General features: G+C 39.9%; 1 protein-coding gene across 2 annotated transcripts; it reads left to right on the top strand.

The window, feature by feature from the left end:
- The first annotated feature begins 27,306 nt into the window (after positions 1-27,306).
- On the top strand, positions 27,307-97,829 carry MKX (mohawk homeobox). 2 transcript variants are annotated; one of them, XM_054435726.2, is made up of 6 exons: positions 27,307-27,570; positions 29,290-29,449; positions 35,427-35,580; positions 35,996-36,331; positions 95,149-95,182; positions 95,288-97,829. In XM_054435726.2, exons 1-6 carry the CDS (start codon positions 27,383-27,385, stop codon positions 95,472-95,474), a joined length of 1,059 nt encoding a protein of 352 aa, XP_054291701.1. In that variant the 5' UTR covers positions 27,307-27,382; the 3' UTR covers positions 95,475-97,829. The 2 variants fall into 2 exon arrangements, with proteins under 2 accessions (XP_054291701.1, XP_054291702.1); XM_054435727.2 differs by having other exon boundaries at positions 27,383-27,570; positions 95,293-97,829.
- Positions 97,830-143,549: the final 45,720 nt, after the last annotated feature.

The following is a 143,549-nucleotide window of genomic DNA, read 5'->3' as shown; positions in this document are numbered from 1 at the left end:
TTCAAAACCAGCCTGGGCTGCATAGAGAGACTCCATTTCTATAAAAAAAATAAAAATTTTGGGGCATAGTGGTGCATGTCTGTAGTCCCAGCTATTGGGAATGGGGGCTGAGGTGGTAGGATCACTTGAGCCCAGGTTTTGGAAGCTGCAGTGATCTATGATCACACCACTGAATTCCAGCTTGGGCAACAGAGCAAGGTCCTGTAGAAAGAAAGAAAAAGGAAAGAAGGAAAGAAGGAGGGAAGGAAGGAGGGAAGGAACGAAGGAAGGAGGGAAGGAACAAAGGAAGGAAAAAAGGAAGGAAGGAAAAAGGAGAGAGAAAGAAAGAGAGAGAGAGAAAGAGGGAGAAAGAAAGAAGAAAGGAAGAAAGAAAAAAGAAAGAAAGAAGAAAGAAAAAGAAAGAAAGAAGAAAAGGAAGTAGGGGAGGAAGGAAGGAAGGAAGGAAGGAAGGAAGAAAGAAAGAAAAAAGAAAGAAGAAGGGAGGGAAGGAGGGAGGGAGGGAAGGAAGGAGAAAGGAAGAAGTGAAGGAGGGAAGGAAGGAGAGAGGGAGGGAGGGAAGGAAAGGAGAGACAGAAAGAGAAAGAAAGGAAGGAGGGAGAGAAGAAGGGAGGGAGGGAAGGAGGGAAGAGAGTAAGAGAGAAAGAGAAAATGGAAGGAAGGAAGGAAGGCCGGCCTGGAAAGCAATGGGGGAAGAGGGCACAGCTATTTTAGGTAAGATGGTCAGGGACTATCTCCCTGAGAAGGTGGCCTCTGCCCTGAGGCCTGAATGAATTAGAAGCTCAATTTGCAAAAACAGAATATACATTCAGTTCAGTCATCTGTTTGCTCCTGATCCTTGAGGCATGCATCAACAAGCACAGACCCCAGAGAAATTGACAGAAACATTGTCCAACGCTCAATGTATCAGGAAGATCAAGCCCTTGATATCAGATATCTACAATTATTACAGTGTTCATGTTGGATGAGCCAAAAAAGTCATCAAATCTTGGGGGACCTGTGTCAAAAGTCTGTGGCCAAAATTTCCCCCCGAAAAAGGCTGTTAATCTTTTCTCAAAGAAGTCCTTCTGAACTTCGTGACCTTTGTTGAGATTGCCTTTCATGGACTGATGGGTTTATTACACTGTGTGATGATCATGTTTTTTATAAAATAAAATGTTCTGTGACTAGTTAATACATCTTCCTATTTATTTGAATAATGCGACTTTATTTTATTTATCAAGTAAATAAATAATTTATCAAAATAAATTTTGATATGCTAATCACATATTCTATTTCTAGCTGATTAAGTATAGTGTCTGTAGTCATTTTTATTTCAGAAGTTGGGCTTTTAGTCAACACCCTTAGTCCCTAGATTAACATTTTTTCTTCGGAAAAGTCAGATTCAAATTCTATCAAATTATATCACTTTAGCAAACACTGCTCATTCCAGCAAATTAAACTGGATTCTATATATAATAATTTAAAATTCTGAAAACAATGGTTTTCATGCTTTATCTGAGCAGTGGAGGTTCTCTCTGTGAAACATAAATTCAGTAGTGTTCTCCATGAAGTGTGATGGATGATCAGCACGTTCCTTCACCATCCCAATGACAGAATTAATTTCTGTGCTTCCTGGATGTATTAGTCTGTTCTCACACTGCAAATAAAGACATACCTGAGACTGGATAACTTATAAAGAAAAAGAAGTTGAATTGACTCACAGTTCCACATGGCTGGGGAGACCTCACAATCGTGGTGGAAGGTGAAAGGCACGTCTTACATGGCAGCAGGCAGGAGAGAGAATGAGAGACTTATCCACAACCATGAGAACAGTATGGAGGAAACCACCCCCATGATTCAATTATCTCCCACCAGGTCCCTCCCACAACACGTGGGAATTATGGGAGCTACAATTCAAGATGAGATGTGGGTGGGAAACAGAGCCAAACCATATCACTGGATTTACATGTAACTGGAATATTCATTTTTTATACAGTCTTCTACATTCCAAAACCAGAAGAGAGGGTATTTTAGAAGCCTAACACAATGGTTTACAAACTGTTCCCTAGAAATAGTTGTCCAGAGTTGCCTTAGGAGGTGTGTAGAAAGTAGAGGGAGAAAATCAAAGCAGAGAGGCTGGAGTTTGTGATATGGGAGATGGTGACTGGGCAGGACCTCTAGGCTCATATTAGCAAGAGAAATAGGCTATGTGGGGATCACATATGATCTCAGTGGCTTCACACCACAAATGCTATTTCTTGCTCCACAAACACCAGTGCAGACCAAAAAGCCTTCTCTTTCATCTGGTAAACCCATCTGCCACCATTGTGTGATGCCACTACATATTAAAGACTGCTATTGCTGCAATAAGAAAGGAGAAATGGAGGGTCCATGGAGGATTTTAGGGCCAGCTTGGAGGTGGCAGTCTCCACTGGCCAGAATGCAGTCACATGGCCCCTGTCTAACTTCCAGGGATCCCAGGAAACCTCAGGAAGCACCTGGGATCCACAGCAAGTACAAATTTCTGCCACAAGACCTGACCCCCACTCCAACAAGAGCAGTGATTTGTGTATTTCGTTACTTGTATGTAATATTTCCAAGGGGGATTTTATTTGAAAAGTTTCCTGACTCAAAAGAAAAACATGTGTTAAGGCACCAATCTAATAATAAAAATGACTCTTTCAAATCTAAGATGGCACAATTTAGGTATACTTCGGAGAATATAAAATTGGTGCTTTCATGGTTTGATCAAGTTAAGGGAGATTGGTGGTAACAGAGTGATGTACTGACTTGTCAGAATCAAGAAAAAAGAGGTTGGGCATGGTGGTTCATGCCTGTAGTCCTAGTGCTTTGGGAGGCCGAGGCAGGAGGATTGCTTGAACCCAGGAGTTCAAGACCAGCCTTGGCAGCATAGGAAGACCCCATCTCCACCAAAAAAAAAAAAATTGGCTGGACATGGTGGTGTGTGCCTGTAATTCTAGCTACTCAAGAGGCTGAGAGGAGAAAACTGCCTGGGTCCAGGTGTTTGGGGCTACAGTGAGCCATGATCCCACCACTGTGGTACAGCCTGGACAACAAAGCAAGACCTTGTCTCTACAAGAAAATAAAATAAATCTTAAAAAAGAAAGAAGACATCATCACATATATAGAAGTTGAATTTATGTGAATATGAATGCCCATCATCCATTCCAATCTTTTTTAGCCTTCTTGTCTGACAGAGGCTGGAAAACTCAGGTCTGTGTTTCCAAAACTCCTTTGCAGCTTGGATTCTGAATGTGACTGATCTGACAAATCAAATGCATTCCATGTGTGATACAGCATTTGGAAGTACGGTGGAGGCCTCACCTCTGTGGTTTTCTATTTCTTTCAGCAGTCCATCTCATGGAGACATTTCAGGTTTTTTGTTCCAGAATTAGCAGACTTTCTGGTGTCCACATACAAGAGTCCCATGGGTGTCAGAGGTGAGGTGCAGGCCATCAGTGCTGTTGATGGGAATCAGAGTCCTGGCACCAGTAGCAGTGGTGGTTTCTTGATCACAGCACTTCCTGACTGAGGCACAGTGGGGTGGTGCTCTGGAGCTCTGAAAGAGACAGGAGTTCTTTCAGTACTTCTGCTCTGCAATGTACTTAGGAAGTCATTTCTGAAAACCTGGAACTGAGGGGTTAACCTGCTCAGGTCTGCCAGATGTAGCCACCCTCTTGCTTTTGGTCATTTTTATTTCCATGAATCTGAAGGCCGTGAGCTGAATGCTGCAATGTCACCTTCACTGGCCACCTTATCAACAGCACTTATAAGTCACCATGGTAATGGTCACTTCAGTTGTTTTTCAGGAACTTGGGACAGCTCCTATCCAGTTCAAACTGGTCGAGACCACCCTTCAATGTGGCCTGTGCAAATGCCCAAGAGCTGACCTTTTGACATGAGAGGACCCAAAACTCTACCCATAGATCATGCTAATAATGCCATTTTCTGAACATATGTCCCATGAAATGCCAGGCACCCTGACTACGCTTGTGCAGATCACTGATTACTTCACTTTTCCCTACTGCCAATCACCTTTTGCCACGCTTTAGACCACCCTGCTTCTCTAACCCATAAATATCCCTAAGCCTCATCTTCAAGGAGGTGGATTTGAGACCTGCTCTCCCACATCCTCGTTTGGCTGCCTTGTGAATAAACTCTCTTTTGCAAAACCTGTCACAGTGATTGATTTACTGTGTGTGGGCAGAAGGGACCTGGACCAGGTTGATACCAAATCTACTCAGAGTTTACTAATTTAGCACTTCCCTTCTGCCTGCTCTTATGCTCTTAATGATTTTCCACGTCATTTAATGTCCTGTAATCAATCTTTTCCTCATTGAACTAGCTAGAATGGATTCCATTTGCACCAATTAAGCCCTAACTGCTACAAGACCCACATGTGGGACAATTATAAATCTTACCTTGATAAAAAGAAAAAGAAAATGATAGTAATATGTGGGAACATCTTGGTAACTTGCTTAAATGATCTCCCTCATCCTGTACCAGGCTAAATGCCACTCTTGTGCAGGCCCTGCTTCTTAGCATTTTGTAGAAGCTGCTGGATTTCATAAATTAGCTGAACTTGGCCAAAGATGAGAGATGAGAAGAAAATGGCCCCCAAAATGTGACACAGGTGGCTCTCACCTGTAATCCCAGCACTTTTGGGAGGCCGAGGCGGGTAGGTCACCTGAGGTCAGGCATTCAAGACCAGCTTGGCCAACATGGCGAAACCCCGTCTCTACTAAAAATACAAAAATTAGCGGGATGTGGTGGTGCATGCCTGTAGTCCCGGCTACTCAGGAGGCTGAGGCAGGAGAATCGCTTAAACCCAGGAGGCAGAGGTTGCAGTGAGCCTAGATTGTGCCATTGCACTCCAGCCTCGGTGACAAAAGCAAAACTCTGCCTCAAAAAAAAAAAAAAAAAAAGAAAAAAGAAATATGACAGAGACTTTCCCTCCTTTTTTTCCATTGCAGAGATCAGCAAACACTTTCTGTAAAAAGGCCAGACAGAAAATATTTTAGACTTCATGGGCTGTGTGATCTCTTTAGGGACTACTTAGCTCTACAATTGTAGTATGACAGCAGCCATAGATATTCTATACACAGGTATGGCTATGTCATCCTAATAAAACTTTATTTACAAAAATAGGCAGTAAGCCAGATTGGGCTTGCAGATCATAGTTTGCTGATCCCTCTTCTATAGTAGTGTCCTTTATTTGCAGATAGGAACATGGTCACCTGGAATAAAGACTGCATTTCCCAGCCTTCCTTGCAGCTGGGTGTGGCCAAGTGGTTAACTGTGATCTATAAGATGAGAACAGTATTGTGAGCAACTCCTAGGAAAGGCCATTAAAAAGTGGTGGGAATGCGGAAGCATGCACTTCTATTTCCGGTTCGTTCTCTTTTTCTCCTGGTTGGAATGTGGTCATAATGGCTGAAACCCTGGCAGCCATTTTAGACTAGATAATGATCTCAAGACAGAAAGCCTTGCATTGGGGAAGCAACAAAATAGAAAGCGACTAGATCTTTGACATGTAGGAATGTCAGGTGGATTTCTTGAACGTGAGGAGAAAGTGTGCAACCATCTTGTTTAAACTATTTTGATTTGAAGTTTTTCTGTTGTGGCCAAACAATCTTAACAGATCAGGCAAAAATTCAAAAAGCATAGTAAATGAATGAGGACTGCTAAGTACATAATTTTTGCTGGATTAATAAATGACTGTGAATTGAAGTATGCACTACATGAAATAAGGCTATTGGGACTTGTCTCAAAGATCTAAATGTCAACTTGAAGTACAAAACGCAAAAAGGTATTTGGTTTATATATTTGCAATACCAAATTTCAGCATATGAAGTATCTTTGTAGAAAGTTATTTGGTATTTTCATGATACAAAATAGAGAAAACTAAACTTCATTAAAGAGGATTAAAATAAGTCTAAATCTAGTTATAAAATGTGGATTAAAAATTTATAACCAGGGGCTTGGCACAGTGGCTCATGTTTGTAATTCCTGCCAGGGCCAGAGGATTGCTTGAGGCCAGGACTTGGACACCAGCCTGGGCAACACAGACAGACCCTGTCTCTACAGAGAAAAAATTTAAAATTTGCTGGGGATGATGGGTGCACCTGTACTCCTAGTTACCCAGAAGGCTGAGGCAGGAGGATCCCTTGAGCCCAGGAGTTCAAGGCTGCAGTGAGCTGTGATGGCACCACTGCATTCCAGCCTGGGAGAGAGTGAGACTCTGTCTCTAAAAATAAACAATTAAAAAATTGTAATTAAAACACTCAGCAATTGTACGCTAAACTACCAACATAGTGTTCAGATTTATATCCATGGTCTAGTCACTGTGCTACAGAAATAGCTTCCTAACTAGTCATACAAATATTTCTCTATACCAAATAAATCATCCCATAGAGGTAGTTTTTCTAATCCCTGTCCATGCCCTTACCCCTCTCTATAATGAGTGTATCTCTTTGGGTTCTATTTGTTTTTCTAAGTTAAGAAGAGGAAGAGGGAACTAAGCTATAGCTGAGGGTTTTCTAAAGAAACAAATTATGTTGTGTTTATTTAAGGTATACAATATGATGTTATGGGATACATATACAGAGTAAAAAGGTTAATATAGTGAAACAAATTAACAAACGTGTCTATCAACTCACACAGTTATTCACCTTTTTATTTGTTTTTGTGGCAGGAGCAGCTAAAATCTACTCATTTAGCATAAATCTTAAATACAGTAGAATTGTATTACCTATAATCTTCATCTTGTACATTAGATCTCTAGACTTGTTTATGCTACATATCTGCTACTTTATATTCTCCGACCCACATGTCCCCATTTCTTCTCCCCTCCCCAACCCCTGCTAACCATTGTTGTGTGCTCCATCTCTGTATATTTGAAATTTTTTTAGATTCCACATATAAGTAAGATTATGCAATATTTTTCTTTCTGTACCTGGAGAATTTCACTTAACATAATATCCTCCAGGCCCATCCATGTTGTGGCAAATGGCAAGATCTGGTTCTTTTTTAGGGCTGAATAATACTCCATTCTGTATATAAACCATCGTACACCCTTGCTATTCAAAGTGTGGTCCTTGGGCCATCAGCCCTACCTAGGAGTTTGTTAGGAATGCAGAATCTCTGGCCACAAAGTATCAGAATCTGGTTTTAATAAGATCCCAAGGTTAATTGCACACAAGTTAAAGTTTGAGAATATTTGAGAAAACTGCTTTTCAATTCTTCTGTACTGACATCATGTAACAAATACCCTTTAACTTCTCTCAGCTCTTTCAATCTCAAAAATACTAGTCACCTAAATAAAATATTTCTGTACTTCTAAACTACCCACCAAGCACCGAAACAAAAAAAAGGACTAAAATTAAAACATAGGTCTCATAGCATCACCTATTTTCCCATTGGGGGAAAATGGAATATGTTTTCATTTCTAAGCACTTCTTTTTCCTAGGAAGCATCTAGGATTAGGCTCATCTCTGATCCTCAGCTGAAGATGAAGAAAGAGATTCTATTGATAAATTCTGACACTCAGATGCCATACCCGTAGAATCTCTTAGGGATCCTACAGAGTCTGTTAAATTCTGATAAATAAAACTAATAGTTTTATTTATTGAGATATCAATTTTATTACAGGTCTGCAACAATAGGTTATTATTTAATACTATTTCCACTACATATATGTCAGTTTCATATCATTTCAAGAATATAAAAACTTGTATTACAAAGTAGAAATTGTATTTTTCCCCCAAAGAAAATCTCTACTTGCAGTCCTGCTTTGTTAATATATCCAAATCTATGCTTCAGGTATTTGGAGGAGAGCCGCAAATGTAACTACAAGTTTAAAATGTAAACTTTGAAGAAAAGTTTACAGCTTCTAGAATTAAAATACTGAAAAGAAAAGTAAAAACAATTTCTAACCTTTGTCAAAGAATGATGTCCCCCTTTTGGGGATATTTTTAAATATATTGGGTAGAATTCCATGATGGCTTAACTATGGCCTTGACTAAATGTGGAGAGAGAGATTCTATTGGCTTTTCAAGGTCTCTTTTCAATTAATAGTCTCTGTACAAATAGCATTTGCTATGAATAAAATTTCACAGTGAAAATCAACCCAAGCACATTGTACCTTATACCATTTTATTTTCTAAACTTTGGCTGAAATATTCAGAAATATTGACAACTATATTACTTCTTTGGAAGAAAAACTAGGTAGTGAGGTTCTTGGGCCCTTTTATGCTGGGAGTTTTAAAGAATTTTAGTACATTCCTGATAACTCTTAGAACTCACATCCTATGTATTTAAAAAGTTATTTTCCTGGCATTTTGACATATCAGCTCATATCTGAATTAAAGGCCTGTTTAAATGTCTAGGTCAAGAACAGGAAGATTCATTAGAGATCTGTTGGTTGAATCCTGTATGGTTTTCTATCTGGCAATTTTAGGGACCTAGGGACCATCCATCCCATGTTGCCAAACACTGGAGGGTTTACTGGGACACATGATTTTCAGTGCTAACACTGAGACAGTTGGTCACGCTACAATTTAGCAATATACTTTTCAGAGTGTGTGTGTATCTGCGTGTGTGTTAGTGAGTGGTTATGGGGTGTGTGTGCTTCTGTGTGTGTGTCTGTGTGGAGGTGCATGGTGTGTGTGTGTATGTGTTTATGTCTGTGGATGTGTATGTGTGTATAAGCATGTGTGTTCAGATACATTTATTGATATTATTTTTTTCCATGTGTTTAACATCCTTTTAGAGGATAATGACCAAATATAATACTTTTTCCAATCTATGTGCTATGTGTGCAAGTAAGCCAGTAGTTAGGTATTTATCAACTCATCTTTAAGAAAAGTAAAACCTAAAATTCAGTGTTTGCATTTTAAATAAAAAGAAAAATTCTCAAAATAGAGACATCTTGTCTTGACAATGGTATAGGTAACAGTTTTTGAAATGGTGTTTCCTTTCCAGCCTTAATAAACCCGTATTTCAGGAGTGAATTCATCTTTAATTATGCAAGGCTGATAGACAGAGCCTTATATGCTGCCATTAGATGAGGACATTCTCTGGGCTGAGTGGCTTATCATGTGTAACAAAAGATACTCTCTTGTCAATTCATTTTTTAAAAATGTTCATAAAATTGTGAAGTTGACTGTATCTGCTTCTTTTAAATAACACTTCAGTGTAAAAACAACTGATGCTGAGTTCTTCAACTTATAACTTCTTAGATCCAAAATGTTGTCAGGATGAAGTGGCAGTTTTTACAAAGCCAATAAACTCTGTGATTTTCTTAGATGGTTATGAAAATTCATAACCGAATAATGATATTCAAAAAGGAGAAAGCCCCCTCCCCTACATACATATTTGAGGCAGTTATTAATTAAGCTCCTTATTCTAAAAACATGTGTCTAATGGGAAAATTTTAACACTTAGCCTGCCTTTTCAGTAAGACTATATTTCAGGACAACCAAAAAACAACACTTCATCTAGTGGGGTTTTGTAAGAGAATACCATCTATGAAGAGAGATAAAAAACTGAATGCCATGATAATCATTGTCAATCCCTAATGAAATTATTGACCCAGGCAAGAATTATCAACTAGTGTTGGAAGCAACTGATCTTAAAAAGATGAATGGGCAATCAGACGTTTGCAGAGTACCAAAGTAACGCCAAAGCTTTCTTGCTAGTCACAGGTGAGAAATGTAAGTGTACAATAGAGGGACCAGGTTTTCATCACCGGAATCCAGTGGTCAAGTTTAACCTTACTTATGGTGCAACCATTAAATATCATGTCTCCTGCTGTGACACACAATAAAATGCAAACTACCACCTGTGACATATTCTACAAAAATTCTCAGTGTGAATCCAGCAAACTTTCAAATCTAACTTCTGTTTATGGAAAGCAGAGGGCATGAGGGAAAGTCAAATAACAGCACCAGAAAGCACGCAGACAAATGAAGAAGGTGGAGAATTCTGTGGGGTCATTTGTCCAGCCCATCCAACAAGTCAGTGTGTAATGAAAAAACATTAGGGATGGTGATTGATTAGAAAAAAACTTGGAGGCAATACAACTAGATTCAAGATGTGGGCCTAGATTTGACTCTAGTTTGGACAGACTGGTTCTGAAGGGTGCTTTGCAGACAATGAAGATTTCAAATATGGATAGGTTATAACATAAAAATGTATTGAACTTTAAAGCTAAAGCTCATTAATGTAAAAAACCAGGTTACAAAATAAGTTGCAAAGTATTATCTTGTTTATATTAAAATATAAATATATGTAAATTATCTAAATGAATCATTCTAATAGTTTTAACAGAAATAATCCCTGGGTGGTAGGAATATGGTGCTTTTATTTTCTTAATTTTGCTTATCTTATTTTCTAGCTTTCTTATTGCACAGATATAGCTTTTGTAACAAAAAGTTGTATTTATTCGTTAAGAAACTAAAAGAATTGTGTGCTGAGGGTGAGAGTGCCACAGTTCAATGACATTAGGGTTTTAGATCTTTCTGAGACCTAGTGCTGATCACTGCTATCATTTTTGATGACTTTAAGTAGAGAATTTGGATTAGGAGACCAGAGTTGAGTTATAATCAGCTGGTCCAGAGCCAGGTCAGCACTTTAACTCTTCGTGTCCACAACTGAAGTTGTCAACATAGCACAGATTTGCTGGACTCTTGGCTTTCATATGACCTCGAGCTCAGAATTTCATCTGGAAAGGATTGATAATGAGACTGTGTGCTTACGGTGTTGCATTACATGAAAAGACACACACGAGAGCCCTAGAACAATGCCTAGCATCTAAGAGCTCCATAAATATCAGCTCTTGTTCCTGTGATTGTTCTGTCTCACAGTGAAGGATTCCATTGTCCCCTGAGTCACTTAGGGCTGCAGGCCATCCTGGAGGCTCCCTCACTCCTCCCACAATGACCCAGTGGCATCTGTGGCTGCTCCATTCTTATAGGAAGAAAACCAAAATAATGGACATAAGATACAGGACTTCCATCAACTAGCATTTGCCCATTTATTGTCAGTCTTCTCATTTCACTTTCCGTTATGCATCCTAAGCTTCAGCCTTAAGCCACAATAATTTGTTCACCTTCTTGAGGATGTGACTATCATCCTCAAGGATATCTACTTTATAGTTATATAAAAGCAAAGCACATATAAAACACTCTTCATCTGCCCCCTTCAGGTAAAGATGACATTTAACAGTAATTGAGAAAATAACTGCCTTCCAAAAGACACCTAGGATTTAGAAATGTACCTGTCATTGTATGATTTTGTTTCTGAAAATAACTTGTATTATCTATTGAAAAACTCTGATTCTACTTAAAAACTTGGAAAAGGAATTTTAAAATCTACTTTAAAATATCTTTAAAAGTTGCAGGGAATATGATAGTCATTTTTTAAAATAAAAGTGCCACACTTTCTGACTAATTTATAAGAAGAACTGATTGACATCAAGGAAGACTTAAAAGCATAATCTCAAGCAAACCCCTTTGTACAATTTGTGGATGGAGCAGTAAATATAGTCAGAAATCCACTTCTTCTGTATGAATCTATGTCTTGTCCTGAGATATCTGGGATTTTAGGGATGGCAGCAGTATGAAAAATGAAAAAAAAAGGATGCTAATGAGCAACATGAAAGTTTAGCACTTACTGGTAAAAGTAAGTACATAGTCAAATTCAGAATACTCTAATACTGTAATGGTGGTATGTAAATTACGTATATCTTTAGTATGCAAGTTAAAAGACAAAATTATTAAAAACGACAATAGCTACAACAATTTGTGAAGGGATACATAACATAAAAATATGTAAATTGTGACATCACAAACGTAAAATGGGGGGAGTAAAAGTGTAGAGCTTTTATGAAATCAAAGTTAAGTTGTTTAAAACCAAAAACTGACAAACGGGATCTTATTAAACTAGAGCTTCTGCACAGCAAAAGAAACCATCAACAGAGTAAACAGGCAACCTACAGAATGGGAGAAAACTTTGGCAAACTATGCATCTGACAAAGGTCTAATATCCAGCATCTATAAGGAACTTAAACCAATTTACAAGAAAAAAACAAATAACCTTATTAAAAAGTGGGCAAAAAGCATGAACACTTTTCAAAAGAAGACATATATGCAGCCAAGAAGCATATGAAAAAAGCTCAGCATCACTAATCATTAGAGAAATGCCAATCAAAACCACAATGAGATACCATCTCACACCAGTCAGAATGGCTATTACTAAAAAGTCAAAAAATAACAGAAACTTGTGAGGTCGTGGAGAAAAAGGAACACTTCTACACTGTTGGTGGGAGTGTAAATTAGTTCAACCATTGTGGAAAACAGTGTGACTATTTTTTAAGTATGAAGCAATTCAAATTACATTGCTTTCACTAAAAATAGCCTTGCTGATAATATTAATAATTATTTCTTGACATAACATTTTGGTGGGAACAAAAATATATTTGTAGCATTAATAGAAAAAATTATTTTAAAATATTGTTTATTTCATTATTGCCTCTTTAAAAACCTTTCCATTTTTGCATGTTTTACAATTTACAAAATACATTAGCCCAATTGTACATCTATACCATCCATTACTAGTAAATGACTATATATGTATTAGAGCAGGCTGCCCTAAATATTTTTTACTGATAAGAGTGTACAATCAAAAAAGTTTAAGTGCCATTGCTCCAGACCAATTTTCCTCAATGTATGGTTTGAGAAACATCTGTATCAGCACCATTATAGAGCCTGAAGCCCAGAAAACCTGACTTTGAGCATCTATAGTTGGGATGTGGAACCTGCATTTCTAACAAGTACCCCATGCTTAAGGTGGTTCAACAGCTTGAAAAGCCTAGCATTGAGGGAAATAAAAAGCATTCCATGGAGATCATGAGTGCCTAGGAATAAGGCATTCCACTGACAGCCATAGGCTATATACAGTGTCCATAGTCAGCAGTCTCTTTATTAGTCTTACTGAATTTGCAAGATCAACCTTAAGTGTATTAACTTCTTAGCCTCAGCAAAGAAATTATTTCCTAAAGGAAGATTCTGCAATAATTGCCCCTGTAAAAAATGTATGTTACCCACATGGGGCTTTATAGGGACTGCTGCAGGCTGAATGGGTCCTCTCAAATTCATATATTGAAACTTATTCTCCAATGTGATGAGCTAAATGAGTCCTCTCAAATTCATATATTGAAACTTAATTGCCAGTGTGATAACATTAAGATAAGTGTAGCACTTAGGAGGTGATTAAGTCATGAGGGTGGGGCACTCATGGATGGAATTAGGACATTATTTCCTAATTAAGGCCTTGAGTGAGTGGGTTCATTCCCTTGCCATTCTTCCGCCATGTGAGATGCAGCAAGAAGGCCCTCACTAGACGCCAGATGCTAGCACCCTGATCTTGGACTTTCCAGCCTCCAGAACTGTAAGAAAGAAATTTCTATTCTTTATAAATTATCCAGCCTCAGGTATTTTGTTATAACAGTACAAAAAAACTAAGACAGTGGCCCTGCCATTGCAATTCCTGGGGCTGAATTTTGTGTTAATCATTGTGGGATCATCAGAGGATAAACTCATGAAAGGCTTCAGTTAGTGCAATTTCTTTTTCATTAATCAGAGGGCCAAGTTTAATAATTTTTAAAAAAATGAGTAGATAAATAAACACTTCAAATAACCGTGCCACCCTTAAACCCAGGCAAACGGCTACTGCCCTGAATCCTTCTTTTAAAAGGCCTGCATCACACACACACACACACACACACACACACACACACACACAGTCATTTGGGATTGCGTGCTGAACAGGGCATAGTGCAACTCTAAACCTAAATTTCTGCTCTTGTGACAACATCATTCAGGCCCACGGAAATTCTTCTACACATTGTTTGCTTTATGTCCTCAAAGTAAAAGGTGATCGCATCCAAATGTTGTAAAGGTTTGGGTTGCACTGCTGAGAACACTGGAGGTGAACACTGCAGGTGAACACTGCTTCTGAGAGCTGGGAGAAAAGACCAATTAATCAACTCAACAGACCCTTCTTTTCAGAGAGCATGAAAGCAATATATCTTTGCCTTATGCAGTATTGTTTCCCAGTAGTGCCTGGTATCATTTTTTTTGCTCACCCAACACCTGGTTCTGGAGGTATTCAATATTTAGTAAAGCTTTGCAATAGTTGCAACTGGTAGCAAAAGAACGTTTTGCAATATTAAACAATTCATATCACACTTAAATCAGTAATTGTATAAATTTTGACAAATCACTCATGAAATCTGATATCAATACCTTGCATTGAAACCAGCCATGTATTGAACACTAGCAATGCAAATAATTTGTATAAAGATATTTTAAATTAATTTTCCAAAGATTAAATAAAATTTTAGATTTATTTGAAATTTTATATTCATTGTTTCTCTTTTAATTTTATACATAATTATTTTAGAATAAAAATAGCATTTCATAAATGATATATGAAAATGAGTTTAATTTAAAAATCTGCCCTTTTTTTATATACATTCTTTATAAAAACATAATCAGATTTCAAACACTTAATAGAATTGCATTTACTTGTAATCCTTCAGAACACAAATTATGAGAAAATATTGATAATAATATCAGTGATTTTTGCTGAAATAAAGACAAGAAAATTAAATTTAATATAATAAGTATATTTTATATTTATTATATTTTATTACTCATCTAAACACTGCAAGCGTTTTAACAGCAAGATATCCAGACATGTACAATAACAATTAAATCTAATTGTCTTTAACATTTTTCTCACTAAAGTCCTAACTTTCTATGCAGTTTTTGATTTTCCAGCGAGATGGTATGTTTGTCAAGGTAGAAGGACGGGGCATATGTTACTTAAGTGTTTTAGCTTGATTTATAGGGTTTAAATATTTAGACATATGGTACGTGGGTGTCATTTGTACTCTTGCCTTAGGCTCCACAAATGTTAGGGGTAAGCCTGACGACTGTAACAATGAAAACAAGACAAAACAAAACAAAACAGAGACAAAATAACCAAAGAGGATAATGAAGTTGTAGGGCCATTGTCACCTTCTTCCTCAAAGCTACTGGTTTTCACCCCTCTTAGAATAAGCCACTTATAATCATGTCTACTCCCAAAAGAAAACAACACTTCAGGGTCGCTGAGGCTATTCCAAAGCATGTTATTTTTCATTGTCCGGTGGAAAAGATGTTCTCCAGATTTCGAGAACCCTCAGAATATTCAGCAGTAATTGGCTTCTGGGTGTGAGCCCGCACATGAAGATGAGCATGAAGTGGAGCCTTTCTACCATGACGGTAACGCTGTTAAAATCATCCTATTACAGGTGACACTGACCCTCCACTGCTCCCCACCTAGAAAAAATGTCACATACAGAATGAAAAGTGAACATATTGGCATTGAGTTTCTACCTGTGAAGTGAGGAGTCGGAAGGTGTGTAGCTGCATGTTTAGCTGTGCCTACAGTTATGGAGACAAGGGTTTAGAGTTCTTTCTCTCTACCCTTCCTATATACCTTCAAAGAAGGGGCAGAGTTAAGTGATATAGCACACGAGCTCTAGGGTCTGCTTGACTTGGTTCAAATCCCAGCTCCACTAGTCACCAACTTTGTGACTTATGGTAATCCTATGCCTAGATGTCCTCTTCTACAAAATGGGTACTAAAGGGTGGCTGTGAGAATTACATGAGTTAATTGCTTAGAATAGTGTGTGGATTCATAGGAAGTGCTTTGTATGTATTATGTATTTTTAAAATATCCTTTATTATGCCACCATTTATGAGTCTGGAAGAGTGTATCAGGACATATGTCTTGGGCTGCCTGCTACTGCAGGTCTAAGAAAAAGTTGTGACATTTGGATATTGCAAGACTTCCCCTATCCTAGACTTCGGGCTCTTTAAATTATACAATTTAGGCCTGGCATGGTGGTTCGTGCTTGCAATCCCAGCAACTTGGGAAGCTGAGGCCAGGAGTTTGAGACCAGTCCGGACAACATAGCAAGATCCCACCTCTACAAAAAAGAATTAAAAATTATCTGAGGGTGGTGGTATGTATCTGTAATCCCAGCTACTCGGGAGGCTGAGATGAGAAGATCTCTTGAGTTCAGGAGTTCAAGGATACAGTGAGCTATGATCATGTTACTGTACTACAGCCTGGGCAACAGAGCAAGATCCTATTTCTAACAATTTACATTAATAAATAAGTAGTATATAATTAATTGGCCTAATGCCTTTTTCCTTTTCCCTTTCTACTAGCCCAAACTCCTTTCTCAGCAGGATTTATGGTAGCCTACTCCATCAAAGCACTTTTAACAAAGATCAGTGAAAAGCAGAACAAAAAGATGCTCACACCTGCTGCCTGGCCTGAGGTTCCCTGGCCCAGATACTTGGGCAAGAATTAATCTTTCTTGTGCAGAGAGTGAGTGGAGCCCCAGGAATGACTTCACTGCCACCCATAACAAGTTTATTCACAGAACACCTCTGTTCCAATCCCTCTCTCCCTTTAGCACTTTTCCAAAACAGGGGTTTTATAAAAGTGGGTTGCAGGGAGGTAGGTTAGATAAAGGCATGCACAGGGAAGAAAAGTCACAAGCTAACCTCTGTGTGTCTACCATTACCGCATTTTTTTTTCTCAACGGAAGTCCTAAAAATCTTTCTTGAAACCCAGAAGTTTTTGGCATAACATTCAAAACAGCCTGATGTAAGAGGTGAAAATACTGTTTTTCAATCAGGCTCAAATTTCTGAAATAATGCTCTCTTTTTGCATGTTTTCGGGAAGGATGTTGGTAATATGGTTACAAAATTTTTAGCAGACACATAAAATGGTCATTCTGTCATATTTAAGCTCCCTCATGCATTGCTACAGATGACTTACAGATTTACTGGATTCAAGCAATCTTTATATCAGATACCCTAAAGCTTTTTAGATGAGGTATATTTATTTTCCGGTGCTTTCTTAACAGGTTTGTAAGCTAGGCAAGGATCATGTCTTTTAAATCAGATACGATGCAGTTCTTGGCACAGAACTTTGCATGCAGGTGCTCCATAAATACTTATTGTTGATTATTAAAAAGAAAACAATAAAAAATAGCTCAAATTTTGTGAGGTTTTGGGGTGGTGGTGGTGGGGTGTCAGAAAACAGTAAGCCTTGAAAATTAATCAGCATTTTCCGTGATTACATAAAACATAAGCATCAAAACCCAAGTACCAGTACTGTGCCTAAAGGCAGATCATATCAATAACTAAGGCATATCATATCAATCACTAAGGCATATCATATCAATAACTAAGGCATATCATATCATATCATATCATATCATATCATATCAATAACTAAGAAGAGGAAGAAAGAAAGGAAGGGAAGAAGGGAAGGAGGGGGTGAGGGGAAGGATGTAAGCAAGAAGGGAGGGAAAGAGGAAGAAAGAAATGAAGGAAGGGAGGGAGGAAGAGAGGAAGAAAAGATGGAAAGAAGGGAGAGAGAGAGGAAGAAAGGAAGGGAGGGAGGGAAAAGAGAGGGAGAAAGAAAGGAAGGAAAGAAGGAAGGGAGGAGGAGAGAGGAAGGAAGGAGGAAAAAGAGGGAGAGAAGGAGAAAGGGAGAAAGAGTAAAGAAAAGAAGGAAAGGAAAGGAAAGGAGAAATGAAAGGAAATGAAAAAGGAAAGGAAATGAAGGAAAAGGAAGGGAAGGGAAGGGAAAGGAAGGAAAGGCAAGGGAGGGGAGGGGAGGGGGTAGGGGAGGGGAGGGGTAGGGAAGGGAAGGGAAGGGAAAGGGGAAAGGAAAGGGGAAAGGAAAGGAAAAATTAAGATTTTAAAAAAGCATAGCGCCAAATAGATGTAAAAATAATTAGGCTGATTCTCTAAACACATGCAACACAGTCTCAGGAGGCAAGGGGAGGAAGCACTTTTTCTTTCCATCTCCTTTCCAGATTGCCCTGGTGTAGCAGCCTCTAAGCATCTAGAAAGCACTTTTCTTAAGCCCACCTGTGGCCACTGGGGTCATTTTTTTTACAAGTGTCTATTACTTAGGGTAAAGACTAAGTTCCTTTAGCAAGGAAGCCCCCAAATACAGTGACTTAAATAAGGGGCATTTGTCTCCTCTGCAATGAGAGCTGAGTAGTCCAAGTCATAGGTCAGCAAACACAACCCCTCACCGGCAAAATGCAGCTCATGGCCTTTTCCAATTTCTCAGGTAAGAATAGCTTTTACATCTTTAACTGGTTGGAAATAAAAAATAAAAGGAACAACACTATTGTGTGTGTATGTCTCTTCTCACCATGCTAATAAAGACATATCTGAGACTGAGTAATTTATAAAGGAAAGAGGTTTAATGAACTCACAGTTCCACATGAATGGGGAGGCCTCACAATTATGGCAGAAGGAGAATGAGGAGCAAAAGGACGTCTTACATGGTGGCAGCCAAGAAAGCTTGTGCAGGGGAGCTCCCCTTTATAAAACCATCAGATCTCATGAGACTTATTCACTATCACCACTATCACAGGAACAGCATGGGAAAGACCTGCCCCCATGATTCAATTACCTCCCACCGGGTCCCTCCCATGACACGTGGGAATTGTGGGAGCTACAATTCCAGATGAGATTTGGGTGAGGACACAGCCAAACCATATCAGTGAGAATGAGAATGACATAAATTCAATCTTCAGTGCCATTCAATCAAGTCTTATCGGAACACATCAACACTCATTCCTTAACTCATTCATAGTCAAGTCTTGTCTACAGTTGCTTCTGCACCACAGTGATGGAGTTCAATCATCATGGGGGAGATCACAGAGCCCAGAAAGCCTTTGCTATCTGGTCCTTTACAGAAAAAGTTTTTGGACCCAGGTTAGGTTAGCCTGATAGCTCTCACTGGAGTGGTTCATTCAAAGCCACAGGTTCCCTTTATCTTGAGATTCTGCTGTTTCTTAGGTTATTATCTGCTCAGCTGACATGGGTCACCGCCTGTTACGGACTGACCTGTGTCCCCTCAAAATTCATATGTGATACCCTAACCCCCAAGGGGACTGAACTTGGAGACAAGTCCTTTAATGAGGTGATTAAAGTTAAATGAGGTCAGCCAGGCACGTTGGCTCACTTTGGGAGGCCGAGGTGTGTGGCTCACTTGAGGTCAGGAGTTCGAGACCAGCCTGGCCAACATGGCAAAACCCCATCTCTACTAAAAATACAAAAATTAGGTGGGTGAGGTGGCAGCCACCTGGAATCCCAGCTGTTCAGGAGGCTGAGGCAGGAGAATTGCTTGATCCTGGGAGGCAGAGGTTGCAGTGAGCCAAGATAGCTCCACTGCACTCCAGCCTGGGTGACAGAATTAGACTCTGTCTCAGGAAAAAAAAAAAAAAGTTAAATGAAGTTACAACAGTGGGATCCTAATTTGCTACAACTGGTATCCTTTTTAAAAAGAGGGAGAGGTAGCAGACCTCTCTCTCTCTCTGTCTCTCTTTCTCTTTCTCCCCCTCTCTCCCTCACCCCAGCATGAGCTCAGAGAAAAGGTCATGTGAGGACGCAGTAAGAAGGTGCTGTCTGGGGTAGAGAATTCACCAGAAACCAACCTGCCATCACCTTGATATTGGACTTTGAGTCTCCAAAACTGTGAGAAAATGCATTTCTGTCGTTTAAGCCACCCAGTCTGTGATATTCTGTGATGGCAGCTGGAGGGAATTAATACCCTGCCACATCCATGCTCCAACCCTTGGACACAGGAAGAGTTAAAGGGGAGAGAAGGGCAGCAATTTCCTTCTAAGCTTGTTGAGCAGAAGTTGCACACATCACTCCTGCTCACAGTCAGTCCTTTGGTGAATTTATTCAGTTATCCTACACATAGATCGAAAATGAAAGCAGAGAAGATGGATTTGGGGAGGGTCAACCAAAAGCATGACACATTTTGGAGCACATATCATGATTAAATATTTAAAATCTACTGATTTCCTGAAGTCCATTAGGTTTCATATGTAGAGCCCTACTGGCCTAGGGACAAAAGTCTTCACTATTTTTATTTAAAGGGACACTTTTTGACATAAAGGCAAATTGATTCTCAAGCTAGAAGAGTCTTCTGAAAGTAATTCTAGTATTTAAGTGTAAATGCATATTTTAAGGATGAAATATTCTGCCAGTTCCCGTCAATACCCCAATGTATAGTATATTTTCTTGTGTGTAATATAGTGGACTCTAATTTGAGGTCACTGAAGATACTTTGATATCAAGAGAAAAGACGAGTTGTTAGGTGTCAGTATCACATCAGGTCCTGTCTCAAGCAAGACCTGGAGTAGAACAGGACGTTAACCCACTTGGATCTCAGTTCTATTGAGATTATTATGTATATTTTCTTATACATATGTATAAGAAATAAAATATACATTATGTATATTTTCTTATAATACACATAATAAGCATATGTATTATGCTTATTATGTATATTTTCTGCACTTGCACATAGTTAATGGTTTTTTAAATTGCGGTGATAAAGTACTTGCATTTCTGGCCAGAATGAATTTGACTCATATATAATCATTATCAAAGGTTGCTATCTTGACTAGCTGCTTTGTGAAGAAAAAAAATTAATTCCCATTCCATGAAAAGTTGAGCAAGGAGAGAAACACATTTTACTTTTTCAAACAATGGGTGCTTTTTCATCACTTTTACAAATAACCTTATATTGTTTGTGATAGGGTATCCCTTCTTTGTTACGTGATGTGTTTGAAAACCTATGTGCAGTCACACTGTACTGTGGAAAATACAGCTGCTGGAAACTGATCTCCTGCTTCTAAGCTGATAAATGACTTCATCTTAGAACACCATTGAATCAACCATCTCAATCTGAACCATAACTTATTAAGAAGCCAAGTGGAAACAATTTTTAAAGTATTAGATGAAAATACAAAAAGAAAAAAAAACCTTCTTAAGCAAGACACAAAAACCAGAATTCAAAAAAGAAGACTGACATACTGATCTATTTACATTTAATCATTCTGTAAGACAAAGACAAAATAGAAAAAAGTCAAGTCACAGACCAGGTAACATATCTACAACATGTAAAAATAAATATCTTGAAAAAATGATTTATAAATAAGAATTATAATCAATAAGGCATCTCGTAAGGATATAAGCAAAGGCAATTCAATTAAGAAATGCAAATAGCTTATAAAGGAAAATGTTTTCAAACAATGAGGCATTATTTTACTCATCATTTAGGCAAGTGTTATGAAGACCGAACATATGCAATGCTATGTAGCTTGTGAGGAAATTGGAGCATGCGTGTGTCAGCGGTGGTGTAGGTTGGAGAAAAATTTGGAAGTATCTATCAAAATTTAAAAACCGTGTTTCCTTCAACCTAGAAATTCTACGTCTGGGTAACTATTCCTAGAGAAACACGTATGCATATACAGAAATAATCATATGCAAGGATGTTTGATGTTTATATAGTGAAAATTGGAAAGACAGACATATTCGTAGAAGAATGGTTAAGTAGATTATGGAGTCTTATGTAACAGTTTAAAAGAAGGAGTTACATGTATGCCTACTAATACATAAGTTCTTTAGGACATCACTGAATGAAAAAGCAATAATTAGTTTAATACTCAGTATGTATATGTACATTTATATATAGCCTCATTTATTTTAAAAATTCATAAAGCAAAACTATAATTCATTAATTTTATTCATGTATGTAAATGCATAGAAAAAACTTGAGCAGATGCATATCCAACCTGCAATTGCCAGCTTTGGGTGGTTCCTCTGCAGAATGTGATTGGGTGGAAGTGGCTGAGAGGGACTTTCGCTTGTATTCTTCTTTGTTTAAGAGTGGATTTATGCAAAAGACCCTCCCTGTAAGAAGGCGTTATTCATTCTATATTATTTATGGAACTAAAATTAACTTATAAGCAAAGCAGAAACACCTTGTGAGACCCTTCGTGGCCACCCATTCTACTGCTTAGCTCACAGTGTTTCTGCAGCCGTATCTCTCACCACTTGTTCTGTTGTTCCCCTTACACACTCCAGTATGTATCTCTGCCATCAAACTGGCCACGTGTGAGCTGAACCTGCTATTTGTTCATTAACTTACTATTTTATACCATTTGAGCAGGAAGTTGTAGTCATTCTCTGGCTTTGTAGTTTGCTTTATTGCTCATAAGTAATAACTGGAAGAAGGAGTTTTAAAACACTCATTATTTTCAAACACTTTGACTAATATTTATTCTGAAATGTCAGGGTAATTTGGTAAAATATCAAAATGCTAAAACTGAAGACTTATTTTTTCTTTACCAGAAAGTAATAATTACATATATTTATAACTGCAGAGTCCAATAAAATGAATTAATATTTCTTCCAAGTGTTCTTACTTAACATCTTTCTAGCTTTAGCAAAGCAGTATCTTACTTTCACATTAAAAAAAAAGAAACCCTTCATAATAGTGTAAGGCAATTTGTGGAAAACTTATTATCGTCATTTTACACTTTAATAAATTCAGGCTAAACCATCATCAAATTAACCAGAATTAAGATTAGGGCTCAAGTCTTCTGACTTCTGGTCTAAGTTGTTGGGTGTTTTGGGGGTTTTTTTCCCCCTGCATAAGGCCATCTTCCACAAACTACATATGCTTTCTTAAATCTTCTAAAACTTTCTGAAACTGGAGGCTTTACTTCCGAGGATTATATATAGCATTTCATATACTGACATTGGATATAGCACAAGAAGCTGAGTAACATTTATTTTAGAAATAGGTGTAATTTAATAATGAATGTATTTGAACTGTGGATTAAAACGAAGACAACACTTCCCTTTTGCATAGAGGATAAAACTTGCAAAAATAAAATAAATGCCCATTTGTATATTACAGAGGGATATTTCACACCATTTCACTTCTAGAATGGATCCTTCACTCTTCTTTCATTTTTAAATGGATTTTAATTATTAAATCATAGTCTAAGGGAATTACCATATGTTAATTTTTCAGTGAGTTGAGGCTTACTCGAATGTATTTTATTCCTATATCAAATGAAAAGTATTTTTGCATTAAGATTTTTGCTGTATATTTCATTTCAGACTTTAAGAAAACAAATATTACGTGTAAGTATATCTTAAATAAAAGCTTTCTAAATGCATTTTTAAATTGAGTAAATATAGTTAAGTACTAAAACAACAAAATTCATTTGTCCTATACTAACATGTACTATAGCATATAGCTCAAAAATTTAGTAGAATACTGGGAAATTGCAAGTAACTGTATGATGCCTATTGCTTTACCTGGGACAGCTGACCAAAAAATGTTTCAGGGGTGTGTTAGAGCTGATTTCATTACAATTCCTGGTGACTAACAACACTGATAGAGACCGTAAAAGAGAAGATGGCTGTTTCGTCCTATGAATTATCAATTAGATCTGTTTCTGTGGTGAAATTTGTTAGCTGAAAATTGATGGCTGAAACCTTAGGATTTACCCCTGTCTTTAAGTTCCTACAGCGAGGTCTGTAGACCAGAAGCCTGTACTGAACTCACACCACAAGGGCAGCGCCAAAGATAAGATGCAAGCGCTGCAACAGTAAGTTATATAACAAAAGAGAACCGAGGACATCAGAACGTGCTCCAATGATACTTTGTATCTTCCTGGTGCGCAAAAATGTAAACCGGCCTTCCTTTATGGTTTACATTGTAACACTGCACAACGGTTTGCTATCGCATAATTTGGGAGGTGACACATATGAAATTTGAGGGTCTGATTAGTCTTTAAAATAATAGCTTTGGTATATATTTTAACCACTTCCAGCGCCCCCCGCAACACACACACAGATACACACACACACGCGCACACACACACACACAAAAGAAGAAGATGCTAAGGTGGGCCACTGCCCCGGCTCTGGCCAGCCGCATTCAGAGGGGAAAAGGACAAATGGTGCTATTTCTTTAAGCTTGGTGGGGGGAAGTCTAAGTTTGTTCTTTAAAAAGGGCGAAAGTTCGCTAGGACCACAGGCCTTCGGCGAGAGCGCAGGCAGCTTCGTGTTGGCACCTTGGGGATCTTCTGGGCTGCCAGAAGCTCTGAGATTGCAGTTGCACCTAAACCGCCGCTTTCGCTACTTATATTTGCGGTAATGCTAGGAAGCAAAGTATCATCAATCAGAGAATCTGGTAGCCATTCTCTCTCTTTGCCCTGTGTCCCAGCTTGTGATTCTTCTAAGTTCCATCTCCTTTGCTGCGTGCAGATCCTTGGCTCTGGGCGCGCCTCCTCTTCTGCACTTGGGTCACCGCGGGTTGGCCACCTGGGCTCAACTCATCCCGTCCTTGCTTTCTCCCATCCCTGTACCCAGCGGCGAGGGCAGCCTCACCAACCCTTGCCCCGGAGGTGAACGTGTGCTTGGCTTTAACTGAGACAACTAGGACTTCAGAAGCCCAGTGACATCAGAAAAGAGGCTCCTGGGTGCTAGCACTTCCCGCAATACCTCCAGGGCTGTAGGTGCAAAACCGAGCTCTGACTTCCCTCCAGCTAATGGAGAGGAAAATACAGGGAGCGTCACAGTGGCCTCTGCCGCCTAGCCACGGGCGGTGAAATTTCCGGCAATCGGGCCAGCTAAGACACGGGATTTGCACCGCAGCCTCTCAGCTTCTGGAGCCGGAGCCGAGCGCTCCCGGCAGCTTCTCCAATTTCTCTCCTAAAGTGCGAAGGGAAAAGCCCCGTCTGCTCCACGACTGCAAGGCCGGCGGATCTGGGAGCCTCGCTCGGCTCCGGAGGACTCGGCGGGCCCGGGGCTCCCCGGCAGCGGCTCCTCTGCTAGGGGTTAACAGCAGCCCCCGCGGCCGGGCGGGCGCGGACGCTTCCTCTCCACCCGCCCGGGAACGTGGATACCGCGCCCGCAGGATGTTCGCCGGCTGGGCCCGGCAGTCAGGAAACATGAGAAGGCCTCGCTATTCCTGTTCCCGGGCGGCGCGCGCCGGGCTGGGTAAATAAAGCCGAGACGACGGCGGTGGCGGTGGTGAGCGCGCTGGAGCCCGCGTGGAGAACATGCGGCGGGGATGGGAGTGCGCCTAGTCTCGAGGCGGGATAGCCAGCCGCCCTGCAGCCGGCCGCCGGCCCCGCAGCCACAAGTACAGCCCCCGCGTGGCCGAGTCCCAGCAGGCTGCCGCGGAACGCCAGGCTCGCTCTGGCCCCTGAGCCCTGGGCGCCGGTGCTCTCCCCGCCCTTCCCCCAACTTCCCTCCAAGGTCTGGTGGAGAGGCGCTCGGGTGTCGGCCAAGGCTGGCCCAAGGGTCTGCGCGGAGCCTGGGAGCCCACCTAGCCGCGCCTCCTTTGCTTTAAAATTATTCGCCGGCGTTGGGGGAGGGGGACACTTCTGCAGGGAGTGACCTCCCCGGCCACAGTCTGGAGTGAATCGGGGTAAGTAATTTGAGAAGAGGTGCGGGTGGCCGCGCGCGGGAGTCCTGGGAGGGTCAGCAAGTGTGGTTCACACGCCCCGGACCCCTTGCGACAGGACAGCGCTCGGACCTTTGTCATCGCTTGCCTCTGAGCCTGCTGCCTGCAGACCTAGAGCGCGCCGGGTGTCTGTGTCTGCTATCTCTGCGTGGGCTTGGGGCTGCCGGGGAAGGGTCCGAGGTGGCTAACCTCGTGGTGACTTCGCTAGGAAAAACACGTCGTCTCATCTAGGAGGACGCGCTGGGGTGGCGCGGAGAAGGCCGGGCCAGGGAAGGGTGTCTTGTACAAATAAAGCAGCATGAACACACATCCCTAAGGGCACTGATTTTAAAAGGAAACACCAACGCGAGTCTTGACTGTAGAACAGGGGCTGCGAGCACGAAAATTCTCTTTGACACTTATCGCCGAGGCTATGTGCACACCCCAGGCACGTACCTGTCTGTGCGGGAGGACGCAGTCCTAGGGAACACGCGACATCCAGCAGAGGTCTGACTTCACTTCCCACGAACACAGACCGTAGCCGTCGTTTGATCGCGGTGGCCACCGTCCTAAATGTCACGCGTGGCCTCTGCTGCGGTGGCCGGAGGGCGGGGCGGGGGCGTTGGCGAGTGTGAGCACTTGGCGAGGCAGAGGGTGTGTGTGTGTGTACGCGCGCGCGCGTGTGTTAGTGGAGTAGCAGCCCATGCCGCGGCTGGACCGGCAAAGGGGGCGCTGGCAGCGAATCTGAGGCCGCTCGAAGGAAACGGGAGCTGTCCCGAGGCGCAAGGCGGGGAGATGGGGAGGGCGACGGCGGCCGCGCGCCTTGGGGCTGTAACTCTGCGGCTCCGCGGCCGCGCGGACTTGCTCCTGACGCCCGTGCGCCGCAGGCAGAGGCTCAGGGCCTCCGCGACCCCAGAGGTGAGCTGCTGGCTCTCCCCGACAGTGGCAGCAGTGGCGCGGGAGGTGCGCCGACCAAGCTGCCTCCTGCCTTGGGCTTCTGACACCTTTACAGCCTCTGAAAGGGTCCCCGGAGACCCCAGAGAGGGGCGGGTGTCGAGGGGCTCCGAGCTCGCGGCTGACACCCGCGCTGCAGAAGAGAATGGCACTGATCGAGGGCTCTGGGGACCTAGGTCCTGGCGCCTTGGACCTTAGGACCATGCACGTCCCGGGGCGCGTTGGGGGATGATAGGAAGATTCGGGGAGAGAAGGGGCAGAAGTGGTGCTTTCGTCCTGACGCCACTTAACTTTTCCCTGTCCTTGAACGCAACCTCACCCCGGGGGACCTTAGCGGACAGAAGATGCGGGGGTTTCAACCAAACCATCCACGATCTGGAAAACACGAAAATCCCCCAAATTCCTGTATGGCCTGGGACTTATGAGCTGGGGGGTCTTGCGGATGCGGTTGGCACATTACCCCAAATCTTCCCTTCCATCCAACCCCTCCTGACGCCCCGAGTTGGGGCTCCCAGAGGCTTTAGTCTTCTGCTGTGATTGAAGAACCACGCGCGGCCTCACGCCGGTCGCGCTCCGCAGTACGGAGTATGCCTCTCCCAGATTCAAATTGAAACCCAGAGGCTCGTTTGGGAATTCGTTTCCTTTGCCTCTGCGGGTGAATGATTCCCGGTTGTAGTTCTGGGGAGTGAAGGGATGGGGGGGATCGATAGCCCAGGTAAGGAAGAGGGCAGGTACCTGTCCGGGGAGCCTGCAGGGGCGGGGGCGTGTAGCCTACTGGGGAGAGCCGCAGGGTCCCTGCCAGTTGCGGCGGCGCCGCTCCTCCCCTCGGCTCCGCAGCCCGGCGACCCCGCCAAGTTCAAGGCCCTGGACCTGCAGGGGGGTCTGAGCACTCTCAGCCAGTAAGTAACGAGATGCACCTTCCTCTCCTAGAAGCCGAGCCCCGCTGCGGAGCTCCCGGCGGCCCAGCCCCGAGGCTCTGCGGCCGCGCCGCGCGTCCCTGCCAACCGACACCATGAACACCATCGTCTTCAACAAGCTCAGCGGTGCGGTGCTGTTTGAGGACGGAGGCGCCTCGGAGCGGGAGCGGGGTGGCCGGCCCTACAGCGGTGTCCTGGACAGTCCTCACGCCCGCCCCGAGGTGGGCATTGCCGACGGTCCGCCCCTCAAGGACAACCTCGGCCTGAGACACCGGAGGACCGGGTATGCGCACTCCCCTGGGGGCCCTGCCCGCCTGCGGCCCGGAGGGGTGGGGGCGGTGAGCTGTGCCGGGATCCCGTGGCAACGCGGGCGAGTGGACTGGAAAGGGCCCGGAGTTCCCTGGGAGTGCAGGTCTGCCCCCTCCAGGGCTCGCGCGTTCTCATGTTAAGGGGCTCCTATCTTAAAACATGAGGGATCAAGTCTTCGGGGCAGCTCCAAAGAGCTTGGTGGAGACTAACTAAGGGCGCCAGGAGCTGCCCCTCGGCCCTCCGCTGCCTGGACCTCGGAGTTGGGGGTTATTTGCCCCTCTCGGGACTGCGGGTGCCGGTGCGCGGCTGAGGAAAAAGGACTGAACTTGGTGCAGAGAAACAGGCGAAGCCGAGCAGTCGAGGAATCCAGGCTCAGGCTCCGCGGACTTCTCTTCGGTCACCCCAGCCACTCGCCAGAGCCCCGCGGCTCGCCTGGCCCAAGGAGTCGGGAAGGTAGACTCCCGGCAGGGAGTCCCGGGCGTGCGCGCGGCTCGGCGGGGCCCGCGGCGAACCCGGAGGGGGAGGCCCCAGGCCTGCGGGGCCGGGTTTGAGTTTAGCGGGGTGAGGGGTATGCTGGGGGGCGGTAGCTTGCGGGTGGGCCAGCTGCTCAGACTGCCGGTGAGTGGAGGGCAGGCTCTGCCTGGCCCGATCCCGGCGGCTCCCCGGGTGCCCCGCCGGGGAGGGGCGGCCGTCCTGGCCGCCTCCACCTGAACGATTGCATCAGCTGCTTGTTCTGCGGCGTCGCTGCTTAGTAAAACAGAGATTCGGTTTCGTCAAAATGTTACTACCAGTCGCTTCGGGTGGAATTGCATTTCAAAGTGTTTAAAGAGGCAGAAACCCAGGAGGCTCCGGCGCAGGCGCGCAAGCCTCTGGGAGCGGCTGGGCTCGCTGGCGGCCGCGCGCGACACCTCCCGGACCCGTGAGGGAGCGCAGCGCCCCAGGCCACGCTCCAGGCTCCTGGCTGCCTCTGCCTCCTCCCCCTTTGAATCTGCTTTTCCTGAGGTCCTTTTACCTTACCTGATGGGACAGAGCTTGCCGTACTTTTAACCCTCCCTTAGTCGGGAAACGGCCCGACGGTGTTTTTGGGTTCTGCAGCTTTCCTCCACAAACCACCACCTCCTTTGAAAAGTTTCCCCCTTTTCCTAAAAGATCAAAGGAAATAGCTTAAAGAGAGCCGGAGCGGCAATGCTCCTTTGCTTTATTCCCTATGTCCAGTCGGCGACCTTTCCCCTGACCACAAGCGACGGAAAGCCTCTGGGAGCAGACAAGAGATCCCCGAGGGAAGTTTCGAGAGCCAGCCGCATACCCTGCTAGGCCTGCCAGGCCAGGGCCGCTCGAGGGTGCGGCGCCAGCGGGCGAGGGAAGGGTAGCAGTTAACCCCGCTGCCCAGATCCGCGACTGGAATAGCAGTTTTCTTCAAATCACTTGACCTTCGTCTCCTAAACCTCTAACCTTGGGGTATTGGGTTCAAGGTATCCCCCTATTCAAGATAAACCTATCGAAATGATCTCCCCATCCAGAAACTGTGTGGCTTCCACTTCCTGCCTCTCCCAAACTCTGGGCGCGCGCAGTGCAGGGGCGCAAGGCAGGAATGCGCAGCTTGGATGCGTGGCCCGGGCTTTCCCGGGGCGTGGAGGGGCCGGGCGGGCAAACGCGTCGCTCACAAGGGCCGCCTCCTCTCCCCATGTCCCAGCGCCCGGCAGAATGGCGGGAAGGTGAGGCACAAGCGGCAGGCCCTGCAAGACATGGCGCGGCCCCTCAAGCAGTGGCTTTACAAGCACCGTGACAACCCGTACCCCACCAAGACCGAGAAGATACTCTTGGCCCTCGGCTCGCAGATGACGCTAGTGCAGGTAATCAGGACCCATTAACACCCTGATCCGTTTTCCGGCGAGGGGCTGAAGAGCGGGAACGCTTAGGGTTCGTGTGGCTCTCCACGTGGCGCTTCTACCTGGAGAGGGATGGAGCCGAGCTGTGGGAGTTTCTGAATTACCTCTCACCCTCATCCCTCAGTTCAGTGCAGATGCTCCGTGCAGGAGAGAATGCAGGATGCGCTGTCAGGGAGGGAAGTGAAAAGTAACCTACAGACTTATGAGAAGGTTCAACATTAGTGAGCATCAGAATCGCCTGGAGAGCTTAAAACACAAATCGCTAGGCCCCACCTCCGAGTTTCGGATTCAGCAGGTCTGGGGTGAGACCATCATTTGCATCTCTTACAAGGCCCCAGGTGTTACTGAAGCAGAGGCTAGGGAGGAACCCCACTTTGAGAACCACGCAGTGTGACGCTCCATATTAAGGCCCAGTATTAAAGCTCAGGTACAGAGTAACTTTCAAAATTACCATTACTGACAGCTAGGAGTAGGGGATAGAAAGACAAGAAATGATGTTTGGATCAACAACCCCCCCCCACACACACTTTATTATTATTATTTTTTAATAGGAAGCATCCTAAACATTAGCTGCAGTCCACAGCATTTTGCTCCTGATGCTTTTCTGCTGGGCTTAAGGAGAGGAGGCAGATTTCAGATGGTTGAGTTACTTTGCCAAGTGTAGAGAAATGGTGCAAAGTTTGTGTGTTCTCTGGTGAACAGCATTACTTTACATTTGACTAGCTTTTCAAAACTGAATCTTACTGTTCACAAAACCACGATGTTGTAGGCAGTTACTATCAGAATTTTACACTTGACATAATCAAGACTTGGGGCAGTTGTGTCAGTAAAAGACAGAGAGGCCTGGAAATAAATAATTCCAGATCAAATGCTCTTCCCATCATGTCACAATTTTTTAAAATAAATACGGTGGCTTGAACTTTTTTACATGCAAATAGGCAAATTTATTCAGAAAGAAGAGGAGGAGGAGCTACATCAGGTGAGAAGTTTTGCACATTGCAGTAGCATTGCCTGATTGTGAAAATTTGGCCATTCCACTAAATTTACAGTAAGCAGGAACTCCAAAAAGAAAAAAGGAACTAGTGGATAAAATAAAAATTGCTTTCCAGAGTATCTAAAATTTCCCTTTAGGAATTACTGGAAAGTTTGACAAGGCATGAAAGTTGACTTATTGTCAGGCTATCAATACTAGAATACGTAATTTCTGCTTATTTTCAGAATATAATTATATACAAAAACATCTGTTTTCTTTCATATTATCAGGCAATGGTATTAATAGTGATTTGCTGCAGCAGTGGAGGGGAAAATTAATTTAGTGTTCTTGGCTTAATATCTGTTTAACATAAAACTATGAATCTTTTAGCAATTTACCAAAGTAGTTTCGAAATGAATTATTCCAGTCAGAAGAACCTGACTTATGAAAATAAATAACCTATGTTAAAATTTCAGTTTAAATAAATATGCTATTTATTTTTAAAATACACTGATTTATAGAGTTATCTGAATATTTCACAGTGATGTCAGCAATGAAACACTAGGTTATTTTGGCCGATTATAGAGCTTCATATTTAATAGAGGCTATTCCTGCATACAGAAAGCAAAAGAACATTTATGACATATTTTAGGACATTTTAAAATTATGAAGTAGCATTTGTCATTAGGAGAGCCATTTAAACTTTCTTATGTAGTAGTTTTGTTGAGCTGCAATACAAGTAGATATAATTTTAAATTATTTGCCACCTGTAATGATAGTTCAAATACAAATAAAAATGCTTTTTACATTTAGATCTTGGTAAGGCTATTACATTTTTAAAATATGCTTTACATGAAATTTTCATTCAAAACATTTTTTTCTCTTACACTAGTGCTCAGAAAATAAAAATGCACAAAAATATGTAATTTTAAGTGGGGTAAAATAATTTTTATAATAATAAATGACAACTGTATAATGATTTCAAATTTTATTATTAATGAAGCTGGTTTCTGAAACTTTAAAGTGATAAATGGAAAAAATAAAAATGTATAGAATTACCAATGGATCTTATGGCTGATCTTATGGCTGATCATTGTTCAAATGCTATAGAAATACACTCTGTACTCTCAAAATATAAACAGCTTTATTGTGGAATAGTATAAAATTGTATGTGATTGGGGTTTGTATTATGGCAGGATATGGAACTTACCAAGGAATAATGAGTAGATGTTAACGCTTCCTACTCTAATAATGAAAGTCTCATATTCCTGTGATATGTCCACATACGATTTGTTAAAACTGCTATGTTCCAAGATTCTGTCTCCTCTGTTGACATAACTCTGTTTTTGCTTGGTATTGAGTATGCCCGCTGACATATATATGCCATTATCAGCTACAAGGCTTGTAATAACTGTTAAATATTCAACAAAATCTCAAATCAGTCCTTATTCATTATTCCACACCATTATATTACATGGTGTGGAAATGAAGTGCTCAATATTTCAGTTGAATAGCTCAGAAGTTCGTTAATTCAGTGTGTTCAAACATGGACAGATGCCAGTTTATTCCTTTGGGTGTACTATAACAATTGCTCTGTCAACATGATGAATGTAAACACCTTTGTTAAAGTAGGATGAATATTATTTAGTTTTCCCTCCCAGCTTCTAGATGTTTGGCCTTCTAATCTTTCACTATAAAATATGGGAGATAGATAGAGAGATAGATACTGATATAAATTATAATTATATAAATTAGTCATATCTAACTATCTCCCATATTTTATAGTGAAAGCTTACAGGCCCAAACGTCTATACATATATACACATATAGCATTCAGTTTGACATTAAAATTCTGTTCCAGAACCTATCCTTGGTTAAGGAGACCTGTTTCATGTAAAATACAATTTGAAGAGAATATGAACGACAACCCAAAGGAATCCATAGTAGATTAAAAGTGGAAAATTTGAACCGATATTTTTATCTTCAGTGAAACAGATGGAATTTGCATTAATTCATCAAGAAAGAAATGCAAAACAAGTATATGCAAATTTGTTAACTAACTATTTGCTGTTTGCAGGACCTACTGCAAATACACATTAAAGACCTTGGAGTGTATCTAGCTGTTAGGTTGTACTGAAAAAACAAAAAAACAAAAAACCCCAGCAGAATATATATATTACCAGATTTTGGGGTGGTCAATTTATGAAATCAGTTTTGAAACAGTCTATATTAGACATCAGCAAACCTTTCTGGAAAATCACCTAATGTGTAACTATTATAATATGGTTAAAAAAAGACTATGAGTATATAAAACTTAAAAGAGATATGACTCCTATACACGAAAAGTTAATCTCCTATGACATTTAAATCATTTAAATGTTCCCCCATTTTTGTCTGTTAGAAGGGTAGTGTATTACTTTTTTTTTAAATTAGAAGGCCATTGCATTTTCATTATAAGAAGAGTTTCATAAGAATTGGATTTTACACTGTACTATGTGTGGTTGCTGTGTGAAGATTTAAGTTTAGTTAAGATTTAAGGTTAGTCTGAATTATATCCTGTTTAGTAAAGAAAGTTACAAAAATGTTTTGGAGTTGGATTCTAGTAAATATGAATGATCTAGGGGAAGTTGCAGGCTGTATTCTGTGTGTGAAAGGAGCAAAGAAGGACAAAAACACTCTTGCTGGAGACAGTACTGGTCAACAGAGGGAGGTTAGTACCTAGTATAAAGGAAATTAACATTGCTGTAGGGGAACTTGGGCTGTATTCACCCATCTTAATTTTTAGAGCTAGCAAGGATATTAGGAACCATCAAATCCATTTTAGAGATGAAGGATTCAAAGTTCAGAAAAGTTGAATAATTTATCCAAATTCACACAGCATGTTTTTGGCAAATTCAGAACAGGAAGCCAGGCCCTCTTCCACTATGTGGTGATTATGGGATAACAGGACATTTATGAGGATTTGAAGAAGTGAAGTGATTAAATCAAAATGGAGCATCAATTCTTGAATTTGATGATACTTGCTAAGATCCATTTAAGAGAACAGAATGGAAGACAGGGAAGTTAGAAAGAGAAATGTTTTCAAATTCCCAGTTAGTAATATGGCTGGATAAAGTAGTTGGATGAAGATTTTGGCAGTGAGTTGAAGAATCCAAGGGAGTTTGAGAAATTTCATGAAGAAAGGGATCAGGCTCCTTGTGCTTCCACAGCTAATGTTCACCAGTGTATCCCAGTTAATTATGTGTAGTTCTTTTCCTGCTAGTCCTTCCGGGAGTGCAGAAGACAAAGCTTATTCATTCCTAGGACTTAACACCATGGCTAAAGTACAATAGTCACTCAATAATTCTGTTGTCTGTCTGTAGAAAATGGGAAGGACTGAGAGTTTGAAGTCAGACTGAATCCTAGTAATAGTAACATAGCTTAGCAGGAAGAAGTATTGGTGAAGACTGACTTCTGAAATGCCACAGTGAGATAATATGTCATTGCATATAAATTTGAAAGGATAACTATCATTGCTTTAAGTACGAAGAAGATAATATTGACTATATTGAATATTAAATACATATGGGAAATCCACCATGTGTTTACCCATGAGGATAGGGAGAAAAAGTATAATTAGAGGTTTTTTTTTAAGTAGAATAATAAGGACTTGAGTAATGCACAAAAAATGTGTATTTATAGTACAAATCTAGAAAAAAAGTAGAAATTTCCAGTGCAAACATTGCCACACAAACCATTATAGTAATCTGGCCTTTCTTCAAAGCCTAGCTTAAATTCCTCAGTTTGGTCATGTTCTGGACCAAACTGGCAGAAAGACTTAATTCTCTTCCCATGTTTCATTCTTTTGAAGGCAAGTATTGCCCTTTTGAGTTTCTAAAAATCTATGCACTGATGATAACCTGGTATTTTATAAGAAATTTCAAGTATCAAATCCAGTAGCATCTAAAAAAAAAAAAAAGAATGGAAGTAGCTTTTCTTTGTCTTGAAATATTTCTTTCTTTGCCTTCACCTATTTGTCTAAGAAGCGTTTGACTTTTGGCTTAAAGTGAGGAGTTCTTTGGTTTATTTTCCCCCTCTTCACCCATGGCTCTACCTCTGTTTTGCTAACTCCTCTTTTGGAAGCGAACAGGTCCCACTTTTTTCATCTCTAATGGTTTCCAAAGCTTGGCCCTTGACCCAGGTTTCATTCTCTCTACTCTTGCAACTTTGACTATTACCTCTGTGCCTTTTCCTCTTGAATTTGCTCATCCCCTCCCTTCAATCTCAGATACCACTTTTATTTTCTTACCAGACATGTCACCAGTATTAGCACCTCAAACTAGACATTGCCCAAGCCAAACACATCATTTTATCCTCAGAAAGTTTTATCTCCTTCCCCAAATGCACTACCCTTGTCTTGGTTCCACAGGTTTGATGACTCAAGGTCATCTTTAACTCTTCCCTCTTCCTCAACCCCTACAATTTCTCTGGAATTTCACTTCTATTTGTTCCTGTGTCCTCTTAATTGGGAATGCACTTCCCTTCCCTCTCGACCTGACCTATTCTGGACTTTCTTCAAAGGCTCACTTAAATTCCTCAAAAAGGCTGGAGTCATATATGAAAGTAACCCCTCTTTCCTTTGGACTCCTGTATCATTTTAATGTCTTGTATGCCATTCATCACATTCTTTCTTATACTAGTTATTTGTATACCCTCCTACTTCTCTTACTGGACTTTTGTCTTACTAAAATTTTTTGATGTCAAGGCCTTTTCACTTTTCCTTATTCCACAAATACACTAAATGCTCAGTGTCTGTAGTAAGCAACATGTTTGTCAAATGAATGAATGGATGTGAATGTCCAGTATTCTTATGTCCTGAGAATATTTAATGATCAGAGGTGCTGAGAGGCTTAGCTCCTTTATGAGAAAATAATTGCACCATGGATAATGTTTTTAAGTTTTGTTAATTGAAAAATAATACCGTTTTAGGTGTCAAATTGGTTTGCTAATGCAAGACGTCGGCTTAAGAATACCGTTCGACAGCCAGATTTAAGCTGGGCTTTGAGGATAAAGTTATACAACAAGTATGTTCAAGGCAATGCTGAACGGCTTAGCGTAAGCAGTGATGACTCATGTTCTGAAGGTTTGTTAATATTTTTGTTTTGCCTCTATAAGCAAGTTCACCATAATTGCTATTTTTAAGGTTGCTCTCACAAAATAAGATGGTGCCATAACGGTTCTTTTTTATTGCATGAAGTAACTTCATTTTTATAATATTATAAATGACCAAAGGAATGATGGCCATTTCCTCTTGTTTATAGATATACCATGTGTCAGAATAACATATTCAGTGAAATTCATTAAAATTAAAATACCATAAGTGAGAGATGACGTAAATATTTGCTTTCATTGCCTAAAAATTGATCTTGAATATCAAAGATAATTTTATATACTTTAAATATATTTCCTTTATATATTTTTAAGGATTAAGTATAAGAGTTGGGTGGCTGGGGGAAAGTATGCATACCATCCTACTTAGTGATACTGTTCCACTTTAGATGGAGAAAATCCTCCAAGAACCCACATGAACGAAGGGGGCTATAATACCCCAGTTCACCATCCCGTGATTAAAAGTGAGAATTCGGTCATCAAAGCAGGAGTGAGGCCAGAGTCACGGGCCAGTGAGGACTACGTGGCACCCCCCAAATACAAGAGCAGCTTGTTGAACCGTTACCTTAATGACTCTTTGAGACATGTCATGGCTACGAACACTACCATGATGGGAAAAACAAGGCAAAGAAACCACTCGGGATCTTTTAGCTCCAATGAATTTGAGGAAGAATTAGTGTCTCCATCGTCATCAGAAACCGAAGGCAACTTTGTCTATCGCACAGGTAAGCCCGTGCTTTCTGTAGTAATTCCTGTGATACCAGTTTAAAGCATAATTAAAACTGCATCAGAGGGATTTATTTTAACAGGTATAAAGGCATCAGATTATTCACATATTGCTCATAATTCAGTTTTAAAGCTTTTGTTTTGTTTAGAATTGCCAATGGATACATTTGTTAGTAGATTATGGTCTTATTGAGAAATTTTCAATTTTCATATTAAAGACAGGAAGTTTTATTCTTTTTATATTTTTTATTTTAATTTTTAAATATTTTCATTTTGTTTTTATACAAAAATTAACTCAAGATGGAAGAATTTTCGTTCTTAATAATAATTTTAATCTTCATAATAACAATGTTTGGGGGGTATATACTGGCTTTTACGAATAATTTATAATAGAGGATAGTGCCGGATTGTGGCCAGTCCTGCGAATACTTTGTATTTCATCTTTTCTGTTAAATGCTTTGATGGCTAAATAGTGATGGTAAATGAAAACTAATTAATAGGGTGTCAAGCTTTTGTGAAAGAAAGGTATAGGTCTGGCTTCCATTGCTCTGGAAATTTTACTCTCGTTCCTGAAAAGCATAAGCAGGGCTGAAAAATAGCTTTTAAAATTTTACTTTCCTTCCAGAAATAAAGGATCGATTCCTACCTGTCCAAAACTTTCAGATGGAGCAGTAGGTTTGGTAAAAATTTCTATCTTGACTTCAGTTCCCAGAGAGGTTTGCTGTTAAGAAGTGTATGAGGTGACTTTGGAACAAGGAATATGCATGACCAACATCTGGTGTAGACAGAGTCTGGGTCCTGAAAATGGCAGCAAATGAGATTTAGAATATTAGAGCTGCAAATAACCTCAGAAAACATCTAGACCAGGCACATTACATCACAGATAAGAAAACCCAGACCAAGAACACATAGTAGGTACTCTCCTCCAGATCTCTGAGTCTGCACAAGAGATAGGAAGAACATCACTACTATAATTACTATTATTATCCCTACTACTACCAATCATGTATAGAGTAGTTACGGTATACTAGGCCCTATGATACAAACTATACACATTTTATTACATCTTTTCTTCATAATATCAAGAAGCTTGGTCCATGAACAGTAGGGCTTTATTAAGAAATCTAAAGTTGCTCTGTTAATGTACCCTTTAGATCATTTCACCAGCAATCTGATTTTCAAACGTCTACGAATATGTATGAGACAAATGATCTACAAAGACTCAGAGAAAATAGCAATACATTTCTAAAGACTTGAATCAACCTCATTTTCTCTTTGCATCACCAACTCCAACAATAAAAACAAACTCCAAACACTCAAAAATACAGAAATCGTCTTGTAAATAATAATTGGGTCTAGGAAGAAGAAAAAATAAAAGGAAATTTAGCCAATAATGAAAATGAAGCTGGGCAAGGTGGCTCACACCTGTAATCCCAACACTTTGGGAGGCAGAGGCAAGAGGATTCCTTGAACCCAGGAGTTTGAGACAAGCCTGGGCAACATGGTGAGACCCCCATTGCTACAAATTTTTTTTTTAATTACTCATGCATGGTGGGGCATACCTGCAGTCCCAGCTACTGGGAGGCTGAGGTGGGAGGACTGCTTGAGCCCAGGAGATCAAGGCTGCAGTGAGCCGTGATCATGCAACTGCACACCAGCCTGAGGAACAGAGGGAGACCCTGTTGCAAAAGAAAATGAAGACACTACATATTAACATCTGACTATTGTGACCAGAGAAGAGCTTGAAAGTAATTCAGAGTTTTATGAATGTTTATTTTTAGAGACAGGAAAAGCAATCACATTGTTCAAACAGATAATTGAAAAATAAAATAAAATAAAAAAAGGTCAAATGGGAAGCTGAAAAATAAATAAGAGTTGACTCTTTTAAAACAATAATAAATTAAACAAGCAAAAATTGACACAAATTAAAATTGGAAATTACAAAGGAAGGAAACAACAATCAATAAACAGTTATTAAACAAAAAAGGTTTTAAAAAATTATGATGAAGTACTATGCACAGTTGTTTGGCAATATACTATATGTAAATGCGTATTTAAATAAATTGGCATTCTCCACACAAATTGAAAGTTCATAAACAAGAAAAGTTTTAAATGGCCAATAACTTAGGAAAAATTAAGATTTTTAGTCAATCCAATTCCCAAACCACATGACTTAATACATCCATTTCTTTTCAAACTTTGAAGAAGTAATTAATGCTCGTGTTTTATACATTTTTCTGGAACATACAAAAAATATGAATTTAAAAAAAAGTAAATGTTATCCTACTCCCAAACCAGATTAAGACTGCATAAAAGTCAAGATCTTTATTTATAATACTGATACTATGAAAATACTTGATATATTTATAATGTAATATTAATTGAAAAACAATTAAAAATTGTGGAAACACTATAATACAGTTATGACAGTACAAATGTGCATAGGCAAATACAAAAAAATGACAAATACATTAATTTTAATGAGACAGAGTAATTGGTAGTTGGTAATCTTTTATTTAAAAATATTTTTCTTATAAAATTTTTAACATTGCCTGGTAAAAATATAGGTTAGATGCCTACGCAATTTTCCTGGTGTGGTGAGTCTTCTGAAAATGCATGCTCTTTTTAAAAGTGACAAAATATAAAGCCAGAATGAATAGCATGCTTGTGTAGTTGATTCTTTTCAAAGTTAAATATCTCGGTGGCTTATTTTTATTAAAGCATTCCAAAGGCACTTGGTCCATAGTATGGACTATTCACTTGCCAAATTCTATTTTTAAATAAAAGCCTATTTTTTTTTTTAGTTATGCAAACAATGAGAAAACAACCTAGACACATAAAGTTCTGGTTTTACATGTGTATGCATCAACTTAAAAAGGGCAGACTAAATGATTTGTTTTTATGGTTGGAGAATTAAGAAAGACTGGTGGCCTAAGACTGATCTGCTAGGTTTCAGGTCAAAACAATCAATGGCTGTCTTCGGTGGGAATTGAGTGACAGTGTTGCTGCAATTGTAGCTGGGTTACCAGGCATGTATAAATAGTAAAACAGGGGACTTCAAGAAATACTTTCTGAGCAACTGCTATGGTTTTCTCTGGCATACAACCTTCTTCTGAATTCTTTCGATTCCATCTGGTTATATCTTTCTTTCCTCACCTAAATAGAAATTTTCTAAGTCTGTATTAACACCCCCTCCCCCAGTGCTACAGTAGTACAAAGATTTTGAACTTTCAAATTTTTTAAAAGAACACTTTACAATTTATTTGTTTTTGTTACAATTTATTGCGAAGGAACTTTTTTTTTTTCTTTTTTTTGAGATGGAGTCTTGCTCTGTCGCCCAGGCTGGATGGAGTGCAGTGGCACGATCTCGGTTCACTGCAACCTCCACCTCCCAAATTCAAGCAATTCTCCTGCCTCAGCCTCCTGAGTAGTTGGGATTACAGGCGTGAGCCACCGTGCCCAACAGCTAAGGAACTTTATCCATTTATTCATCCATTTTTGTTAGAGTAGCTGTCTTGTGATGAGTTTTATTAAATATATAGAATTAAATAGCCAACTGAGGCCGGGCACGGTGACTCACACCTGTAATCTCTGCACTTTGGGAGGCCGAGGCAGGCAGATCACCTGAGATCAGGAGTTCGAGACCAGCCTGGCCAATATGGTGAGACATCGTCTCCACTAATAATACAAAAATTAGCTGAGCATGGTGGGAGGCGCCTCTAATCCCAGCTACTCGGGAGGCTGAGGTATGAGAATCGCTCGAACCCAGGAGGCAGAGGTTGCAGTGAGCTGAGATTGTACCACTGCACTCCAGCCTGGGTGACAGAGTGAAATTGTGTCTCAAAAAAAAAAAAAAAAAGCCAGTTGAAAGTTGGTGTGAGAAAGGATAATGTATCACTGAATTTTATTTCACTTATTTTTATTAAATTCTAGGGGGCAGAATCTTGTAGATTATAAAGTAGTAATCCTAATTGAAGATATTGCTAGAAACATCAAAGCAAATGCAAACATATTTTTATTGATTTTACATAGACATTATTTCTCTGTAATCCACAGTCTTTGGCTTCATGCCAGGACCATAGCAGGCTCTCACTACAAATGGGTTGAAACATTTTTGACAGCAGTAATTTTACCATTGCAATTGAGCAGAGTTATTAAGGTCATTGCATCTAAATGTAATTAATACTCAAAGGAAATTTAGCCACTCAGTGTCATCCGTTGAATTAAGTCATCTAAATTAAAATTATAATTTGTTTTTATCATGTGAGCTTAGCGAATGGTAATTTTCAGATGTTTGAGTGAATTTCCTTACAAGCTGATGTCCAAGCCTCTAGCCCCCAGGTGGTCTGCTCTCTCTGCTCTCTGAGGTGCCAGGATAAGGACTCCTGGTGTAATATCCACCTCCATTCCTATTGAACCAGGGCTCAGATTCTCCAGATGGAACCGTTTTTGCCGCCTTACAGAGTGGGTTCTCACTGGAACCTTTTCTAACTTGAATTAGACTTTGACTTTACCCTCAGAACCAAGCCTATGAAATTTCTTTCTCTACTGAAGGAGGAAAGAGGTTTCTAAGAAGGAGTAAATCAGGCAAGTCTTGAAATAAAACCTGTGGAGTTCCCCTTTTGTTTTGCTCTACTTGAGGACAAGCCCTTGTTGCATTTTTCCCTTTCACAGATCACAGATGATCAGTTTATAAAGGCCTAGTGCAGGCCAGGAGCGGTGGCTCACGCCTGTAATCCCAGCACTTTGGGAGGCCGAGGCCAGTGGATCATCGGAGGTCAGGAGTTCGAGACCAGTCTGGCCAATATGGCGAAACCCCATCTCTACTAAAAAAAAAAAATAGCTAGGCATTGTGGAGCGTGCCTGTGATCCCAGCTACTAGGGGGAGAGAGGCAAGGGGATCACTTGAACCTGGGAGGTGGAGGTTGCACTGAGCCGAGATCACGAGATCATGCCACTGCACTCCAGCCTGGGCAATAAAATGAGACTCTGTCTCAAAAAAAAAAAAAAAAAAAAAAAAAAAAGGCCTATGAGCCCCATGGCTCTGTCAGTATATACTTTATAAATTTATCCTGCTCCCAAGAGGTTGAATGTTTAAACTTCATCTTGTTAAACTCTCTAAAATCCCTCTTAATTAGACACATCTGGTATAAACCAAAGCATCTAGGCAGATAGGAGTGTTTTCTATGTTAGTATAAATTAATCGGGCTAACTTCCCATCTGCTTGATGGAGGTGAATATCCCTGGGAAGAAATGAAGATTTTGATTGAGAGAAAAAAGAAGTCGTTTATTGGTGCATGGGACACTTTGGGAGGTAGTATCCATTTGGATGTCCTGCTGCGGTTGGAGACATGGAACAAAACGAGAGAACAAGGCATTTTGGTTACTGGGGAAAGAGGAACAAGGACGTAGAAAGTTTGGGAGGATAACAAGTCCAACCGCCATCTCCAAACCTTTTTTCTTGGCTCATAATGACCCTCAGGGGAGAAAATGTTCTTTTTTCTTTTTCTCTCTCTTCCTGCACACTGTGTACCTTAAAATTTAAGCTGGTATCAGTAGTAAAATCTAGATATGCTCATGAGTTCAATAAACCATTGGATCTGCCTGGGCTTCAAGCTTAATTTATGGCATAGTTTCTTTGGAGAAATGTACTCTCTGTTCTAAACAACCAATGTAACAAGGACCCTTCTGGGACACAATCCATTGGTATATGAGCTGCTGCTCCTATGTGCATTCATTCCACATGCAAAAATGATAATTAAGAGCCACTCCATGAAAGCTCTGGCTTAGACTCACTGTAGCCCTGTGTTTGGTGCTGGTCACTCTATCCATGTAACCATATTTAAATGAACAAGAAGAAAGGTTTAAAAAGATGCCTTGGCAGATCTTTTTGAGCAGTGAATATTCCCCCTGACACTATCTGTTTCCTTCATTTCAGCTTTTGTTTTGGGGGGTAACTTAAAAAAATTCTTACGGCAGCATCAAGAGCCATCTGTGTTAAGGGCCCTGCGTGAGTGCCTCGGTGCACACGCACGGTATCTCTTTCGGGCTTTTGTTGACCAGTAAGTCTACCTCGGATACTTATTTTCTTATTTTATTTCCCTTTCTGTGCTGTCACTTTCTTGGTTTTAGTGAAAGAATTAAGCTTTGCCTTTTTTGGATTATTCCAGACATTCTTTTCCTGGCATGCAAATGACTGTTGATGTACTCCAGCAGAGAATAATAAAAGCCTCTATCACCAGTCCAGCGAGTGACATTTAAAGGATATTTGAAAGGTTGTCCAATTCCTTGTCTTGTACCTTACCTAACAAAGGCCATCTGGGAATGAGGTATTTCACATAAGTCCAATTTCCAGATAGCAGAAATTTAAGGACCAATTTAAAAAATAGAGAATTTTCTTCTCTTCTAAACTTACACTATTCAGCACAGCTTTGGAGATGTACTTTAATAATTTTTCTATTCTCTAAATGTCCTCTTCCTTGTATTTCTTATATACAAGGAATATATTCAAATATTCAAATCAGTAACCTTATATTCAAATCAGTACTTATATCAGTACTTATATTCAAATCAGTAACCTCAGGGTTAATCACAATCGGAAACTTGCCCCTCACTCCTTTGGATAAAGAGCCTTGTCTTCCTGACAGCCTTTTTAAAAGGGAACTTTTGTAATTACTTATTTCTAAGCAGAATCTTTTAAAATGAGATTTATACAAATACTGACCCTTTGAATATGCATGGGATTGCTATAGAATTATAAAAACTTAAGCACTATTCGGAATACCATAGATTCATAGTAAACATTTATGAGTGATGATTGTAGCAAAACACATTGACATGGATTCTTTCTGAAGTTCAAATTAATTTGATGTTTGAAAATTACATTTCTTTCTGGCTTCACTTGCAAAAATTCAAATGCAATTGTACCAGGGTTTCACCCATTGTGAAGAACTGAGAGATTAATGGCAGACAAGAAAATAAAAAAAGAAATATTGGCAACATGAGCTGTGTGCTGGCTCCTTCAGGGGTGGCTTTCCATTCACTTTTCTTTGTTATTTGGTATCACGTGAGAGCCCGAAAAATCCTACGTGTAGATAGATGCTGAGACTCGCACTATCATACTATATAGCTTATAAACAAATCGAAAGTATGAGACAGTTTAGCCTAGAAACTGTACAGATATTTTAGGGTTGTGTTTGCTTCTGACATTTTTGTCCTTTTACATTGTGGTACCTAAAAAATGTAGCAACACTGATTTCATATTTGGCTGAATGTGGGCAAATTGTTTTCCGAAATGCAGTCGCATCCTATCTCTTTCCTTTGGTACTGGCTCTCACTGCCTTGTATGTATTAAAAGCTCCTGGAGGCCCTGAAATGGTGTTGTATTAATTTTTATAATTCCCCTAGTGCTTACTACTGTGTCTTTCATGTATTTACTCTATAAATGTTTCTTCAGTGAATGAATTCGTGTTTTGATGATTTAGTGTGTCTGTTCCTTAAATCATAAAAAACATTTACATTTACTTAAGTATATGTTGATCTGTGTCTGTGAACAGAACAAGAGGAAGGGTCCTGAATAAGTTTGAATTGGTTTAAAAAAAAGTTTTAAAAAGAAGAAAAATGTAAAGTAAAAAAAAGAAAATTAAACAATGAAGCTGAAAACAATGAAATGTTTAAGAGAGTCAAAAGAAAAACATAGAGAGAGTAAAATGAAACTAAGTCGATTTTCATGTAAAAGAGTGACTTCCAGAGAGATGCAAGGATGAAAAATGGAAAAATTTAGAGAGTTTAAAAAAAATCCACCAAAGAATAAAAAGCACAGCCGACAGACAACTAAAAACAAATGGAGATTTTACAAATTTGACTTCACTAAGTAATGGGATTTATTGTTTACTTAGTAGCATACATAGCCTTGGAGGTGAGACTTAAGAAATAAAGCACAGATCTAAACCCACTCATTTAAACCCTGCGGCGTGCCACCTTTACTGTCAGGGTTGACAAGAACCCTAAGTCAAAGTGTGACTTTTTAAGAATGACTATTTTTAGTTGCATATGAGAATAGGAGAAAGTCCATACAGAAATTTTACACTTTCTCTCTCCTCCATGTGCAAGAGCAAAGATCCCATACATTTTTGATATTTTCCTGTTAAGAACAAGTTTACCAACGTGAAATTTTGATCTTACAAAGGCATTCTCTGAATTTTGGCATTACTGTTCTACTGGTATTTATCAGCAAATTGATCAAAATTGACTTTCTGATACTCAATGCATTTCAGACTTGCTTCAGTGGTCAGTCACATCCTGGGGCAGCTTCATAGAAGTGCTTGTTCATGTCACTATATTTAAGACCGTGTCAGTATTTCCATTAAGAGACTTTCTCATTCCCTAGGGCTTCTAAATAAGTCGTAAAAAATCAAGCCAAACTCGAAACTGGCATAAAGGGGTCCTTTTTTTTCTTCTCCTATGTATAAGGAATATAAGTGCATAACTCCCATTAATTCTATATTTAGTTAGGTTTGTAAATGCTTTATACACTGACGAGACCAAATATGATCCATTGATGCTTCTGTGGCCTAAGATTAAAAAGAATTTCAAAAAGTTTTTACTGTCTATGAAAATAACAAGACATTCTAATTAATGAATATAGAAGTGGTTTCTTTTCTCCCTTCTTTTTTTTTTTGTTAGTTGCAGTTAGTTTCTTCCTTTCTGCCTCCCTACTTTGTTTCTAAAATTAAGAAGGTATTTTTCTGTGTTAAAATTTGTCTTGTTGATGTAACAGAATTTTTACACAGGGTAAATATGTGCTTTCTTCCAGTCCAGAGTTTTGGTACTTTTAATTTTGGAAGCCTGGTTTCTTGTTTTCCATTATAAATGATATCATTTATAATTGTGAGTTTTGAGGAAGTGAAAAAATATAATAATAAACGTGTTCACTTTGCCCAATTCCCTTCACAAAATTTGAATATTTTTCTCAGTTTTCTGTTTAAATGAGAGGTGGTGTGTTTAAATAACAGCTGCGTAATGAACTTTTTCTCTCTTTCCTCTTTGACAGCTTCCGTTACCCAACTTCTCTGTTTCATTGTACTAAAGAAGTAAATAGTCAGGGATTTTTGTAAATCCAGCAACCAGCTTTTAAAGGATCTTCCAGATCAATCCTTATTTTTCAGGTTAGGAAATTGCTTTAGCCTCTATACAAGGCCCTGAAAATGTTCACTTTTGGCTATGAGTTGCTCTGTTGCTTGGAGATGTGATCCTGATCCTTTGTACAGTAAGTCTAACGGTTTTTGGCAGCTTCAGGTACTTAAATGACTTTTACTTAAAAAATACTTAAATCATTAGTGTTGAACTTTTGAGAACTTGGAGTAGGTGTGTGTGCATTTCTAAAAGTTTCTCTGTTTTAATAGCTAGAGTGGAAAGGTTTTTACACAAGTTGATATTATAAATTGTGGGTTGTAATAGCCATACAGTACCTAGGGATCATCTTTGGTTATTATGGGAAATAGAAATGGTTTGCAGAAGATCCCACACCGTTAATACTGGTGGCCAAAGGTTTCTGCGGTGTGTGTGTGTGTGTGTGTGTGTAGTAGTAGTAGTAGTAGTAGTAGTAGCAGTAATAGAAATCGAACATAGTTGGAAAAACAAGGTCGCTTTTGAAGACGATCGGTGGCATCTCCCCTCTGCCTTGTACAAAACACTGGAGACATTAAAGTTATTACCAGGAAGTGGCCAGAAACAATTTGAGGGATAACAACCCAGTTTGAAAGTGGTTTTGAGGAGATAAATTAGTCTCAGTTTGAAGCAGCAACATCACTCTAATTTCAACAGTTTGGAGTCTTTCCCAAAGTGAGTCAGTAACTGTTTTTCCAAGCCCAGTAGGAGGTGCTACAGGGTGAAATTCACTTTTAGCATTTGCTCAGGTCACACAACCAAAAAAAGCAAAATTGAAGTTTAGACTTCACAGACTCATGGTTTTGGGCAGCACCTTAGCAATGGCCATGATTCTTTTAAGCACTTTTTTCATGTCTTCCAGAATTGCTGGACTGCAGATAGGGGTAAAAACTGCCTCTTGCCCACTGACTTCAGTACTTTTGAGTATCTTTGACACAGTGATGAAGATGTACATCTTTTACACACTGTGTTCACTTTTTGGTCCTATTACACACGCATACACAAAATTTTGTTTTTGTGTGTGTGTGTGTTGTTTTTGTTTTAAATGAAAATTTTGATCGGTTTTCATTTAAATAAAGAGAACATTTTTTATAATGTGATTTAGAGAGGAGTATTTTAGTAATACAAAATTAAAATGGAAAAACAGAACTCAAATGAAAATGAAACCTTTTAAAATGCTGAAAGGTGGTCAGAGACAACCATTCATAAAGTGATATTTCCAAGAAACAGCTTGCTCCTTAAGTTTTCACATAGTTGCCTGTGTATTAAGAACTGATAGTCCCTTCAGCCAAGCCAGTCTCAGGTGATGGTGAACAAATCTCCCAGTATGGCAGAGACATTTCAAGTAAGAATGCCCTGTTCTGCCAAGACTGTCATGATACTAAAATGTACCCTTTTGCTAAGGGCCAAAATTCAGAGTCTCTCCTCCCAGTTTCTACACTGATGTAGACAACAGATGCACAAAAAGGCAAAGTGATATGTCACATGGCTTCAGAGCAAGAGGATGGCTATCTGGCAAGGGAGAGAATTCCTTAAATGTTACTGGGGCTTACATTTCTAAACATAAAATTCCTAGCCAGAAGCTATTTGGTGCCAAGTGTCTTTGCTGTGATGCCTGAGCCTAGCAGGAAGCTGGATGGTTGCAATACTGTGGCTGGCTGTTGGAATCCACACAGCCTTTGCTAATTTGCAACCAAGATTGAGTGATATGATTGTTTTCCATTTTTTTCTTATTGTTGTTTTGGTTGCATCTAATCTTGCTATATTTTCTTCTCCTAGAATTCTCTTCTGAGCTGCTAAATCTATCCAGATGGGTCAAGGAGTTTCTTCATAACCTTGTCACTAGTGCAACTGGTCTTGTTTTAGTTTTGATGGTGTCTCCTGGGTTCACTTATTTTAGACCTTTTTAGAAATATGGCACTAATTCATATTTATGCAGCAACCCATGGGGACTCTAGCTTATCTAACTGTGCACTTTTTTTCTTTCAACTGTGTACTTTTTTCTTTCAGAAGATTTTGTATGTATTTTTTTTCTTAAAATGTGCTTGGAAAAGTATAAGCATAAATCATCTGGAATAGTAATTCTCAACTATCTTGAAAGGTGTGCGAGGACTATTTCATGGTTACTATGATTGAAGTAGTAAAATTTAGTTTATAGTTACAATAACTTTCCTCTCATTAGGAAAATATAAAAAAGCTCAACTTTATGATTTCACGACATATTACCAACCCTTAAATTCCATTCTAATCCCCACCCCCTAACACACACAGACTCGGTGAAATGCTCATAGGAAGCTCAGAGAAGAACTGTAGAGGCATATGACCTGTCTGTGCTATGTTTGACTTCACCTTGTCTCTCAGATGCTTTCATTAAAATGACAGCATAAAGGTCTGGGTAGAGGCTGGGTTGAAGGAATACACATCAAATGTATATTTTGATTATAGTAAAGTTCCCACTGCTTCAACTGTGATTTGGAAAATGACTTTGTAGGGCCCGAGTTTTCTCTCCAACCAGCCTCCTTACCTACATGAAATTATCCACTTGTAGATGAGACCACAGGAAGCTATAATGTGGACAGAGCAGAGAGCAATGCCTTAGAAATCAGCAGCTCTGTGTGTTGGCCAGATCTGTTAGCAACTGGGTATGTGTTTTAAGGCAAGTCCCTTTATTAATCATGGCTTTCATTTCTTTAGCTGTAAAATGAAGATGTATGACAAGATAATCCATAAGTACCTTACACCTCTGACAGCATGCAATTCTGTGCAATGCATAGGGAGACAAGGAAGCCCACAGTTATAGAAAGTCATAGCTAAATGCATATCGCAATGTCTCTATTAGAACAGAACTTGGGCTCTGAGCCACAAGACAGGGACATTGCAAAGGAGCATTGGGGAGCATGGCACCAGTAAACCTCCCTGGTTGCAGGTAAAGGACTCTGCCCAGTGGGGGTGTTGGGCTGTGAGCATGGGGTAGGAGGCCAAGAGGGTAGATGTCACGTGTTTAAATCTGGCAATGCTTGCCTTATGTCATGTGTCATTTTTAGGAGATCTCTCCCAAGATTATAGAAATATGCTATATTTTAATTTTTCTGATAATTTTTATCAGAAGTATATTTTCTGACATTTTTATTATTTTAAGTACATATTGTACACTTATAATCTACCTACAATTTATTTTTGTAAATTATATGAGATCATGATCAGACTACTTTTTTCTCCACCAAATGAACAGCCAATTGTCCCAACACATTTTACTGAATACTTCTACCTTTCCTTATTGATTTGAAATGCTACCCCCATTATATACTGACTTCCTTTATATGTATGCCTATTTCTGGACTCTATTGTATTCTATCAAACTTAATCATATATTAATAGCATAACATTTGATTTCCTTTTTATTTTATTTTAAGTTCTGGGATACATGTGCAGGATGTGAAGATTTGTTACATAGGTAAATGTGTGCCGTGGTGATTTGCTGCACCTGTCAACCCCTCACCTACGTATTAAGCCCAACATGCTTTAGCTATTTTTCCTGATGCTCTCCCTCCCCCTGAACCCCCCATGACAGGCCCTAGTGTGTGTTGTTACCCTCCCTATGTCCACATGTTCTCATTATTCAGCTCCCATTTATAAGAGAGAACATTCTGTGTTTGGTTTTCTGTTCCTGCATTAGTTTGCCAAGGCTAATGGCTTCCAGCTCCATGCATGTCCCTGCAAAGGACATGATCGCATTCCTTTTTATGGGTGCGTAGTATTCCATGGTGTATATGTACCACATTTCCTTTATCCAGTCTATCATTGATGGGCATTTGGGTTGGTTCCATGTGTTTGCTATTGTGAATAGAATAGCATGCCATTTTCATGACTGTAGTTTTATTGTCCATTTTGATGTATGACAAGGTATGTCTACTTCCATTTTTTTTTCAAAATATTCTCATCTAGGTCCTTGAATGTATTTTTCTAGTAGAACTTTAAGTTTGATAATTCTATTTTAAAAACTCTTGTTAGAAGTTAATTTGGGATTTCACTGACTTTAAATGTTAGTTTGGGGAATATTTTTGTCCATGATACTTATATCAAGTCTTCCCACTGAGGGCATGGCAGATCTCTCCATTTATTCTGGTCATCTTTTTAGTTTTTATAGTTTTCTTTATATAGGGTTGGGATATTTCTCATTAGGTTAATTTCTGGATTTTTATTTGTTGTTCTTATTGTTTCTATTGCAGATGAGTTCTTTTCAATAATAGCTATAATGGATATACGGGAAAGCTGTTGCATTTTGTATATTTTTCTTATATCTAGTTCCATTGTTCAAGTACACAAGTATCTCATCTTCAGATAGTAAGTTTTGTGTATTTACTCTCCTTCTCTTTCCCTTCCTTCCACCCTCCATTTATTACTCATGTTGGCCAGGTCCTACAAAACATCATTGACTCACAGCAGTAATAACACACATTAATGAGAATTTGTCTCATATTTTACCATTGAGTATAATGTTTGCAGAAGGTTTCTGGTGTAATCACTTTATTGAGTTAAGGCATTCTCTTTCCATTCCTAGATTATTTAATAAGATATCTCCCCAACCACACACTTAACTGAATAGGTCATTGCATTTACAACAAACTGCTGTATCTATAGTTTTTAAGATTGTCATCCAGTTGTCCTCTTTTAATCTATTTAAGTTATTTACAGTAGTACATTTCCTAATGCTTAATCATCCTTGAATTCTTGGGAAAATTTTTATTCCATATCAATATAATATTCTTTTAATGTATTTCTGGATTCAATTTATTAACATTATTTAATAATTTTGCATCGAAATTCTTAAGTGAGATTTGTCTTTAACTTTCTTTTTTTTTTTTTTCCTAATGGTCTCCTTGCACAGTTTTAGTATTAGAGTTATGTTAGGCTTATGGAATGAGCTGGAATGTATTTTATCTTTTTCTATGCTAGGAAATTTTAAATAAAGTAAGCATTAGCTCTTCCTGATGCCTTGAAAGTTTAAAAGAATTCACTTGTGAAAGGATCTTAGCCCGAGATTCCTTGGTTCTCTACTTTTCCTCTTACATTTTTCATCTTTCTCCTCCATTTTCTGAACAGTTTCAGCTTTATCTTCTAGATTATTATTAATAATTTGGTCTTTAACTTTTCCCCCATTCATACTTTAATCAACTTTCTCTCTCTCTCTCTCTTTTTTTTTTTTTTTTTTTTTGAGACAGGATCTCCCTCTGTTGCCCAGGCTGGAGTGCAGTGGCACAATCACAGCTCATATCAGCCTCAAACTCCTGGGCTCAAACAACCCTCCTACCTTGGGCTTTGAGAGTAGCTGGGATTACAGGCATGTGCCACCATACCCAGCTAATTTTTAAATTTTTTTGTTGAGATGGGAGTCTTACTATGTTGCCCAGGCTGCTCTCAAACTCATGGCCTCAAGCAGTGCTGCTACCTTGGCCTTCCAAAGTTCTGAGATTGACAGATGGGAGCCAGTATGCCTGGCCCTATAAATCAATTTTTCTACTGCAGTTTTTCTTTTAAGTTTGGTATCTTATTTTTATCCTCCAAGAACATCTTTTTTTTCATATCACTCCTTTGTCATAGCAGCTATGATCCCTGTAGAGATCAGAAGTTACTAGAATCTCTACTCTGTACCTCTTAATGGCCTTAAAGCCTTTTCTAGGACCCCCCTTAGACAGGTCCCTTAACCTATTTAAAGAGCATTTGTAGCAGCTTTATCCTGGGGTTAGATGACCCGGAAAGCTCTCTGTGGACACAGAGAGGAAGAAGAGGTATGCCCTAGCTCTTCTGACAGCTGTCTCGTAACTGATAACCTTCTTGATTCCCCTGGTAAGCCACTTATTCTTTGTGAACTGTGCACTTGGAACATCTGTGCCCTGTTGGGAGAAGCAGCTCACACTCTCCACGGTCTTGCCTTCCACCTGTTTTGAGTTGTGGTTCCCTGTTTGGATTTCCCCACCAACTTGATGCCATATGTATTTTCCTTTCCATGAATTTCCCAATTTTTCTGACTTGGCAATGGTACCTTTTATTGTTTTTGAGCCCCATTAAGCATGTATTTGTTTTCAAATTTACATTTTGCAATTTAATGAGATTTCGAGAGAGAAATTAATAAAGCTTATTCCGTACCCCCTCTTAAAGGGTAATTCTATAACATAGACTTTTAGCAAATGATTTTATGGTAAAAGATGTTTTCCTTACTTCTGAGAGTTTTTATGGAGAATTTGCACAAATTCAAAGTTAAGCATAGATTCTGAATATCAATGAATAATAAATACAGAGTAACTGTGCACACAGTGGAGCAGTGGGAATTGTTGCAACATTCCTGGTAGGTTTCATGTAGAAAACATGATGCATTGTGATAGGTAAGACTTCCTCAACTACGGTGCTTGAATAAAGAGATAAATATAATTTAGTTAAATAAAAAAGGCCATAATTATAATAATATGATATATTATTACTTGGCAGTTGTGCACCTAATCTGTACTGTACTTTTGAAACGTGACTGGAGTCCAAGTGGATACTGTTTTACTGTGTCGTTAAGCGTGTAGCACGCTAGACCTGACTTTTCTTTTTGTTTTTCCAGTGGAAAACTTAGGTTCTTTGAGTGAGGACTGCTGGGATTTTTAAAAGTAAAAACAAGGAGCTAAGAATTCCACTCCTTCTTGCCAATATTTCCTTCAAGCAAAATTATCGATTAATGGAGCATTAAATATCGTATGCTTCATATTGCTTTTTTACCCTTTTGTACTTGGGTTATTTTAATAATTTTCAGCTAGTGCTACAAATGTAATTGACTAAAATTATACATCAAAATAAAACAAAACCATGGGAAGGAAAAGATTATCATACTTTGAAAACATATCAATAAAGTACATATTTAAATTTGCATATTTGGCTTATTGTGAAAATGTCAAAATAGTTTTGCTTTCCCCTAATACCTTCATTATTATTTCTTCTTTTTCTTCTTCTTCTTAATAATAATACAGTATATTGTCTTTGCTCAGCGCTTTAGATTCTTCGTTGGTTTGTTTGACTGTGAATGAGCTGACTATTTCACCATACTTCTATGTCCCTGAGCAGTGGTGAACTGACCACAGAATATTTTTCTATGAGTTTTCTTTCTTCCTTCAGGAATAAGTTTGATTGTTCATTTGTCAGCAGGAGGAAACTATGATGCTTACACAGTAGCTAATTTAAAATAAGCCACTGTTCCCAAGATCTTTCCAAGAGCAGCAAGCTTTCAGTGGAGTAACTAACATTTCTAGAGTCCTTTGCTTGCAGGGCACTTATCGTCATTGTGTTAGGCAGTCCCTGTTATGCTGCATGGGTCTTTCCCTGAATTATAGAGCTAGTTCTCTGGTTCATCCTTTAAGGTGCTAAAATCACTCTGATGAGGTCGAGTTTTACATGTTATCACTAGTTGATCTCGCCACTGGGCAAAAATCATAAACAGCAAATATCCAGACCTAATTTCTAGCTAACAATTGCAGCATACTCCTCCACCAGGCTTTCCCTGGGAATATGGGAATTTGAAGGGTTTTCTTTTCCAATGTTTCTGTATATCCTGTTGGAGATGCTGATGGGCAGCGTCATCTCCACACACATATTCTACGAACATATTAAGTGAAACCTCTGCAACTAAAAAGGGCAAGAGAAATGCCAGACGTCCAGCCTGAGATCATGGTTCCTACATGGCCAGGAACAGACAGCTTGCATGCAGCAGTCAGGAATGTAGTATGTGGTTTCTGAACTCATTAACAATGTCAGGTTGAAAACTGATGACTACAGTTATAAATCAGAGAACAGTTTTTATGCATATGTATTAGTTTTCTCTTGCTGCATAACAAATCATCACAAATTTTGTAGCTTTAAACAGCACCCATTTATGAGCCCAAAGTTCTGGAAGTCGGAAGTCTGGCATGGCATAGCTGGGTTCTTTGCTCAGGGTCTCACCAGGATGACATCAAGATGTCATTCTGGGCTCTAAGAGAGAACCCACGTACAAGCGTATCCAGGCCAATGGCATAGCTCATTTCCTTGTGGCTATAGGACTGAGATCCACATTTCCTTGCCTCTCAATTTCTAGAGGCTGCCCAACTCCCTTCCCTGTGGCCTCCTGGCACTTTCAAACCAACACCCGCATGTTGAGTCTTTCTCAGGCTTGAACCTCTCTGACTTCTCCCCCTGCCTTCCCCCAGGAAAAAGCTCTGCATTTAAGGGTTCATATAATTGCATCAAGCCCATCCAGATAATCTTCCTATTCAAGGTCAACTGATTGATCATCTTAATTACATCTGTATAGTTCCTTTTTACATGGAACGTAACATATTCACAGATATAATACCAGGTTGAAAAGTCATGAGGGCAAAATTCTTCCTACCCCGGCATAGATCATGTGGCAGCGGGATTTGGGTAAAGTTTTGCCTGTACAACCACAAATGTTTAGACAATTAACATTATGATGAGTGTGAGCTTATAATTATAAAGTATAAAAAATGTACCGCTTTAAATGCTTTTGGTATGGCTAATCTATAAATGGAGTAATCAAATCCTGTCTGTCTGAATCAGTTAGTTGAAATTTACATAATTATTTACATATGAGCACAGAAAACACGTGTTCTCTTTATCCATTCAGTCAATCTTGCTTTCCTTAAGGTTACTTGTATTTTATCTCATAACATAAAGTAGGCATTTTCACATGCAGGCCAGCATCAGGCAATTGACAACGTGCTTTTTTTTTTTTTTTTTTTTTTTGAGACAGAGTCTCACTCTGTCACCCAGGCTGAAGTGCAGTGGCACAATCATGACTGACTGCAGCCTCAACCTCCCGGGCTTAGGTCATCCTCCCACCTCAGCCTCCCTAGCAGCCTGACAATGTGCTTCTAAGGTAGCTTGCTAGATTATTCCCCATGGCATGATGAATGTTTATCACACATAATAATGGCTGCTATTTATCAAGCACTTCCTTTGTGCCTGGCATTGTGCTATGTGCTACACTTGCAGGTATTATTTTAGTTAGTCCTTACAATAACTCTGTGATGTACATATTACTATCCTTATTTTAAGGATGAGGGAACAGACTTAAATAGCAGAATGTGCCCATATAAGCTGAGATGTTGCAGAACCGTGATTCGAATTCATATCTGTTAGACTCTAAAACCTTCTTCAGCACTATCTTTTACTTTATCCCAATCCTGGGAAAAGATGGCAGTTTATTTTTGAGAGATCCTTAGACCTGCTTTTATAAGTTTTCCTCTACCTTTTTTTCCCACTATGCCCAGAGCAACCTATGTCTTTACGCTATGCCCAGCCCCCAACCCATCCCATAGGTCCTCTGTCTGCCCTTCAGTCTTCTGGAGTAAGTGGTTTTCCATCTGTCAATCGAGAACGGCAGGCCCTCATCTCAGGCAGCTGACGTCAGTGAAGTATGAAAGCAGCACCATCAAAATAGCTTATACCAGGGCATAATAATGACAAAAATAGCTAGGGATCCCTGTGCCAGGCACTGCACTAAGTGCCCTACATGTATTTTCTTACTCAATCCTCATAATACCCCATGAAGTAGGTACCTTATTATCCTCATTTCCCACAGGGTATTTTGAAGGCAGAATTTCTAAATCTCTGAGTGAATTAATCATGTGAGAGAGTTTGCAGAGAGAGTCCTTGGCTTCTCCAGGCCACCCTAATCCTTTCCTCATTCTAGAAGATTAGGATTAGCCACGTAGTACTCTCATCTTCAGTAACAACCTTCAGTCTAGAATTTATTTCATCCCTCTTTCGTCTTACTTCAGTTCCTTTCTCCCGGAGTGCCACTGTGAGCATTTGAGGCTGGAGAGAATGCCATTAGGACCGAGCCTTCTCTGTAGCACAGGCCAGTGGCATTTTGGTCTTAGAATCCCAGGAGAGAACACTGAACATCTCTGTAGAGAAGAGAGGGACTCCAGCAACATAACAGAGTGTCCAGGGCAAAGCAAGCGTCTGCCTACAGCAATTCTCCTGAGAGCCATAGAGGCCAAAACTGTGATAAAGGAAAGTATAGCAATTGCATGGAACAAGGGTTACAGGCTCCTTATTAGTGGGGAGAGCTGCTCCTTTGAAAGGAACAGCAAGTCTGTTAAGAAAACAAGACTGCAGTCAAGTTCCTTCCTATGGCCTAAAGATCTAAGTGGCCTCAGAATGCCAAAGGCAAGAAAGCAAGAGAGACCCTGCCTGGGGTCTGGGGTCCAGGTCCTCAGTCACTGCCCCTGCCTGTAGATTTGACTTACACCCTTTACTTCACATCACTCTGTAAATCCACAGAAAATAAAGTTGCACCTTGATTTTCAGAATAGATACATTCCAAAAACAAAAGGTTTACATCTAATCAAGGTTTAAGGACAGCACAGACACTTGGTGTTTTAAACTAATCTTGCCATAAATCGTTTTGTTATATGTACAGCGTAAGTCAACTTCTGTTTCATAAGTTTAGGTTCTAAGATACTGAGTTTTTCTTACATTTCATGTTAACCAGCAATATCAACTTCCTTTGGTTGAGTCTGTCATTGTGTCGGCAGTAACGGCTATTAAATTATTGCATCCTGGTTGTAAAATATAACTGAAATCACTGGAAAATATAATACTAAGTGGGCAAACTATGACTACCATAGTTTGAAAACCACAAAAATGTTGTCTTGATGAGGGAGTACATACTCTGTTTTTGATCATCCTATATTAATGAAGATTGTTACTTTAAGAGAATAATTAATTTAAAAAAATGTCAAGCGCTTTCTCCAACAGTGGGACTCAATGACATTCCTTTAAAACAACTTTCACTTTTAATCTATCATTAAAGCCAAAGGTTTTTTTAAATTTTAAAAGCTTGTCCTTGAACTAAAATAACATGGAACATTTTAAAACATGGCTCCAAGCTGCTCTACATACATTTTATTTAAACCACAGAGACTGCAGTTAGACTTCTCAGTGCCAGACAGACTACAAATTATAACTGTAGCAGAAGCGACTGTGAATTTCTGGATGTTGTAGTACCAGCAAGCCTGGTTGTTTTTTTGGAGCTGTTCCTCCCTTTGGGCTCTACTCATGAATGACTTAATCCCTGTGTCAGATCAAATGTCATGCCTGTTGCCATGCAGAGAAAAAGCAAGCAAAGACTCTTTTTTTTTTTTTTTTGTCTTTGCACAAATTTGCTGTACTCGCCTACAGAGGAGCAGGCGAGAAGTAAGAAAAGTCACAAAATAGAAGTTGTAAAGTGAGGCTAGAACACAGTGAAACTCCAAATGTTGGATGTATGATGAAAATATCATCTAAAGCAGAACGCCATTGTTTATCGTGGCAAGAAGAGGGGAATAATATTCATGGTATCCACGGTTGAATTGTAAAAATATTTTTACTAAGGTCATTTTTGTACTTACTATTCTGGTATTAGATTAACAAATCTAATGCCAGATTAGATCTAATAATATCTTATATTGTGTTGCACTGTGTACTGTAGAAAGTACCTGAACATCTGTTATTTTATTTGATCCTCATAACTCTGAGGTAAAAATAAGGATAATTATTCCTGCTTTCATGCAGGGTGGGAAGGAGTGATCAACTCTTGCACAGCTACTTAATGGCAGAGCCAGAAAGAAAATTTAAGTCTCTAAGCTCCTGGTTCAGGCTCTTTCCACTCGATTTTACTGTGTTTTCCATCCTGGTTAAGTCAACTCAAAATAAAAAAATCATTTACAGAATAGAACTCTCTAAAGCAGTCACTCTTAACTTCCTTTTGTACATGGACTGCTTTAAAAATTGGGTAAAAAGCCTTGCATCCTTCTTCAGAAAAATGCACATCCACCCCCTTAAACCCACACAAACACATAGACCCTGTTGTGTAGCCCAGATGGCAACAAGGGTATCTCTGATCCTTTCGATCTAAATAGCAATCCCTTAAATACTTGATTGCACACTATGGAAGGTCAGACACTTCTGAAGATTTCTAGAGATGCCCAAGGGCTCCGTCTTCTAAGCATATGGTACATTTGGTGCTTGGGTCGTGTTGCCATTCCACTTATGTGCTCCCTGTTCCACATCACGTGGATTCAGATTTGAAACGTACTCCCTTCCTCAAACGCCAGAAGATCCCCACTCTCGGAAAGCCTGTGCATATGGTACACTTGAAGGAAGATTCAGAGGGAGTGAAGGAGGACCTTCCATCACAGCAATTCATATGACTTTATTATTGCTGTTTTTTTTTAGAGACAGGGCCTTGCTCTGTCACCCAGGCTGCAGTGCAATGGCATGATCACGGCTCACTGCCACCTCGAGCTCTTGGGCTCAAGCCGTCCTCCCACCTCAGCTTCTCTAGTAGCTAGGACCACAGGCACTCACCACTGCGCCTTGCTAACATTTTATTTGTAGAGACCGGGTCGTGCTGTGTTTTGTCTCAAACTCCTGGCCTCAAGCAATTCTCCCACCTCAGCATCCCAAAGCGTTGGGATGACAGGCCTGAGCCACTGTGCCTGGGCACAGCAGTTTATATGATTTCCTACAGAGCACTACTTGTCTTCATTCTTTAGTGCCCTTTGGCCACCCCCACATGGGACTCTTCCTTGCCTGCTTCACCTCCCAGGGTCTCCAGCCTCACAGCACCTCATTGGTTCTACTCTTCCCCCTCCCACCCTTTCCTTTTACCTTCTAATCCCCAGTTGCCTCAAAATCCCATGCTCTTTACCTGTAGTGTAACCCAGGTCTCTCCAGCTTCAACTCCCAAACTCCGTTCCATGCTCAGACCACTTACTGAGATGCTAAGTGAACTTAAGGGGCTTTCTAGGTCCCCTTCACCTTCCTTATAAGGTGTTTGGGACATTAAATGGTAGTGTATTTTCTTCATGCACACCTGTTTATAATTGTAGGAGTTTCAAGGATTCCCTAAAACATCAACCCCCTGGCTTTAGAATCCCATTCGAAGGCAGCAATGGGACTGTCTGGTCTTCTTGGATCTGTGACTTTAGAGCTTTATTCAGGTTCCTTTTTGGAGCAGAGTTGATGATTAGGGACAGAGGGCTCTTTTGACCACTCTAGAGCTGTATCCAAGCCAGGACAGCTGGTGTGGGGCACCACGGGATCCGATGCTTATGGCCCTGCCTGTCTCCTTCACCTGGACAATCTAGAAGCAGGGGTTGGTATGGAAACTTCTAGGAAAAAAGAAAACAGGTCAGTTGATCCAACAAAAATCTACCTTGGTTCATGCTTATCAGTCTACATGCTTCTTGTCCTTTATGGGAAATGATACCTGTTTTATAAGAAAAAGTGAACGATGAGCACATTTGTTCATGCCTGTAATCCCAGCACCCAAGAGCAGGAGGACTGCTTGAGGCTAGGAGTTCAAGACCAGTCTGGGCAACATACTGAGACCCCATCTCTATAAAAAAAAAAGTTTAAAAAATTAGCTGAGCACGGTGGTGGGCGCCTGTAGTTTTGGCTGCTGGGGAGGGATTGAGGCAGCAGGGTCACTTGAGAACAGGAGTTCGAGGCTGCAGTGAGCTATGACTGTGCCACTGCGCTGCACCCTGGACAATAAAGCAAGACCCAGGAAAAAAAAAGAAAAAAAGAAAGAAAGAAAAGAGAAGAAAAGAAAGAAAGAAAGAAAGACAAGGAAAGAACAAAAGGAAGAAAGAAAATAAAAAAGAAAAAAGTGACAATTATGAAATAAGAATAGATAATGACATAAAATAGCATTTTAAAAGTAGATAGTGCTTTTAGGAAAGAAGTGTTTTAAAATATTAATATATTTTTAATTTGATTCAAATATGAAGCATGTTATTCTGCGAGATGCATTCTTTTCCCAGTGATGAAGCTTCTCTTCTTGTTGATGGTCTGTGACTTTAAAGCACGGTTGCCTGGGATTTATCTCTGTTTCCAGGGTATTCTAGCACATCTAGTTTTGTTCATACCTGTGATTGGATAGTACAAAAAAATTATTATCATCTTACTTGAAAAGTAATGATATGATTGGGCTAAGATTGAACACATTTCTAAAGGAAACTCTTGCCAGTCCAATAATATGACTTATAAATATAATTGGTAAGCATAAATGTTTACAAACAAAAACTGGCTGAGCATAGTGGCTTACGGCTGTAACCCCAGCACTTTGGGAGGCCGAGGCAGGCAGATCACTTGAGGTCAGGAGTTTGAGACCAGCCTGGCCAACATGGTGAAACCCCATCTCTACTAAAAATACAAAAATTAGCCATATGTAGTGACTCATGCCTCTAATCCCAGCTACTTGGAGGCTGAGGTACAAGAACCACTTCAACCTAGGAGGTGGAAGTTGCAGTGAGCCAAGATCGTACCACTGCACTCCAGATTGGGTGACAGAGCAAGACTTTATCTCAATCAATCAATCAGTCAATAAAAATAAAAAATAAAAAACTAGCCAAAATATGGAGTTAGAGATAGACCAGAAATGGAATTAGACCCATTGCCAATTCTGCAGTTGTGTGGAAAAGGTAGAAATTCTCAAACTGGGAATTGGCCCTGCCCATGCTGCCCCCAGAGGAGGAGTCCCTTCTGTGGGCCTTAGGCTTTAGCTTACTCTCTGATTGATCTATTGGAGGACATTGGGGAGTGTGTCCTTCTCATGCTAATGCAGAAACTAAAGATGAGCTGGTGAGAGGGGGAATCCAGTCCTTGTGACCAGTCAGTAGTGAATCCAGAATAAGAAGTTCCTTTAAACCAGGGATCAAGAATAGGAAGCAAAGTACATGGCCACAAATCAAGCCCTAGCTCATCCTCAACTTTTTCATCGCAGGACAGTTCTAGGAATCTCTGCTTCCACAGGAATGCTATAGGAAACTATTGTATCTCTGAACTACTGAGGCATCCTCAGAATTCACTATGTCACTATGAGATTTAAGGAACAGCTCACAGAGTGGTTCACTTGTTCATTCTGCCTAGAGAGCCCTTAGAATTGTGCTGTCTGATATGGTAGCCAATAGCCACATGAGGCAACCCAGCACGTGAAATATGACTAGTCCAAATTGAGATATGTTTAAATATATGAGAAAAGAAAGCATGGAAAATATCTCATTGATAATTCTTATACTAATTACACGTTAAAATGATACTATTTTGTATATATTGGGTTAAATAAAATATTTTATCAAAAATACTTTCACTTTTTCTTTCTACTGTAAGTGCATCTACTAGAACATGTTAAATTATTTACGTGGTTTGCATGTAGCTCACATTATAATTCTATTGACAGCACTGCCTTAGAGTCATGGGGCTTCCCAAATGGTGGTGGTGGTGGGAGGAAATTTATGGAAAGGGCTTTTATTATAACTCATATTAAAGAAGAGGCATCGAGAGGGAAGTCAGAGTTTAATTTGGCTTAAAACTGGCTGGTATCCCTTTAATCCCACTCCAGAGGGACACAGAATCTTCATCTTCAGGAAGCCCTGCTCTCTTCATGGCCACTCACACATGTAGAACAGAGTCACATCCTCAGATGAGCTCACCCTTGTGTTGCTATTGTTACCAGTCCTACCAGAAATCAGCGCGAAGAACTGGTGTGTTCCCCTCATTAAATGTTGACTACCCTACAGTACAGTCGTCCCTCCGTATCTTGGGAGGCTTGGTTCCAGGAACTTACCCTGCTTCTGCCACCAATACCAAAATCCACAGATACTCAAGTCTCTTATGTAAAATGGCATAGTATTTGCATGTGACCTGCACGCATCCCCCTGTATCCTTTAAATCATCTCTAGATCACTTATAGTACCTAATACAATGTAAACGCTACATAAATAGTTGCTATTTTTCATTTGTTTTTCTGTATTATAAACTGTATTTTTTATCTGTATTTTTTGTTGTATTGTTGTTTATTTATTTACTTACTTTTTTCTTTTGAGACAGAGTCTCGCTTTGTCACCTAGGCTGGAGTGCAGTGGCACGATCTCGGCTCACTGCAACCTCTGCCTCCTGGGTTCAAGTGATTCTCCTGACTCAGCCTCCCAGGTAGCTGGGATTACAGGCACCCACCACCATGCCTGGCTAATTTTTTTTTATCTTTAGTAGACATGGGGTTTCACCATGCTGGCCAGGCTGGTCTCGAACTCCTGACCTCAGGTGATTCACCTGCCTCAGCCTCCCAAAGTGCTAGGATTACAGGCATGAGCCACTGCACCCAACCGGTATTTTTTTTTTATTGTTTATTTTTTTCCAAATATTTTTTGATTCACTGTTGGTTGGATCTGCAGATGCAGACATGGAGTTCCAACTGTATAGATTTGTCTCATTCATCCCTGGTACCCAACATATTATCTGGCATATAGTCAATTTTTTTTTTTTAATTTTTCGAGAAGAAGTCTCGCTGTCACCCAGGCTGGAGTGCAGTGGCGTCATCCTGGCTCACTGCAACCTCTGCCTCCCGAGCTCAAGTGATTCTCTTGCCTCAGCCTCCTAAGTAGCTGGGACTAGAGGTGCACGCCACCACGCCCAGCTAATTTTTTTTATTTTAAAAGAGATGGGGTTTCACCATGTTGGTCAGAATGGTCTCGATCTCCTGACCTCGTGATCTGCCCACCTCGGCCTCCCAAAGTGCTGGGATTACAGCTGTGAGCAACCGTGCCCGGCCTATAGTCAATTTTTTGATGCATTAAAGAAATAGAAAATGTATAGATGAATACATGAACAAATAAATTAATGGTGCACAATAAACCATTATTAATTTCTGTGGGCTTAGGTATACGGGAGAAGGCCTTGTGATGGTCAGTGAGCTAAACCAGGGAAAAAAAAGTGTGAAGTGAGAAGTAAAGCACTTTTTACAAGGGGTGAGATACTTGCCAGGATGCACCAGTGGTCGCTTTGAGTTCTCTACAGCCAGCATCTCTTGTGATTGTTTGGTGCGAATGCCATACTGGCTGTTAAGTATTTCAATATTCTCTGGTTGGAAGGATTTCTTAGTTTTTTTTTTTTTTTAATTAAATCAACTAAGAGAAGTAACAGTTTCCTTCTTTAAGAACAAAATGTAGAAGAACGTTATTTAGGAAACATATAAAGGTTACCATCTCCCACTCTCCCACTATTTAAGGATACAAAGTTGGCTTTGGTTTAACCTGTTCACTTCTGATAGAATAATGCAGATACCTGTTTAATTTCATCTACACTTGTATGACATAAGTCACTGTACTTTCAAACAGAAGCATTTTTATTTAGAGGATATAAGCTTCCATTTAGAAAAATATGCTTTTTAAAAAATAAAATTCCCTTAAAAACACAAATGGATTAGCTAGAGGAACATTCCAGTTTGGGTGGAAGGAAAGTTCTATTTTATTTTCATTTTTCTTTGAAATTCAAAACTTATTAAGTTAGCTTTGCAGAATTAACCCATACTTAGTGCCAATAGATGCTAAGTGTTGCTGCCAGTAACTCGGAGAGGATGCAGCAGTGTGGACGCAGGGCAGCAAGCCTGGAAGCGGCTGAATTTTTATGTTGCTTTTATTAATACCTCTCTTTTCCACAGCAATGCTGGGTTCCCTCATCCTCATGTTGCCTCCTAATTACCCAGGACCACGACCTTGGGCATTACAGACCTGATGTCTTTAAGAGATACCCACATCCATTTTTTTCCTGGGTTACCTTATCCGAGGCCAACTTCCCAAGTTAGGCACAGTAGCATGGTGCCTAGGACCCATGAAAATATTTCAATTTCATTTTTTTAATCAAAAGAAAAATGAATACAATAATAATGAATACATCATAAGCCTGGATTATATGCACCTATAGACCAATGCATTTGTAAAATATCATTTTTAATTTTTTTATGTAGGAAAGGGCGCACCAAAGCACAAGTACCTAGAGCTGATGAAAGTCATAATGCAGTCCTGATCCCACTTTTTTAATCCCTTGGGGCACATCTTTTTGCTTTCCAAAGGGACTGCTATTTTGTCATCTGATAGTTTAGCATCCTAATAACATGCTGTATGCTAAAGTATTAAATTAATCTCTCCCCATCAGTTTGTCAATCTGTTAACAAATAATCATTGAGAATCCTTTCTGCTGTGAGTAGGGGCTGACGCAGTGACCATGACAAACAGTACTTTGCGGTAGATGAGCATAGAACAAGGAAGTGTGCAAAATGCTACACAGAAATACAGGGTGCATACAGCGCGGGACAGACAGATCTCGTCTAAATACATCTTTAAAATATTTTAACTTTCATTGTATTCTTACAGAGATTCTTTATGGATTTAAAAGCAAGTATAAATATAGATTCTTCTTTTCCCCTCTCTTATATCAAAGGTAGGCTATTCAACTCAACAACAAAAAAACCAAACACCTCAATTAAAATGAGCAAAGGGCTTGAATAGACATTTTTCCAAAGAAGATATACAAATAGTTAATAAGCACATGAAAAGATGCTCAGCATTACCAGTCATTAGAGAAATGCAAATGAAAACTACAATGATATACCACCTCACACCCACTAGGATGGCTATTATTAAACACACACACACACACACATAAAGACAGAGAAATTAACAAGGGTTGGCAAGGATGGGGAAAAATCAGGACCCTTGAGCACTGCTGGGATTGTAAACGGTACAGCTATGGAAAACAGTATTGTGTTTCTTCAAAAAATTAAAAATAGAGTTGTGATATGATCCAGCAATGCACCTTCTGGGTACACACCAGCAAGAGTTAAAGGCAGGGACTGAAACAAATGTTTATATACCCATGTTTGTAGCAGCATTATTTATAACAATCAAAACGTGGAAGCAGCCCAGTTGTCCATTGACAGAAGAATGGACAAACAAAATATTATTCAGCCTTAAAGAGGAAGGAAATTCTGACACATGCTACAACATAGATATACTTTCAAGACATTGTGCTAAGTGAAATAAGTCAGTCACAGAATGACAAATATTGTATGGTTCCACTTTTATGAGGTACCTAGAATAGTCAAATTCATAGAGACAGAAAAAAAATGGTGGTCACCCTGGGCTGGGGGAGGGAGGAATGAGGAGTGATAGTTTAATGAATATCAAGTTTCAGTCTGGAAGGTGAAAACATTTCTGGAGATGGATAGTGGTAATGATTGCACAACCATGTGAATGTACTTAATGCCACAGAGCTGCACGGTTAAAAATGGTTAAAATGATACATTTTATGTTATGTATATTTTACCACCATTTTTTAAAGAAAGTCTTCATCAAAACGATTTCAGATCATACAGGCTGCTAATAGGCTAGAATTATTTGTCTTTGATTTGGTCTATGATGACTAGTGTATTTATCTCATAGCCAGAAAAAACAATAGTGATAGCCACAGTTGGTACTCTGTCCAGATACTAAAAATAAAAAAAATTACTTTGTTTTACATTTTTTAAATAGGTAGCATATGGCTGGACATGGTGGCTTACACTTGTATTCTCAGCACTCTGGGAGGCCGAAGTGATAGGATTGCTTGGGGCCATGAGTTCAAGACCAGCCTGGGCACCATAGTGAGACTTTGTCTCTACAAAAAATTTAAAAATAAGCCAGGCATGGTGGTGCACACCTGTAGTCCCAGCTACTCAGGAGGCTGAGGCAGTAGGATCACTTGAGCCCAGAAGTTTGAGTCTGCAATGAGGTATGACCGTGCCACTGCACTCCAGGTTGGGTGACAGAGTAAGACTCACTCTGTACAAAACAAACAAACAAACAAAAAAACAGGTATATATCCCTTTACTTTGAGATTTTAAATTTAATAATGTATGTTAGAGATGTTTCCATAATAGCACATGGAGAGTATTCACATTCTTTTTTTTTACAGCTGCGTAGCATTCAATCCCAATTCCAAATAGCTCTCTGTAGGCTCGGAATCAGTTTGCACTCACTAAGGATGAGAATCCTTGTTTCCTTACAGCCTCTAGATGCAGTGTCATTAAACTCATTAATTATTTTACCCATCTGATTGGTGAAGAATGAGTCTGAGCACTCTATATGTTTAAGGGCCATTCATAATTCCATTTTCCTATGTGCACATATTCATATTTCTTTTGATACGGACTCTCATGGATAATGTTTTGTTAATTTGAACAGCTCTTTATGGAGGGAGATGAGCCTGTAATATTCATTAACAAATATTTGGCCCAAATTAGTTATATATCATTGTATATACTTATTTTAATAAAGATTTTTTCCTTATGTAGCCATTTTGAAATGTAATTACACAGATTATTTTTTATAGCTTCTAGAATTTAAGTGATAGCGAGAACTTCCTCATTTTAAAACTTTAAAGGGAATATTGTAAGTTTTCTTCAAGGATTTCTATGGTCTCAATTTTCACTTCACATCTTTCATCAATTTGGAATATCTTAGTTTGAGGTATAGTATAATATGGTATAATATGGACAAAAACGTCCAACTTTATTTTTTTCCACAGTTACCCAGTTATTCTAACACCATTTATTGTCCAGTCTTTCTTGTCCTCCCTAATTGGAAATATCATATTTTAAATTGAGTTGGTCTTGTCTTTCTATTCTCTTCTATTAATTTTTCTTTGGTCTTGTCTTTCTATTCTCTTCTATTAATTTTTCTTTTTACTCATGTTTCTGTCCTATGCTGTTTTAATTATGGAGGTTTTAGAATATGTTTAATGTCTGGTTGTGCTTATTCTTCCTCATTGTTCTTTTTTCATAGTTTTTCTAGCCAGTCTTGCTTATTTTTGCATATTAACTTTAGGGACAACTTGTCCTTTTAAAAAATCCTTTTGTTATTTTTAATGAAATTGTGTTACATTTACAAAGTAATTATAGAAAAATCAATATTTCTAGGATGTAGAATCCTCTTATCCAAACACTTGGTATGTCTGTTCATGTCTTCTTATGTCACTTTTAATGGTGTTTTAAGATGTTCTAAATTGGCCTTGAACACTTCTTATAAAATTATCCCTATGCATTTTATCTGTTTGTTTTATTGTTATAAGCAGGTCCTTTCTTCCATCGCATTTTCTAACTTCTTTTTATATAAGAAAGCCATACATTTCTATATATTAATATTGTGTTCTGCTACCATCGTAAATTTGCTTATCATTTTGGTAGTCTTTTAGTTTATTTTTCTGTGTTTTCTTGTATTTTGCTACCATCATAAATTTGCTTATCATTTTGGTAGTCTTTTTTTGGATACAGAGTCTCGTTCTGTCGCCCAGGCTGGAGTGCAATGGTGCAATCTCGGCTCACTGAAACCTCCATCTCCTGGGTTCAAGTGATTCTCCTGCCTCAGCCTCCCGAGTAGTTGGGATTATAGGTGCACGCCGCCGTGCCTGGATAATTTTTGTATTTTTTAGTAGAGATGGGGTTTCACCATGTTGGCCAGGCTGGTCATGAACTCCTGACCTCGAGTGATCCGCCCGCTATGGCCTCCCAAAGTGTTGGGCTTACAGGTATGAGCCACCAAGCCCTGCCAACTTGGAAGTCTTTTAGTTGATTTTTCTGTGTTTTCTAGCAATACAATCATATTTGCAAAGAGTGATGATTTTACTGCCTTTCTGATTTTTTTTTTTTTTTTTTTTTGCCATAGATGTCTTTCTCTAGTTTGTTGCACTGAATTATACTTCCATTGACCTTAGTGGTGTTATGTAAGTGACTGGCCTTCGGGTTTCAATCAATGCCTGCTCATATTATGGTTTTAGACTTTGAGGACCTGGGTTCCAATTTTTCTCTCTGCCAATCACTGAAAAACATTAGGTGAAACATTTAATTTCTCTGATTTACATTCATCTCTATAAAATGAAGGCAATACAAATACCTACCTCCCAGGGCTGTTTCAAGGTTCCAATATGATAACGATGGAGAAAGCACTTGGTAAACTGTGCTATATAAGAGTTCCTTGTTATTCCTATTTCCTCCTATAGAGAATGCTCTTCTATGGCAGTCTTTTAGGAATTATAAAACTGGACTTCCCTTTGTAGTCCTGTGCCTTTTTGTAATTCCATTTTCTACATATACTCCAAGGCTGGAAAGAAAAAGTGTTTTTTGAACGATGAGCAAATTCCTTTGCTGACATTTAACCAAAATGTATTCCAAACCTGAAGCTTTTTGGAAGCCTAAGAAAATGTTGGTCACCTTCTTGTAAAAAAGTGAAATAAAAAATGTTTATGTACCTCAGCACTTCCTGACTGAGCTGGAAGTGAGTGCACTGGCATGTTGTTATTTTGTGGTGTTTCAGTTCTGGGAAAAATGAAACCAGAAAATATAGGAGATTTTTCAAGATTTTTGGTCGTGAAAATCTTTCCTTTCCCTCTCCCACCCTCCACTTTGGTTAACATTGAGAAAGCCATATAAGTTTGATTCAGCTTTAAGTCTTCTGCAGACTAACTCTGATCTGCGATCCCGCATTAAATTTCCTTCTCTTTCCTTCTCTTGCGTTAAATTTAGTAGATAATGAACTGCATGTCTAGAGATAGGACAGTGGTTCTTCTTTCACCCGTAGACACAACACTGCCGCCTGATAGCCTTGACTGAATGTATAATAACTTCGGTATGTAGGATGTTTGTATTCCTTTTGAAAAATGAGCTTCCATAACTAGTTTCTGTGCAGAGTTTTGTGTCCTGGTCCAATCTGATAAAATTGGCAAATTTGCTTTTCCTTTGTAAGAAACCACCCAGCAAGTGGCTTCACTCCTTCAAGGGTTTTAGTTACGTATCAACTGCCCCTGCCCTGCACCTCCCATGCAGGCATCTAGCTTGAAAAGTAATATGTGTGGTCATTGGTACGTCCCTGTGTTTCCTAATACCACTAACCTTCCTATTTAGACAGCTCTCTCTCTTAGAACCTCGTATCCAGCTGGGAAATTTGTTTTTCCAGCAGCAGCCTTTTCCCTTGGCTTCCTGGCCTATCAGTGGCTTTGGGAGATGCTTTTGGCTTTGTCCGTGCCTGGCTTCAGAAGAGAGTTTCGTACTCCCTCATTTTCCTGGATTCAGTTCTACAGCTAACTTCGAATAGGAGGAATTTGCCCTTTGTGGAAGGACTGGAGATCAGTTTTGCATTGAAAGCTAATGAGGTCTTAATGTATTCTCTCCTGGAGATTGGTAGGAGGAGGACATTCTAGTCTCCAGACAGGCTGTGGATTAGCTTACTGACCTTAAAGGAAAGCATATTTGAAAACATATTCCTTCTTTTTGTGTGTGTGTGTGTGTGTATATATATATATATACATGTACATTTGAAAACATATTCCTTCTTTGTGTGTGTGTATGTGTGTGTATATATATATACATGTACATTCAAAAACATTCCTTTTTTGTGTATATATATATACACACACAAAATAACTCTGTAAACTTCTTTTTATATTATGTATATTTATATTATAATTTATATATAATATATAATTCTCTATATAATATAATATAAATATGTTACATATAATATAATATAAATATAAATTAATATAATATTTATGTAATATAAAATAAAATGTTAATATATTAGTATATAATATATAAATATATTATTTTAATGTTAATTACTTTTAATATTAAAAACTATAATTTTATATTATCTTATATACATTTATACATTATTTTATATCTGTATATCTAAATAAACATACAAAGGTATTAAATATAATATATCTTTCATATATTATATATTATATATTTATACATCTTTTATATATAATAATTTTAATCTTTTATATACTTATGTATTTTATATATATTATCTATAGTAAAATCTGTTATATTTTATAATCTTTTACATATATATATATAAAATCATCTTTTGTGACTCTCAAAGCTCAAACATAATGAGATAAAATCACGTGAGAATGCACTGTGTGCCGTGATGTGCACCGCTTCAGTTCTTTAGAGGGAAAGTCCTTTGAAAACCCTCGTTTATTAAAATGTTAAGTAGCAATTGTTCCAACAGTAGCAGTGTCATCACTTATGTTAGCTAACTTCACAGAGTGATTATCAAAGCAGATTTAGTAAATTAGAATAAAAGTCAAAATAGAAACAATTAAGTGAATCCATTAAAAACTTAACCCCTTTGTAGACACAGCCTGAACTGCTAGAGGCATCCAGCCTAGGAAATTATTTGTAGCTACTTTAACAGACCACCACTCCAAATGAAGGGCTTCATCCCTAAGTTTATTCAATAGTAAAATAGGTATATACACCTACTATGTACCCACAAAAATTAAAATTTTTTTTAAAAAATTACAGAACAGGAGTCAGGGAAGACAACATGTTAATTCTGGTAGGGGAAAACATTTTATTATTGTATAAATTAAAATGAACAACCTAGAAAATGAGAGTATGTGTTTAATGGATGATTTTTCTCGCTAAGTAAACTTCAGAGGACACAAACCACCTTCCTCTTGTTCACTACTGTATTACTAGCTGTTAACAAAATGCAGTGAAAATCTGTTGATTGATCAGTTTATTGATTGATCACTAGGGAATATAATAAGTACTTCCACCTTCGAAACACTCTTAGTTTAAAGAGGAAAGTATGTCTATCTTTTGTTATGTAGATATAACAGCAAGCAAAGAAAGCATGAAGGGCCAGAATCGATTCTTGGGTAATGAGGAACAGGCTCTATTCAGTGGAAATGGTTTACATTATTCCAAAAGCACAATTTTGCATTTAGTGTAAGATACAGTGGTAAAACATTGAGCTTTTGCTTTTTACCGATAGTGTAAACATTACTCCAAGATGTAGTCTCTGGAAATAATTTAGTTAACTCTTATTTTTATAGGCATGTTCTGTTCTGGAGACTTGTTGCAAAAATTGATGGAAAGTTATTTTCTTTAAGTGACAGTTTGTTTACAGAAATTCCTTGAAATCTTGATGGTTATTGAAAAGACTGAAATAAATGTTGCCTGAAACTGCCTGTTTTAGGGCCACTCCACACCTTCCAAAGTAATACCATACTTTGTTAGTAAATCATCTAAAATCCAGAAAGGTCATGGAGACTGCTCCCTTTGTAAAATGAAATATTTATGTTTCAACCCCAAAAACATATTGTGAATCATTTTGTTGTTTTAAGTTGAGGGTACATAGTAAATTATTCCAGAATTATGGAGGCCAAATGTCATTCCCTCCAAAAGTTTGTGTAATATCTATTTATCTGCAGGCAGATGACTGCTCTGTCTAATCAGAGGCAGACTTTGTCAAGTTAAGTCTAAGTAAACACAGCTGAACATAAGCAAGTTGGACTACAAGGTTTTTCTGAGCTTTGCCAATAGCATATGACCTTGGAGAATGCTGAATTCTTACTACAATCTGCTTTCAATGGAAAGAAGAATTTTTTTTGTTTCAAATTAACAAGTGATGATTAGAAGCTTGTTACGTTCTAATTTTTAGATGCAAGACAAATGAACATCACGCATGCACCCCAAAGACCATCTTTCTGAGGGAGTTATTCCCATGTTAGGGAGCTGAATTGAAACTGGGAAGGCGCATGTGGAAGCCAATTAAATGGAGTCTTTTTCTATAAGAAAGCCTTTTTTGTTGTTGTTTATTTGTATTTTGTGGGTTTTTCAAAAAAATTTTTTGTCTTTGTGCCATTTCAACAGATTACAACTGTGGTTCCATATGCCAATAGCAAGTGAACTTCATCGACGTATTCATTCTTCATGAAGCATCTGTCCTCAATAGGAAAGGAGCTCTGTGTTGTCATTAAGTTTTGGTTTTCAATAGAAATTCTCATTAACTTCTTTGCACTTTCTACAAGTCCCTTTCTTCTTCTCCTTTTCTTTTTAACATACATGTTTCTTTTCAGGCACTGAATAACTCCTTCTTTTAGTCTAGTATGAAGTCCAATATTAAATTTTTAAGGGCACTTTGTGGCTAAAATAAAACTCCTATTAAATATTTCATGTCAAAAGGTGGGACTTTAAGTGAGAGCTTTGGTAAAAGATGGATTAGTAGAGATTTGCCTTGAGACTTCTAGCTTTTCAATATTCTCTGACTGGCCGCTCGCCAGACAGATCCTCTGTTCTTTCTGTTTCTTCACTTAAGGAAACTATTACTTTCTGCTTCACCCTTTGGGTACACATTTCTTTCTGAGGGTAAATAGAGTATGGATTAAGGATGTGTGACTAATAAATATTTTTAAATAATTCATCTTTCAAGACTTTGGTATTTTACACTTTTTTAAAATCACATGTTGAATAATATTAGCTGAGCATATGGAAAAATATTTAGATCTATGTGGTAAGATATTATACTGTGGTTAGATTTATATAAAACTCTTATTGATTGATTGATTTACATACCTCTTTTTTTTCTATATGCAACTGACTTTCCACATTAAAAGGAATGCATTGAGGAGAAAATATCAAAACACCCTGTCTTTCCAAATATGTTGCTAAGTAATTTCGCATCGTGGTTTTCTTTTTGCAAAGAGCTGCATCAGACATCTCTGAGTACATCAACAGCTACACAGGAAGGTCCTGAAAACACCAAATACTCTCAACACGTCCAAATCAAACACTTTATGTCCTGCATCCTTCAAAGTGAAGCTTGGCCTTCTTCCTTGCTTCCCTTCCTCAGACAATGCCATTGCCAACCACCCAGTCACCCAAGGCAGAAATCTGAGAAACATTTCAGACTCCCAGCTCCCACTCCCCCAGCTCCATGTGGTCATTCCACAAGTCTCTCCTGTAAATATCTCTCGAATTTTGCCTTTCCATCCCCCCTGCTACTCCCTTAATCCCCAGGACTCCTCGCGTCTCCCTTGGGCTCCTGCCATGATCCCGCCTGGCTCCTTCAATCTGGTCTTCCACCAGGGCAAGAGGAATCTTTCCAACATCCAAATCTGATCCTATTATTTAAATATTAGTGAGTGACTCCCCATGCCTGTCAGGATAGAGTTCACTTTCCTTATCTTGGCACACAGAACCACAAACCCCTCAATGCCTGGTCTCTGCTGATCTCTCTCGGTTCATTTTCCAGCTGCCCTTTCATATTCTCCATTCATTTCAGCTCAAACAAAAACTCAAACACTTTCCCAGAGGAGTCAAGACATTGCACTTTCATACAGCTCGTCCCTCTCCTTGGGCTGCTTCTCTCCATCTGTTCATCTCAGTTACTCCTGTTCACCTTGACTTCAGGCTGAGGCATTCCCATCTTTTCCGTGTCTGGCACTCAGATAATGATAACCTTGGTTGGGCACACTGGCAAGACCAGGACAGGCTGCCTGCTGCTGGAAGCAATTGCGTGGGGTCTCTTCCCTGTTGCCCCACTGGTATCATCTTCTTTAAAGCAATTTTCATGACCACTGCCTCCTTATCCCTGCCATTGCTCCAACCCCCCTCTGTTCCCACTATATTTACTACAATGAGCTATTACCATTCGTTCACCACAAAGTGAGCTTCTTTGTAATGAGATCCATTTGCAATTTGTATTTTGAGGGCCTGTCACAGTGCCCGGTGTACAGCACACATTCAGTAAATGTTTGCTGAATAAACCAATGAAACTGTGAATAAGTAAACAAAGACAACATGGAGAAGAGCAAATTCTGTTACACTTGAAATGAGAAGATCTGACTTCTAGTGCTAGCCCTATTGTTGACTAACATTATGGCCTTGGACCTGTCAGTGGGCTTTTCTGAGGCTCAATTTCCACATTATAAATTGGGGATTGTTTTGAAAATAATGGAAGTGTGCACAAAAAAGAAATGAGGCAAATTGCAGGTTTATGACTTGCAAAATGCTCACTAAACACTGTTATTATCATCACGGGTTGTATTAAGGTGTCCTGGCCCTTTATTATATCAAAAAGGGGGAGAAAGAGGCAACATTCTGCATGCAAAGTATAGTTTTCCATACAACACTCACAAAAAGATAATTTTGTTTTCATTTGAATAACTTCAGATACATTGCACTGTGATTACACGTTCCCTATCTAAGTGCCAGGCATCCAAGGATGGCAACAATAATTCCAAGGAAAATTGAATATTCTTCCCATTCAGCAAGGCACGGGGAAGAAGTTTTGGGATTGTCAGCCTATTTGTAAAATACCAGGATTATTTGAAAACATATATACATTCTTGCACCAGTAAATCTGAGAATTTGAGAATACCAAGTATACTGGTTAAGAATGAAGCAGTGATACAATTTAAGTCTTTTAGGTAACACGTGGTTACTTTGTGAAAAGTTGTGAAAAGGATGGGTATAACAGTTAGATCCTCACAGAAAATTCTTACCAACAGATTAGAGAAGTAGCTTTTAAAAATTGGGAATTTCCAAAGGTGTCACCTACATTCAAATGCCATACTCTTCTTGAGTAAGAACCTTTACATTTAAAACTTGTCTCCAAGCCATTAAGAGTAAAACACTGTCATATACCTATACGACTGACTGGGTGATATACGTAGGATGCTAGTTCATGCACCATCTCTAAAAGAGAACAGCAGAAGACTAGCTGCTGACATAATTTTGGAATTAGCCTTGGTGTGCACGTTCTCACTCTCGGTGAAGATTCCATCCTAATGTTTTTCATATTATGGCTACTAACCAATTTAAGTGACCTTCTCCAAGGAGTCTCTAAAACTGGAAACTTTATAATATGCAGCTTGTGCTCTTTTGAGAATTTTCCACACTCGCGCATCAATCATAGACATAACATAACTGCCCTTGACTCAGCTTAGGCAATTCAAATACAAAAACTATTCTGGATTGTTGCGTTACTTGTTTTCTGATCCATTTCAAGGTAAATCTTAAAAGTTTGCTTTCACTACAAAAACAATATTTGCAATTGTGGAGTAATTATTGCTGCAGCTCATTGAATGTTATTGGGTCCCCATGTCTGACAGTGACTATTTCTAATTTTCACAAGAGTACCAATTGTTTGCTACTCTTGTATCTATTTTACAGATGAGCAGAAAAAATAAGACTCAGAGAGATTAAGTAACTTGCCCCAAACCTTTTCGAATAAAATCCCAGCAGAACTGGGATTCAAACCTTAGTCTCTGAGGTCCCAAATCTATTATCTTTCCAGTGTAACTTACCGTTCAAGGAATAGAGTGTGGTTAAGTTTGTACTGATTAGCAGTAAACAAGTGTGTTTAATTCAAGATAAGCAACAACAACAAAAAAGGCATGAATCCTGCGAGAAAGCCGCTTTAGGAATTCAAATAGCTAACAGGTTATTCTTTTTCTCTGTGCCTTTATAACCACTAAAGTTAGCATGGAATTTCCATTTGAATACTTCTCCAATTAATCATAAACTCCCAGTTCTAAAGTAACCTTTTGATACATGCTTCCAGTCCTTGTCCCACACAGCTCTCATTACCCTTTTCTTCTTCAGTATAAAAATAATCATCTTTTTCCAACTCTGGCCCACTTTCTGCTTTTTCTATTTTCTTTATTATCATTATGATTAGTCATGTGAATAATTAATTAGATGCATTTTTACCTTTAGTAGGGCCCTTCCTCATCCCTCATCTCTCCTGTCTTTATTCTTCTCCATGAGCTCCTAAAAGTCAACACAAATACAGATTCCTTGCTCCTTTCACATTGGAAGTATTTTTCATTTTATGTGCATCTTCCTGTCCAAATAAGAGTCTATATATTAAGTTGCCTAACAAACCATCTATCCTGTAAGATGATTTTTATAAACCTCCTCAATTAAGCTGAAAATTGGCTGGATAATAGAACTAGTTACTGAGTGCATGGAAAATATGAGATTTTTTTTTTTTCTGTTAAGCCTTACTGAGCATCTCTCCTTTCCTGTCTTCTATTCTTGTCTTATGCTGTGGGCGGTGTAATTAACATTGCCCAGAGGCCTGCGACAGTGGCTCACTTCTTCGTGTGTGTTGTGTCATGCCTTGTTTTCAGCTCCTACTGTGGGTGGCCTGGGAAGGAGTGTTTCTCCTTCTACATTCAGTAGATGTCTTCAGCCCCCTTGGGTTCGGACTCATGTGCAAACCACATGCAATGCAGACAGTGGCACGCTACTGCTGGCCATTAACTGGGAGGGGTCTAACTGGGTAGACATTGAAAATAATAGAGGATGTCAGGAGCAATGGTGCTGGGACACATTTTGAGGCTCAGAGGTCCTCACAGTTCCTGGTTTCTTGTGAGAAACCATTCTGTCCTTGAATGCAAGGCTGGGCTATAACAACCCCTCTTGCTTCCACCTTCTGAGTGGTGGAAAAGTAACTAGAACTACCACACACCTGCAGGATCTTGGGACTCTTGCAAGGAGTGGAGGGTTTTCCTGGCTGCTGTTAAAAAAAAAAAATGTGTTTGTGCTTCTATGATGAAAATATGTAGTCTGTTTACTCTTGTGTACGAGTGCCAGGCATTTTTGTATGATACTTTGATTCAAGGCAGTAACTACTATCTGTTTCTCATTGCTCATTCACCATCTAGCTCTGGATGCCTGGAGAGAATTTAGAATTGGGAGATTAAATTTTTTTTTTTTTTTTTTTGAGACAGAGTCTCGCTCTGTCGCCCAGGCTGGAGTGCAGTGGCACAATCTCCGCTCACTGCAAGCTCCGCCTCCCGGGTTCACGCCATTCTCCTGCCTCAGCCTCCTGAGTAGCTGGGACTACAGGCGCCTGCCACACACTCGGCTAATTTATATATATATATATACATATATATATATATTTTTTTTAGGAGAGACGGGGTTTCACTGTGTTAGCCAGGATGGTCTCGATCTCCTGACCTCATGATCTGCCTGCCTCGGCCTCCCAAAGTGCTGGGATTACAGGTGTGAGCCACTGTACCCGGACTGGGGATTTAATTTTTAAAGCACTTTGGAGTATGTGTAGTATATTCCAAAACCAAACCCAAAAAGTATAGATAAATGGATCTGGTTTGTTCTGGAAATGTTGTGTTTGCTTCCTTTTCTCTTTTGCACAGTTTTCTGCCTTTCCCTCTATTTCCGTTGTTTATTTTAAAATTGGTAAGAGTGTGTTAGTGGTTGTTAAAATATTACATTTCTCTCTATAATCATTGTATTAGTTCATTTTTATGCTGCTGATAAAGACATACCCAAGACTGGGTGATTTATCAAGAAAAAGAGGTTTAATGGACTCCCAGTTCCACGTGGCTGGAGAGGCCTCACAATCATGGCAAAAGGCAAAAGGCACATTTTCATGGCAGCAGGCAAAAGAAGACGAGAGCCAAGCAAAAGGGGAAACCCCTTGTGAAATCATCAGATCTCCTGAGACTTATTCACTACCATGAGAACAGTATGGAAAAGACGGGCCCCCATGATTCAATCACTTCCCACCAAGGTCCCTCTCACTGCACATGGGAATTGTGGGAGCTATAATTCAAGATGAGATTTGGGTGGGGACACAGCCAAACCATAACAGTCATGAAAAGATATAACAAAGAGTAGAAAAGATAAGAAAAAGCAGAAAATTGCTTTTAATCCCCCAGAAGTATTAGAGTCATTGGCCATTTCTCTAAATCAGTAAATTTAGTGACTAAAACACATATGTTTTCTTTTTTATTTATAGGTGTCTTATTTACTTATAACCATATGTGACATCTGTAACACAGTATGTATGGTTGTTTGGCATTTAAATACATTTAAATCATATGAATATGCCATTCTTTTGTACTTAAATTTCCATGAAATGGCCTTGCAAAAACTTTTCTGTGTATTATACTTGTTCTTGCCTTTTCCTGGTAGTCATTCAGTTCTTGTTTGGGGGTATTTTTAAACCTAAGATCATCATGGTGTTTGTTCTCTCTCTCTTTCCCTTTCTTTCTTTATAATTTATTTGATTCATGCTTAAGCACTGTAGTTTGAATGTCTGGTGATGCCTACAGAAATACCTCTCCTGCATATTACACTTCTTAACTCTGTAGTATAGATCCTTATTGTTTTAGACCTGCTATGTTTAATTTTTGACCATTGGGAGGAGTGGTCTCAGCACAGAATGACCCCACAGGCTCTGGGAGAGGCACAAGCCCAGCTCATCTCTCAGCACACACACAGCCAAGAGTTGTTCTCAGATCTCAAGCTCTGTCCCTAGACATATAGGTGGCTTTCAGATGGCCGCCGTTAGCAGTTTAGTGCTCTTCAGCCCTATGGTTCCAGAAGCTGATGCTATGACATGTTGTGGCTGTTCAAAAGCAAAGCCATCAGAAGGCCTAGATAGGACCCTCTCTATCCTCCATCACAATTCAATCCAGGATCCTAACCTCTGTGCTCTGCCTCAGTCATTTTGGTTGAGCAGTTGCCAAGCCGTTTGCCTGGTGGATCTCTACCCCAGTCCCTGTTCCTCTTTAGAGACCATGTAGCTCCAGCTTCCTCGCAGGGCTGCCCTAGAAATAACAGACTAAAAATAACCAAATACTCTGTTTGTAAAACCTCATCACTATGTCAGTGTATAATAAAACAATGCTTTGTTCTTTTTGAAGCAGGCCTGAATAAAATATTCCAAGAGCAGCAGAAACTAAGTTCACTTTAGTTTATAAAAGTTTATTATCCTACCCTAGAAAGAAATTCTATGTTAGGTTGAATAATTAGTTTTTGATGACCCCATGTGGAATACTATTTGTCACCTTATTTTCCCAAAGGAAAGATTAAGAAAAAAGTCAAAGACTTATAAAAATAAAAGGCCCTACCAGCACAGCAATTTTGCACTGGGCCAACATGTTTATTTTCAAAACAGAAAACACAGATCTCATGACAGTATATCATTACCATGGCTATTTCAGTTAGAAGAAGGAGGGTGATTTGCATATTCTGAAGTATCTTGTAATATATTACAATGAAAATCTTGGATTCCTTTGTTCTCAAGTGTGTATTAGTAATAATTCTCCCAGATTTATATGTCATAGCATAGTAAAAATTGTAAGAACCGGGCAAAAAAAATGCAGGTAAAGTGAGATGTTTTACCACCTTACCTGACAAAAAGAATTTTTAGAGGTATTATATGCATATTTAAGCAAAGATAGACAATAAATAGTATTTTTGAAGTTGGAGTTACCAATTTCTGGGCGACATTTTCTTATAAAAGTGTTATAGCTGCTATTCATATTTAATGAGAATCAAGAACTTGGTTTATTAAAACAGAATTACCATTCAACCCAGCAATCCCATTAGTGGGTATATAGCCAAAGGAAAATAAATCATTCGACCGAAAAGACACATGCATTTGTATATTCATCGCAGCACTATTCACAATAGCAAACACATTAAATCAACCAAGATGTCCATCAGGAGTGGATTGGATAAAGAAAGTGAGGTACATATACACCATGGAACACTACACAGTCATAAAAAAGAATTAAGTTATAACCTTTGCAGCCACTTGGATGCAGCTGGAGGCCATCATCCTAAGCAAATTAACACAGGAACAAAAAATCAAATACCACATGTTCTCATTTATAAATGAGAGCTAAGCATTGAGTACACATAGACACAAAGAAGGAAACCAGAAGCACTGGAGACTCCAAAAGGGTGGAGAGAGGGAGAGCAAAGGCTAAAAAGCTGCCTATTGGGTACTGTGCTCACTACTGAATGATGGGATCCTTCATACCCCAAACCTCAGCATCACACAATATACCTGTGTAAAAAACCTGCATATGTACCTCCTGAATTTAAAATAGTAGTTGAAATTATTACAAAAAAAATCTTGGTTCATTGGACACAGGATTAAGATGGCTAGTTGACCCTTACTGGAATATTAGAAATCCAATTATATATATATATATATATTTTTTTTTTTTTTTTACTATGACAAGGTAATAGTGCCTTGTGCTGCTATACTTGAGTGAACACCAGGAATTCCAGCATGGTTCTTTACTAAAACAGTCCATTTTGAATGGCCCACACCATAGTTCTCATAGGGTAGCCCCTTCACCGTCAACATCAGAACACCTGAGGAGCTTGTTCAAGTGCCATAGCTATGACCAACCTGAACACAATCGCAGAGATGGGATCCAGGAACCTTCCCCTTTGAAGATTTCCCCAGAGAATTTCATTCTCTTCTCTAGAGCATCCCAAGAAAATGAGTAAGAGGCCTATATTAGTCCATTCTCACACTGCTATAAAGATACGACCTGAGACTGGGTCATTTATAAACAGAGGTTTGATTGACTCACAGTTCTGTGTAGCTGGGGAGGCCTCAGGAAATGTACAATCATGGCGGAAGGAGAAGCAGGCACCTTCTTCACAAGGCAGCAGGAGAAAGAAGAATGAGCAAGAGCAGGGAAAATTGCCTTATAAAACCATCAGATCTCATGACAGTTCCCTCACATGATGAGAACAGCGTGGGGGAAACCACCTCCATGATCTGATCACCTCTCACTGGGTCCCTCTCTCGACATGTGGGGATTACAATTCAAGATGAGATTTGAGGACACAGGCAAACCATATCAAGGCCTAAGGTATGATAGGAGAGACCCAGTAGGGGGCTTAGTACCTTTATGGAGCTTGGAGTGGCCCCTTGGCTAACAGAGGATGATTTACACCCTGACTTCTTCAAGTCAGGAAGCAGAGTGCCACAGCCCTTCTTATGTGCTGGGCACTGTTTCAAGAGCTTTCCATTTAATACCTCATTTTATCCCCACAGCAACTGTGCGAAGTAGGTGTTACAATGATCCCCATTTTTTAGGTGAAGAAACCTAGATACAGTGTGTATAAATAACTTGCCCAAGGTCACGTACTTAGTGAGTCCACTATGTTCCCACGGCCCTAGGACAAATCCAGTGCCTCAGACAAATACTGTATAAGCAGGTGGTTTTGGATCTATGAAATGTTTTTTATTTTCCTCCCAAAAGATGAACTTGTTAGGTTTTTGTTTTGTTTTGTTTTGTTTTGTTTTTTGCGATGGAGTCTCACTCTGTCGCCCAGGCTGGAGTGCAGTGGTGTGATCTCGGCTCACTGCAACCTCCGCCTCCCGGGTTCAAACGAATCTCTGGCCTCAGCCTCCTGAGTAGCTGGGATTTACAGGTGCACGCCACCATGCCCAGCTAATTTTTGTATTTTTAGTAGAGACAGGGTTTCACCATGTCGGTGAGTCTGATCTTGAACTCCTGACCTTGTGATCTGCTGGCCTCGGCCTCCCAAAGTGCTGGGATTACAAGTGTGAGCGACCACACCCAGCTGACTTCTTAGGTTTAAGCAATTTATCCCTTAATTTTTCTAGCAATATCTTGTATTCTAAGTTTAGGTGGTAATCATGGAAAAAGGATCCGTATGCCACTGGAATTTAATAAGTGTATATTTAATAGATTAATAGGAAAGGAACACAATCAGATGCTTCCAGTTAGCAAGACCTGTCCCCACTCACCCACGTGTGGCTTCCTTCAGCCAGAACCGGTTCTCCTAGGCAGGGAATCTTTCTCTAGGAGCAGAGTGGTTCTCATTTAAAAGTAGAGGTGACTGATCTCTTCCTTTTTTTGGAGGCTACATTTCTTCTTGGTTTGGGATGTACATCCCTGGGCAAAATTTAGAGTAGAACTCTTGGCAAGATTTAAAGTGGAGACGAGTTATTTAGTGTTCTTTTGGTCAAAAGGGGTCATGGGAGGACCGCTAGACTAGGAGTGCTCTGTGACCTCTAGCTCCAGCCACCTTCCCACGGGCAAGGAGTTTTACCCCGCCTTTATGCATAGTTCTTTTTTAATTTATACCCTTCGGTACCATTAGCAGAAATCTTCCCAATTTTCATTTCAAAGTATACCTTCACCCCAGTTTAGGCTTTAAATACTGTTCCTAAATTAAAAGCAGAAAATTGCAGAACCTTTAAACATAGAAATGTGTGAACCCAGAACACCGACATGCCAAGTAGAGTTTTAAGGTTTAAGTTTGTTAAGAACATTGCAGCATATTTAAAATGTAGAAGAAAGACTTGGTAGTGGTATTCATCTTATGTCTAAAATGTGGGGTTTTTTTTCTAGTAGTAAATACAGCAGATGAACAGTGAGTAGAGAAACTGCCATTTGCCGCTCTTGTGAAAGAGCCAAGAAATTTGTGAGCGTCACCTCTCTCATTGTGTCATTTCTGGTGTTAATCAGTCAGACAGGTTTAACACGGAGATCTCCTAGTCTTAAGTGTCATTTCTGGAGATGGTAATTTGAGGAATTTGAAAAGCATGGTAATAATATGAGCCAATTCAAAGATACACTACAGTTCATGTATCAAAGGAAAAATACTTTTTGATGGTTTTTCAAAGATACTGAGGAGTTTGAAAATAGATGGAGGAGACAGACTTTCCAGCCAACTTCTACATCATGAATGCACATTTTTTTCCATTTAAAAAGTCTTTTTTTGCTGAAGTTATATTAGTCTTTTGTAGCCTAACACCATTCAGCTGTATATTTATTAAACAAGTCAACTCTTCTAAAACTGTAGTGTGGTAACTATAAAATGAATCTTGGGAGAAATAACCCTTGGGCTATATAGAACTGAAAGGATGAATATCAATATTAAGATGTGGGGACAAAATTAAGGTTTAGCTAAGATGCACTATAAATGCATTTAGGTTTCAGAACTAGTAGCCCAATCTGCATGTAAAAAGGAGTGCTTTTATAAACAATTAATGCTCTTTGCAACATACAAGCACACAGAAGTTATTCGTGCATAGTTAGGAAGTCATTTTCTGAGACTTTGGCTGGAAATCTAGGTTTCATGGATGAAACACTTTGGGTAACATCTCCAATATTTCCCTTGAGAAAATGAAGTAACAAAATCCATTAGACACTTAAAACTAATAGATATTCTTTAATGTGGCTCCAGGTCTCTTTGTCTTGGCATGTTGTGGTGTTTTGGCACAAAGGACCATCAGAAAAACCATTTCTGTCTTTGAAGATGATAGATTCTGCACACTTAATCCATTAATCTGAGCTGATGGGCTTTTGCCCAGAGTTAAAATATTTTCTCCTTACATAATGGTTTTCATATTAAATCATCGAATAACACTAATTTTTCTGACGACTGCATTTAATTCCATTTTCTAGATGTAGAAAATTAAAGTGAGAGAGGAGGTTAACTTTTTCTATTTTTTTTTTATTTTTATTTTTTTTAACGAGGACTTCCATAGTGCTTGGTATATGTGTTCAAGCTCTCTTCTAAGTGTTTTATAAAATATGAACTCGTGTGGTCCACATAACTACCCTATGACTCTGATACTATTATCTTCATTTAATAGGTGATAAAGATGAAACGCAGAGAAGTCAAGCAGCTGGCCAGCTTGGCACGCGGATGCTAAGTGAGAGAGCAGAGGTGCAGCTCATGCTGTCTAGGTCTAGAGTCTGGGCTCTGACCATTACACTACACGGCCTCTAAGGCTCCATCCAGACCACCCTCGTGGTGAATACCAAGAGCCAAGAATAGAAACGAGAATACTTAACATTTCCAGACCCCCTTTCTCATCCCCCGCTGACACTAGCTCCCCATAGACTGCATTCAAATCTTCAAAGTGAAATTTCAGGCTGAACGTTTTAAACTTGGGGAAGATGGAGCCTTTGAGATCACAGAGGAGCAATCTTGGAAGGTGGGACTATGCTGAATGACTTAGCATCAAGAATATTTAATGTGCTTAGTGAAAACGATCACTGGGTGGTGGTCTGTTTATTCGGAAAAGCTACTTTTAAGTTGCAGGTCCCGCTTCCTGCACCTCCACTGGCCCAGACTGATGAGGCCAGAAGAGCTGTACATTTTACTAGAAAAAAAGAAACATCAGGAAATGACTAAAGAGCCACCAGCCAGGGCTGTACCTCCCTCACATAAGGAGCCAAGCAGCACTTTCCCAGGTTGACCCGAGGCATTGGTACTCTTGTAGAAAGAAAGATGTCCTATCATTGTTATTAATGGAATTATAACCTAGCCTGAGAGCTTCGAGATATGAAAATATCCCCATCTTAACCAGGGAGCTCTTCACTGTTGGTTCAAAATAGAGAGGTGTGGGCCGGGCACAATGGCTCACGCCTGTAATCCCAGCATTTTGGGAGGCTGAGGCGGGTGGATCATGAGGTCACGTGTTCCAGGCCAGCCTGACCAACATAGTGAAACCCGTCTCTACTAAAAATACAAAAATTAGCCGGGCGTAGTGGTGCGTGCCTGTAATCCCAGCTACTCAGGAGGCTGAGGCAGGAGAATCACTTGAACCCAGGAGGCGGAGGTTGCAGTGAACCGAGATCGTGCCACTGCACTCCAGCCTGGACGACAGAGCGAGACTCCGTTTCAAAAAAAAAAAAAGAGAGAGGTGTGGCTTTTAATTTTTATTCTCTAGCAGGAGCTAATTGGGGGGACTATGCATTGACAGAAAGGCAGTTGAAGGTGAGGACCCTGTGGAGCCAGGACATCTGGGTGTCATTAGCCATCATGAGGGGCCAGCACACATGAGGGGTGGCAGAAAGGAAAAGAATCTCTGGCCAGAATATGGAAGTCATGGCTGGAAGCAACACTGGCTTTATTTTTGGAAAAGAGTTGGCCGGGCACGGTGGCTCATGCTGGTAATCCCAACACTTTGGGAGGCCAAGGCGGGCGGATCACCTGAGGATGAGAGTTTGAGACCAGCCTGGCCAACATGATGAAACCCCACCTCTACTAAAAATACAAAAATTAGCTGGGCATGGTGGCGGGCACCTGTAATCCCAGCTACTCAGGAAGTTGAGGCAGGAGAATCTCTTGAACCCAGGAGGTGGAGGTTGCAGTGAGCCGAGATCACACCACTGCACTCCAGCCTGGGTGACAGAACAAGCCTGTCTCAGAAGAAAGGAAAGACTTTTCTCTTCTCTTCTCTTCCCCTTCCTTTCCTTTCTTTTCCTTTCCTTTCCTTTCCTTTTTTCTTTTTTCTTTTCTTTTGTTTTCTTTTCTTTTCTTTTTTCTTTCTTTCCTTCCTTCCTTCCTTCCTTCCTTCCTTCCTTCCTTCCTTCCTTCCTTCTTCAAATTCTGAAATAATTCTGGATGCCTCTCATTCTTTATACCCCCAGGATAAATAATTTAGCTAGTCTATTGCAAGAAGAAAAAAAATACTAGGTCCATCCATGAAGATGGGGTGGGTTTCATTTTATTCATTTATTATTTATTATTCATTTCTCACCATTTAGAAAGCTTCCAAAGCTCTCCTATCATCAGATCCACAAAATCCAGGCTTCTAATAACTCTTTTTATCTTCAGTAGCCTTGATCTTCACCAGGCTTTAGTTGCAGTCTCTTCCTGTCATGCCAAAGTTTTAAAGTAAAACTCACTTTGGTCAGTGGGACTGGTAGAAGCAGTTTGGTCATCAACAAATAACTGTTATGGGTTGTTGGGTGGTTTTTCTTTTCTTCCTATTTTTTGGCAAATATCACTTAGAATGATTTATGTTTACTCATTCAAAAGCTCTAACTGTCCCAAAGAGAAGACAACCACAAAAATTTCCTCTGAAAGTGATGCAGCAGCAGCTGCCTAGGAACTGTTTAGCAGTCATTCACTCAGGGCTATAGAGGAGCGGTTATAGGGATATCACACATCGATTAGAAATCACTCTACTGGGCCGGGCACGGTGGCTCATGCCTGTAATCCCAGCACTTTGAGAGGCCGAGGTGGGTGGATTATGAGGGCAGGAGATCAAGACCATCCCGGCTAACACAGTGAAACCCCGTCTCTACTAAAAATACAAAAAAAATTAGCTGGGCGTGGTGGCGGGTGCCTGTAGTCAGTCCCAGCTACTCAGGAGGCTGAGGCAGGAGAATGGCGTGAATCCGGGAGGCAGAGCTTGCAGTGAGCCGAGATCATGCCACTGCACTCCAGCCTGGGCGACAGAGCGAGACTCCGTCTCAAAAAAAAAAAAACCACTCTACTGAAAGTATAAAGAAGATTTCAAGACAACTTACTTGAATTCCCTATTCTACAATTTGAACAGATTCCTTGATATTGCATATTAAATCATAAGGAGAAAAAAATCTGATTTTGGTCTCTTTGTGGTCTAAAATCCTAGCAAAAAGTACAGAGAAAAGTTTAATCCATTTTAAATAGGTTCTGTTGCCATAGGCTTTCTATATACACAATGCATTAAGCCTTGCCATGGTCTTTGCAGGTGGCTTTATTGACAGAGGTTACTTGGATAATGCCATGCAGGGGTTAAAAACATGACCTTCAGGGCCAGGGGACCTGGCACTGAGTCTCACAGCTTGCAAAGGTGCAAGTTCCTGGACCCCTCTAAGCTACAGTGTCATTTGTAAATAAGGGTGCTGGTGCTGTCACACAGGGTCATTGCAGGCATTTAACCAAATAACATTTGTATAGTTTCTCGCATAGTGTCTGGCATAGAATAAGCATTCAATAAATATTAACAGCAGCATTAGATTCTCATAGGAGCGTGAACCCTATTGTGAACTGTGCATACAAGAGATCTAGGTTGCGTACTTCTTATAAAAATCTAACTAATATCTGATGATTTGAGGTGGAATCGTTTCATCTCAAACCCCAGCTCCCTGGTCTGTGGAAAAATTGTCTTCCACAAAACCAGTCCCTGGTTATTTTAAAGACAACTCCTTCTTGCAACATTTGCACTGCTTAATATTCAAGTTTAAGTTGGATGGAGCTGGATTTTGAATTCTTTCAGGCTGTTTCTATTTCACAGGCAAAATTCACTGCCACACTTGGAAAGGCCAAGGGGTAAGTTGTTGTCTTATTCATTAACAAAAGGTAAGGTGAACACAGAAGTTCAGTAGAAAATGCAGGTTATAACACATGTCCAGAATGATGCCATTTTTAAAAATGTGTATAATACTTGTTTGGAAGCCCATATATCCAAATGTTAATATTAGTTATCCCTGATTGCCCCTTATTTTCTATTTTACACTTTTTCTTAGATTTTCTGCAGGGAAGCTGTATTACTTTCTTATTAAAGAAAAACAACAAATGCTATATTTATATATGTGTGTGTGTGTATATATATATACAATTTTTTTTCTTTTTTGAGACAGGGTCTCACTCTGTCACCTAGGCCCGAGTGCTGTGGCATGATCTCAGCTCACTGCAGCCTTGACCTCCTAGGCTCAAGTGATCCTCCCACCTCGGCCTTCTGAGTAGCTGGGACTACAGGCACACACCACCATGCCTGGCTAATTTCAAAATTTTTAACAGACATGAAGTCTCAATATGTTGCCCAGGCTGGTCTCAAACTCATGGGCTCAAGCAATCCTCCCACCTCGGTCTCCCAAAGTGCTAGGATTACAGGCATAAGCTGCTGTATCCAGCCAACAAATGCTATTTATAAAAAGAAAGAACTGTATAGTCACTGTAGAACCAATTTGTAGATGGGTATGGAAGCCCAGCTTCAGTCTCCAGGTATGGAGAAGTAGAGATGGAGACTGTAGCAATGTGAGCAGGGAGCCCTGGGGATTGCTTGTGAGCCCTGAGGGTCATTTGGTAAGGCACTGCAACTTCATAGCAATTGGTATTTCAGAATCTTCAGTGAGGTTTTATACCTGCCCTACCCACCAGAGTCTTGTTCTTATCCTCAGTTGTTCCAAGTATGTGAATAACTCTAGAAACTGATCTGGTATCCCCAAAGGCTCTCTGGACTTCTGAGGTCAGTAACACTAGATACAGGCTCTGCGCACCTGCTATCAAAGTAATGGCCCCCAAACTTAACAGGTGTGCAGAAGCACAGTTTTCAAGCGTCTGGAGCTCTGACTTGCTTTGGATCATTATCATAGGCCCTGGATTTTTAATTGCTCTGCAAGGGCACTAGGCCAGGCCTCATGAGCAAGGTGAATATAGTCACGTGTTGCTTAACAACAGGGATGTGCTCTAAGAAATGTAAATGTATCATCAGGCAGTTTCATCATGTGCGAATCTTGTAGTGTGTACTAACACAAACCTAGACAGCATAGCCTTCTGCATACCGAGGCTGCATGGTGCAGCCTATTGCTCCTAGGCTACAAACCTGTACAGTAGATTGCTGTACTGACTACTGTAGGCAATTGGAACCAATGGTAAGCATTAAAAGTATGTATCTAAACATACCTTCACATAGAAAAGACACAGTAAAATATGGTATAAAACAGGGGCCCCCCACCCCCGGGCCACGGACCGGTAGCGATCCAGGCTGCATAGCAGGAGATAAGCAGCTTCATCTGTATTTACAGCTGCTCCCCCATTGCTCACATTATCGTCTGAGCTCCACCTCCTGGAGGATCAGCGGTAGCATTAGATTCTCCCAGGAGCGCAAACCCTATTGTGAACTGCGCATGTAGTTGTGCGCTTCTTTTTCTTTTCTTTTTTTTTTTTTTTTTGAGACCGAGTCTAGCTCCATTGCCCAGGCTGGAGTGCAGTGGCACGATGAGATCTCAGCTCACTGCCACCTCCGCCTCCCGGGTTCAAGCGATTCTCTTGCCTCAGCCTCCCAAGTAGTTGGGATTACAGGTGCCTGCCACCGTGCCTGGCTAATTTTTGTATTTTTAGTAGAGATGGGGTTTCACTGTATTGGCCAGGCTGATCTCGAACTCCTGACCTTGTGATTCACCCGCCTCGGCCTCCCAAAGTGCTGTGATTACAAGCACGAGCCACTGCGCCCTGTCAGTTGTGCGCTTCTTATGAGAATCTAACTAATGCCTGATGATCCAAGGTAGAACAGTTTTATCCTGAAACGCCCCCCAATCCCTGGTCCGTGGGAAAATGGTCTTCCACAAAACCAGGCCCTGGTGCCAAAAAGGTTGAGGACCGCTGGTAAAAAATAAAAAATGATACATTTGTATAAGGCACTTACCATGAACAGAGCTTACAAGGCTGGAAGTTGCTTTGGGTGGGTGAGTGAGTAAGTGAGTGGTGAGTGAATGTGAAGGCCGAGGACATTACTCTACATTACTGTAGACTTTATAAACACTGGACACTTAGGCCACCCTACATTTATTTTAAAATTTTTTTATTCTATAATAAATTAATCTTAGCTTACTGTTACTTTTGTACTTTATACGCTTTTTAAAAAAACGTTTTGACTCTTTTGTAATAACACTTAGCTTAAAACACTAACACATTGGACAGCTGTATGAAAATATTTTCTTTACATCCTATTGTATAAACTTTTTCCTGTTATTAAAATTTTTCATTTTTTATTTTTACTTTCTAAACATTTTTGTTAAAAACTAAGCCACAGACACACACATTAGCCTGCACAGCGTAAGGCTCATCAATATCACTGTCTTCCACCTCCATGTCTTGTCCCACTGGAAGGTCTTCAGGGGTAATAACACGCATGGAGCTGTCATCTCTGATAATAGCAATGCCTTCTTCTGGAATTCCTCCTGAAGGGCCTGTCTGAGGCTGTTTTACAGTTAACTTTTTTTTTTTTTTTTTTGAGACGTAGTCTTGCTCTGTCGTCCAGGCTGGAGTGCAATGGCATGATCTCGGCTCACTGCAACCTCTGCCTCTCAGGTTCAAGCAATTCTCCTGCCTCAACCTCCCAAGTAGCTGGAATTACAGGTCCAGCCAATTTTTTTGTATTTTAGTAGAGACAGGGTTTCACCATGTTGGCCAGATTGGTTTCGAACTCCTGGCCTCAAGTGATTTGCCCACCTCGGCCTCCCAAAGTGCTAGGATTACAGGCGTGAGCCACCATGCCCGGCTACAGTTAACTTTTTAAATCTAAGTTGAAGGAGCACACTCTCAAATAACAATAAAAAATATAGTAAATACATAAACCCAGTAACGTAGTCATTTATTATTATCAAGTATTATGTACTGTACATAATTTATGTGCTATACTTCATACATTTAGCAGCTCAGTAGGCATGTTTGTTTGTTTGTTTGTTTGTTTTGTGATGGAATCCTACTCTGTCACCAGGCTGGAGTGCAATGGCAAGATCTTGGCTCACTGCAACCTCCACCTGCCGGGTTCCAGCGATTCTCCCACCTCAGCCTCCTGAGTAGCTGGGATTACAGGCATGTACCACCACGCCTGGCTAATTTTTTGTATTTTTTAGTAGAGACGGGATTTCACCATTTTGGCCAGGCTGGTCTCGAACTCCTGAACTCAAGTGATTCGCCCGCCTTGGCCTCCCAAAGTGCTGAGATTACAGTCGTGAGCCACAGCGCCCAGCCTCAGTAGGTTTCTTTACACCAACATCACCACAAACACATGAGCAATGTGTGGCACGACCACATTACGATGTCACTAGGTGATAGGAATTTTTCAGCTCCATTATAATCTTATGGGCCACTTGTTGTATGTATGGTTTGCCACTGACTGAATTATCATTAGGTGGTGCACAACTGTACCTTCTTTTACTGTTTTAAAATATGAGTGGCTTCCTCTTCCCACTCAAATAATCCTAGTGGTCTGTCTTTGTTTTCCCCCTTGGCCGAGCTATTTCAGTAATGATTTCTCTTTGACTCATTTACTTCCGTTTCCATGATCTCAAAAGTTTTTTTTCTTCTACTCCCGCCATTTTAATTTAGGGAAACATATATAATTTTTAGATTATTTGATTTAAAAACCTGAATTCTAAATCTCACCTCATTTTATTTACGTTTCAGTGGCATATGTGAAACAAAAACATTTTTCCCTTTAGGGCTTATTTATTAAATTTTTTAAAAACCTCAGAGAAAAAGATTTGGCCACGTTTTTGTCTCTTTTTATGGCTACAAATATAACATCAGGAATATATATCAGAATTAATGTGCTTCGGAGTTGCATTTTTCACAGTTGGCCACAAGAGCTTTTTGCTTAGCTATCTCGAGTTGCATTGGAACTGAGTTTTCTGTATAATTTTTTTCTCTACTTAACTGTAGAAGGAAACACATGTCCAAACTGAGGATAGCCCCACTTTAAGTTTCAACATGGTTTGGGTTTTGCAGCATCCAAGATTTTCCTAACTACACACCTCTTTTTTTTTTTCTTTTCTTTTCTTTTTTGGTCTTAAAACACACTCTTTTGGCTGATTCAATAAGCAGTTCCTGCCAACCAGTTGCTTTTATGGTAATTGACAGCGTAGCTGATTTTTGGAACCTTGGAATCTAAAAAGGCATTTTAGCTCAGACTTTGGAGAGGCTGAGCCAAGCTACTTGCAGAGTAAGAGATACAGCCGAGCCAAATGTGGGGCAGTCAGACCCTGAGTCTGTGCATGCTAATGAACTACTCTCAAGAGTCTACATACCAGCAGCTAGCTCCAACTTGCATTTTCCCTCTTTCACAACATGCACAATCCTTCCCTCTCCTGTCTGATTGTTTCTGGAGCTACTAGGTGCCACTTCTCGAGTGGAGCCGGTGAGACCACCTGTCAGCAGTGGACAGACATGTCAGGACCCCTGTGACCACCAGTGGTTGGTACACAGACCCACTGCTCCTCAAATACTGACCATGAGCTGAAAAGACACAACACACAGCACACTTGAGCCAGAGAAGAGCTGATAAGTTTTTACTTCAAAGGGAAAGAGCATAAGAAAAAAAAATTACAACACTTAATACAACCAGTTAGTATAATGAGAAGATTGTAAATTTTCTGAATTCCCGTCAAATGATATCAGTTCTCTAAAAGCTGCGACATTTCTGCAGATTTCATCTTAGCACAACAAATAGAAAAAAAAACAAAAAACAAACTCCCCAGACTCCCAGATCTTTAGAGTCCTTGCTTTCCTAAAAAAGCACAAATGTTTCAGAGTCAAAGGGCTCTGTTTGCTATCTTCCTTTTGCCGGTTTGGCTCTTCTGGGAACCAAAACACGTTACTCCACAGGAGGTGGCTCTTGGACTCAAAATACCCAAGTGACACTGGGCAGCCCACCAGTCACAGCCTCAGGAAAAGTGTGCCCTTCTAACATCAATTCATTTTTTTGAACTAAAATCACTTTGAACACAGAGACTGCCCACCCCCCGCACTTCCCAAGTGGTAGTAAGCAGCTTTTCCTTGTTGATTTCAGTCTTTGAGACTGAGCTTTGTTGTATGCAGTTTTCACACTGACTATTGATAGAGAAGCAACATGTCTCTATTCTTCATTACTTTCTTTAACAGAAATTCTTTTTTTCATTGTATTATTCTTTATGTTCTAGGGTACATGTGCACAACGTGCAGGTTTGTTACATAGGTATACATGTGCCATGTTGGTTTGCTACACTCATCAACTTGTCATTTACATTAGGTATTTCTCCTAATGCTTTCCCTCGCCCAGCCCCCCACCTCCCGACAGGCCCCGATGTGTGATGTAAGACGATTTTCTTCTGTTATTGGAGAGGAACCCAATCTATACCTAGTGACATTGAATGTGCCCATCTGCCTGAAGAATAAAATACAGAATTCAGTCTATTGAATCCTGTGTAGTACATTGCTGAGATTTGTAAAACCCAATTAAGAATATCTGAATGGGGATTTGAGTCTACGTTTTTGCACTTCAAAGGTATTTTCATAGGCACCAAAGTGTCAAACACATACACCCGAAGAGTAAGCAGAATTTTATAATTTCACAGTTGGCTGCAGTAAACGTGTTTCTCAGTGGAACAAGTTCAAGGAGTCAGCCACAGGGAGTGCTAGCTACAGCCAGGAGCTCATGAGGCTGCAAGACATACAAGTTGACTCCTCATCTTAAATAGAAGCTCTCCGTGGACCTGAGCCGTGAATTACATCTTCTCCTTCCACGTGCAGGCTCCATGCATTGATGGTATTGATGCATTGACGGGTTCTGCAACCCATAACATATTTGATAGCCACAGGCTTTCTTCTTGTCTGTGCAGTAACCACTCTGAGATTGACAGTTCAGGTAGGGAACCGGGTTCTGGTCTCCTTCGCCTATGTGAGATGGCTTCATCTGGGAGCCAGAGTGTCAGTTACATAGTCTTCTCTAAATTATGTTTTGTTATTTCCCTAACGTTATTTAAGCCTCATGGAACTTATTCTGCTTTTGCCAAGTCTTTCCATTGAATAAATATCTCCATAACCTATTGCTTCACTTTGGCAACAGAATTGTTGCAATTTGTGGGCAAAATGGAGCAAAGGCCTAACTCATTTTTTTTTCCTCTGTAAAATGTCCAATTTGCTGGCTTTCCTTCTCCCAAACGAAAGCCTTGACTTGTTCTCTGTTCTGGTAGCACCTTGTCTCTGTCCTTACTGAGTGAAGATTTACAGATAGGAGAATAGAACTCAATAAAAAATGACTTCGCAGATACCATGGAGACATGCTATCCATACACATAGTCAGTAGTAGTAAATAAATTAGGACATAAGGTGCTCAGAATTGTGCCTGGCACGTAGTAAATGATCTGTAAATCAGTGTATCAGAGTTCTGTAAATTACAAATGATCATTCTTTTCCTGCATTTACATGAGTTACTTTATATTGCAAAATTGTGGAAAGTAGCAGAGGTATAGCTAAGCATCCAGGCTGACCCTGTAAGAGCCAGAAGCTGGCAGAGCTGCAGAAGGTAACGATCTAACTGTTCACAGATCCAATTATTTCCCCCAAAGGATCCCTAAAACCTTATAAAATGCTGCCTGAGTAGTCAGTGAAAGGAGACCAAAGGAACTAACACTTGTTGTTCCATTCTGGGCCAGACACACATGATCTCTTGTGTTCTTCACAACAACCTTGCCATTTGTTCACTAAATGCTTTTGTTTTGTTTGTTCGCCTTGTTTATTTAAGTTCCTTAGGTGAAGGGTTGTGAAAAGAGCTCAGAGTGACCCATGGTTGTCTCATGGTCTATACCTTAAGGCTTAACTCAGGATATGTCAGCAGGCTTTCCCCATTCTTTTCCTCCAGAGAGGGCATCAAAGCTTGGCTGCCTCATGGGCATATAATTTATTTTCTCTTGACTGTCTCTTCCTGGGAAATTTTGCCCTGGTTAGACTATATGACGATCATGTTGACGTTATTCTTCTCAAAACTCTTCTAGTTCTGTGACTCTCTTAGAGCTCAGAATGGAAATTAGGTTGCATTTCCTAACTAGCCTTGAGCAGTGCAGAGAAAAAGAAATTGTGAGAAATATTGGGTTGGCAGGGGCGGGGGGGGGGGTAAAAGGAAGGGAGAGGACTAAGGGCAGGAAAAGACAGTTTTGCAAAGGCCGTAGAACTAGCAGAGGGCCTTGCATTTTCCAGATTTCCTATGTGCAGCACAGTGCCAAGTGCAGTAGCTCCCCAGTAATATTGATTATTGTTGTTGATGATGATGACGATGATGATGAAGAGGGGCTTACCCACTGTCTGGTTTTGGAGTCTCAACCCCACTCCTTTGCTCGGATGCCATGCCAGTAGCCTCTCTACTACCACCCTACATCTTTCCCTTCAGTAGGTAAATTTTTGTGTTACTCATACCAGATTATTTTAGCCTAAGGAGCTTGAGAACCCACTTTCGTGGGTTCTTTATATTTATGTGGTGTTGGGAGACATTTGTGTTCTGAGTGAAGCAGCAAATCTAAACCAAAGATGTGAGTGCAGAAGCAAAAGCTAGCATCCTAACTTTCATTTCCTGCAGCAGCAGGAGGAGGCGTTGTTTTGGAAATTGCGTTGTTTGGAAGTGCCTGCTTCTTCTAATAAATATGCCAGGAAATCCTGTATTGCTATCACCACTGGGTCTGTTACTCATTTGCTAACTAGCAGAGGGAACTATTTGCCCATCCTTTGTCTGAAATAAATGTTTGATAACTGGCCAGGCACGGTGGCTCACGCCTGTAATCCCAGCACTTTAGGAGGCCGAGGCAGGCGGATCACGAGGTCAGGAGTTCGAGATCAGCCTGATCAACATGGTGAAACCCTGTCTCTACTAAAAATACAAAAATTAGCCAGGCGTGGTGGCGGGTGCCTGTAATCCCAGCTACTTAGGAGCCTGAGGCAGAAGAATTGCTTGAACCTGGGAGGTGGAGGTTGCAGTGAGCCGAGATCGCACCACTGCACTCCAGCCTGGGCAACAGAGCGAGCCTTCATCTCAAAAAAAAAAAACAAAAAAGAAAAAAGAAAATTTTATAACCATGAAATTATAGAATCATTGAGCCAGAAGCACTCCCAAGGTTTTCTAGAACCCCCCCTTTTTTATTTTAACTTTCTTAGAGACAGGGTCTTGCTCTGTTGCCCAGGCTGCAATGCAGTGGCACAATCACTGCTTACTGCACCGTCACCCCCCTGGGCTCAAGCAATCCTCCCACCTCAGCCTCCTGAGTAACTGGGAATACAGGTGAACACCCACTACACCCAGCTATTTTTATTTTTATTTTTAGTGGAGATGAGGTCTCACTATGTAGCGCAGGCTGGTCTTGAATTCCTAGGCTCAAGCAATCCCCCTGCCTTGGCCCTCCCAAAGTGCTGGGATTACAGATATGAGCCACTGTGCCCAGCCAAAACTCCCTGATTTTATAGTTAGAGAACTGAATCCCTGACATTGTGGGAGGTCATAATCTGCCCCCAGGTTACACCACAGGTGGGTAGTAGGGCAAGGCCGGAACCTGGCCCCAGGTACAGTCAGCACTCTTTTCCTTATGCTGTTTGTCTTCTGATCCAAAAGGCCCAATTTCTCAGAGTAAATAACTTCAGATTTTTGTATAGCTATGAGAGCTACCTTTTATTCTTTACTACCCACTGTCATCTTATTTCTGCCCCTTTGCAATTTTTTTTGCATCTTAATATAAACTGCTTTATCGTTACTAAAAGCAAACTAATTTTCAACCATATTTCCTGAAGAACTTTTACTTCTGGTCATTAGTGATGAAACTCCTGAGATGAGAAAAGCAAGGAAAAAAATAAAAATAATTGAATTTTTGCTTTTCTTTACAGACACTCTGGAAAACGGATTCAATAAGGGTGACAGGTGAGCAAAATGTTCCCATTGGCCGTTCCTGCTTTTCAGCGATGGCATTTTCAATGCAAACTGCAGTGAGTTTGATCGTTTACTTTCTGTTTTGCTTAACTCCAGCGCAGCTAACAGAAAAGGACCAAGCAAGGATGACACGTATTGGAAGGAGATCAACGCAGCTATGGCCTTAACAAACCTTGCACAGGGAAAGGACAAACTGCAGGGAACTACCAGCTGCATCATCCAGAAGTCATCCCATATAGCAGAAGTAAAGACTGTCAAAGTGCCACTGGTGCAGCACTTTTAAGAGCTTGTTGCTTTTCAGATCCAATGGATGTTCTTTCCAGTGTTTTCATCAACCCTCATCCTAAGAGCCAAAGCAGGGATGAAAATGACTCTCTCCCAAAGCTCTTCTTATTTTTAATTATCCCAAATATATCACTTAGTTGCTTCTATAAAAGACATATAAATTATAAAAAACTCATTTTAATCAAAAATATTAACTTATTTTATGTTACTCAAACTATGCATAAAACGTCTGCATTACCATTACAGTAAGTGCCTTGCTTCCCGAAAATAAGCTCCAACGTGGGCATAGTTGAACAGCTATGCCTCAAAATGCCAACGCCATATGCTTATTAGCCTGTGTGCATCATTCCAGACGGGCCTAATCATTCCAGGACTGAAACCAGAATCGCTGAAAGCCCTTGAAATACATTCAATAATTCATATGTTAAAACTTGGATATCTGTTCAGCCCATATGAAATCTTCCTTTTAAAAAAAGTCTACAGTATTGAAAATTGTTCAATGTGCTTTTCAGAGTGATGGTGAGAATTTTATGCATGTATCTTGCCTGCATATTTGATATGTTACAAACTTCCAAAATTCAAGGTGCAGCGATCCACATAACGTTGTACATTTAAGAAGTGATTCCTTCAAGCTAATTTAAAATTTCATTGAACACATGGTGACCAGGAAAACTTTTTTTCAAGCACTGTTGGAAAGCACCACAAAGCCCTTTAGAATTAATCTGGATTTGTTTCTCAAGTTCTGCTGAAGTTTAAAAAAAAGAACTTTATTATACAAATAACTCAAAATTTTCCTGTGTAAAACTAAACCTGTAGTTTTAAGACATAATCCTGTTTGCATTAGAGCTCACTGTCTTTTTGTGATGGAAACTGTGTTCATATGGAATAACTAAAAATCTTTTATTTGGTTCGTTTCAAATTACAATTGCTGATGGACAATTTGTATTGCAGCGAGAACAACAGAATGAAAGAAATGTATCTCTGTGCGGCTATACATATACATACATAAAATTGATTTTTAAATTTAAAACATATGGAAAACAAAACCTTGAACAGTTTGAATTTTGCCAAGTTGGACATTAAAGTAAAAATGAAGTGAAATCATGCGTTGAAAGAAAACATTTTGTTTCTAAATTAGACTACCATTGAGTGAGAACAATCAATATCAAGAAAGAAGACTGTCTTTCTCATCTAAACAATAATATTCTAATCAGCTTGGGAAGACCTGAAACTTGAATAAACAGTGGAAATGCCAAATATAACAGAGGGTATGTGCTACAGAGAAGTGAAAAGGGTTCGACTCTTTTATGATGGGATTTTTTTTTCTGGGTATGTAATCTATTTTTTTTTTAAACTGGAAAGCATTTTTGTCAGTGTGAATGAGGGTCAATAGTGCAGCCAAGTGATGACATTTTTCTTTATTTTGCAAAATGCTTTTAAAACCGAAGGCTGCTCTAGTTGACGGACAGTATCAGTCTTGATCTAAATTGTAGGACACTTTTTCATGTAACATAACATTTGGGGATTGGGTTTATTTAGTGTAATGAAGATAATTTGATATAAAAATATTTTGTGTATATATATATTTTTACTTTGTTTTCTAAATTGCTGTTTGCAGTAACAGTAAGCGCAAAGCAAAATATATAAGTTATGACTGTATGATCAGATGAAGTATGAGTTCTTTTGGTTTGCATCCTTAAATAGTTAGAGATCTCTGATAAAAACTTTGGAATCTTTGCAAAACAATACAAAAATGCCAAAATGTGAGCATGTCAATGAAAACTAAAGACAAATACTTCACTCTTTTTCATACTATTATAAGTTATTCTGGTATTAAATATGTTAATAAAAGTGTTTTTGTTTTGACATATTTCAGTTAAATGAATGAATGCTGGTTGTATTTTATTTGAATGAGTCATGATTCATGTTTGCCATCTTTTTAAAAAAAATCAGCAAATTTCTTCTATGTTATAAATTATAGATGACAAGGCAATATAGGACAACTATTCACATGATTTTTTTAATACCAAAGGTTGGAAGATTTTATAATTAACATGTCAAGAAGACTTTATAATAAGCACATCCTTGGCAATATCTCCAATTGCAATGACTTTTTAATTTATTTTTTTCTTTTGCTGCTTTAGTATTTTCTGGATATTAAAATCCCCCAGTCCTTTCAAAGAATCTTGAACAATGCTGAGCCGGCAGCTGAAAATCTAACTCATAATTTATGTTGTAGAGAAATAGAATTACCTCTATTCTTTGTTTTGCCATATGTAATCATTTTAATAAAATTAATAACTGCCAGGAGTTCTTGACAGATTTAAAATAAAAGTTAATTTCTAGACCTCGATGATCGTATGGATTTTGTTTTCCTTTGAGAGCTGACCAGGTAGATGAAGCAGTAGAACAGACGGGCCCATTATATTCAGCAATTCTCCTTAGACTGTTAAGGGATATGATACGGGAGTGCTGCATTTGTATTAGGTTTGAATTTCATCACCTTAGGCCACCAATCCAGCTTTTAAAGACTGAGGAAAAGGGAGTGTGATGCTGACTATTAAAATACGTAACTTTAAAATGAACATTTTCACGTAATACCTTCTTTCCCTCACTAATACAATTAGCATTATTTGTTGTGTGCTCTGCACTGGAGAGAAAACCTTGGCTTTGAAGCTAGACAGAACTACCTTTGAATCTCAGCTCTGTCCCTTACTACTTAGTCATTCTTATCTAGTTTCTTCATCTGCAAAGTGGGAGTAAGGAGCTATACCTTGTAGGTACTTGTTTGCACTAAGATTGAGATAAAATGCAATACATAAAGTGCCTACCTCAGTGTCTATCAGATAACTGACAGCTGGTAACTGGAACATATTATTGCATAGTTACAATTCCTCTATCCAGGCTTTATGCACAAGAAAGTAGAAATATTTAAAATAAATGGAACATAAGACATGGGTAGTTTAATGGACAGCTGTAGAGAGGGAGAGATGCCTGACAAGAAAAGCTGCTGTGCAATGGTGAAAGTTGGTATCAGAGTTAGGAAGGCCTTCAAGGAAGATCATTTTAGCATCATCACTTTGAACTTCCAGGCAAAAAGCATAAAGTGTTGCAAAGCCAAGGCAGAACAGACATTCCAACATAAAACACGATATGTGCTGTCGCTTCCTTCTTTGGGATAAACAAGAATTGCTTTCCCTCTATTTGTCCTGCTTGATACTGTTCAAGATGGCTAAGAAAAACTCAAGCTGCTGCCTGTGTTCTCCGTCTGCTCCAAGTAGCAATGTTTAACACACAGTGGCAACAGCCATAGCCTGCTTTTAAACTTATCCAGCTCAATGGTGTCACAGCATGCAAATAAACACACAGAAGAAGAGCAAGCCCCCCATGCTGTCCTGCCAGGGATGGCATAGGCAAGTCATGCCTTGGAAGGCAGTGTGTTGTGGTGGTAAGAACCTGGGCTGGCATGCTCTGGCTTTGCTACTTCACTTCTTAGTACCTTTGGGGAATAAGCATAAGCCTTCTTTCTATACCCATTGTTTGCACCTATAAAATTAGACCTGTGAAATTTACCTACTCCAACAATCTGTTGTGGGGAGTCAATGAGGCAGTCGATATAAAAGCACTTTGCAAACTGCATGGCACTGTACAAATGTTAGCTATTATGACCGTATTCCACACAGCCCTAAAAGGCCTCATGTCTCACACTTTTTGGCACTATAAACTGTAGTTTCCATGAGGCTTATAGGACCCCTAGATTCTATCAGATATGTGTTAGGGTCACCATCATTGGGTCCTTGTGAGCACTAAGAACTTCTTGATCCTGTTCTTTTTTTTTTTTCTTCTTGAGATGGAGTCTTACTCTGTCGCCCAGCCTGGAGTGCAGTGGTGCGACCTCGGCTCACTGCAACCTCTGCCCACCCCGGGTTCAAGCGATTCTCCTGCCTCAGCCTCCCGAGTAGCTGGGACTACAGGCATGTGCCACCATACCTGGCTAATTTTTTAGTTTTAGTAGAGACAGGGTTTCACCATGTTGGCCAGGCTGGTCTCGAACTCCTGACCTCAGGTGATCCACCTGCCTCGGCCTCTCAAAGTGCTGAGATTACAGGTGTAAGCCACCGTGCCCAGTGAGTCCTGTTCTTCTTTGTAACCATTATGATTAGAATTAGAAGATAGATTGCCACACTGCAGGAATAGAATCCTGACTTCACCACTCCGAGCTTTGAGACCCATCTTAGAGATGGACTAAAACTTTGGTTTGGGAGAAGGGCGAATTGGCCACAATAAACTTTTTCTCTCAAGGCAAGGAAAAACAGATTTCTGAGTTTGGAAACAAAAAAAAAGCTGAGGTGTTTTTACATTTTGCACAAATGACTCCATGCGAATTCACCCCATGTAAGATGGTCTCACTAGGTCTTCTACAACAAATTTTAGCCCAAAGCCAGTTTCTGGAAATTTGACCTACAATGAGTCTAATCTGACAGATATTTTTGACTTTTAAACAAAATGTAAATTTTTAATTACAAGTGTTTTAAAAAATTATAGATGTAATTTATGCTAATTGTAGAAAATTGTAAACAGTATAGAAGGGTACAAGATAAAAAGCACCTACGTGGGGATCTATTATTTTTGGATCTATTATAATTTATTTAGCAGATATCCCACTGATGAACTTTTGGGTTATTTCCAATTTTTAATTATTATAAACTAGTGCTACTCAAAGTGCTATTTCACATTGGGATAAGGAGCTTGCAACAAAATGGACTTCTTTCTTCATTCAAGAAACTCTTTTTATAAGAAAAAAAAGTCAGCTGAATGTACAATGCTCTTAGCAATGTAGTTGATTTACATTAAGCAGCACTGATAAACAATGACTCACGTCGGGCACAGTGGCTCACACCTGTAATCCTAGCATTTTGGGAGGCCAAGGTGGGTGGATCATTTAAGGTCAGGCGTTCAAGACCAGCCTGGCAAACATAGTGAAACCCCATCTCTACGAAAAATACAAAAAAAAAAAAATACCCAGGTGTGGTGGTGCATGCCTGTAGTCTCAGCTACTCGGGAGGCTGAGACAGGAGAATCGCCTGAACCTGGAGGTGGAGGTTGCAGTGAGCTGAGATCACGCCACTGCACTCCAGCCTGGGCGATAGAGTGAGACTCTGTCTCAAAAAACAAAACAAAACAAAACAAAACAAACAAACAAAAAACAATGATTCAATGAACATTCTTATGCCTATATGTCTTCAGACACTTATACATCTACGGAATAGATAGCTAGAAGTGGAATTAACGGGTCAAATGATAAGCACATTAAGTTTTTTGATGAATGTTACCAAATTAGTATTTTAAAATTCTACCAATTTACCCTTCCAACGATAAGCCTGTTTTCCCTCAACCTGGTCAAAACATTGAGTAGTAGTAAACTTTTCAATAGTTGACAATGTGGTTGATAAAAATTGTGTCTCAACATGGTTTTCACTTGTGCTTGTTTAAGATGAGTGGCACTGCGCATAAGCTTATTAGTATTTCTTTTCGGTAAACTGCTTGTTCATGTTTTTCTTTTTCTTTCTTTTTTCCCTTTACTTGTCCATTTGTAAGTGATTTGTATGAGTTCTTCCTATATTAAAGAAAATTTAGTACCTTGTCCATAATATATGCTATGTTTTCCCACTTTGTTAGGGTTTTTTTAACTTCACTTATGATATTTTGAAATTCAGAAGGCTAAGCTTCATCTGTGTGTATATTTAGGGTACATAGAATGCTACTGCATCTATCTGGTCATCATAGGAGCAGTGTCACGTGGTAGTTCAGAACATACACTCTGGAACCAGACTGCTTAGGTTCAAGTCACTTCTCTTGTGCTTACTGGCTCTATTAACTTGCACAGTACACTTAACCAATCTATGTCTCAGTTTCCTCACCTGTAAAAGATGGTTGATAATAATATGTACTTCTTAGTGCTGTGAGGATTAAATTAGTTATTATATATAAAGTACTTACAATGCTACCTGGCATATAGTTAGTACCAAGACTGTAAAAAGATTCATCCATGTTTTCTACTATCAGTTTTATGATTTATTTTTGTATATTTAAGTCTTGTATCCATTGGTGATTTATTTTGGCTAAGAAGTAAGCTAGGTATCTGGCTCTCTCCCTGATCCTCCCAGCAAAAGAAAATCTAGCTGGCTGTCTCAAAACTGGTTACTAGATAATCCACTGATCTCAGTATTTGCTTCTGAGCTCTCTTCAGGCCCTTACTATAGTAGTGAATATAAATTCTTCAATATCATTCTTCCTCAGAATTTTCCTGGCTCTGTTTACATCTTAACTTTTAAGGATATACATGATACATTACATTATCAAATCTCTACTGCCCCCAAAATGACATTGGCATTTGTGGAGTTCATGAATATGTAGATCAGTTTATACTTTGTAATACTGAGTTCTATTATTCAGTTTTCTTCTTTCATTTGATCTCAGTAGAGTTTTAGTTTTGTTTCCTATTTCTCATTAATTTCATTCATTGGTGTTTATTTTTGTCTTGCATCTGTCAGTGTAATTTTTCCATTTTTGTGTAATCTTAATTATCATTTGTTTGCAGACAAACTATTGGGTTTTCAATATTACTTTTGTTAGCCAGACACTTAATTAGGACTCTTTTTTAAAAATTAATATTCCAAATATTTCACTTAGACTTTGAGGTATACCATCATGTTATTTCCAAATAATGAAAATTTACTGATCCTTTTCTAATATTTATACCATATTCCTTTCCTTTCCTTGTGGTATTGACTGATATTTCCAGAACAATTTTTAATGACAGAGATGGTAAGCTCTCTTGTGTTTTTCCCTACTTTAATGGAATCACTTCTAGTGTTTAAATATTTAAGCTGTAATGGATATTGATTTGAGAATTATTCTTTTTCATATTTTAAGACAATATTGTTTCATTCTGGATTGACTAAAATATTTTATTATAAATGGATGTTGAATATCTTCCTAAACATTTTTTATTAAATTATAATGTAAAAAATTTGCAAGCCATAAATGTACAGCTCAACAAATTTTAACCTAGAGAATATAATCGTGAAAGCAAAACCAAGATCAAGATTAGGACCATTATAAGTATTCTCGAAGCTCCTACCCCAGATGTAACTATTTTTCTGACTTTTACCTAGTTGTGAAATTTAATTGAATCACAGAGTTACATTCATATTTCTATCTCTTTATTATTATTATTATTATACTTTAAGCTTTAGGATACATGGGCACAACGTGCAGGTTTGTTACGTATATATACATGTGCCATGTTGGTGTGCTGCACCCATTAACTCATCATTTAGCATTAGGTATATCTCCTAATGCTATCCTTCCCCACCCCCCAACCCCACAACAGTCCCCGGTGTGTGATGTTGCCCTTCCTGTGTCCATGTGTTCTCATTGTTCAATTCTGACCTATGAGTCAGAACATGCGGTGTTTGGTTTTTTGTCCTTGAGATAGTTTGCTGAGAATGATGGTTTCCAGCTTCATCTATGTCCCTACAAAGGACATGAACTCATCATTTTTTATGGCTGCATAGTATTCCATGGTGTATATGTGCCACATTTTCTTAATCCAGTCTATCATTGTTGGGCATTTGGGTTGGTTCCAAGTCTTTGCTATTGTGAATAGTGCTGCAATAAACATACGTGTGCATGTGTCTTTATAGCAGCATGATTTATAATCCTTTGGGTATATACCCAGTAATGAGATGGCTGGGTCAAATGGTATTTCTAGTTCTAGATCCCTGAGGAATCGCCACACTGACTTCCACAATGGTTGAACTAGTTTACAGTCCCACTGACAGTGTAAAAGTGTGTTTACAGCCCCACCAACAGTGTAAAAGTGTTCCTATTTCTCCACATCCTCTCCAGCACCTGTTGTTTCCTGACTTTTTAACGATCGCCATTCTAACTGGTGTGAGATGGTATTTCATTGTGGTTTTGATTTGCATTTCTTTGATGGCCAGTGATGATGAGCATTTTTTCATGTGTTTTTGGCTGCATAAATGTCTTCTTTTGAGAAGTGTCTGTTCATATCCTTTGCCCACTTTTTGATGGGGTTGCTTGTTTTTTTCTTGTAAATTTGTTGGAGTTCATTGTAGATTCTGGATATTAGCCCTTTGTCAGATGAGTAGGTCTTTTTGATCAATATTATATTTGTGAAATTCCACCATCTCGTTGCATGAATTCATTCTTGTAGCATCCATTCATTCTTCTTTATTGCTATATATAATTGTATCATTAAGTGAATATAAAACAGATTATTTATACATCCTCCTGTTGATGGACATGTGGGTTTTCCATTTTGGGGGCTATGATGAATAACACTTCTGTAAACATTGTCGTATGTTTCTTTTGGTAAATTTATGTACGCATTTCTGGTAGACAGGAGCTAGACTTTTTGAGTTATGTTCAGTTGTAGTGGATATTATCAAACACTTTTCCATGCTGGTAACACCAGTTTACATCTCCAAAGCAGGGTATGAGAGACCTAGTTGCTCCATAGACTTGCTAATTTTGGTATTTTCAGATGTTAATGTTTTAGCTTTTATAGTAGATTTGTAGAGGCATCTTATGATTTAACATTAAGAACAAACTGATATTGTTTAATATCAACAGGTAATTGATATTTAATTGGTGATTTTAATATGTCGTATTTGGCTATTGTGGCAGTACCTGTTCAAGTTTTTTTTTTCTTTGAGACAGGGTCTTACTGTGTCACCCATGCTGGAGTGCAGTGGCACAGTCACAGCTCACTGACTCAACCTCCCTAGCTCAGGTGATCCTCCCCAATCACCCTCTTAAATAGCTGTGGCTACATTTTTTTTATTTTTTGTAGAGACAGGTTTTTGCCATGTTACCCAGGCTGGTCTTGAACTTGTAGTCTCAAGCAATCCACCTGCCTTGGCCTCTCAAAGTGACTGGATTATAGGTGTGAGCCACTGTGTCCAGCCTCAAGTATTTTTTTTTAAATTGAGACATTATAATTGTACATATTTATAGGGTACAACTTGATGTTTCAATGTATATATATTGTAGAATGACCTAATCAGGGTAGTGTATCCATCACTTCATGCATTTATCATTTCTCTGTGGTGAGAACATTCAAAAGCCTCTCTTCTAGCTATTTTGTAACATACAATACCTTACTGTTAAGCAGGTTACCCTCCTGTGCAATCAAATACCAGAACTTATTCCTCCTAATTGTCACTTTGTACCCAGTGACCAACCTCTGCCCAGCCTCTTCTTTCCCCCTTCCCTCTCCAGTCTCTGGTAACTACTGTTCCACTCTCTGCTTCTATGATACCAACATTTTTTTAAACAGACTTCATATATCAGTGAAATCATGTCTTTCTGTGCCTGCCTTATTTCACTTAATATGGTGTCTTCCAGGTTCATCTATGTTGCAGCAAATGGCAGGATTTCATTCTTTTTTATGGCTGAATTGTATATACATATATTACATTTTCTTTCTCCATCCACTCATTGTTGGACACAGTTTGATTCCATATCTTGGCTATTATAACTAGTGTTCAATAAACATGGAAGTGCAGCTATCTTTTTGATATACTGATTTTATTTCCCTTGGGTATATACTCAGTAGTGGGATTGCTGGATCACACGGTAGTTCTGTTTTTAATTTTCTGAGGAAGCTTCATCCTGTTTTCCATAATGGCTGTACTAGTTTATAATTTCACCAACAATGCGTAAGTGTCCCTTGTCTCTACATCCTCACCAACACTTGTTTTCTTTTGTGTTTTTGACAATAGCCATTCTAACTGGAGTTAAGTGGCATCTCATTGTGGTTTTGATTTGCATTTCCTTGATAATTAGTGATGTTGGGCATTTTTCTATATACCTGTTGGCCATGTTTAGGTTTTCTTTTGAAAAACGTCTTTTAAAGTATTTTGTCCCCTTTGAAATCAGGCTATTTTATTTTATTTCATTTTTTTTTTGGCTGTTGAGTTGCTTGAGTTACTTATATATTCTGGATAACTATCTTTTCCCCAATGTGTGTTCTTTGATAAGTACTGACTATTTGGATGTTATAGCAGTGACTGTTCAAGATTTTTGTTTGTTCTTTACTTACTAATTTTTAAGTGTTCTTTAATATATTCTGGATATGAATCCTTTGTCAGATGTGTGTGTGTGTGTGTGTGTGTGTGTGTGTGTGTGTATGTGAGAGAGAGAGAGAGAGAGAGGGAGATAGCAAATGTCTTCCAGAAAAATATCTTGCTACAACTGATTCTCCTTAAATGCATTTGTTTGATTAATTATTTATTGTCAGGTTGTAATAGAACCTCCAAAGTTTCCATTTCAGTAGAAACTGCCTATCTGGGATATTGCGTTTCATTTCTCTCTTTGGCTGCTCAATCACCATTTTTCATTGCATGCACAAGACTTTCTTCAATTTGAAACCCAAGTCCACCTTAAGCAGTGGAAATCCTATGAGTTAAGGGATGGGCAGACACTTTCAGCCCTTGTGATCAGGAAATAGACCAGCTGACAAGCTGTACTCCCTTGTTAAGGCACCAAGACGTATCCCTTCTGCTCTCCAGGCTGCATAACTGCAAGTAGAGGAAGAACTCAGCCAGTTGCTCAGCAATCCCACAGCACCTTGAGGGTCAAGACTTCACACGGTCTAGTGCTGCCTTCTTCTCAGAGGCCTCTGTATTTTCACAAGCCATGCTTTTTCTAAGAACTTACAACTTGATGCCCATTTGGGGATTCTCCTCTATAGCAATCCAGGTTCTAGTCTTGATAGAGGGAAACTAACAAATGATCTCTGTCCCTCCCTCCCTCTTCTCCTCTTCTCCTCTCTCCTACATCTTTATTTGCAGAGCCAAGTCCTTAGTTCAACTCTGCAGGCTCTGCCTAACAACTTCAAGAGCAGCTTCCCTGAGGTAGTTGAATTGGAGTTTGGTTGGAGAGGCAAGGCAGTCGAGGCACACAAAGGTGGCCATTTTTCCAATCTCAATTTCTTAAGCTACAAACCTTGAATTCTCAATATGAAAGGTGACGTAACTAGAACTTTGATACTTCCTCTCATTCTCACATGTCATTTTTAACACTTTCTTGTTAATTTTACATTGTCATTGTTTATGCTACTTAAATTATTCTCTGAAACTATAACTCTTACAGTTACTGAAATAGGTTTGATGCTTACTAGGAATACTTCCATATGCTACTTCCCCTTCTTGAGATCTCTATTTTGATTTTTCTTTTGATTAGATGGATGTTATCATTAATTTTGTTTTTAAAGTTTATCATGAGGATGTTGTATTCCCTCAGGTTGAAGCTGTCTTCTTTTCCCTTATATACTCCTGATAAGTTAACTAGGTATAGAAGTCTGAGCTCTTATTTTTGCTTTCAGAACTCTTGTCATTGCTCCACAACTAATTGAATATTGCTGTGGCAAATTCTGACGTCAGCCTGATACATTTTCTACTGGATTGTTTTGGCTTTGGTTTTGTTTTTGTCTTTGCTTTGCCTGAGGGCACATACAATTCCTTATTTATACCTAAAGTTCACTCACTTAACCAGGATATGTAGTGGATTTACAGACTGAAATCTGGAAAAAGAAATTGTTATATCTAAATTTCAGGAAAAAATTGTTAGATCTAAATTATTTCCTAAGTTCCTTTTTTCTGTTATTTTTCTCAAAATTGCTGATTTGCTGTATTCGTTTATTCAACTGTTACTTATTGCATACCTACATTTGCCAGGCACTTTGCTAAAAGTGCTGGGTATTCAGTAATGTGAATAAAAAAGTGCAGTACAATTCTCGATCAATCTCCTGCCTCGGTCTCTCATACTTACTTTTAGCAGTATCAAGTTTTCATGGTATTATTTTCATGTCTCTTGATTTTGCTTTGGCTTTCTTTATTATCTTCCATTTCTTCCTTGTCCTCAGGAAACTCACTGTTGTTATTCTCCCCTCCGTGCTTGTTTTCTCTTTCATCCCCTCTTTGAGCTTGCTTTTCAAAATCTCTTTCCTCTTTAACTTTTTGGAGTATATAGAGTAATATTTGTCAGAAATTTTCTTCTTTCCTTGGAGAATTGCTCTTCATGCAGGTTCTTCATTTGCTTTTTCCTTGTTATGTTTGCTTTTCTCCTCTTTGAGAATAACATTCAAGTCTCACTTTTCATCCTTTATACTTACTAACACTCTTTGCTTAAAAATAGTTGCGGGGGTGGGGAGGGCACAGTGTCCATGGCAGGTCTTAGAACAACACCATGCTCATATTTCTTAGCAAATCTTCTCTGTCTCTACATGAGGATAGACCTCCTCTCTCCAGGGTGGGCAGATCTCCCAGGCAGGAATTAAAGTGGCTTACAGTGAAGTGTGGTAGTTCTCATAGATTATTTCTTTGTTCACGTGACTCAGTTCAGCAATTGCAAATCCGATTATTGTTTTTTCTGTTGTTTCAAACCTGCCTCGCTTCTAGGCAATTTTGGGGATAGAAAAAAATAAGCCTTTCCGCCCCAATTTTCCTTCCAATTCTATGTTATGAAACTAAACTCCCACTAGGATTTATCCCTTTTCCTATGGTCTAACCATGACTCAAGTCCTTGTCTTTCTAAGTCACGGATTATTAGTTGAATATTTTAGGATTTTGTTTAACTTACTTTTAGAGCAACCTATACTCTTCTTGAGATGTAGAAAGGCATGTGTCAGCTCTTACGTTCTCTCTCAAGTTAGTCAAAGTTTCACCACATGGTGCAGATACTCTTCATATGCTGTAGTTGGGTCTAAACCAAGTTTCATCAAAGATGGAAGTTTGCCCTCTGTTTTTCTTCTTCTTGTGCTTGTGGAAGGCTCTAGCAAAGGGCATAAGGTAAGTATAACTTCACGCTATCATCTTCTACCAGAAGTCTTGGGGCAAATTATATTCTTACTATTTTTCTTTATTGTGGTCTTAAAAATGCCTGTTCTGATTTTTTTTTTACTTTGTTTGCTAGATTTGTACAATTCTTAACACCTTTTTTTTTTTTTTTTTTTTTTTTGCCTGAAACTATCATGTTACCTACAAATGATTTCTTTCTTCAAACAGCCTCAGTCTTGACTTTCCTAGTATGTCACAATACCCGCCGAGGTCAATAATGAATGGAGTAGCTATGAAGAAGTGATAACCTCTATTTCCGGTTCACTTTCTCACAGGTGTTCAGCTTAAATGTGTGCTATAAAATCTCTTCAACCAACAAGCCCAACCATTTATCACTATAGTCTTAACTACCTCTGCTTTTTGGATATCTTAATTCCCCAAAGGACTGTCAATTTAACCATAACTACCTAACAACTGCCAAGCCTCACTTTATGAGCTGCTGTTGAGAGTTTAGCTATTTAAGGCTGATTTTTAAAAAATTTTTATTGGCACTTCATGGCATTTGCTTGATTTACACTGCTGTAAATAACCACAATTAGGAAAATTTCTTTTCCTTTAAGGTATGATAGGCAAGGATGAAAATGGATCCTGAGTCATCTTTCTCCATATAGTTAACTCCCTGCCAGCGCATTCTTCCAAGTTTGCCCAAGCCCAAAAGGTCAAATGTGGTCAGTTGTTGAGTGGGCAGAGACCTCCTTGGAAACCAAGAATGGATCTATTAAGGCAGCAGCTTTTTTCTACCCCAGCCTGAGCTGCTGAGGGAGCTGCTCCTTCACCAACCCTTTGGTCTTAAAACAAATGTTTCAATTACATTCATAGTTTCATGCATCTTATCAGGTATTCTGAGTTTTTGCAAAGGTATCCAAAGTAGGGGTAATCCAGTGGTTTAAAAAAAGATGTCGGCTGGGTGCAGTGGCTCACACCTATAAACCCAGCACTTTGGGAGGCGGAGGCGGGAGAATCACTTGAGGTCAGAAGTTCAAGACCACCCTAGGCAACATGGCGAAACCCCATCTCTACTAAAAATACAAAACTTAGCTGGGCATGGTGACACATGCCTGTAGTCCCAGCTTCTTGGGAGGCTGAGGCAGGAGGATTTCTTGAATCCGGGAGGTGGAGGTTGCAGTGAGCCGAGATCATGCCACTGCACTCCAGCCTGGGTGACAGAGCAAGACTCTGTCTCAAAAAAATAGAATAAAATAAAAGTAAAGTCAAGTCAACTATTACTCAGATATAAAAAGGAATGGAATTCTGATACATGTTACCACATGGATGAACCTTGAAGATATTGTGCTAAGTGACATAAGCCAAACAAAATGACAGACGTCTTATAATTCCACTTAGACAAAGTAGCTAGAATAGGCAAATTCACAGAGACAGGAAGTAGATTCGAGTATACCAGGGGCTGGGGGAGGAGGAATGGGGAGTGATTGCTTCATGGTTGCTGAGTTTCTGTTTGGGATAATAAAAAGTTTTAGAAATAGATAGTGCTGATGGCTGCACAACATTATGAATGCAATTAATGCCAGTAAATTGCACACTTAAAATTAGTTTAAATGGCTTATTTTAGAAAAGTAATGTATTACTTTGAAAAAAATTGTTAAGAAGTAACTTTAGGACTTTTGATTCCCCCAGACTTACCTTCTGGGATACAGTGAGTAAATGCACATCCTGGGGCCCTGCCGTGGGATCCCATTCGTTCAGAATGCTGAGGCCCTTGACTCTCCCTCAGGGGATCACAGTCCAGCTCATTATCTTCTTCACCCTCTTAAGTTGCTCCATTCCTCTCTCCTCCCTCTCTCCCTCCTTGAACAGTCTCACCCCAAGTTCCTCTGACTTGTTCCTCCATTGTTCTCAGATCCTCCTCCCCTGTCTCGCTGCTTTTTTTTTTTTTTTTTTCTTTAGAGACAGAGTCTCACTCTGTCGCCCCAGCTGGAGTGCAGTGGTGCCGTCACAGCTCGCTGCAGCCTCGACCTCTCAGGCTCAAGTGATCCTCTCATGTCAGCTTCCCAAGTAGCTAGGACTACATTCATGCACCACCATCCTTGGCTAACTTTTCGATATTTTTTTGTAGAGATAGAGTCTTGTTGTGTTGCCCAGGCTGGTCTCGAACTCCTGGGATCAAGTGATCCTCCTGTCTCAGCTTCCCAAAGTGCCAGGATTACAGGTGTGAGCCACTGCGCCTGGCTCCTGTCTCACTTCTGAGTCTGAATGGTGCCAAGCAGAGTGTGGCAATTCCAACTAACACCTGCTGAGATTTAACAAAGCACACTCACCACTTCTGTGCTGCCACAAAGTCCTTCTGGACAGAGCCCACAGCTCCTCCCACTCTGCAGCCCTTCCTGAGAAACAAAACAGCACTTGGACTACGTGGTCAGCCACAGCCTGGGCCCTACTGCCTGTGCGGGAAACAGGCCAAATCTCTGGAACCAGCATGCCAAACCACCAGTTGGGCTGGTGACCACTTTGACCCCTGGCCCAGCCCTAAAGCCCTCAAACCAGGTAGAACGGTTTGCTTTAGCTTCACCACCAGAAGTAGGGGGCAGGTATAGGACCCTGGTGAAGGCAGGGACAGGCAGGAGTAGCTCATGGCACCAATCTGCAAAAATGGAGAAGTCTTAAGTAGTGTTTAAAGGATTACTGGCACGCCCATGCCTGTAATCCCAGCACTTTGGGAGGCCGAGGCGGGAGGATCACTTGAGATCAGGAGTTTGAGACCAGGCTGGCCAACATGGTGAAACCCCATCTCTACCAAAAATATAAAAATTTGCTGGAGGTTGTGGCAGGCGCCTGCAGTCCCAGCTACTCAGGAGGCTGAGGCAGGAGAATAGTTTGAACCTGGGAGGCGGAAGTTGCAGTGAGCCAAGATCGCACCATTGCACTCCAGTCTGGGCGACAGAATGAGACTCTGTCTCAAAAAATAAAAAATAAATAAATAAAGGAAAGGTTAGTACTTTCCCTAAATGCTGCAGAGGTGGGGCAAAGCAAACGCCCGGGTGAAAGCAAACACTGGGGCAAGGGCAACAGCCAGAGTAGAAAAGACATTAGGCTGTGTTGTGCAGTTAAAGCAAAGTCACCCATTTGTATACTAAATGGCAGTCCAGGATAGAGGTGGGCAGAGTTCAAGACAACATCAAAAACTTTGGGGGAATTCCACATTAATTCTGGAATTTGGTCATTAAGCAAATTGATTTTTAGTGAATTTGCTTTCAGGAAATTGATTTTCAGCAACAGCGTCTGTTACACTAGTATAGCAAGAGAAAACTCCCATGCCAATATAGTTACTAAATATGAGTGATATTACCTAGTCATGACGAATCATTCCAGGCTCCAGTGCTGAGCTCCAGGAACTCTGGAGAAGTGGAATGTAATTGCATGCATCTGCTCAAATTCGCTAAGAATTATCAGAGGAGGCCGGGCGTGGTGGCTCACACCTGTAATCCCAACACTATGGGAGGCCAAAGTGGCTGGATCACCTGATGTCAGGAGTTCAAGACCAGCCTAGCCAACATGGTAAAACCCCATCTCTACTAAAAATACAAAAAATTAACGGAGCATGGTGGTGAACGCATATAATCCCAGCTACTCAGGAGGCTGAGGCAGGAGAATCACCTGAACCTGGAAGGCAGAGGTTGCAGTGAGCTGAAATCGCACTGCTGCACTCCAGCCTGGGCGACAGAGCGAAACTCCCTCAAACAAACACACAAAAAAAGAATTATCAGAGGAACTTTCGCACGAGCAGGTAGGTGAAGGTGAGAGAAACAAAGTAGCCGAGCTTAGGAAGCAGAGTGGGCTGAGCAGCCAGGGCCAGGCAGGAGCATAGAGGGGTGCTGCTTATTAGCCTAAGAAAAACATCATTAGGAAGGAAATTTGCTACCGAAAATCCGGCCATCGTATATCATGCAATCCAAAGCCGAATACATTGGGAGGTTTTTGTTTATCCACTGTCTGGAATTTTCCATACTTTTGCCATTGACCAATGGAGAAACAACCTCGGCTTTAAGCTGGCTCATTAAGGCCTTTCAGAAAAGAGCCAGTGGATTTAGCATCTCCTGATCACATTAAAACCAGAAAGGAGCTGGCTGGCTGTTTCCTGCACTGCGCTGTTAGATGAAAGTGTCCAGCACTAAAGTCTCTGGAATTACATTTCACTTTCTTTTCTGCCATTGTTATTCCCAGAAATAAGCTACACAGGCACATTTCATCTCCACCCCGGCCCCCATGCCTGTTTTACTTTCTTACTACCTTTTAAATCTTTTCTCCCCACCCTGTATTTTCCCTTTCCTCTCTTTCCCTTTTCCTCTTTATGTAGCTTCTTGATCATTTGTCTCCAAGTTGAAGTCACAGCTCTTGTACTAAAAACAAACAAAAAGCTCAAAAAAGCAAAACCAGGAGCCCAGGTGTAAAAACGTTCTTATGGAAACTCCTCTCTACTGTATTTGGGTAACCTGCAGAATGAAAACAGCATTGTGTCGTGTTTCAATATGGTTTCACTGTTGAAGCTACAAGGGTCAGATTGCATCTCCCAACGGTAGGCAGTCTCTCTGCAAAGACCGTGATTGATTCCTGGACCAACTTCTTCAGGAGAGAAGTTCAAAGCTCAAAAAGGAGATTGGAACCCAGAGTGGAGACCCAGGTAGGCATGAAGGAGTTCTCTGCTTTTCTTGGTCAGACATCACAGAGTCTAATACCTGGGGGATCACCCTTGAACAGCGGATGTGAAATATGGCATTTTCAAACCGACACCTAGAAAACGAAGTTGCAAAACAAGGCCGGATTTGCTACCTGAGTCCCACCTGGAGCTGTGACCTTTGTACTGCAAGCTTTACCTTGCAAGACAGACCACCTATATTTTCAATATTTTCAGAATTTATTCCCCTCTGGTTACGTCCATCCATGATTAAATAATTTTCTTCACCGAGTCAACAAAATTTCTTTGCCGGGGTTTAGGTCTGAATGTCTTAGGATGAATGTGTCCTTGAGGCCACCAGCATGACCCCACAGAGGAGACACTGTGGTAAGAACAGACTTGGAGTTTCTCTCAAAAAGAAGAATCCCCCTCCCCTCATTTTTAACTTTTTATTTCCATAGGTTATTGAGGAACAGGTGGTGTTTGGTGACATGATTAAGTTCTTCCGTGGTGATTTGTGCAGTGACCTGGATGAGATTGGAGACTATTATTCTAAGTGAAGTAACTCAGGAATGAAAAAGGAGAATCTCCTTCTAATGCTAACTTTAGTGTCTTGGTCTTATTTCGTGATGGAAGTTGGTATTTCTTTGGCCTTTTCCTGCTCAATTCACTTAATGGTCTCCATCTTCCTTTCCAAAACATTTGCAGTCAGTTATTAATTTTTGCTCAAGAGAATTAACTCAGTTAAAAGAAATCATGTACTGTTGTAGCCAGTAAACCCACCCGTCTCTCTCTCCTCTCTCTCTCTCTCTCTCTCTCTCTCACACACACACACACACACACAGACACGCACGCACACACCCCCACACAATCTGCAAGTCGGGTATGCTGCCACCAGGTGGCGTGGTACTTTAACTTTGCTGTTAAAAACCAGAAGTTCTAAAACCCTGGTCTCGATCACCTTTGTCAAAATGAACTGAGATAATTGTTTAAAACATAAATTCTCATTTCCTGTCCCAGACCTACTCAATAAAATCTCTGAGGATAAGACTGAGGAAGTGTTTTCTTTGTTTGTTTGTTTGTTTGTTGAACACCTCTCAGGTGAATCTGAGTCACAATGGGTTTTCAGAATTTCTGATACAAACTATGACACATATTTATACTTTTTTGCTTAAAATTCAACTGATTTTTCCTTAAAGTTCCCTCGGCTTCATAATAAAATCTTCCATATTTCGTTTATCAAAATATAGAACTGTTTTCTAAGTTTACAAAGATGACCTCCAAAATGATCTTCCCTTAGACTATTTTTTCCCTTTTCTCTTCATTCTGGAAAATCTTCTTAAGCTGTGTCTTCCATATTACTAATGTAGTTTTCTTTCTTTTTCTTTCTTTCTTTCTTTTTTTTTTGAGATGGAGTCTCACTCCCAGGCTGGAGTGCTGTAGTGCAATCCCAGCTCACTGCAACCTCTGCCTCCCAGGTTCAAGCGATTCTCCTACCTCAGGTTCCTGAGTAGCTGGGATTACAGTCGCACACCACCATGCCCAGCTAATTTTTGTTTTTTTTTTTTTTGTTTTTTTTTGAGATGGAGTCTTGCTCTGTCGCCCAGGCTAGAGTGCAGTGGCACGATCTCGGCTCACTGCAACTTCTGACTTCTGGGTTCACGCCATTCTCCTGCCTCAGCCTCCCGAGTAGCTGGGACTACAGGTGCCCTCCACCATGCCCAGCTAATTTTTTATGTTTTTGGTAGAGACGGGGTTTCATCGTGTTAGCCAGGATGGTCTTGATCTCCTGACCTCGTGATCTGCCCGCCTCGGCCTCCCAAAGTGCTGGGATTACAGGCGTGAGCCACTGCACCAGGCCCCATATTACTAACGTGGTTTTCTGAGATATTAATTGAAATATTTTATTTCATCTTGTATTTTGTAGTATTCCTTCCTTGTCCCATTTAATATATTTTTTGAAATCTCAGTTTGGTGACTTATTTCAATCCTATTTCATAGAGCACATGTTTTCTTAAATGTTAGTAAGAGTCCATAGCAGATGCTGTCTAAAATTGACTTCTTTTTTATGCAACAAATCTTTTACAAAAGTGTGTTCTCATTGCCTTTTGAATATTATATTTTCCTTCTTACATTAGGGAGTTTATTCCTAGGCCCCGTATGAGTCAGAGTACAATCAGGAAAACAAAACACCCTAGATAGTTGAAACTGGGAAGCTACATACAGAGAATTGGTCACAGAAGTGATGGAGGAGATGAGAGGTCAAACATGGATGCTGAGGACTAGAGAGGTGAGAGGAGCCTAGGAGCCAGGACACCGGAAAGAAGCTGGGACCTCCATGGCCGGCCTGGGGGAAATGAGACCACAGAAGGAGAGACAACACTCAGGGGGCTGGAGCCAAGAAGGAGACAAGGCCACTGCCCGGGGGGCCTTCTGATGCAGAGGGAATGTCCTGGCTTCTCCCTCCCTCCCACCCTCAGCCTCCAATGGGCCAGGGAGCCTGGGACACAGAGAAGGGAAAGAACAGAGGAGGGGAAGCAGACAGAAGCCACCTCCATCGTGCTGGCTTGCTGGACTCACTTCCTCTCCACTCTTCTGTGAACAGTTTTCTCTACTGGCCTAGTATTTGGGCTGAAAGTGAAACAGCCCAATTTTCCAACAAGCTGAATGCCTATAGAACGGAAGCTTGAGAAACTTATGTTTGTACAATGAGATGCAACTGCTGCTGCTTATTGGCCATTCCTCTTCCTTACCGGTCTGACATGGTTTGGCTGTGTCCCCACCCAAATCTCATCTTGAATTCCCATGTGTTATGGGAGGGACCCAGTAGGAGGTAATTGAATCATGGGGGCAGGTCTTTCCCATGCTGTTCTCATGAGAGTGAATAAGTCTCACAAGATCTGATGGTTTTATAAGCACGAGTTTCCCTGCACAAGCTCTCTCTCTTTGCCTGCCACTATCCATGTGAGACATGACTTGCTCCTCCTTGCCTTCCAGCGTGATTGTGAGGCCTCCTCAGCCACGTGGAACTGAGTCCATTAAACCTCTTTTTCTGTATAAATTACCCAGTCTCGGATATGTCTTTATCAGCAGCGTGAGAACAGACACCATCCCTAATGCCTGTTTTCCCGCATGTGGTTATGATGAGACCCCTCACTTGACCACCTGCTGCCTGATGAACACCTCCTCTTCCTAACCCTTCTTGTTGTCCTTCCCAGCTATATAAACCCTTAACGTCTATCTGCAGGGAGGGAGGGATTTGAGGTTTGGCTCCCGTCTCTCTGGCTGTTGTCACCTGAAAAAGCCTTCATCCGTGGCAGTACTCATTGTCTCCACGATTGGTTTTCTGTGCAGCAAGCAATGGGACCTAGACTGAACCCCTGGTATTAGTAACAACCGAATGCCTCTCCGATACCCGTAAGAAGGTGCCTGCCATTCCTAAGCAGGTGCAGTCCATTAACTAGAGGAATGAGGTGGGAAGTTGGGGGTTCCCTGGCAGCACATCTCCTCTCTGCTTTAGGGGAAGCTGCCCTTCCAGTGCCAGCTGCTCTCACTGATCCTCTTCCTGGGCCTGTGGCTGCATCATCATGGCCCCCCTGCCTCTGTCTCTCCAGGGGCAGCTCCCCCCACATTCAGCTTCCCTCTGAACCTCCCTACCCAGCCTCCCCCAACATAACCTCCCCCCCAGCCTCTCCATCCAGCCTCCCCCCAGCCAGTCTTTCTTTGCTTGGCCTCCTTCCTGATGCTGCTGCCGAGAAACTTCCAAAAGCCCAGCACTGACCACTGCCTGGCAGGGCTCCTGGAGCCCCGCACTTCACCCTGACTTATCCTCCTAAAAGATGATGTGTTGAAAGAAGTTCCTTACTCCTGCTGAAGAGGCCTCACCCCCCAGCACTGCTAGGGAGTGTCTTCGTCTGGACCTGTGGGTTGAGCCTCCCTTACAATGGCTGAAAGTCCTCTAAGAAGGTGTCCCCTCTCTGTCTCATAATCTGTCCTCACACTAGGACCCAGCAGACATTCATGGAGTTTGAGACCCTCTCTATTTCTTTCCTGCAAGGCCACCACAACCAGGGACTCTGCAAGGCTCTAAAGACACAAATGAACAGGACAAAGCTCCTGCCCCAAGGAGCTCATGGCCCCACTAAGACAACAGGCAAATAAAGAGGCACTCCCAGGACAGAGGAAGGGCCAGACAGGGTGGGCAGAGCATGCAGGGTGTGCAGGGAGGAGGTGCACCTCGTCCCACCTAGGGGTGACGGTGGTCTGAGGAGGTTTCCTGTGTGGGTACATCTAAGAGGGGACCTGAGCTCAGGAGGTGACAAGAGTGAGTAGGGCTAATGTCAGACAAGGGAGGTGCAGGGAAGGGCCTCTAAGGTAGAGGAAAGAGCACGACCAGAGGTCTGGAAGTGGAAGAAAGCCAGGTGCCTGCACAGCCTCCATGGCAGGGAGTGGTTGGAGAGTTGAGAACAAGGTTGGGCGTGTTTTGAGAGATCTGGGAGCTGTGGCACCAGATTACAGAGGGCCTTGCATGCCAACTCAATCATACTCTAGTCTGAGGAAAGGGGCACCCAGCGAACACATGTCAAAACATCCCATTTGTCTTTTAGCAAGAAATTACCCTGGCTACAGTAAGTAAAAGGATCTAGAGGGAAGCAAGTCCAAATACTGGAAAGCTATGGCAATAGTTAAGGCTAGAGATGAAGACATCCCAGACCAGGGGATGGCAGAGGGGATGGAGAGAAGAGGATGAATGGCTTAGGAGAAATAACAGCACTTGGTGGCTGACTGGGTATGGGTGTCAGGGAGAGAAAGAGGGTAACACTAAGGCCTTTCTGACTTGGGTGATTGGAAGAATGAGAGGAGAACTGAAGTAATGAACACTGATTCCAAACCAGTAGGGTAAGGGTGATTTCCTTTTTGAACTTGATGAGTTTGAGACATCTGTGAAAAATCTGCTTGATCTACCTGGCTCTGGAGTGCAGCAGCTACCTACGAAATGTAAGGATGCTGGCTGAGCTAGACATGCCAATGTTCAAACTAGCAATCTTTCATTACTTTATAAACTCTGCAGTATATAATACAAGTGGCAAAGAATACTGAAAACACTCTGCAGTTGACTGTTGAACACCACAGGCTTGAACCGTGAAGGTCCACTTCCAGTTGGATTTTCTTCAGCCTCTGCCGCACCATGAGCAAGCAAGACCAGCTCCTCCTCTTCCTCCTCCTACTCAGCCTACTTAACACGAAGACGATGAGGATGAAGACCTTTATGATGGTCCACTTCCACTTAGTGAATATTTTCTCTTCCTTTATAATTTTCTTAAGGACATTTTCTTTTCTGCAGCTTACTTTATTGTAAGAACACAATGTGTAATGCATGCAACCTAGCTACAAAATATATACGGTTTTCTTTCTTTCTTTCTTTCTTTTTTTTTTTGAGACAGAGTCTCACTCTGTCACCCAGGCTGGAGTGCAGTGGGACGATCTTGGCTCACTGCAACCTCTGGCTCCCGGGTTCAAGCGATTCTCCTGCCTCAGCCTCCCAAGTAGCTGGGATTACAGGCATGTGCCACAATGCCTGGCTAATTTTTTGTGTTTTTAGTAGAGACGGGATTTCCCATGTTGGTCAGGCTGGTCTCAGACTCCTGACCTATAGTGATCTGCCTGCCTCAGCCTCAAAAGTGCGGAGATTACAGGCGTGAGCCACAGCATGTGGCCAGCCTACAAAATATGTGTTAATCGACTTTATGCTATTGGTAAGGCTGCTAGTCAATAGTACACTATTAGTTAAACTGGGGGGGAGTCAAAAGTTGTATGCATGTGCGTTGGCGTCCCAATCCCCACATTGTTCAAGGATCAGCTATATTTGGAAATGCCCCACAATGTTGTTTCCAAGATCGTGACAGAGACACAGGTTACTTTTAAAGACAAGGACTTTGAGTAGAGTGTCTTGTAGGAACACGGGTCAGCAGGTCACCTGGAGCCAGAAGACAGATTCAAAACACATTGTGAGGGTAGCAGACATGGCAGCCTACACATAAACCCTTCGTGGACCTGGCTGGTGTCTCAGGAAGCTCTGCCTCACAATTACTGCGCAGGACAAACAAGACAGTCTCCCCAAGCAAATGTGGCCAAGTCAGGAACTGTGACATTTGGTCTCTATCAAAAAAGTCTCCAGACAGCCCAAAACTCATTTTGAGCTGTTTCATAGAGAACCCATTCGAGGACCATGACTGGCCTCATACAGCACCTTTAAAATAATAGCTTTTCATTAAGCTGTAAACACTAAGGAAAACAGTGCTCACAAATATTTTTTAACCAGCTTCCAACAGAGCATGGCCTTATGCAGGTACCTGAGCTGAAACACTGCTCTCTCCTTCTGTGAGGAGCTATGGGGCCTCCTGCAGACATGAACGTGTGCTCAGGGCATGGTTCTTTGAAGGTTTTTCCAGGAGCAAAACAGAACAGGAATACTCCACAACACTGTTCATGTGAAATATTCTTTGGCTCTGTGTATCAGTCCGTTCTCACCTTGCTATAAAGAAATACCGAAGACTGGGTAGTTTATAAAGAAGAGGTTTAATTGGCCCATGGTTCTGCAGGCTGTACAGGAGGCATGATGCTGACATCTGCTCAGCTTCTGGGGAGGCCTCAGGAAACTTACAGTCGTGGTGGAAGGTGAATGGGAAGCTGGCAAGTCTTACATGGCTGGAGCAGGAGGAAGAGAGCAAGGGAAGAGGTGCCACAAACCTTTAAACAACCAAATCTTGAGAGCACTCACTCACTATCACAAGAGCAGCACTGAGGGGGAAATCCATCCCCTTGATCCAATCACCTCCCACCAGGCCCCACCTCCAACATTGGGAATTACAATTTGACATGAGATTTGAACAGGGACACAGACCCAAGCCACATCACTCTGTTTCATGGAAACATACTAGAATGAAAGTCATGGTAAGGTGAATATGGATTGACCACTGAAATACCATTCTTTCTTTTAAAAAGTAATTATTGACAATTTACTAGATCCCAGGTACTATGACAGATACTGGAGAAAAGAAGCTAAATGATAAGATTTCTGTTCTTCTGAGGCTCACTTTCTAATGCACAGAAAAAGAGAGTAAACAAAGAAACAAATGAACAAAACCATTCCAACTGGTGCTGAGTGGTATAAAGTACTATAAACGGGGCCAGGCACAGCAGCTCACGTCTGTAATCCCAGCACTTTGGGAGGCCAACACAGAAGAATCACTTAAGCCCAGGAGTTTGAGACCAGCCTGGGCAATAAAATGAGACCCCAGCTCTATTCTTTTTTAAAGTAAAAAATTTAGCTGGGTGTGGTGGCATGCACCTGTAGTCCCAGCTACTACAGAGGCTGAGGTAGGAGGACCGCTGGAGCTTGGGAGATCAAGGCTGCAGTGAGCTATGCTCACACCACTCTACTCCAGCCTGGGTGGCAGAGTGAAACTGTCTCAAAAACCAGACTACAAACGAGGGGCAGGGGGCATAGGGAAGAATGTAATATGAGCTGGGGTGGGGTGTGCAATTATAATAGTCAGGAATATTTAGTCCAAACATTTCACTGAGGAAATGTTTGAATTAAACCCAAATGACGCTGGACACAGTGGTTCATGCCTATAATCCTTTCAGAGGCTGAGGCAGGAGGATTGCTTAAGGCCAGGAGTTCAAGACCAGCCCAGGCAACATAGGAAGACCCCCATCTCTACCAAAAAAAAAAAAAAAGATTAGCCGGGCATGGTAGAGTGTGCCTGTAGTCCTGACAACTCAGGAGGCTGAGGTGAGAGGATGGCTTGAGTCCAAGAGTTTGAGGCACTCCACTGTAATCCAGCCTGGGTGACAGAGGGAGATCCTGTCTTAAAACAAAACAAAGAAAAAAACCAACCCAAATGACACATAGGAGCCAGGGGAAGAGTGGGGTTTGAGTATCACAGGCAGGAAGACCTGGAAGTGCTCAAGCTCAGTGTGTGTGTATTCTAGAAACCAAAAGAAAATCCAGTTAAGAGGAGCTCAGTGAGCAAGAGGAGACTGGTAAGACAGGAAGTCACAGAGGTGGGCAAGACCAGATCCTGTATATCTTTATAGCCACAGTGGTGAAAATTGGATACAGAACTAGGAGATTTTATTTGGTGATGACTACTGGACCAGCCAGAGCCCCACAGGAAACGAGAGGCCCCTTAGATGAGCTTCTGAAAAGAATGCAATGAAGGGATTATTTTAAAAGCAAGGTTAAGGGAATTAACAGGGGTTGTTTAGGATTCAGAGCCTGGGAAGGACAAGAACACCTTTAGAAAGTGTCGGGTGCCGTGGCTCATGCCTGTAATCCTAGCACTTTGGGAGGCTGAGGTGGGCAGATCACTTGAGGTCAGGAGTTCGAGACCAGCTTGGCCAACATATTGAAACCCTGTCTCTATAAAAATACAAAAATTAGCCAGATAATCCAGCTCCTCAGGAGGCTGAGGCACAAGGATCACTTGAACCCAGATGGCGGAGGTTGCAGTGAGCCAAGATGGTGCCATTGCACTCCAGCCTGAGCAAAAGAGCGAGACTCGGTCTCAAAAAAAAAAAAAAAAAAAAGCGACGGGTGGTGGTGTTGGTGGTAGTGCAGAGGTAGTGTAGTAGGAGCAAAGCCATAGAGGAAGGCTCACTCAGCAGAAGATGTCGTCATAGAAGGGTGCAGCCATGGTTGCAGGGGGTTGCAAAACAGTGAGGGAGGAGGTGATGGGGAGAGAATATCCCACCTCTCTCTGTTCCCACCCTCCCATCTCCTGCTAGTGCCTTCCATTGGCTGAACCCAACCAAAGCCAGAGCAAAAGGGTGGCCAGATTATGGAATCCCCATGGTCATTATCCCAGGGCCAGGATTTGGCAGAAAGTGGGGGGTTTGAGGTTGGGGAAAAAGGGAAAATGACCTGGCCCAATGTTAGCTATTTATAACAGCTTTTTGAAAAATAGATTTAGGGGATACAAGTGCAGTTTTGTTACATTGATGTATTGCAGAGTGGTGAAGTCTGAGCTTTTAGTGCATCCATCACCCAAATAGTGTATCTCGTACCCATTAAGTAATTTCTCATCCTCATCCCGCCTCCCATCTTCCCATCCTTCCTAGTCTCCAATATCTATTATTCCACAATGTATGCCCATGTGTACATATTATTTAGCTCCCGCTTATCAGTGAGAACATGCAGTTTGACTTTGTGTTTCTGAGTTATTTCACTTAAGATAATGGCTGCAAGTTCTGTTTTTGTTATGTTTTGTTTGTCGTGTTGTGTTTTTTGTTTTGTTTTTGAGATAGAGTCTCGCTCTGTCGCTGGGCTGGAGTGCAGTGGCACGATCTCGGCTCACTGCAACCTCCACCTCCTGGATTCAAGCGATTCTCCTGCCTGAGCCTCCCAAGTAGCTAGGACTACAGGCTCCCACCACCAAGCCCAGCTAATTTTTGTATTTTTAGTAGAGACGGGATTTCACCATGTTGGCTAGAATGGTTTCAATCTCTTGACCTCATGATCTGCCTGCCTCAGCCTCCAAAGTGCTGGGATTACAGGTGTGAGCCATTGCACCCGGCCAGTGGCTTCAAGTTCTATTCATGTTGCTGCAAAAGACATGATTCTATTCTTTTTATGGCCAAGTAGTATTCCATGGTCTATACGAAATTTTTTATTATTCAGTCATCCATTGGTGGACACTTAGATTGATTCCATAGCTTTGCAATTGTGAATAGTGCCACAACAAACAGGCAAGTACAGGAAACTTGATATAATAATTTCTTATCCTTTGGGTAGATACCCAGTAGTGGGATTGCTGGATTGAATGGTGGTTCTGTTTGTAGTTCTTGGAGAACTCTCCATACTCTTCCACAGAGATTGTACTCATTTACATTCCCATCAACACTGTATAAATGGCCCGGTGCAGTGGTTCATGCCTGTAATCTCAGCACTTTGGGAGGCCGAGGCAGACAGATCACCTGAGGTCAGGAGTTCGAGACCAGCCTGGCCAACATGGCGAAACCCTGTTTCTACTAAAAATACAAAAATTAGCCAGGTGTGGTGGCACATGCCTGTAATCCCAGCTACTCTGGAGGCTGAGGCAGGAGAATCACTTGAACCTGGGAGGTGGAGGTTGCAGTGAGCTAAGATCATGCCATTGCACCCCAACCTGGCAACAGAGCAAGACTCCATCTCAAAAAAAAAAAAGTGTATAAGCATTCCCTTTTTCTCCACATCCTCGCCAATATCTGCTATTTTTTTGACTTTGTAACAGCTTTTCCAAAACAACAATATAAACACAGCAAGAAAACATCTGCCAATATTCTAACTTAGTCTACTTCTCAGTAGAATAAAGAACTAAACTCACTATGCAAGGAAACCCACCTAAAATGGAAGTGCAGTCCACAACCTCCTGTTTGTATTACAAAGAGAATGAGGTTTTCTCTTTGAAAAACACTTTTAGTCTTCTAAGACATTTAATGATCTCTAAAATCAATCTGCAGGTATTTATTACATCCAAAGAATGTCATAAAAATAGGTCAGAAAAAAATGTTCTAATTTAGTAGGATTTTTCCAATGCAGCCCTGCCATAGTGTTGGGGGCGATCCTTTCATGACTTAAGAGAGGTCCTTCTTTGTTCAACTTTCCCTATAAATTCTTTCCAGATGACTCCAGGTTTTGTCAGTCTTCACACACCCCAATTCATCTGTATGATATTCTTTGCCTATTCCCTGTAGCAGGGTGAGTAAGAGTGAGAATTCCCACTGCCACCAAACTGCCTGGCACACACAAGCAAACACAGAGAAACAACACAGCACAATGTTAAAGTGTGTGTGCTTGGCTGTCAGCCTGCCCGTGTCCCTGGCTGGGCCACCTGCTTAACCAAGTAACCCTGGGCAAGTTGCATAACCTCTTTGTACCCTAGTATCATCATCTATAAAATGAGCGATAATAATAATACATGTTGCATACTATCGTTATGAGGATTGAATAAATGACAATTTCTAGAGGTTTCAAGCAGCATCTGGCCTGGAGTGTGCACTAAAATGCTTTCCCCTGTGCACAGAAGGCTTCCTGTAGGACACACTCTAGTATACCTCCTACCTCGCTGCTGTACGTATGTCTGGAAGTCCATTTCCCCCATATGGGATGGAGGACTCCCCCACAGGGTACAAACTGAGTTCTGGTCATTTCTGAATCCTCAGCACTCACCTCACTGCCCCATCTCTTCGTTCCACAAATAATTACAGAAGGCTTACTATGTGCATGACATTTCTGGAATCTGCTTCTAGTTTGGTGAATAGATGAATTGCATCATTGCATTTTTCTGTAATTGTCTCATGGGTATAACATGTCTTGTCTCTCCAAATAGATGTATAATGTTCTGGAGAAAAGAGGTAATATCTTAAATTTATTTCAATTATATTTAAAGATATCTGTAACTTTTAGTTTTTCTATGAATCACCCTATTTTGCCAAAGCCAGTGAAAGGAGTGCCAAAGTTAACAATATTGTATTTATACGTCGATAACTTTTTCTACCTTTTTCTCTTCAATAGAGGAGATAAAACATACATATAAACAACTGTCATACAATATAGAAAAGACTGAGTGCTGGGTAAAATGCAGAGGGGATTCAGAAAACAGTAGAATTACTTTTGGTTCTTAACTCATTAACTCATTAAAGTTAAGTACAAGTAATAGAAAGCATTATGTTAGCTTAAACATAAAAAAAAGGATATGCGTTCAAAAATATACTCATAGAATTCAAGGACAATTGGGCATTACAGGACACCTGAAGCAGGAACTGGTAAACTGAAGAAGTCCTTCCATTTTGGTACAACTGAAAACCGTCATTCTTCACGTGCATCTCTTTCATTCCTTTCTTTTTCTTCAGGTTACCTTTCTTGTCTCTCTGCCCTAATGGCACTGGGGTTTATGTCGTATCATTCTAACCACAGCTGACAATAACTGGCCATCTCTTAGTTTGAATTCCAAATCGTGTAGAATTTAATAGACCTGATTTAGGGCCAGAGAAGGGATGCCAGTGAGCTGATCAGAGCTCAGAAACATGTCTCTTCAAGGGCTCAGGGATTTGATAAGGTTCTGGAGCCTCAGGGAGGATGACTGTGCCCTAGAAATAAGAGCATCCATGTGCAAGACTCTCCTCTACTAGCTGAGGTCATTTGAGAGTCCCCAGAATAAGAGTCTGCTAGGGGTGGCTTCATACGGGCTTCCAAGAACCAATTGTTAAATTTTCAGGAATTTTCTCATCCAGTTGTTAAACATAGCCCTGTTAAAAATTAAACTATATAAGTTCATAATTAGAAACAATATTAAAAATGAAAGTAAAGCAAGGCACCCATCCAGTAATCCCAGCACTTTGGAAGGCTGAGACAGGAAGATCACTTGAAGCCAGGAGTTCGAGACCAGCTTGGACAACAAAGTGAGACCCTGTCTCTAAAAAACATTAAAAAAAATTACCTGGGGGATATAGTGGCATGTTCCTGTAGTCCCAGTTACTCAGGAAGCCAAAGTGGGAGAATCGCTTGAGCCCAGCAGTTCAAGGCTGTAGTGAGCTATGATTACGTCACTGTACTCCAGCCTGGGCAACAGACCAAGACTCAATTTAAAAATGAAAAAGAAAAAGAAAAAAAAAAAGACAATACATACTCAAAACTCATTACTTTCTAATTATTTTTAATACGTTACTATTAGTTATGTCTTAAGTTTCTTTTTTCTCTGTTGTATCTGCATGGTGGAAAAACTCAATGGCTGTATAATGCTACTGGGTGCAACTTCACATTCTGTGACGTTACATTAGTAGCTTGAAATGAGCCAGGTAGGAGTACTTAGAACATGGAATTGACAAATACTGTAAATCAGACCTTGATTTGTTTTTTTGTTTTGTTTTGTTTTTACTATTGCTATTTCTTAATTGTCTAAATGAGAGATTAGCAAACTATGGTCTAACAGAGCTTGCCACTTATTTTTGTAGAATCCACAAGCTAACATTAATTTTTAGTTTTTAATGGTTAGGGGAGAAAAAGAATGATATTTAATGACATATGAAAGTTATGTTAATGGTAAATTTTAGTATTTATAGATGAGGTTTTATTGGTACACAGCCATGTTTACTACTGTCTATTGCTAATCTGTGCTATAACGGCAAAGTTAAGTAATTGCAACAGAGACTACATGGCCTGCAAAGATAAAATATAGTATGGTTCTTTACAAAAATTGTTTTTCTGATCTGGCCTAAACTGAAGAAAATCAGAAGAAAATGTGAAGAATGCAGATTCTTAAATATTAAAATTAACAGTGTTGTGTCTCTTAGTGTTACATTATGATTAGCACAAAAAAATTAAGAAAATATCCTTTTGGAATTTAAAAACTATTATACAACTCCACAAAGATATCCCTCCAATCACTGATAAACAAGTGAAGTTCTCACATATTTCTTGATTGCTTCACTTTCTTTTAAATGAAAATATTAACCAACATTCATGAAGTGAGTGATTTCTTTGCTGAATCAGACAATAATCAAACATTTATTCATAACTTGATATTGTGATATGATTGCTGGCAATAGTATTAAAAAAACTAGTAGTGAAGAAATGACATTAGGGAAGATGGCAGAGTAGGCAGTGGCAGGAGTTCATCTCTTCACCGAAACAACAATTGTGTTGGCAGGATTTCTCTGATGTAAGTATTTCAAAAAACTGTAGTCTGTTTGAAGGCTTGCAGCTTCCAAGGGAAGTCTTTTCCTATAAGTCATGGTTAATTTCAGCCAATTTCAGCAGTTAGCATGGTAGCAGCTACCCAGCCACAGCTGCCAACCCTGAGCCCTGCGCCAGTCAGCTGTTCCAACATTCCTAGAGCAACTTATAGCAACTAGGATAGCTAGAAAACACATTGTCTTTTGAAAAACCCTGGGATCAGTTTTAACCACTGGTGGCTGCTTCTGATTTTGGAGGTATAGACACAGAGGTAAGCTGCCATTGTTGCAAGTCCCATCCAGCAGCTGAAGTGGCTTCCAGGGAATGTAAAGAAACAAAGTTTGTTTTCACCCTTCATTTCCGCTCCCCCGCCCCCAACTTTTTTTTCTTTTGCGGTGCTAGATATTTAAGGATTAGGACATTGTAAAGCAACTGCACATGTGGAGGAATTTAGAAAGTCACTGCCCATGCCCAGGGAAAGACACCAGCTCAGAATACTACCCTAAGTTTACACCTCAAGCTGATCCTAGCACAGAGACACCCTGTAACAGTTAAAAAAACAAACCAAACAAAAACAGAAAAACAGCAAACCCCGGGGAAGGGGTTGAATCTGATTTCCATAGTTGCCACACTATAAGATTCAAATGTCCAGTTTTAAACAACCACCAAAAGAATTACAAGTCATATAAAGAAATAGGAAAGTATGGTTTACTCAAAGGAAAAAAATAAATCAGAAGAAAATATCTATAAGAAAGATTAGATGGTGTCTTTACTAGACAAAGACATGAAAACAACTGTCTTAAAGACTCTCAAAGGACTAAAGTAAGACATGGATAAACTCAAGAAAATAAGATATGAACAAAATATAAATATCATTAAAGAGATAACATAAAAAACGAAACATAAAATTCTGGAGTTTGGAATTACAATAACTGAAATTTTAAAAATTCACCAGAAAAATTCAAAAGCAGATTTGAGCAGGCAGAAGAATCAATCAACTTAAAGATAGATAACTGAAATTTTGAGTCTAAGAAACACACACACACACACAAATCGAAGAAAAGTAAACAGAGCCCAAGGACAGTGGAACATCATCAAGTATACCAACATATTCGTTGTGGGAATCTTAAAAAATATATAAAGGATTGGGGTAGAGAGATTATTTGAAGAAATGATGTGCAAAAACTTTCCAAACAAGATGAGAGTTATGAATCTAGAAGCCCAAGAAGCTCAACAAATTCCAGATATAATAAAGAGACCACACCAAGACACATTATAATAAACTTATCAAAAGACAAAGAGAGAACCTTGAAAGCAGGAAGAGATAAGAGACTTATCACACGCACAGGACCTTTAACAATATTATTAGCAGATTTCTCATCAGAAACCTTGAAGATTTCAAAGTGCAGAAAGTGTGGAAAGTTATTCACAAGTATATTCAAATTACTGAAAGAAAACAACTGTCAACTGGGAATTCTATATCTAGAAAAACTATCCTACAAAAATAAGGGAGAAATTGAAACATTCCTAGATAAACAAAAACTGAGGGCGTTTATTACTACTAGATCTCAAAAGATCTTCAGATTGAAATAAAGGGACATTAAATAGTAAATCAAGGTCATAATGAAGAATAAAGATCTCCAGTAAAGGTAAATACACGGACAATTACAAAAACTAATTTTATTGTAACTTTGATTTGTAACATGATTTAAAAAACAAATGTGTTTTAAAAACCAATCATTAGTCTATGTTTTGAGGCTCACAATATATAAAGATATAATTTATTATATTAATAACTGAAAGGGGATGGGGACAGAGCTCTATTGAGGCAGAGTTTTTGTATGCTATTGAAGTTAAGCTACTGTAAATTCAAATTAGTGTTATAACTTTAGGATGTTCAGTGTAATACCCATAGTAGCAATAAAGAAAATAACTACAGAATGTACACTAAGGAAAATGAGAAAGGAATTGAAACATTTTCCTACAAAAATCAATAAAACACAAAAAAAGAGAAATGCAGGAAATAAGGAACAAAAAAACTATAAGGAATATAGAAAATAAATACAAAATGAAGAAGTAAACACTTCTTATTAGCAATTACTTTAAATATAAGTGAATTAAAATCTCCAGTCAAAAGACAGAGATTAGAAGAATGAATTTAAAAAAAAAAAGTGATCCAACCATTTGCTGTCTACAAGACACTCACTTTAGCTCCAACACCACAGATAGGTTGAAAGTGAAAGGATGAGAAAAGATATTCCACACAAATAGTAACCAAAAGAACTCTGGGGTGGCAATGCTAACATCAGACAAAATACACTTTAAATTTAAGAAGGTTGCAAAAGACAAAGAAGACATTAAGTTTACAAAAGGTGAAGAAGACTTTACAAGAGACATTAATATGTAATGTTTGCTTTGTCTCTTGTAACCTTTTTAAATTTAAAGTGTATTAATTTTACTATTACTTATTAATAAAAATTTCAATATAGCAAGAAGACGGAAATACTCTTACACCTAATAACAGACTCCCAAAATATATGAAGGAAAAATTGACAAAATTGCTCTTCTTTGGCTTCAGAATACTCTCATGATAAAAATCTTGACCCTAGTTAAATCTAACTCTGTATCTATTTGGCATCTTCACTGGTACAGTTATCTAGGGGCGGATTTTTAAAAAGCATAACTATGTTCATTGGTTTTGTTTTAATTCATTATCACGAACTGTGGGAACTTAATGCTCTCGGTTGGTTATACTACATTTTTTTTCAGTCTGATCACTTTTCCATGCTTCTGGAAAACCATTTCATATTTTCTTCCCCATTCTTTCTCTCCTTCCCTCCCAGCTTGTGACCTTGCTTCTTATTTCACCAAGAAAATGAAAGCAACCAGAAATGTCTTCCACTAGTTCCAACCACCACATCCATCTATAAACTGTCTTTTGTTCCCATATTCTCTGCTTTCTCTCCTGTCGTAATAATACACCTACCCTTTTTACTAGAGTGTTAGATATCACCTTCTCTTGCCTATTAAAAGATATTGCTCCAGCAATTCTTTCCCCTTTGTATTAATTTTCCTCTCTGTTGAATCATTTCTATGTAGCACTTCAATAAGTTTTTCACCCTTATACCACTTCACTGAAATTGTTTTTGTCCACACCACTGATGAACTCCACTTTGCTAAATCCAATGGTCAACTTCGTCTTCATTTTACTTGGTTCATTGGCAAGATTTAACATCAATCATATCATCCTTCCTGAAGCACCTTCTTCACTGTGCTTCCAGGACAACCTCTCTCTGTCCACATTTTTCAGTCTGCTTTTCTGGTTCTTTCTCATCTCCCTTACTTCTAAACATTGATGTACCCCAGTTCCTTGAGTCTCTTATCCTATCTATAAACACTCCTTTGGTGATCATAAACTGTCTAATGACTTTAAATATTATCCATGTAATGGTAACTCACTGATCTACTTTGATGGCTCAAACTACTGCCTGAGTTCATTTATACAAGTGCCTACCCAATATCTCCATTTAGAAGTCTTATTAAACTTAATATGTCCAAAACTGAGTTTCTGATATTTCCATCCAAGCCTGCTCCAACCACAGTCTTCCCTTTCTTAGTTGATAGCAACTTTATCCTACCAAAAACCTAGAACCATCCTTGATTCCTCTATTTCTTTCACATCCTCTATCCAGCTGGTTAGCAAATCACATCAGCTCTTCCTTAAAAATAAGCTAGAATCTATTTTCTCACCACAACCACAGCTACTGCCCAGGTGCAAGCTTCCATCCTCCCTCATCTAGATTACTATAAAGCTTCATAACTTGTCTCCTTGTGTCTCTCCTTGCTTTCAGTCTATTCTCAAAACAGAAGTCAAAGTGATCCTATTAAAATTTAAGTCACATTATGTACCTTCTCTGTGCAAATCCTTCCAATGGCTTCCCATCTCACATAAAGTATCATAAAAACCCAAGTGCTCATCTTAACTTACAAGGCTCTGCATGATCTTCCCCATTCTGCCCACAACCTCTCTGAAATCATCTCACTAACTCAGTCTTCTCCAATCACTCTGGAAGACATCTTCCTGCTCACCACCTTCCTTAGCTCTTCCCATTATTAAAAACTATATGTATATAACTCCACTAGATTGTAAACACAATGACAGCAGGATTTTTTTTGGTCTGTTTTGCTATATCCACAGCACTGGAATAGTTTTGGAGGCAAGGGAAGGATATATGAGATAGCTAGGACCTGGTATTGAACATTTTCACTGTAGATATGGTGATATGGTTTGGCTATGTCCCCACCCACATTTTATCTTGAATTGTAGCTCCCATAATTCCCACACGTTGTGGGAGGAACCTGGTGGGAGATAATTGAATCGTGGGGGCGGTTTCCCCCATACTGTTCTCATGGTAGTGAGTAAGTCTCACGAAGTTTGATGGTTTTATAAGAGGAAACCCCTTTCACTTGGTTCTCATTCTCTTTTTTCCTGCTGCCATGTAAGATGTGCCTTTTGCCTTTTGCCATGATTGTGAGGCCTCCCCAGCTACAGCCACGTGGAACTGAGTCCATTACACCTCTTTTTCTTTATAAATTATCCAGTCTCGGGTATGTCTTTATTAGCTGCATGAGAATCAACTAATACATACGGATTTTGTCATTCAAAGGGATATCATTATGGCTGTAAATAGCCAATTGATAGGGGGATCCTGCAGTCATTTTGAAAGGAATAATCATTTCCAAACTCATGATTTTTTCCAGAGACTACAAATGAGGACAAAGATGAGGTGACTTTGGTGGTATTTTAAATTGATATTTTAAAAGATGCACCTGTACCTTATTAGCATTTGAGGAATCAGTGACAGGCAATGTGCTGCAGAGAGACAGCCAGTGGACAAGAAATAAGAGATCCTTCCTGTGAGGCAAAAAATGGGGCAAGGCCAGGAGCAAAGTGAGAGGAAAAGGCCAAGAGTGATACAAGCTTTGGCTCTTATGATGTAACCAAAATACAACTAGGACCCCCTGCCCCCACTCCTGGCCTAGCCTCAGCACATACATTTTAATTCAAAGAACTGCTCTCTAAAGAAAAATATGCATTAAATCAGTTCCAACTTTTACTTAGGGAGAAAATCGCCAAGAAATGATGAGGGAACTACACTTTTAGTGCACAGCAAATCATGCCACATCCTCTCTATTGGTCTCCTCCACTCTCAAAACTCACCACAGAAATTGCTACTGACCCCAGAAACCTCTTTTTCCCTCCTCTCCTCTCCTAATCTAAACCTCTCCATGGCCAAGTCCTGCTACTTCCCATTATCCCTCCATTCATCCTCCCTTTCCTCTCCAGCTTGCTTTCTCATGAATAATCTCGTTCTTTCCAATGTAATCCCTATGTCCCATTTGTCCAGTTGTGTCTCTGGCTCACCATTAACTCAATTCTGCATTATAAAACCCTGAGCTCTGAGCTGACGAAGCTATAATTATCTCTAGAGAGGCAGAGGGAGGTACAGGAAAGGCTGAGACCACAAAACATTAATAATTTTCTTCCCCATCACAGTAGAATAAAGTCTCTTTTCCCTCCCTGGATTTCAAGTGTCTGAAAATATCTAATTTCAAAAGGAGGAGGAAGAACCCCTTGGAAAGACAGAAATACTGGTGAAAAGAGAAATCCCTCTCTTTGACTAGGGATTTCAGCCAAGTGAGCTAAAAGGCCAGGATTCTTTCTAACCGTCCACGCCACAAGATGTAAACGAATCTATTTACTCAGCAAAATATTTCCTTATTACATTTTGAGTAATTTCCCATTGAAAACAAACAGTGCATGTCAAAAAGCTCCAGGAGTCCCTCAGGCCTTCAGGGCTTAGAATGGGCCCATCTTAGTCATCTTTCCTCTGCTTTCAAGAGAGGAAGCCAGACAAGTTTATTTTTACTTTTGTCTTGCTATTTTGATTTACCAAATGCCACTGCTTAATTGAGTTTTGAAAAAGACAAACAAAAGCAGCAACCATCTCAGTTTAGACTGACTACAGAACATTCGAGCTGATCTTATCAGACAACGAATTCAACCATATTTTATTTACCAGTAGAGATACTGGGAATAGTCAAGATTACCAACCTTGATGTAGGATGCCCAGCTGTCATTAACTCTTCATCAGTTAACCATTGACAAAGAAAAAAAATCATTTCACTTTCTTTTTTTTTTTTTTTTTTTTTTCACTGATTGTCAACACAATTCATTGGCCAATCTACTCTTTCCCTACTGACATGAAAAGCCACTTTTGTCATTTACTGAAGTATATTTAGTTCTATGCTGTTATAACTGTTATAATAACTTCTATGTTCTGGCAGTAAAGCCCCAGATTTTTAATTTCTGTGACTGTATGATTAATTTTAACATCTTATATGATATCAGATTGGTGCGAAAGTAATTGCAGTTTTTGCCATTAAAAGTAATGACAGTAACACATCTACTTTCATATCTACCAGAATGGCTAAAAATAAAGAATAAACATTACCAAGTGGTGGTATGGATTTGGAGCAACTAGAGCTCTCAAATACTGCTGGTGGGAATGTAAATTAGAACAGATGTTTCTAAACTGTTTGTCAGTGTCTATTAAAGCTAAACATATGTACTGTATACTCTATGACCCAATATTAACCCTCCTGGCTTTCCCTCTAGTAACAATGAGTATTTACTTTCACCAAAAGACATGTGCATGAATATGATAGCTAAAAATCAGAAAACAACCCGAATGTTTATCACTAGTGAAGAATTTATTTTTTAAAATATTGGTATATTCATGAAATGGAGCGCTATACAGCAATGAAAATAATAAACTACTGCTACATGCTGAAATATCAATGAATCTTAGAGGCATAATGTTGAATAAAAGCCACACACAAAAGATTAAAAGATTAATCTTATTAATTTTATTAATTGTATTAATTGATTACATTAATAAGAAATTCAAAATAAACAAAACTAATCTATGGTAATAGAGGTCAGGAGATAGTTGCCTTTTGTTGGATTTACTGACTGAGAGGGGTGCAAGGAAGCCTTCTGGAATATTGGAAATGTTCTATAACTGGATCTGGATTGTGGTTGTATAGGTGTATACATATAAAAATACTTAACTGAGCCGTACACCCAAGATTTGTGCATTTCACTACATTAAGTTATACCTCAATAATTTCTTTAAATATTGCCTTTTCTTTTATTTTTATTATTTGGGGTAAAATTTATGACCATTTGACTGATTTTGATAAAAAATCTCTATTAGGATTTACATATAAAATCAGAGTGCATTTAACATCATTGTAATTTTATTTATTTTCAAAATATTCCTCTTTTAAAATGTTGCTGTTTTCTTCATGTAAGTATAACCCAGATGTCAATTGCACTCAGCAAATATTTTGACATTCTAATTAAATTGTCTTGAACACTCTCCCAAATGCAGTGAGAAACCCAGAGGAGGTGAACCCACGAGGAGAGGTTGAGGTATTGTTTACAAGCTCCCCAGGCAATGTGCAGAATGTCAAGAACCAATAGCCTGGTTGACTTGACTCACTTGGGTCCTGCTGAAAGCCAATAGCTTGAGTGCGAAAAACACAGCACTATGTTGCAGTCAGAAGGAAAGAATGAGACCTTTTAATGTGGGCTGCTCAGTTTCCTTAAAAAGAAATCAATGAATCTTCTGCTAGAGAATAATGCTGACTGTTAGTATTCTGAGACCCAAGTGAAGGGACAGGACCAGAGGTCTCACTATTGAAGATGTCAACTTTCATTTGATCTGCCTATTTTCAATATGGCACTATATTAGGCTATTTTTTTTCATTACTATAAATAAATACCTGAGACTGGGTAACTTGTAAGAAAACAGGTTTAATTGGCTTGCAGTTGGGCAGGCTATACAGGAAAAATTGTGCCAGCCTCTGCTCATCTTCTGGAGAGGCTTCAAGAAGCTTACAAGGAAGGACAAAGGTGAAGCAGGAGAAGACAGGTCACATGGCAAATGCAGGAGCAAGGGATGGGGGAGGTGCCACACTTGATAACAACCAGACCTCATGAGAACTTACTCACTATTGCAAGGACAGCACCAAGCCATGAGGGATCTGTCCTATGACCCAAACAGCTTCTATCAGGCACCCCCCCCCCAAATCTCATATCCTTCTTATATTGCAAAATGCAATCATACCTTCCCGGTAGTCTCCCAAAGTCTTAACTCGTTCTAGCATTAACTCAAAAGTCCAAAGTCTCATCTGAGATAAGGCAAGTTCCTTCTATCTATGAGCATGTAAAATAAAAAACAAGTTACTTACTTCCAAGATACAATGTGGGTATAGCCTTTGGGTAAACATTCCTGTTCCAAAAGGGAGAAATCGGCCAAAAGAAAGGGGCTGTAGGCCCCACTCAAGTCCAAAACCCAGCAGGGCAGTCATTAAATCTTAAAACTCCAAAATAGTCTCCTTTGACCCCATGTCCCACATCCAGGGCATACTGGTGTAAGAGATCGGTTCCCAAGGGCTTGGGCAGGCACCTCACACTCACTTTTCTGCTTCTGCTGTGGCCAAGTTCAGGCTGCTAAAAATGGGGAGAAGTGGTGACACAGCAGTATGGGGTCAAGGAAGGATCCAGGAGACTAACTGCTTGGTGTAAGGCCTTTCAGCCAACCTTTCCAACTCCCACCACATTCTACACTCTTGTCTTCATAACCTGACATCTAGGATCTTGAGCTATTCTGGGGCTATGTGTAGAAACTGTCTTACTTCTTATTGGTTTCTTTGCTCATAGGCTTAGATTTCAACTTTCTCTCTAAAGTTAGTCACCATTTACCTGCTTGCAAAATGTTGGTAATATATCTTGTTTGCTAAGTCTTCTAGGTGTGTCTTTTTTAAAAAGACCATATAGCCTATTTGAAATCTCAATTTGAGTCTTTGCCATTTTTTTCTTTTTTCTTTAGTACAATTCACATAAGGTGAACAAATCTTAAATGTATAATTAAATGAAGTTTTACATATTCATACACTGTGTATCCAACTCTCAAGTCAAATTATAGAACATTTCCAGCACCCTAGCAGGCTCCCATCTAACACCATATTGTAGATCGGGTTCTCTTGGAAGCAGATTCTGAGACTGTTTTGTGTCCAGGATATTTATTATTGAGTAATCATGATCAATACCTATTGATCATGAGGGAAGGAAGCAGGCCTGGGTAGAAGATGTCAAGGTGTCATGCAGGACCCTCAGCCTCAGCCAAACCCACAGAAAGCTCTGGAGCTGAAAGCGTCCTCTGAATTGTCCTGTCCAATGGTCAGGTGACTGTCCAAAACAGCCAGTCCTTTGTCTTTATACTCCCACCTGGATCCATTATTAGCTGTAAACTGCTTCTGGAAGAGTGTGTGACCCTTGTCGAGGCACCTCTCTGTTGCTGATGTAATCCCTAAATCAATGACAGCTGATGGCTGTTGGCTGACAACACTCCTTGCAGCTGAAGGAGGAACCTGGCCTCTTCATGTGTACCACAGCTCCTTGTCAAAAACCCTCTAAGAAAAACATCATTATAACTCCTGTTACCTTAGATTAGTTTTGATTACTTTAAATGTCTTTTAAATGGAATTACACAGTATGGAATAATTTCATTCTAGTTTATTTTGTTCAGCATTACATATGTGAATTTCATCATGTTGTTGCATGTAGCAGAAATCATTCTTTTTCATTGCTATATAATATTTCATGGTAAGAACAAACCACAGTTTATATATCCTTTCTTCCATTGATCAACCTTTGAATTGTTTCCATTTGGGGCTACTAGGAATAATCTTTGCTTTCTCTTTCATTGGTTTCTGCCTTAGCTTTATTTTTCCTTCCTCCTATTTGGATTTAATTTGCTCTTCACTTTCTAGTTTCTCAGAAAGGAGGCTGAAATCATTGATTTTCGACTTTTCTTTTTCTACCCTATTCACTCAAAAGTATAAATTTCCCTTTGGTCAGAAACTGCATTCCATAAGTTTTGAAAATATTTCATAACTACTGTTATGACTTCTTTTCTGATACATGTATTATTGAAGTTGGGGATTTTCTACTTATTTTTCTATTATTGATTTCCAGTTTAATTCTACTGTAGTCAAATAACATTTTCTGTATGTTCTGAGTCTTTGAAATGTTGGGAGACTTACCCTCTGATCTAGTATAGGCTCTATTTTGGTAAACGTTCCATGTAGGCCAGGCGCGGTGGCTCACGCCTGTAATCCCAGCACTTTGGGAAGCCGAAGTGGGTGGATCACAAGGTCAGGAGATGGAGACCATCCTGTCTAACACAGTGAAACCCCATCTCTACTAAAAACACAAAAAATTAGCCGGGCATGGTGGTGGGCACTTGTATTCCCAGTTACCTGGGAGGTTGAGGCAGGAGAATGGCATGAACCCAGGAGGCGGAGCTTGCAGTGAGCTGAGACCACGCCACTGCACTCCAGCCTGGGTGATAGAGCAAGACTCTGTCTCAAAAAAAAAAAAAAAGTTCTGTGTAAACTTGAAAATAATGTGTGTTCTGCAGTTATTGAGTGTGATGTTCTATACTTGTGAATCAGGTTCAGATCTTCCATGTTTTTATTAATATTTTTTCTTTATTTATGATTATCAATTGCTGAGAATGGTGTATTAAAATCTCTGACTATAATTGTGGATGACCAATTTCTACTTCTGGATCTATGAACTTTTGCTGTACATATTTTAACTACGTTAGGTGTATACAAATTTAAAATTATCATGTTTCCTTGATGAATTGGCTCTCTTATTATGAAAACTCTGTCTCTATTAACATTTCTTTCCATAAGTCCCATCATGTGATATTAATATAGCTATATCAGCTAGCTTTTGTTTAGTGTTTGCATGACATATCTTTTCTCATTCATTTTTCCATTTTCCTGTGTCCTTATCAATAAGTCTCTTATAAACAGTGTTGTATTTAACGTACGCCTCTTGCAAACAGCATATAGTAGTTTCTTGTTTTAACCAAATTGGCCCATTGATCCAGCAAAGGAAAGAGCTGGTAATTGCAAGTTCGCTTCACAATTAGAATTTCAACTCATCTAGTCTCTTTGTTACCACAATTCTCCTTGTCTTTAAATATATAATTTTGGAAAATCTTGGTATTCTTCTTTAGTTATTGCAGCCAGAGCATTGGGCTATTATGACCTATTACATCCTTCCATGAAGCGCAAGTCTCTGTCTTGTCATTTAATAGCAAGGGTTTTTGTTTGTTTTGTTTGTTGTTGTTGGTTTTTGTTTTTAGCTACAGGGTCTCATTCTATCATTCAGGCTGGAGTACAGTGGAGCAATTATAGCTCAGTGTAACCTCAATCTCCTGGCCAGAAGCAATCCTCTGCCTCAGCCCCCAAGTAGCTAGGATTATAGGAACATGCCACCATGCCCAGATTTTTATTTATTTATTTTAGAGACAGGGTCTTGCAATTTTGCCCAGGCTGGTCTGGAACTCCTGGCCTCAAGTAACCCTCCTTCTTTGGCCTCCCAAAGCACTGAGATTATAGATGTGAGCCATTTTGCCCGACCTAATAGCAAGTTTAACTGTACACATTCAATGTGATAACTGTTTTATTTGATCTAAATTCTATTATCTTATTTAATGGTTTGTGGCTATTTTTCATTTTAGTTTTTGATAGATTTATCTTTTTAACTCTAATAATACAGATATTCTATTCTATACCCCCAGAAGTCACATGGCCCCGTGATACCCAAACACAAAACAAACAAAACTGTTGACTCTCTCAACTGCATTCAAAAAGAAATCAAACGCCCTCTCTGAGATTATAGTGGCTTACATTTTCATGGAGAATTTTGCTTCTGAATTTTTGTGCCTTCTATTCTCAACATCTCTAGCAGTGATTCCCATAGCTGCATGACCCTTGCAGCTTCATTCTGGCCCAGATGTGTTCCCTATTCCCTTTTCTCTTACCCCCCTCAAGCTCCTAATCACTCTAAACCTGCTTTTTTATTAGCTTATTCTTTTTTTTTAAGACAGAGTCTCACTCTGTCTCCCAGGAGTGCAGTGGCACCATCATAGCTCACTGCAACCTCTAACTCCTGGGCTCAACTGATCCTCCCACCTCAGCCTCCCTAGTAGCTTGAAATACAGACACACACCACCAGGCCTGGCTAATCTTTTTTTTTTTTTTTTCAATTTTTTTTGTAGAGATGGGATCTTGCTATATTGCCCAGGCCAGTCTTGAACTCCTGGCTTCAAGCAATCTTCCTGCCTCAGCTTCCCAAAGCACTAGGATTATAGGCATGAGCTACCATGCCTAACCTCAAACCTTATACTAAGCTTTTCTTACCTCCAAACCTTTTGTAAAGTCTTGTCTGAAGATTTGAGGTAATGAAGGGAGTGTGAATTATAGCCAAGCAATCAACGTATTATCAAATGAGGTGAATCTCCTCCTAAAAGTTCCTTGATCATCCTGGCCTTACAGATCACTCAGAAGTCACCTTTTTCCACAGGGAACTGTTCTCTGAACTTGCTAAGTTGACCTCTTTCTCTCAGCAGACCTCAAATTTTGTGTAGGCAGCCTTTTAGCTCTTCACTTCCATTCAATTCTACCTACCTCTGTAGATGCAAAAGCTGATTGGCACATTAAGTGCTAGAAAAGGGACATGTGTCTCTGTGTTGTATGCTTACCAGCATCAAAGTATTTGCTTGTGATTTTCAGTTTCAGTCTTTCCTCCCAAATTATCTCTGATAGTTAATAGAAACAATCAATAGAAAGACTTTTTCCCACTGACTTGATTTATGCTATAATTCTTTTCTCTCTATTCCTTTGTTTGTTCTGTAAGAAGTTGCCTTTCAATAAGTCAAGCCTAAATTCTTGATCATAATTAAGCAAGAAATTATATCTATTCACTGTTCTCCCCTCCCATTATGTAAAACAAGACATTTAACAGTCTTTTATCTCGTATTTCCCAACTCCCAATTACTGTTAACATAATCTAAGCTTTTAGATCCAAATTACAAGTATTAATTATTTTACTTTATTTATGTTATCTTTCAAGTACACTTGTCAGTCTTCCCAGGAGTACCAGCCTGAAGCCATCAGGGTCAACTCTCTCTCCACTCTTTGCTCTTTTCTAATTGACATACTTGCTTTTGTAGAAACCAGGTAAATATTGATGCAGACTTCTGTGTGGCATATTCATTTGTTTGTTTCAGTGGGAATTAGGAAGGAGAAAGGAAATTACCTGCCAGCTTAAATGCAAGGAACATTAACAGCATCTTGACCTAGAAATCTTTTTTTTTTTTTCTTTTGAGACAGAGTCTTGCTCTGTTACCTAGGCTGGAATGCAATGGTGTGATCTCAGCTCACTGCAACCTCCGCCTCCCAGGTTCAAGCGATTCTCCTGCCCCAGCCTCCTGAATAGCTGGGATTACAGACACCCACCACCTTGCCTGGTTAATTTTTGATATTTTTGTATTTTTGATAGAGATAGGGTTTCATCATGTTTGCCAGGCTGGTCTTGAACACCTGACCTCAGGTGATCTGCCCGCCTCAGCCTCCCAAAGCGCTGGGAGTATAGGCGTGAACCACCACACCTGGCCTAGAAATCTTTAAACTTACTTTTACTGAAGCAAGGTTTCTTATTAAAATTCATTCCTTAGATTATATTATATCCAATTTTTAAGTATAAGTTGGTGCCCTTACCCCAGTCCTGCCTAATTTACTCCTTCAAGTTTCTCCCCTTACACTGAACCTCCCATCACAGTTTTAGGCCCCCATCCTTGCACTTGCCTAAGAAAATCTATTAACAAAATGCAAATTTACTTGAATATTCACCTCAGTCTGTTTTTATTTTTAAATGCCTGCAATCTTTCCACTGCTTAAGACAGACTTTATTCCTAAAACTCTGTTTAAAATTGATTTCTTTGGTAAATTAAATGCACCAGCAGAGCTATTATTTAAGGGAAGCTTTCAGTGAATCATTTTGCAAAGTAAAAGATTTTTTTGCAATATGTATTAACTCCTATCCCAACAATTTCCACCTCCTCTTCCCACTAACAGCAATAACAAAAACAATCTGTTTTATAAATTTGGATTTTTGAATAGTAAATGGAGCTTACCATATTTCATTTTAAAACCAAATATAAACATTTACAGACTCTGCACTGTGACTCTCTCATATCCATATAAATAATTATGCCTTCTCTGTACTTGAGAACTATTTCTTTTCACGGATTTCACTTTCTTTTTTCTTTTCTTTTTTTCCAGATTGTGTAGATGCTTAAAGGGAGCTGAAACAAGAGATGAGAAAGATTAAGATAAATAATTGTTTCTCTTTGTAAATGCTACAAATCTTTTAATTTTTCCTCCCAGGCTCAAAGCTCCTTTAACTTTGTTCTGTCATTATTATTGGCCTCTCAGAGATAAAGCACATATGCTAAATAGTATGTCCACACTGGCAGATTTTTATACTTGGTGCACTTACAGGCAATGAAATCAGCAGCCTGGAAAACTCAATTCATTGCTAGGGTTCAATTTCTGGCAAAAACCGCTACTCCAACGTGGATGTCCATTCCCATTTCAGGTATTTCTTGGCATGGTACTTTTTCCAGCACTGAACCCTTGATGTAGTTAGTAATGATGACTATTACGGGGACAAAGGATCCAAAAATGAGAAAAACTTTCAGTGAAAGATAAGCTTTTGCAGTTGTCCAAGAAACACAATGAAGCGGTGTTATCGAGCCATGGTGTTCACTAATAGGACCTCTTCTGATGATTAAGGGAGAGTGTTCAGTAGGCTTCATGCTGAAGTAATTAGCGGAACTTTTTATTATATTCTGACAAGTTCAATACAGAGTTGTTTGGTTACTCTCTACAGTCGGAACGCACATGGAAAACACATGTGGCATTGACTGGAGTTTGTTCCACTCTAGAAGTGTTGATAAAATATTTTTTAAAATGTAACTCACAAGCCTGAACATTCCTCGGCACTACAGGATGTAAACCCACCTCCCAGTCAAAGGATGAGATCTTTGCGGAGAACGCCATTGCTACCATGCTGCCTCTAACACTCCAAACCAGTACTGCCCCGCCCCAGCCATGACCTTCGCCTCAGCCGGAACCATTTTCTGGACGTCTACTCAGCACAGGAAAGCTCTATGTTCCAGACAGGGAAGATACCACACTGGAGCTTGCTCTCATTCCCTTCTTCTTCCAGCTCTTGCAAGGGTTCTGTGTTCCTAGAACCCAAGCACCAGGCTACCAGCAAAATCTAGATCTAAATCTTAGAAGGCAGTAACATATATAAACAGCTAATGAACACAGAGTAAGTAAAATCACCAAGTCTTTGTGATTCCTCTCTCTCAATAGTTATCATCTGTCTTGAATCTATCCATTATCACTGTCAGTATTTTAATCCTGACTACCTTCATCTCTACCTTGGATGAATACAATAATCTCCTAAAACATCTCTTGCCTCCAGCATTATTTTCTTCTACTGTGGCCAAAATAATCTTCCTAAAATGCAAATGTTGATCATGTTTCTTTCCTTCTGGAAACATTTCACTGGCTCCTTGGACCTATCTTCAGGATTAAGTTTAAATTCCCTGGCATGGATTAACTGGGGTGACAGATCATTAGTTGTCTAAACCAATCACTGTTTTTTTAAGAGATGGGTCTTGTTCTGTCACTCAGGTTGGAGTGCAGTGGTGTGATCATAGCTCACTGCAGCCTCAAATTCCTGAGCTCAATCAATCCTCCTGCCTCAGCCTCCTAAAATGCTGGGATTACAGGCGTGAGCCACTGCACCCAGCCAAACCAATCTTTACTGAATGTGAAGGAGGGAAGATGATAATAGTTATGCTGAGACCACAGGTGTAAATAGAGTCTCTTCTAGGGCAAACTGATATGTATAGTCACCCAGAGCATAAACGGACATATCTTCATGATCTAATCCCAGCTAATCTCTCCAACTTCACCTCCCAGTCTTTTCCTCTTCTTGCATATGTTATTCACACTGCCTTGAATTCTGTTCTCCTTATCACTGACCCCTTCACCTGGACAGCTCTCAGTTAGTGCCTCACAACCTGCTGAGGCTCCTCTTGTTTTCAGAAGCAGCCCTAATGTCTTTTTCTTTCTTTTCTTTTTTCTTTTTTTTTTTTTTTTGAGACAGAATCTCACTCTATTGCCCAGGCTGGAGTGCAGTGGCATGATCTCGGCTCACTGCAACCTCCACCTCCTGGGTTCAAGCGATTTTTGTGCCTCAGCCTCCTGAGTAGCTGGGATTACAGGGGCCCGCCACCAGGCCAGCTAATGTTTGTATTTTTAGTAGGGATGGGGTTTCACCATGTTGGCCAGACTGATCTCAAGCCCTAACCTCTTGAGACCAAGAGAAGTGCTCCCCTTTGGATGCTCTCTCACTTTCTGTACTTTCCAGCCCCGGCAGTGACGATAGCATGTTATTTGTCTTTTTCCCCAGTGCATCATCACCATTTGTGTATCTCCCCCTAGATGGTGCTAAATTCTTTGAGAGTAAACATCCTGGAATTGGTTGATTCTCAATACATATGAGTGAATTAATGAACTCCAAGTGCCACTGCAATTGGGAGGTGAGAGATCTGGAGAGCTTGCAGGGAGATGCTATTTGAGCTTGTCCCTGAAGACTGGGTAACATCAGGGAGCCTTGGGAGGCTGGAGGCACAGCCAGGGAAGTGAAGCCGTCACTGCTGCTGAGGATGGCATGGGCCTGGCACATCACGGCACTGGAGTTGGCTTTGCCCTGAAGTTCTG

Source organism: Pongo pygmaeus, chromosome 8, assembly GCF_028885625.2.
Source record: "Pongo pygmaeus isolate AG05252 chromosome 8, NHGRI_mPonPyg2-v2.0_pri, whole genome shotgun sequence".
Classification (NCBI taxonomy): Eukaryota; Metazoa; Chordata; class Mammalia; order Primates; family Hominidae; genus Pongo; species Pongo pygmaeus.
The sequence above is the reverse complement of the archived record's forward strand: the minus strand, read 5'-3'. Positions and strand labels throughout refer to the sequence as shown.

Bases quoted from the DNA above. Each gene is read 5' to 3' on its own strand.
- MKX (XM_054435726.2), top strand. From the start codon at position 27,383: ATGAACACCATCGTCTTCAACAAGCTCAGCGGTGCGGTGCTGTTTGAG. The intron at 36,332-95,148 runs GTAAGCCCGTGC...TTTTCTTTACAG, and splicing joins CAACTTTGTCTATCGCACAG to ACACTCTGGAAAACGGATTC. The intron at 95,183-95,287 runs GTGAGCAAAATG...GCTTAACTCCAG, and splicing joins GGATTCAATAAGGGTGACAG to CGCAGCTAACAGAAAAGGAC.